The sequence below is a fragment of the Natrix helvetica genome (assembly GCF_964273705.1).
Source record: "Natrix helvetica genome assembly, chromosome: 1".
Taxonomy (NCBI): Eukaryota; Metazoa; Chordata; class Lepidosauria; order Squamata; family Natricidae; genus Natrix; species Natrix helvetica.
The window spans coordinates 376,340,394-376,461,262 of record NC_138548.1 but is presented as its reverse complement, the minus strand read 5'-3'; the positions used below and the strand labels follow the sequence as shown (position 1 = coordinate 376,461,262).

General features: G+C 43.7%; 7 protein-coding genes across 12 annotated transcripts; 4 read left to right on the top strand and 3 right to left on the bottom strand.

Annotated features, from left to right (window-relative positions):
* Positions 1 to 665: 665 nt before the first annotated feature.
* Positions 666 to 8,435, top strand: LOC309383760 (uncharacterized protein). Its single transcript, XM_081936611.1, has 5 exons — positions 666 to 1,307; positions 1,719 to 1,836; positions 1,974 to 2,038; positions 4,654 to 4,780; positions 5,617 to 8,435. Exons 1-5 carry the CDS (start codon positions 966 to 968, stop codon positions 7,299 to 7,301), a joined length of 2,337 nt encoding a protein of 778 aa, XP_081792737.1. The 5' UTR covers positions 666 to 965; the 3' UTR covers positions 7,302 to 8,435.
* Positions 8,436 to 12,756: 4,321 nt separating this feature from the next.
* LOC309382798 (zinc finger protein 627-like) lies at positions 12,757 to 25,160 on the top strand (the record flags this gene model as incomplete). The annotated part of the gene is made up of 5 exons (XM_081934678.1): positions 12,757 to 13,592; positions 13,716 to 13,780; positions 16,008 to 16,134; positions 18,651 to 18,755; positions 24,961 to 25,160. The coding sequence occupies exons 1-5, from the start codon at positions 13,466 to 13,468 to the stop codon at positions 25,158 to 25,160; spliced, it is 624 nt and encodes a 207-aa protein (XP_081790804.1). The 5' UTR covers positions 12,757 to 13,465.
* A 10,408-nt stretch (positions 25,161 to 35,568) lies between these two features.
* Positions 35,569 to 48,237, top strand: LOC309382792 (vomeronasal type-2 receptor 26-like; the record flags this gene model as incomplete). The annotated part of the gene is made up of 6 exons (XM_081934662.1): positions 35,569 to 35,580; positions 38,193 to 38,432; positions 40,694 to 41,506; positions 44,206 to 44,433; positions 45,404 to 45,530; positions 47,327 to 48,237. The coding sequence occupies 6 exons, from the start codon at positions 35,569 to 35,571 to the stop codon at positions 48,235 to 48,237; spliced, it is 2,331 nt and encodes a 776-aa protein (XP_081790788.1).
* Positions 48,238 to 57,563: 9,326 nt separating this feature from the next.
* Positions 57,564 to 72,598, bottom strand: LOC309382785 (vomeronasal type-2 receptor 26-like; the record flags this gene model as incomplete). Its single annotated transcript, XM_081934647.1, has 8 exons — positions 57,564 to 58,465; positions 60,003 to 60,129; positions 62,714 to 62,839; positions 62,988 to 63,197; positions 66,754 to 67,563; positions 68,277 to 68,568; positions 69,142 to 69,405; positions 72,498 to 72,598. 8 exons carry the CDS (start codon positions 72,596 to 72,598, stop codon positions 57,564 to 57,566), a joined length of 2,832 nt encoding a protein of 943 aa, XP_081790773.1.
* Positions 72,599 to 79,162: 6,564 nt separating this feature from the next.
* LOC309385151 (uncharacterized protein) lies at positions 79,163 to 90,104 on the bottom strand. 2 transcript variants are annotated; one of them, XM_081939273.1, is made up of 8 exons: positions 90,027 to 90,104; positions 89,098 to 89,274; positions 88,820 to 88,862; positions 88,143 to 88,730; positions 85,731 to 85,857; positions 85,456 to 85,538; positions 83,749 to 83,875; positions 79,163 to 82,679 (listed from the first exon to the last, which is right to left on the bottom strand). In XM_081939273.1, exons 4-8 carry the CDS (start codon positions 88,554 to 88,556, stop codon positions 81,499 to 81,501), a joined length of 1,932 nt encoding a protein of 643 aa, XP_081795399.1. In that variant the 5' UTR covers positions 88,557 to 88,730; positions 88,820 to 88,862; positions 89,098 to 89,274; positions 90,027 to 90,104; the 3' UTR covers positions 79,163 to 81,498. The 2 variants fall into 2 exon arrangements, with proteins under 2 accessions (XP_081795399.1, XP_081795400.1); XM_081939274.1 differs by lacking the exons at positions 89,098 to 89,274; positions 90,027 to 90,104 and having other exon boundaries at positions 88,820 to 88,971.
* A 2,449-nt stretch (positions 90,105 to 92,553) lies between these two features.
* Positions 92,554 to 99,298, bottom strand: LOC309383813 (uncharacterized protein). 4 transcript variants are annotated; one of them, XM_081936751.1, is made up of 4 exons: positions 99,175 to 99,298; positions 97,321 to 97,373; positions 95,640 to 95,747; positions 92,554 to 94,172 (listed from the first exon to the last, which is right to left on the bottom strand). In XM_081936751.1, the coding sequence occupies exons 3-4, from the start codon at positions 95,671 to 95,673 to the stop codon at positions 93,421 to 93,423; spliced, it is 786 nt and encodes a 261-aa protein (XP_081792877.1). In that variant the 5' UTR covers positions 95,674 to 95,747; positions 97,321 to 97,373; positions 99,175 to 99,298; the 3' UTR covers positions 92,554 to 93,420. The 4 variants fall into 4 exon arrangements, with proteins under 4 accessions (XP_081792877.1, XP_081792876.1, XP_081792875.1 ...); XM_081936750.1 differs by lacking the exon at positions 99,175 to 99,298 and adding an exon at positions 97,806 to 97,825; XM_081936749.1 differs by lacking the exon at positions 99,175 to 99,298 and adding an exon at positions 98,019 to 98,065 and having other exon boundaries at positions 92,555 to 94,172; positions 95,640 to 95,749.
* Positions 97,986 to 119,264, top strand: LOC309383786 (zinc finger protein with KRAB and SCAN domains 5-like). Of its 2 annotated transcripts, none has more exons than XM_081936683.1 (6): positions 97,986 to 98,121; positions 112,434 to 113,032; positions 113,416 to 113,533; positions 116,600 to 116,682; positions 116,819 to 116,945; positions 118,248 to 119,264. In XM_081936683.1, exons 2-6 carry the CDS (start codon positions 112,592 to 112,594, stop codon positions 118,829 to 118,831), a joined length of 1,353 nt encoding a protein of 450 aa, XP_081792809.1. In that variant the 5' UTR covers positions 97,986 to 98,121; positions 112,434 to 112,591; the 3' UTR covers positions 118,832 to 119,264. The 2 variants fall into 2 exon arrangements, with proteins under 2 accessions (XP_081792809.1, XP_081792808.1); XM_081936682.1 differs by lacking the exon at positions 97,986 to 98,121 and adding an exon at positions 99,461 to 99,587.
* The last annotated feature ends 1,605 nt before the right edge of the window (positions 119,265 to 120,869 follow it).

Genomic DNA, 120,869 nt, shown 5'->3' with positions numbered 1-120,869 from the left:
GGAGAGACCTAACAAAGGCAGGAATACCAGATTCTAGCAGGATTAACAGAGTCTGTTACAGCTTTGTCCCCTGGGGCTTAGGTCATCCGTCTGGTAAACTCGCAATATTCGTTTTCTTGCTAGGCATATGTATACATCCGAACTAGACTGTGTTGTTTCTCTGTGTCATGTAACATATGTGGGAATATACTCATTCATTCATTTCTTGTCAGGTTTCTATTATAGTGCATCTTTGAAGTGGTGACCTGTATGCAATGAAATTTCACTGTAATGTATGCTGATGAGTGTACATATGCTTTTAATTAATTTATTTATTTATCTATTGCCACTTAGGGTATATTGGAGATGGTGACCCTTTGAGAGCTGTATGCAAGGAAATTTCATTGCAAAGTACCCCGATTAATGTACATAATTTTATATTGATTGATGTATTGATTGATCAATTGTCATGTTCATCTTGGAGGGCTGAAATGCAACGAATTTATTTTTCAATGTATGCCGATTAACGTACATTCAAAGCGACAACAAAGTTATTCTATTCTATTCAAAGCCAAATCCATCCGCGAGCTGACAAGTTCAGACATTTGGGCTGAAGCACGAGGCGGAACTCTTCGCTAGCCAGTCCCGTCCCGGAGGAAAAAGACAGAGTGGCTGGCTGCCGGGGAGGTTGCAAAGGAGCCTCGCTCCCCTTCCAAAGGAAGAAACGAGCTCTCGCCTCCTCTTCCCAGAGGCCGAGGGGGCGTTGCGTTGAAGTCGGAGCGGAGAGCGGAGGGCGGAGGTGAATTGCAGCTGGGCTTCCCCTTAGCCAGACTCCGAGGAAGCGCGATCCCGCTTACCCGGGAAGGAGGCGGACAAGTGAATCCGGAGGATCGCGGAGGGCTGAGCGCAACGGAGCGGCTGAGCATCCGGAGGCTGGCCGGGCAAGAGAGGAGAAGAGCGGGCTAGAGGCGCGGCGGGGCAGCCCGATGGCCTGGCGGAGGAGGAGGAGGAGGTCGGGAGCAGCGCCGCTGAGCCCGAGGAGGAGGGCGGGGAGGGGGAGAAGGCCCGGGCCGGAGCCAGGCGTAGGGGAGAGTCTCCCGAGGATTCAGCGGCCGAGCGCTTCCGCCGCTTGGGCTGCCGGGCGTCGGCGGGGCCCCGGGCGGTCTGTAGCCCCGAGAGGAGGAGGAGCGGGAGATCCCGAAGCGGCTCCTGGCCGGGCTGCCCCCGCAAATGGCGGGCTGGCTGCTGCGGGAGGTGCGGGCGGAGAGCTGGCGTCCCTAGCCGTAGGCTCCCTGCTCAGCCAGGCCGAGGAGCGGAGGCTGCGGCAGGTGAGAGGGATCCCTCCCGAGAGGAAGATCCAGTTCCCTTGCCCGGCTCAGATGCGGGTTGTTGCCCTGGAAGAGACTTTATTTTTCCCTCCACTTGCGGCCTCCGAATTCTGGTTCCCCATCCAGGTTAGAATGGAATAGAATAACGGAGTTGGAAGGGACTTGGAGGTCTTCTAGTCCAACCCCCTGCTCAGGCAGGAAACCCTACTACACCACTTCAGACAAATGGTTATGCAACATCTTGTTAAAAACTTCCAGTGTTGGAGTATTCAGGAGGAAAAAGGAATCCTAAGGGAATGTGCATCTCCAACTATGGATCTAACATGGTCCAGCTTTGGAGACACCATCCCTCTGTTTAATTGTTTTTAAGATGTCTTCTTTTTTTCATCCTGACTATATTTTAAATGGTAGGGGCAGCCGATGAAGATGGCGACGGGACACCTTGATGGTGGAGAAGCTCTGTCTGGTCACTCTGTGGAGCGAAGGTTGGGTTTATCAGAGGAGGATCCAACTCAGGACTTGTTGCCACGTAAGTGAAACCTGAAGTCGTTTCATTCTTGTGCTTCTTCTATACATACTTCTGCCTTTAATGTATAGCACTTCCCGATAGCGGACTCCCCCAGCTTCCAAATATTTTCGGTCCATCTCCTTTTATCTTGATCATAGGGAACCGTAGGTTGCCGTTGGAAACCGCTGAAACTTCTCTGTCTGGTGGAGCTGCAACAGCACAGGTAAGGAGCTTTATCAGAGCAGAAAGTCCCATACAATGTTCCCTCTAATTTTTTTTCGATGAGAGCAGAAAAGTATAGTGTTTGAGCGGCACATTTTCATGCCTGAGCACCCGAATTTTTTTCACAGATGTCACCTAAGACAACAACGAAATCAGTATTATTTGAAACTCAAAGTTATGTTTCTTCAAGGTACCCGCTTAATTCAAAGTGTTATATAATATCAGTATCACTTAACAACGCTCCTGCTTAGCAACCAAAATGTTGGCTCAGAAACTCTGGCATTTGAAGCACGCAACTCTTAAAGCTGTCAAGTTACAAGACCCTTGCACCCCTAACCCTTTAGGGAAAAAAACCCCCAGGGGTCTTCAAACCTGACAGCTTTAAGATTTGTGGACTTCAACTCCCAGAATTTCTCCTCCAGTCCTGTTGGCTCAGGAACTCTGGCATTTGAAGCATGGAAGTCTTAAAGCTGTCAAGTTACAAGACCCTTCCACCCCTAGAAAAAAAATGCAGAGCTCTTCAAACCTGACAGCTTTAACACTTGTGGACTTCAACTCCCAGAATTCCTCCTCCAGTCATGTTGCAGCGACGTCATCTGCGTGGATCTGCTCCATCTCTGCTTTCTTCATTGTGGGCAGGGCTGCTGCTGAAGTTGCCGACGAGTTGCCACCAGAATAACTGCTGCTACCTCCTCCTCCTCCAACAGCACCACCAGATTTGCTCCTGAGCTCAGTGCTGGGTAACCCGTGCCCGCTCCTCCTCCTCCGTGCTTTTGAAGAACCATGAGGCTTTTTTTCCCCCTGCTCCCTCCCCGCCTTCCTACTGTCTCCCGCAGCCTCATGGCTCTTCAAAAGCACGGCGGAGGAGGAGGAGGGGGCAGGCAGGGGTAACCCAGCGCTGAGCTCAGGTGCTCCGAGCAGAGGGGAGGCGCCGCTGCCACGCGCGGACATGCCGGCTGGAGCTTTGCCGGCTTCATCTCAGCCGCAGCGCCGGGCGGCAAATCCGGCAGTGCTGCCTGTTAGAGGAGGAGGAGGAGGAGGTGGCAGCAGTTCTTCCGGTGGCGGTGGGGGCTTTGGGGCTTCACAACTAGCCTCAGTCGCCCCGTGCTCCTCAAAGCAAGTCTGGGGAAGTCCTTTGCAGGCGGCCCGTTCTAGCTGCCTGCAAAGGACCTCCCCAGCTTCCAAAGCCTGTGGCAATAGAAATCACTGCGCGGCAGTTGAAAACTGCTGCGCGGTGTTTTCTTGCCACCTGCGCGCTAGCGCAGCCGCGCACCTTAGAGGGAACGTAGGTCCCATAGGTGGTTCATTTGTGTCTTGAGAGTCTAAAAGGTCAATGTTCCCTTCGCACATAGGTGCTAGTCGTTCCTGACTCTATGGGGTGGTGCTCATCTCTGTTTCAAAGCCGAGCAGCCAGTGTTGTCCAAAGAAGTCTCCGTGGTCATGTGGCCGGCATGACTAAATGCCGAAGGTGTACGAAGAACTGTTACCTTCCCACCAAAGTGGTCCCTATTTTCCCACTTGCATTTTTATATGCTTTCAAACTGCTAGGTTGGTAGAAGCTGGGACAAGTAAGAGTCTACACAAAGCTTATTAAGGAGATCAAGTGTCAAGATCGAAGTTTAGCTGGTTCCACTTTCAAGATGATTGTTTAAGCACAAGCTACAGAAGCTCTCCAAGGGAGACCAAAATTGAATCCAACAACATGGAAGGCTCTTTGTAGGATTACGATAACAGAGTCTTGCAAGTCTGAGTGCATCTGCCCCCTCCCTGTTTGTCTTGATGAGAACTAGGGAGAGTGATCCCTGAGACATTTTCTCAAATTAAATTTCTGCCTCAGATTCAGATTACTTTTGTATGGCCCATTGTCTTGCTAGGTGCTTTTCCTATCTTCCTTATTGGTTTACCCCACTATAGTCATACTGAGATACTGGATTCATTTATGGAATCAGTTGGGCTTTTAAGTTACTTGTACCTTCAGTGGGTTACATTAATTTGTTTAAAATACCTCCTTTGCTATCTGAAGTGTGTGTGCAAAACCAAGAATTGGCTAGCAGAAAATGAAAAGCGGGAATCAATTTTAATTCATTAAGTTTCATTAAAAGATTAGTAGGCCAATTCAGAACTAGTTAAAGAAATCAGAGCAGCTAAATTATGGCACATATCCAAGCAGGACCAGTTAAAAGTATAAAAGGAAAAACAGTTCAGGATGCTTGGGAAAACACATACACACACACTCTTAACTTGTTGAAGTCAGTTCTTTTCAAGTCTAAAACATTAGTCTGACTTGTTCAAGTGGATTTAGTGAAAAGGGATATATGTGAGAAATGGAGTTATTACTTCAAAATGGTAGCTTCTGCAAAAATAAAAAATAAAACTTCACACAGAAGGAGATGGGCCAAAATAGCGTACTTCTTCAAAGTCTTTCACCGAAATGAATTTGGGTAAGAAAAAATTCTAATGGGTGGATTGTTGGAGAGGCAGCCATGAAACCGAGTCGTACATTGTGTCAGAAAAGGAGCATTTTCGGTCTTATAAAAACTTACTTTTAGGATATTGGAAATGTGGAGAGAACGTTCTGGGTTGCCTGGGCTGAGTAACATTTCCTTTGACTTTCAGAGCTCTGTATCCTTTGAGGACGTGGTTGTGTATTTCACGGAGGAGGAGTGGGATCTGCTGGATTCTAGCCAGAGAGCCTTACACAGAGAAGTCATGCTGGAGAATTCTAGGAATCTGGCTGCTGTGGGTAAGGACCTGTTTTGCTCTGATATTCAGGCATTTGCGGAAGTCTTTTGTCGCCATAAGTGCTCAGAAAGCAGCTTCCACCTAGGAGAAGGACATTCTGGGGTTTCTTTTTGTTTTTCTAAGACCAAAGTAAGTGGAGAAGATGGTAGACACTTTACAAGAATCCTTTCTTGTCTGGGTTTTTGAAGACGTTCTTTAGCCAAGATGACGGTTTCTTTTTAGTCTGATTCCAGAGCAGATTACCAAAACAGCTTTAGGTGAGGAAGACCCTGCCTTGAATATCTGTTCCTTATAACCGCTCCATTTTTTAGGTTGCCTCATAATCAGTGACAGTTTCTATCAGGGTTTCTTGCAGAAAAATCAAATCCAGAAAGCACACACAGATAACTGATTCAGTTGGATTCATTAACTTCTTTATATACATAATAACAGATGAATAAATGTACAATACCAATAGTAGATTCTTTCAACGTGGTAGAAGTTACAAGCAGAACACAAGCAGGAGAGAACAGTTTCGTTTCAGAGTTCAGAGCAGACGGAGTCTTAAGTTTTGTTTCAGTTTCAATTCTCAGCACAGACTCAGTTCTGTTTCAGCTCCTATTGGCTGACTTAGTTGCTATGCTTATTCATTGGCTGACCTTGTTACCACGTCTCTCCCAGTCATGAATATTTTAACAGTTTCTCATACCATTTGTTTGGACAAAAGAGTCCTCCCTTTATCTCTGAATTGAAGATGTGTAAGCTCCCTGTAGAGATCAGAACAAGCAAAAATAACAGTTGCTGGTATTTTTCTGTAATGAACATAATGCTGATTATTATTATTTTTTGTCAAATCAGGTTATGGGCAGGAGCATGAGAACTACCAGGAGCCCAGCTTAGTGCTATTCCCGTCAGAAGAAATGGTGCTTGGAATTCAGGGAGTACTTCAAAAGAGTATGAAAAGTTTCCTAAAGAATGGAAGGAAGAAATCTCCCTTTGGTCACAATGAAGTCCTCGGCCTCCCAACTCAGCAACTTCAGCAACGAGCAAGAAGTGAAAAATATTCTGGAGGTGACAAGACAGACAGAGGGAAATTTGTTTTTAGTAAATATTGTACAAACCAGACTGAAGAGGAACAATATGAACATCCAGAGTATGTGCAAAGTATCAGCTCTTCTCTTGTTTTACATCACCCATCATACATCCAAGAGACACCATATGCGCTTATAAATTGTGTAGAAAAATTCACTTTGAACAGTCATCTTATGTCCGATGGAGAGGATAACACATATGAGTGTGGAAAGGGTTTCAGCCAGAAACAGTTGCTTATTTTACCCCCAGAAAATCCCCCCCTGGAAAAACGATATAAATGTCTGGAGTGTGGCAAGACCTTCACTCACAAATGTAAACTCACTGTCCATGAACGGACCCACACAGGGGAGAAACCATATACATGCCAGGTATGTGGGAAAAGATTCAGTCAAACTGGTCACCTTACAAGACATCAACGAACCCACACTGGGGAGAAACCATATACGTGTCTTCACTGCGGAAGAAAGTTCAGTGGAAGTTCAAACCTTATCAAACATGTAAGGGGCCACACAGGGGAGAGACCGTATAAATGTACAGACTGTGATAAGAGCTTCAGTCGGAAAACTACCTTTATTTACCATACAAGGATCCACACGGGAGAAAAACCGTACACATGCCTGGAGTGTGGGAAGAGCTTCGGGCGGAACAGTAGCCTTATGCAACATAAAAGGACTCACACCGGGGAGAAACCGTACCAATGCTTGGTATGTGGAAAGAGTTTCAGTGGATCCTCGGATCTCATGTACCACAAGAGGATTCATACAGGGGAGACACCGTATAAATGCCTGGCATGCGGAAAGCGATTCAGTAGGAGAAGTCGCCTTACAGCTCACAAAAGAAAACACACAGGGCAGAAACCGTACATATGCCTGGTGTGTGGAAGGAGATTCAGTCAGAGCGGTCACCTAACAAGACATAAAAGAACCCACACTGGGGAGAAACCATACGTGTGCATGAAATGTGGAAGGAACTTCAGTGGACGGTCCAGCCTTGTGATACATGTAAGAATCCACACAGGGGAGAAACCATATAAATGTACTGAATGTGGAAGGTGTTTCCGTCAGAGAACTACCTACATTTACCATCGAAGGATCCATACGGGAGAAAAACCCTACAAATGCCTAGAGTGTGGGAAGAACTTCAGGCGAAACTGTCACCTTACGAAACATAAACGGATGCACACCGGCGAGAAACCCTATAAGTGTTTGGAGTGTGGAAAGAACTTCAGTGTTCGCTCAGATCTGAACTGTCATAGGAGGATTCATACAGGGGAGAGGCCGTATAAGTGTTTGGCATGTGGAAAGAGTTTCAAATGCAGCGGTCATTTTATTTCCCATAAAAGGGTTCACACGGGGGAGAAACCATTCAAATGCACAGAGTGCGGAAAGAGCTTCAGTCAAAAAAATCACCTTTTACAACATAACAGAATCCACACGAGAGAGAAACCGTAGCTTGGGAGCTTCCATCACAAGGGAAGGCCCACGTGTGAAACACACCAGAAATAAGTTGACTTTGCAGTCACATTCGGTTCAAAACGTCGTCTCATCAGATCGAAATGAATCTATGTTGGAGAACCGTAAAAATGGTGTGCAAATGTGGCACTGCCCTTATTTCCCATGGGAAAGTCTGAATATAGGCAAATTTTTGGTGACAGTACTGATCATTTCTCCCCCCACCAGGAAAATATATGTGAGTTTGGATGAACTTCATGGATGATAAACCTGCAGACTAGGAAGAGCTGATCCATACAGGAGACCTAGTACATCAAGAAATGGAACAAAGCAACTATTTTAAGAGAACGTGTGTTCTTAAATACCATAAAAGTTCCACTCAGGAGAAAAACTGTATAAAAGAGTGGAACGTGGATAGGGTTGGTGGTTTTTTTGACTTAAGTCTTCACCAACATATCAGCCCCTTTCTACATTGTTAGATGAATTTTGAATATTTTTCCTGATATAATCAAGGACTGTTATATCAGAGGCTGACAAGGATTATATGGCTGATCAGGTTAAGTCCCATGAAAACAGACTGAGGATGGTGGGAATGTTTAGCCTTGTAGAACAACAACAGCCAAGAAAAATATAATATCCCCATGGAAGCATTGAATGTAATGTCATATAGAAGAAAGGAAAGGTTTATCCCGCAATGCAGAATAAACATGGCAGAATCCGATTTACTGTTAAAAACTACTATGATAGTGGTAAAACTGTTAAACACACAATAGCTACCTCTGTTAACACCAACCTCATAATAATAAAAAAACAGGATTACATCTTCTCTCCAAGAATCCACATATTATGCAACTTTGCAAAAAGTTTACTACAGTGCAATGGTGGGATTCAATATTTTTTACTACCGGTTCTGTGGGTGTGGCTTGGGGGGCATGGCATGGCTTAGGGGCATGGCTTGGTGGGCATGGCAGGGGAAGGTTACTGCAAAATCCTCATTCCCTCCCCATCAGCTGGGACTTGGGAGGCAGAGAATAGATGGGGGCGGGGCCAGTCAGAGATGGTATTTACTGGTTCTCCGAACTACTCAAAATTTCCACTAACGGTTCTCTAGAACAATGCAAATTGTTCCCCTGCTGTACCGCTTCTTTAATTTCAGAATAAAATATTGAGGGTTTTTCACCCATTTTCCATTTGTATCTTTAGTTAGAGATCAGTTCCTTCAAATTAGAAGCTTCTTCAGCTCTTACTGACTGGTGGGGAATGGAAGGATTTATATTCCTTGCAGCCAGCTGGTCCTTTGCATTCTTTCAGAGAGTCATTGAGGTCACTTGGAGGTTTTATCTGTGTCCTCAGGGTCACCCGAGTAGTGCAAATGGGTGTGAAGTCTTTTGCAGGATGTTTTCTACCCTGTATCCCTTCCCTGTTGAACACAGACACAGGCTTTTGGCGATGAGTCTGTGTTGTCTGCATCTCAAACTGAAGTGCAAATATTTCAAATGAAGTGCAAATGAAGAAGTTTTTTGGATGAGAATTGAAACATCTTGAAAGAAAACAAAGTCCAGTTGCCTCTTGAAAAAGCACCTTTGTAATGAAATGATTGAATCTTAGAAACATGAACTCCCAGTGAAGATGGAGCACACGTAATTTAATAAACCAAATTGCACCAGGAAGGGCCACTTACTTAGTTCAATGCACGATGCTTGTTCTGACAGAGGCTTCCCAAGAACATGAAGCAAATTCCTGGTCCTGCAAAATCTCCTTTTATTAATTGACTGTGAATTCTGCTCATTCACATCCAGCAAAGTATTTCAAGGGAGGATTTACAGTCACAGACCTTATCTAGTTTGGAGAGCTGCCAGGCCAATCTCTGCAAAACTTGGCAAGGAGTCTCGGAGAGTCACGAGTCAATTAAGCAAACTAATTGTCTCCTGCAAACTCCACTCCGCTTTCGCTCCTCTTTTATTTCCTCTGGGAAGGGCCATTCATCATCCACTGTGGCCTTACTCCCAAGTTGACCCCTGTTCTTCAACTGTTTCCTTCATCTGGCAATCCTGCACACATGTACACTGGGAACAGGCTCCAGCTGTTTTTTAAAAAGTTTAATCTGGAATAGCAGCAAAATTGCAGACCAAATTCAGCAGCTGAACCTGGGAAAGTTCAAGATAGAGTCTGCATGACTTGAAGACTACATGCTGCTGTGGATTTGCCTCTTTGTGTTTATCAACTGCAAAGTGATGACTACCAAAGATTGGGGTCTTGCTTTGCTTGTAACAAAAAAGAAAATTGGAAGATTTTAGATGATTACTGATGCACGAGTCACCTTGGAATAATTAGAAATGTATAGGATACAGAATAACAGTTGAAAGGGACCTTGGAGGTCTTCTAGTCTAACCCCCTGCTCAGGCAGGAAACCCAAACACATTTTGGTTAAGCTTGTGGATTGGACAAATTTGGAGTGTGTATTGTTGCTTCATCTCCAACCATGCTCTAATTTACATTTTCTGCAGAGAAGACGACTTGTAAACCCCACTTTGTTTTTCTTTGTAGACCTTAGAGAAGCTTTTCTTTAACCCTCAAAATTCTTCTCTACTCAGAAGGCTATTATTCATTTCTCAACTTCAGGATAAATAAAGAGTGAAGAAAGCTGCTACTACTTATCTCTAAACTTTATGATAAAGAAAGTGCAGAGAAGAGCAACAAAGATATTAGGGGCCTGGAGGCTAAAGCATATGAAGAACGGTTGCAAGAACTGGGCATGGCTAGTCTAGTGAAGAGAAGGACCAGGGGAGACATGGGAGCAGTCTTCCAATATTTGAGGGGCTGCCACAGAGGGGAGGGGGACAACCTACTGTATTTTCTAAAGCACCAGAAGGCCAGACAAGAATGGATGGAAACTGATCAAGGAGGGAAGCAACTTAGAACTAAGGAGAAATTTTCTGACAGTCAGAACAATCAACCCATGGCACGGCTTCCATCCAGAGGTTGTGGATGCTTCATCACTGGAGGCTTTCAAGAAGAGACTGGACAGCCACGTGTCAGAAATGGTACAAGGTCTCCTGCTTGAGAAGGGGGTTGGACTAGATGGCCACCAAGGTCCCTCCCAACTCTGTTACTGTGTTCTTGAGGTGGTGGTGGTTGTGAAGAGAAAGTTGTGAATCGAGAAGAAGACATAATGTCTGAACGCCCTTTTTTTGCATCTTTCTTCTCCCAGAAGGGAAAGGAAGCCTCAACTGGTTATTGTCAGAAATGGTACAGGATCTCCTGCCTGAGCAAGGGGGGTGGGGTGGACTAGATGACCTCCAAGGTCCCTTCCAACTCTGTTAGGGACATTGAACGACCCCTGCGGATCCCCTCTCAAAATCGGTTGGGAAGATCCTCTCTTCCAACTCCCCCAGGAAATCTCAGCGCCAACCCATCCAAGGAATTCCGCCACGCAACGTGCATCTTGCAGTTTCCACCCCACCATCTTCGGATGGAGCATGCGCCGCAGAGTTTTGCGAGCGCTCGGCTACGGCAGGAGAAAGAGGCGAGGAGGGAGGGGGCGGCGACGGCCCTTTAAAAAAAAGGTGGGGGGAGCAAGGAGGAAGGGGAGACTGCCGGGAACGATGCCTCTCTAGGAAGAAGCGCTCTCTCGCCCCACATTGCGAGACCTCCCCATCTCCCCCCCCACCCTCGGAGGTGATTTATGGCTAATAGAAGAACCGGGAGCGAGTTGCCCGGATCGGGGTCGTGGGGAAGCGCGAACCCGCGTCGTCCGAAAGGCTTCCTTTCCTGGGAAGGAGGTGGGGTGTCCCCAAAAAAGGGGTGGGTGGGAAGCCCACCGCAGACAGAGAGAGAGCCTCCCCCCCACCTGGCCAGTTCAGCCCCGCTGTCTCTCCCACGGAGATCCCCCGCCGGTGGCGCGATCCTGGGAGCTTTTTAAAGCGCCTTCCCCGCCGGCCAGCCGTGGGATTGATTTAAGAAGACCGAGGAGCCAAAGATGAGGCAACGCATTGTCTTGGTTTGCATTTGGGTTTATGGTCCTGTTGGGGGGGACGGGACTTAGGTGGGTGGCCCGGGAACCCGATCGTTGGAAATTGGCAAGGAGGCCTCTCCGAAGTTGTAATGTAGGCAATAGCAATAGCACGTAGACTTATAGACCGCTTCATAGTGCTTTTACAGCCCTCTCTTAGCGGTTTACAGAGTCAGCCTATCGCCCCCAACAATCTGGGTCCTCATTTTGCCGCCTCGGAAGGTTGAGTCAAGCATTAACCTGGGGAGGTTCGAACTGCCAAACTGCCGGCAGTCAGCAGATTAACAGAGTTGGAAGGGACCTTGTAGATCATCTAGTCCAACCCCCTGCCCAAGCAGGCGATTCTACATACACCATTACAGCAGAAGTAGCCTGTATCACGCGCTCTCCATCGCTGGAGGTTTTTAAAGAAAAGATTGGACAGCCACCTGTCTGAAAGGATAGATGTTCTCCTGCTTGAGCAGGGGAGATCAGGGGTCACCAACCTTTCAGACCTCAGGGACCACTAAATTCATAATTTTAAATCCCGCACACCACTAATATGACCACTTTTTAAAGATAAATAGTATTTAGTGCAATATAAAAATGCATATAATTTTTCGGTAGACCATCAAAATTTTATCGCGGACCACCAGTTGGTGACCACTGGACTAGATGATCTCCAAGGTTCCTTTTGGCTCTCTATTCCGATGGATTGATTGATTGGCTCAGCCTTTGCTTTAAACTTTCCTTCCAATGTCTTAGAAGGGGAGGTGCAACAAAACAAAGAAATGAAAAGCTTTCTTTGCTCTTTTGAGTGTCTGGCTTGTCCCCAGGAAAGCAGTTCAGCAACCAGAGGCTCCTTGCTTACCTGCAGCTGAGAAGGAGTGGAGCGGAATAGACACCGCTGTGAGGAAGCCGTCAAGATGGACATGTTGAAGTCAGGCGGAAGGTGGAGAGGAGCTCCAGACCTTCCTGCAGCTGAGCCCGAGGAGGGCAGGGAGGCCGATGCTGAAGCCAGGCGGGAAACCATCCCCGAGGAGGTCGAGAGCTTCCGCCGCTTTTGCTACCCGGAGTCCGTGGGACACCGGGAAGTTTGCAGCCACCTGCAGCAGCTTTGCCATCGGTGGCTGAAGCCTGAGAAGAGCAGCAGAGCTCAGGTGGTGGACTGGGTGATCCTGGAGCAGTTCCTGGCCATGCTGCCCCCAGAGATGGCGGGCTGGCTCAGGGAGTGTGGAACGGAGAGCTGTTCCCAGGCAGTGGCCCTGGTCGAAGGCTTCCTGCTCAGCCAGGTGGAGGAGCGGAGGCAGCAGGCGAGAGACTCGATCCTCCTGGGAGGATCCCCTTGGGATATAGTTGTTCTGACCGAGGCTTTCCAAGAGCATGCAACAAACTCCTTGTCCCGACAAAAATCTCTTTTATTAATTTACTGTGGATTCTGCTCATTCACATCTAGCAAAGTCTTTCAAGGGAAGTTTTACAGTCACAGACCTTAACTGGCTTGGAAAGCTGCCAGGCCGATATCTGCAAAACTTGGCAAGGAGTCTCGGAGAGTCACGAACCAATTAAGCAAACTAATTGTCTCCTGCAAACTCCACTCCCCTTTCGCTCCACTTTTATTTCCTCTTGGAGGGGGCATTCATCATCCACTGTGGCCTTATTCCCAAGTTGACCCGTGTTCTTTAACTGTTCCCTTCGTCTGGCAATTCTGTGCATGCGCACACTGGAACAGGCTCCAGCTGTTTGTCTGCCTCACTGATGTCTGACTCTGAAGGCAGCTGATAACTGGCCGTGGCCCCCTCTCTGCCTCCGACACAGAGCCCTCATCAGATCCTTCCACAGACTCCAGGACTGGCCCATGTTCCTCCCCAACCTCCTCACTGCCCGAATCTGCTGCTAGCTCCACTGGCTGCTGGCGGGCCACAACAATATTGTCCTTTTACTGACTTGTCCACCTCAAATGCACTTTGTAGTACTCGAGGAGACTTTGGTTTCCCTCCATTTCATCTCCAGTGTGGTGTTTCCCAATCCAGATTATTCCACAGGAAGGAGGATTTGCATCTTTACCTATGGATATAAAATAATCCATCCTTGAAGGCGTAGAAGACTTCCCTTGTTCCAATCTTCAGTTGTTTTAACTGTTGTCCTCCTGTGATTCTGGCTGTTATTTCAGATGCAGGAGCCCTTCACGAAGGCAGTTTTGGTACCACCTGAAGGAAGAGAAGGTCTTTCCGGTCCCTCAATGGCGCAGCTGTCGGGAAAGATCCTGGAGGAGGATCCAATTTGGGTCACGTTGCCACGTAAGTGAAGGTTGGTTCTTGAGGGCATGGAAACCTTGAAGTGCTTTCATTTGTGTGCTGTTTTTACACACACGTTTTGGGCTGGGGTTAGTTTATAGTGATTCTCTTTTACCTCAATCGCAGGGAGCGGAAGGCTGTTGATGGAAGTGACTGAAACATCTCTACATGGTGAGGCAGACACAGCTCAGGTAGGAGAGCTTCATTAAAGCACAGAAATCTTTGGGGGGAAATGGGGAAAAGGAGAAGAACCAGCTAGCATGTTGTGAACAATGTTCACTATAATTTTTTTTCAGTGCGTGCGGAAAAGTATAGTGTTTGAGCGGCACATTTTCATGCCTGAGCACCTGAATTTTTTTTTTAGCCATAATTGCCATCAGAGCAGATGTTAGGGAGGGGGACAAGGAGGAAAAGGGTCCCCTCCCTCTCCCTCAGACCCCCAGGAAGGAAGGAAGGGAAGGGAGGGAGAGGGAAAGGAAAGGAAATGGGAAAAAAGGAAAGGAAAAAGGAAAGAAAATGGGAAAGTAGAAAGGAAAGGAAAAGAGAAAGGAAAGGAAAAAGGAAAGGAAAAGGAAAAGAAGGAAAGGAAAGGAAAAGAGAAAGGAAAGGAAATGGGAAAGGAGAAAGAAAAGGATGAAGAAGGGAGGGAAAGGGAAGGGGAAAGGGGAAAAGGAAATAAGGAAAGGAAAGGAAAAGAGAAAGGAAAGGAAATGGAAAAGAAGGAAAGGAAAAGAAAAAGGAAAGGAAAAAGGAAATGAAATGGAAAAGAAGGAAAGGAAAAAGGAAAGGAAATTGAAAAGAAGGAAAGGAAAAAGGAAAAGAAAAGGAAAGGAAAAGAAGATAGAAGAAGGACTGAAAGAGAAAGCAAAGAGTGGAATGGATTGGTACTGCTCAAAAATCAAGTCTCAAGATCCCGTGGACCCCTTTTGGCTCAGGCAGTCCAACTCCACACTGCTTCCCTCGCTTCAGACGACGCAATGCCTGAGAAACCCCGGATGTGCAACCAGAGAATCGCGTTTTCCCAGGAACCGATGAAGTCCCAGAGGACCAATGGGAATTCTCCCTTCTGCAGCGTCATCGGTCTCCGGGCAGAGTCTTCCTTGATTTCACCAATCACCAGATGGAGGAGAGAGTTCAGTGCAGAGAGAGAAGGGAGGGGGGATATTTTCAGTCATATTTTAAGACATTAAAAAAATTGCGCGGCAGTTTGAAACTTCTGTGCGGTGTTTTCTTGTTACGTGCGCGGCCGCACAGCCACGCAGCTTAGAGGGAACATTGGTTGTGAAAGCAAAGAGTCATTTTGATTTCTTTACTTTTATAAAACCATTAGTAAGACTACTCAAAAGGGATGCGGTGGCTCAGTGGCTAAGATATGCCAACATGTCTCTCTTAATAAAATGGAAGTTTCAGGAAAACTTTGCCTTGGATTCTGATTTAATTTTGGATGATATTTGGAACGCTGACAGACGTGGTGGCTCAGTGGCTAAGGCGCTGAGCTTGTCAATCAGAAAGGTCTGCAGTTTGGTGGTTTGAATCCTAACGCCACATAACGGAGTGAGCTCCCGTTACTTGTCCCAGCTTCTGCCAGCCTAGCAGTTCAAAAGCATGTAAAAATGCAAGTAGAAAAACAGGGACCACCTTTGATGGGAAGGTAACAGTGTTCCGTGTGCCTTTGGCATTTAGTCATGCTGGCTACATGAACACGGAGACGTCTTCGAACAACGCTGGCTCTTCGGCTTTGAAACGGAGATGAGCACCGCCCCCTAGAGTCGGGAACGACTAGCACCTATGTGCGAGGGGAACCTTTACCTTTAAGACTACTCACTGTGTTAATAAACAAAGCAAATTACAACACAGAGAATTGATTAGCATTAAATAAGTTACATAAACACATCGGATTAAAAGATGTTTATATGAGGTTTGCATTTATGCAAGAGGATTGCTCTTGAAGAAGATAATATCTTTGGGGTATAAAAAAGAAATGAAAGGTTTCCAGGTGAAGCATGTCAGACAAATACACTTAGTTCTTCTGAAGACAATTTGCTCCAGGAAGAAATTCCAACCCTGCAAATGGGTCACGGTGCCTCTCCTTCCTCATGCGTCTCTATGATTCCATGTTCAACCAAGGAAAGGCTTTCAAAGATGGCTGCATTGTTCAACTCCAACCTAGAGATTCCAGTTCCATCTTTGTGCGCTTGTGAATATTTCAGAGTGGTAGTGAATCTTTCAAGAGGCACCTGCCAGTTAGGTTAACAGTAACAGAGTTGGAAGGGACCAACTCTAGTCCAACCCCCTATGAGAAGTGATTAGGTCAAAAAAAGAGCATTTTCTCTTTTGCAAAACTTTTTGCTATTTAAGATATATGAAATATGAGACAGAACAGGATGTCTGCTGAGGACCATATCCTTTGAATTCCAGGATTCGGTGTCCTTTGAGGAGGTGGCTGTGTATTTCACGGAGGAAGAATGGGCGCTGCTGGATCCCAGCCAGAGAGCCTTGCACGAAGAAGTCATGCTGGAGAATTTTAGGAATGTGGCCGCTCTGGGTAAGGGCCTTGCTTTGTTTTGGGCTTAGTTAATTGTGGGAAGTATTTTGTGGTAAGTGCAAAGGAAAGAGCACTTAACTAGAATATGCACAGGAAGAAAGTGTCCTGTATCTCTCTGACTTCTGTTCCTCATAGCCACCCAGTTTCCTAGGTTACCTAATAACCAATGGCAGTTCTCATACTAGCTGTTTGATCAAAAGGCTCTCCTTTGGCTCTGAGTGAATCATGTGTAAACTCCCTATAGGGCTGAGAACCTTCGGCAGCTTTTTAAAAAATGCTGTTTGGAAATCTGGAAAGATTTAAAGAAGCCACTTGAGTTTAAATTTAGTGCTGGACTAGGCAGATGGCACACAACTTCTGCATAAGCAAACTCATATTTTAACATTCTTGCATTGATACCATATTTATTGGCAGTTTAGCATCTTCTGAACATTCTCAACACATTTAAAGTTTCCTTTCATTAGTTTATAGCTTTTCCAGTCAATCTTCCTCCTGGTCCTTCTACTCGGTGGCGTGGCAAACTGTGAGGAGGAGGAGATCCCAAAAGTGCTTTTTCAAGAGGAAACTGGGTTTCTGTTTTGTTTTGTTTTTAAAAAAACATTTCTCATCAAAGAAGCTTCTTCAGCTCTGGATGGATGGTGAGGAATGGAAGGATTTATATTTCTTGTAGACAGCTGGTCATTTGCATCCTTTTAGAGAGTCATTAAGGCCACCTGGAGATTTATCTGTGTCATCAGGATCACCTGAGTAGTGTAAATGGGAGTGGAGCCTTCCTGGAACTGAAAGGACTATGTGTTGTAGGTGTGGAACCTTCTTAGAACTGTTGAAAGGACTGTGTTAGTCCTTTCAACAGTTCCAAGAAGGTCCCACACCTATTTGTACTACTCAGTTGACCCTGAGGACACAGATAAACCTCCAGGTGGCCTCAACTCTCCAAAAGAAAATGACGAGCTGTCTGCAAGGAGTATAAATCCTTCCATTCCTCACCAGCCAGTCAGAGCTGAAGAAGCTTCTTGGATGAAAAGCAAAACGTCTTCAAAGAAGAAACAAACTCCAGTTGCCTCTTGGAAAAGCAACTTTGGGACAGTCATGACCTGGATGACTGCATCTCTTAGAATCCCCATAGACATATGAGGAAGAGGTGGTGGGGAGGGGTGGGGATGAGCCCAGCAGTGTTAGAGCCCGTTGGCTGTGTGGCTTGAAGCCAGCCAGTGGCAGGAATCCCAACAGAAGGAAGCTGTGATGGATGCCAAGGAAGAAGAATATAATCACACAGAGGTGGACAGGAAGGAAGGTCCGTTAGAAGTGGAATTCAGGATTGTCTTCCTCTTGGCCATGCTGTCCTGGGTGACCAAAAGGACAGAGATGGGAGGGGGGATAGGTCGGGGGCGGCTGCTGAAGCTGAGGCAATCCTACAATCCCCTTGAAAGTGGAAGAACTGAGGCTGGAGGACGATCTGTACAGCATAGGGCAGTGTTGGTTAACCTTTTCGGCACCAAGTGCCGAAACTGGAGTGTGTTACTTTGTACACACGCCGGAACCCAGAAGAGAGCAGCTGGCCGGTGCACATGCACGCTGGACCACATGACTGGTGTATATGCGCGCAACAGAACCCGGAAGAGCAGCTGGGGATGGCACGCGTGCCCACAGAGAGGCCTCTGCATGCCACCTCTGGCACATGTGCCATAGGTTCGCCCATAGGGCATTACCAAAACTACATTTGCTATAATATACATCGGCATTGAAGAGGCGCACAATTAATTTAATTCTTAATGGCCCCTTGCTCCCAATCATTCAGTCTTTGGATAAAGATTAGTTTTTTTTTCCCATAAGGACAGAAAACAGAAAAACCTGATAAAATTAAGAGGGAGTAGTTGCAGATGCACTAATAAAAATAAAACAGAAATTTGGTTCCTTCCAGGCATACGAAGAGGAACTCAGTAAAATCTTAGATCCGTGATGGGGAACCTATGCCATGCGTGCCACAGGTGGCATGCGGAGCCATTTCTGAGGGCACGCGAGGCATTGTCCTGTCAGCTCCAGCGTGCATATGCACGTTGGCTAGCTAATTTTCGGCCTTGATTTTCACCCCTTTTTCTTCCTCCACAGCTTTTCCTGACTTCCAGATTGCGCATTGGGCTCTTTCTGGCCTCCAGAGGGTCTCCGGGATGGGGGGGCGTTTTTGCCCTCCCCAGGCTCCTAGAAAGCCTCTGGAGCCTGGGGAGGGCGAAAAACGGACCTACTGGGCCCACCGGAAGTTTCTGGCCTCGCAGGGCCTCGAGGGGGTGGGGGGTGGCATTTTCGCCCTCCCCAGGCTCCAAGAAAGCCGTGTGCGCATGTGCAGGGCAGCGGGGGGGCATTAAATTAGGGGGGTGGGCACGCATGCGTGTGCATGCTTTTGGCACCCGAGGCAAAAAAGGTTCGCCATCACTGTCTTAAATAGTCCGAAATAACAGGTCCAGCTTTTTTTCTTCTATTGGAAATTTAGTGACTAAGTTTTTCTTTCCATTTCAAAGGTTATGGCCAGAAACAAAATAATTATAAGGAGACCGGGGTAACCCGATTACACATGATCAGGTCTGAAGAAGGCACGCTTGGAAACCAAGAGGCATCACAAAGGAGTAAGAAAACCTGCATATGGAAGGGAGGGAAGAATTCGCCTTCTTCTGAATATAATGCAGTCCATGACTTCCCAACCCAGCCAGTTCAACAACGAGAAGATAAAGGAATATATAATAGATGTGATGAGAGAGGCGACAAGAAATTTGATATCCGTAAATACCAGACTGAAGAGGAACAAAACACATATCAAGAGGGTGGGAAGCGTGTCAATCATATCTCTTCCATTAATTTACATTACCGGTCGCATCTGAAGGACACGCCATATGCATTTATAAATTGTGAGGAAAGTGTCAATTTAAGCAGTCATCGTATTTCTGATAATAATGAAAAACAGCGTGAGTATGAAGAGGGCTCCAATAAGAAACAGTTGCTTATTTTACCCGCAGAAACTCCACCAAAGGAAAAACCATACAAATGTTCGCAGTGCGGAAAGGCCTTCACACAGAGATGTAAACTTACTATACACGAAAGAATCCACACAGGGGAAAAACCATATGTGTGCCTGGTCTGTGGAAAGACCTTCACACAGAGATGTAAACTAAACATACATGAAAGGATCCATACAGGGGAGAAACCATATATATGCCAGGTGTGTGGAAGACGATTCAATCAGAGTGGCCACCTAACAAGACATAAAAGGACCCACACTGGGGAGAAACCGTATACGTGCCTGAAGTGTGGAAGGAAGTTCAGTGAAAGTTCAAGCCTTGTGATGCACGTGAGAAGCCACACGGGAGAGAAACCATACATATGTACGGAATGTGGAAAGAGCTTCCGTCAAAACAGCGTCTTTGTTTGCCATAAAAGGATCCACACCGGAGAAAAACCATACAAATGCACGGAGTGTGGAAAGAACTTCAGTCAGAACAGTAGCCTTTTGAAACATAAAAGAATTCATACAGGGGAAAAACCGTACCAATGCCTGGACTGTGGAAAGAGATTCAGTGTACGCTCAGATCTTACATATCATAGAAAAATGCACACAGGAGAGAAATCATTTAAGTGTTTGGAATGTGGAAAGAGCTTCAATTGCAACCGTTACTTTATTCGCCACAAAAAGACCCACACAGGAGAAAAACCATATAAGTGCTTGGAGTGCGGAAAGAGTTTCAGTCAGAACAGTCACTTGGTCAAACATAAAAGGATTCACACGGGGGAGAAACCCTATCAGTGCCTGGAGTGTGGAAAAAGCTTCACTGCAGCCTTACATCTTACATATCACAGAAGAATGCACACAGGGGAAAAACCTTACAAGTGTTTGGAATGTGGAAAGAGTTTCAATTGCAGCAGTTATTTTATTTGCCATAAAAGGATCCACACAGGGGAGAAACCATATAAATGCCTGGAATGCGGGAAGCGATTCAATAGGAACAGTCATCTCGCTTATCATAAAAGGATGCATACAGGTGAGAAACCATATAAGTGCACAGACTGTGGAAAGAGCTTTTCATATAAAAATGGCCTTAGGTACCATCAAAGAATCCATACTGGAGAGAAACCATATGCCTGCTTGAAGTGTGGAAAGAAGTTCAGTGCAAGTGCAAACCTTATGATGCATATAAGAATCCACACTGGGGAGAAACCGTATAAATGCACAGAGTGTGGGAAGAGCTTCCGTCAGAACAGCGTCTTTATTTGCCATAAAAGGATCCACACAGGAGAAAAACCGTACAAATGCATGGAGTGCGGAAAGAACTTCCGTCAGAACAGTAACCTTATCATACATAAAATAATTCACACGGGAGAGAAACCGTACGAATGCGCAGAATGTGGAAAGCACTTCAGTCACAAAAGTCACCTCATGAGACATAAAAAAATCCACACAGGAGAGAAACCTTGTAAGTGCACAGATTGTGGAAAGAGTTTTAGCCGAAATAGTCACCTCACGAAACATAAAAGAATCCACACAAGAGAGAAACCATAACTTGGGAGCTTTCATCACACAAGTATTTTCTTTTTATAAAGGGAAAAATAGAAGTATGTTGACTATAAAGTTCAGTAGCCTTGTCAGACGTAAAGGAATCTACATGGCAGAACCATAAAAACGCCTGAAGTGTGGAAATAAATGTAAAAGAATGTTGCACTTATTTCTCATAAGTGGTTGTATTGTGGGAAGGATGCCTGGAGTAAATGGAATTACCAGGACTGGCCTTTTATTCCCTTAACAAAAAATACAGGAGAAAACACGTACCAGTAAATGGTACATTTAGTTGAGCTACATGGACTTAAATGTGCAGCGACGTGTGGGAAGGCCTTATCCATTTGGTATAAAAAGTACACCTAGGAATGGGTCAAAAAGACTTTTAATAAGGCCTATCATCTTATATCCTAGAAACATTCCACTCAGGAGAAAAACTCTAAATGAGCGGAATGTGGAAAGGATAGTGACGGTTGGACCTGCAAAATGGCCCTGACAAAGAACAACTTCATATTGTTCCTCAAAAAGGAATCATAATCATTGCCAAATAATATTTCTGATTGGTTAATCCCCCGTGAGAAGCCATTTTTCTTTGAATGTGATGCACGCAAGACATGAACGGTTTGGATCATGACGTGGCTATCATTTTGATCCCCAGAAGAGATCTCTGATTAAAATCCTGGATCTGAGCTTCACTTCTTATAAGAAGTGAACCATTTGGTTCTTTTCAGCATTATTACCAAACCAGTAATTATGACATTTTGTAATTATTATTATTTTCTTCCAACTTGCAGTGTTAATGTTCCAGCTTAGTCTAGCTTAGTTCCCAAAATAGGCCTCGGTAACTGCTGTCATTTGTTGGAACAAAAGAAATCCTAAATATGCATCCAAAACATTTTCTCTGATAATGTGAAAGAAGAGAAAAGATTGAAAGGACTCCAAAGAGGAATGCCTGAAGGAGGAGGAATTATTGCTATTTATTATTATTATATATACCAGAATGTGAAATCATAGCCACCAGTTCTTTAACTAGGATTGGTCTTCATATTCTTATGGTTTGTCACACAGTCACCCAGTTTAGACTGGATTTGGCATTATTATATTTTTGTCTCACTTTTTTTTTTACATTTGGACACCTTGAGGTGACAAATATACCCAAATCTTTACCTTCATTCGTGATACCCAAATCTCTCTTGTTTTTCCCAAATCCTGTGGAGTGGCATCGGCCAGGCTGAGAGTGAGTGATTGGCAAAAGCCACCCAAAATGTTTAGGTTGAAAATGAAATGAAAAGGTTGGCAAAGTATATTTAAAAAAAAGACTTATAAAAGAAAGAAAGCTATCAGTATACCAAATGTTCTGTGGATTTGGGCCCCCCAAAAAAGGGGGGGGGAATGAACTGAATTTTTATTTTGCTTCATTTGTTGTGATCAAGGAAGTATGAATCCCTCTCCCCATTGTGAGAATACATTGTGAGTATTTACCACCATTTAAGAGATTCGGACTGGAATTAGATTGGGGCAGAGTGGGGTTCATCAGAGAGTTCAAGTTAAGTGCCGGGAAAATAGACTGAAGCATGTTTAGCGTTGTTTAAAAAAAAAGGCACCCAACAGGGATATGATATCCCTGTTGAAGCATTTGATGAGATGCCCTTTAGAAGAAAGAAAAAGTTTGTCCTGGATTGTTCTATAGTGCTGAATAAGTAGTTGAATTTTACAAAAATGTCATGATGATGATAATGGTAAAACTGTCAAATACTCTTAAGTATTTGAATAACAGAGTTAGAAGGTCCCTCGTAGGTCATCTAGTCCAACCTCCTGCGCAAGCAAGAGACCCTACACCCGTGACGGTAAACCTATGGCACCTCTGTGGGCATGTGAGTGGTTGACCAGCTCAGATCCACGGCGTATGTACGCGCGCCACCTGCCAGCCAGCTGATTTTCTACCGCATATGTGGGAGACGTGCACGCGGGAGATGTGCACGCATGAGTGGGAGGAGCACGGGGGGGGGGTTGCAGTGCGCCTCCCCACACACTTTGTTTTTGGTGCCAGGAGGCTTCAGGGAGGGCCTCTGAAACCCGAGAGAGGCTGTTTTTGCCCTTCCGGAGGCTCGGAGAAAGCCTCTGGAGCCTGGGCAGGGTGAGAAACGGGCTTCCCAGAAGTTTCGGAAGTCCACTAATGGGCCAGGAGAAGCTGTTTTTGCCCTCCCGGAGGCTCAATAAAAGCCTCCTGAACCTGGGGAGGGCGAAAACACAAAATTTCAGCACATGAGAAAAAGCCCTCACTGCCCTATACCATTTCTGACAGATGGTAGTCCAATCGCTTCTGTAAAGCCTCTAGTGATGAAGCCACCACAACTTCTGAAGGCAAGCTGTTGATTGTTCTCACTGTCAGAAAATTTCTCCTAATTTCTATATTAAATCTCTCCTTGATCATTTTCCATCCATTGTTCCTTGTCTGGCCTTTGGGTGCTTTGGAAAATAGGTTGTCCTCCTCTCTGTGACAGCTCCTAAAGTATGGGAGCAGTGCTATCATGTCACCCCTGGTTCTTCTCTTCACTAGACTAGCCATGACCAGTTTCTGTAACCGTTTTTATATGTTTTAGCTTGGGGAGTGAGGTGGGGGAGGGAAAAAACACCACCCCCTCAGCCTGATGTTTTCCCATGTGTAAAGTTGTCTATTGGAGAGTCTTGTTATTTCCTGCGTATTAAGCATTTTCTTGTATTTATCTTCATTGCCAATGATTTCTTGACTTCTACGTCCTTCCACTTAAAAAATAAATGCTGTATCATTATTTGTATATTACCATGATTTCAAAGAAATTTTTGATACAAATATATATTTAAAACAATACAGGAAAATGCAGTAAAAAGGTGGGGGGGGTACAATATGAACAATTAAAAAGGGTGGATAACTAAGTTTGAATAACCATTTCTTATTTGAAACACAAAGACCACTCTTCTGAAAACAGCAATGTCCACATTTTAGACAGAGAGGACCACTGGTCTGAAAGAGGGGTTAAAGGGGCCATCTATGTCAAAATTGAACAGGCCTCTGTCAACAGGCCGAGAGGGATACAACGCCATCCATCTCCAGTCTACAACACAGTCCTTTCAACAGTTCCAAGAAGGCTCCACACCCATTTATAGCACTCAGGTGACCCTGACGACACAGATAGACCTCCAGGTGGCCTCAACAATTCTCTAAAAGAATGCAAATGACCAGCTATCTGCAAGGAGTATCAATCTTTTCATTTCCCACCACCCCGTCAGAGCTGAAGAATCATCTTGGATGAGAAGCAAAGCGCCTTCAAAGAAAAACAAGAAAGTCCAGTTGCCTCTTGGGAAAAAAAGCACCTTTGGGATAAGTGACACCTAGCCCTTTCCTCCCGAAAGCTCAGAAAAGGTTGATTTCACATAACCTGCCAAGGCAAAGCTATTCAGTTGAACCTTCTGTTTAGATTCATTTGATATGGACAGTAAAAATGACTCCGTCACATAATTGGTTCACCTGGGGCAGGGGTGGGTTCCTGCCAGTTCCAACCTCTTCTATAGAAGAGGTTCCACAAATCTACCGTGCCGTTTAGGACCGGTTCCAGCTCCCTCCCCCCCGCCCGTCCACCCATCATCAAGATGAAGAGCGAGAGGAGGAATTCTGGGAGTTGAAGTCCACAAGTCTTAAAGCTGTCAAGTTTGAATACCCCTGGTTTTTTTTTTCTAAAGGGTTAGGGGTGCAACTTGGCAGCTTTAAGACTTGCACACTTCAATGCCAGAGTTCCTGAGCCAACATTTTGGTTGCTAAGCAAGAGTGTTGTTAAGTGAGTTTCACCACATTTTACAAGTTGGCCACGCCCACCCATTCACATGACTGCCAAGCCACTCCCACCCGGTCACATGGCTGGCAAGCCACTCCCACAAAGCAGAAGAGGTTCTAAACAATTTTGCAACCCACCACTGACCTGGGGGATGATAGACTTCCTATTACCTGTATCATTTTATTGCAAAAAGATAGCAGTGAAGGTGTCAGACCCATTGCTGAGGATCCAGCCTTGTTTCTTTTGTTTCCTGCCTGCATCTTCCGTCACCTGCTTTTATTTATTCATTTGTTTCTATCCCGTTTTTATTCTTCGAGCAACAATAATGAAATCAAAAACCCCAAATTCATTCAAATGGATTTCCTGGGGACTGGGAAGGGGCTGGTCACTCCCGAAGCAAGGAAATGGGAAGGAAGGGGAACCCCGATCTGGTAGAGACTGACCAGTTCAGCTCCACTTTGACTTTATTTGCAGAATGCCCTTCTTTGGTTTTTCTGGAAAGAGGCTGGGTCTGGCACTGCATTTTTAGAAAGATCAACTCATCTCTATGGCAGAGACCAAATGAACTAGGAATGATCAGCCTTGTCCCAAGCTCTCCAGAGGAAATGGGAGCCTGCAAGCTGGTGACTTACCAGGGGAAAGAGAAAAAGAGAAGGAGGTTGGATCCTAGCTAAAGAGGTAACTATTTATTTTATTTATTTATTTAGTCAAGCACGTATTAGATAAAATATAAATATAAACATGATTTTGAATTCATGAAATGGATATGAATAAAAGGGAACATTAGGACAGGGACGGTAGGCATGTTGATGCGCTTATGCACGCCCTCTTTACGGACCTCTTAGGAATGGGGTGAGGTCTACAGTAGACAGTTTAAGATTGAAGATGTGGGGGTTTGTGGATGTAACAATGAAGTTAGGTAGAGCATTCCAGGCATTGACCACTCGGTTGCTGAAGCCGTATTTTCTGCAATTGAGTTTGGAGCGGTTTACCTTGAGTTTGTATCTACTGTGTGCTCGTGTATTGTGGTTGAAGCTGAAGTAGTCGTTGACAGGTAGGACATTGTAGCAGATAATTTTATGTACTATGCTTAGGTCAGACCGAAGGCGGTGTAGTTCTAAGTTGTCTAACTCCAAAATTTCAAGTCTGGTGCCATAAGGTATTCTGTTGCGAGCAGAGGAGTGGTGGACTCTTCTCATGAAATATTTCTGAGCTCGCTCGATTGTATTAATGTCTGATATATAATGTGGGTTCCAGACAGATGAGCTGTATTCAAGAATTGGTCTAGTAAATGTTTTGTATGCTCTGGTTAGCAGTGGATTCAGAATTTACTTATTTACCTTAACCCCCACCTACAGAGGTCATGCAATCAAACTGATATACAACACTAATAAAACTCATGCAAATACAAATATAAATTTAAATAAAACATCACCAAATACACACTCACTCACACACACACATATATAAACCAATACAATATATGAGGCAAAATATTAAGATAAAACCATTATAAAGTCATTATAACATGGTACCATAGAATTGCAATAGGGTGGATATTATAATTCAATATCAAAGGAAGCTAACGATGTAAGTGCTTCTGGTGAGGCTGCAATGAGATTTTCCCAGGTGCCTTGAAATTTTCTAAGGGGACATTCTTGTACTATATTCTCTCAGTGTAGTATATATGTATACTGAGAGCATACGCACCAAAGACAAATTTCTTGTGTGTCCAATCACACGGCCAATAAAGAATTGTATTCTATTCTATATTGTTTGTTGTGATGTCCTACAGGCCCTCTGCCCTTCCCCACTTAAAACTTTGCCTTAGTTCTGGCATGATATGCCCTGATTCTATTCAGATGACTCTATATTTAGATTCAGTTAACTTTATTTTTCTCCTATCGCATCAAAACGAATTTTTATCAGACTATCCAAAAAGGAAAAAGGTTATTGAACAAGATGATCTACTTCAGATTACAGTTGCCTGAAAATCTATTTCTTTTTCAACAAACTTAACTCAATAGATACGGAGAATAAAACAACTTACCTAAAGACAAGTCAGATATATATCTTCATGAAATTCTCCATTTATGGATGATCGCTATATTGCGGAGAAAAATAATTTATCCTTTTTCAAAGTACAATGACATTCAGCGTGAAAATGGACCGGAAAGACCAACAGGAGTAGGAGCAGGCAATGCACTTGCTGCTGTTCTGACTGTCAGGATCAGTGGCTGAAGACCGAAAGGAGCATCAAAGCTTAGGTGGTGGGCCTGGTGATCTTGCAGCTCTTCCTGACTGTCCAGCTCCCAAAGTTGGTGAACTGGGTGAGGGAGCAGAGACCAGATGGTGAGCCCGGCTGAAAGCTCCTACTGAGCCAGATAGAGGAGCAAAGGCAGCAAGTGAGAGATTCAAATTCTGGAAGGATCCCCTCAGGAGGGATCTGTTTCCATAACCACCTTGCCCAGTTTAAATGCAGGTTGCAACAATTGAAAAGAATTTGGTTACCTCCATTTTCAGTCCCATAGTTCCCCATCCAGATCTTTCCTCAGGAGGAAGGGGAATCCCATGCATCCCCCCCCCCAAATCCACCAACTTTACCATTGGTGTCTGAAGCCAAAAAGGAGCACAACAGTTCAGACAATGGTTCTAGTAATCTTGGAGTAATTCCTGGTCATCTTGCCTGCAGAGATGGAGAGTTGGGTCAGGCAACATGGGGCAAAAACCAGTTTCCTGGTGGTGATAGGAGCTGCTTTTTGGTCCCATCAGGAATTTTCTTTCAATTGTAGCCTGACGCTGTCTTGTTTGCAGGTGTCCCCCCATTGAAGCACTAAGCAGAGCTAAAATGTCCTGTGAGGGGGGGAAAAGGGAGGGGGGTTTAAAAATAAACAAAGTAGCAGAGCAAAAATGGCACATATGACCCAAAAAATGGAATTCAACCACACAGAAGAGAAAGAGAAACGACAAATAGTTTCAAAAGGAGCACGGAATATGAAGTAAAGCAGCCACATCTAATGCTGGCAGCGAAGGTAGCCCAATATTTGAAAGAACTTGCTTGACTGAGGACAACAAAATCCTTGTCTAGATAATTAAGGCCAATGGCTATGGTGGACTACCCGAGTTCCTCTGAGAAAACTTTACTAAAAAAATTATAAGAGTCAGGTCGGAGAAATTGATGTTCAAAAGGGAAAGTCGCTTGTTGGTGACGTAGAAATCAGGAGACAGGAATCAGGTTGATGGGAAAAGCACGGGACGGCACCTGAATCATCAGGCACTCCCAGAAGTTCCCTTTTTATTGTAACTCTTCTCCACACAGCAAAAGCTCATTGGACAACATAATACATTTGGCAAATGCTGATTGGTTAAATAAAAGCATGCTAGCCTCGTGAACAACTCATAGTATAGCTACGTGATTCACATGTTTACCGACTGAAGTCCTGTTTACTGACTGAATTCCTGTTGCCTGCTACGTGCCAAATCTATTGTTCCTTCTGATAAGGGAAGAGATTAGAAAGGAAGGAATGTGGACTTTAGTTTCCCCAGCGTGGTTTGCCAGCTACTGAGTTACTAATTACCTCCACATCACTGAGCTTGTTGATCAGAAAGGTCGGCAGTTCAGCAGTTCGAATCCCTAGTGCCGCGTAACAGGGTGAGCTCCTATTACTTGTCCCAGCTTCTGCCAACCTAGCAGTTCGAAGACACATAAAAATGCAAGTAGAAAAATAGGAACCCCCTTTGGTGGGCAGGTAACAGCATTCCGTGCATCTTCGGCGTTTAGTTATGCCGGCCACATGACCATGGAGTGGTCTTCAGACAGCGCTGGCTCTGGCTTTGAAACAGAAATGAGCACCACCCCCTAGAGTCGGGAACGACTAGCACATATGTGTGAGAGGAACCTTTACCTTTACATATATCAAGTCTCAGGATAGCAATGAACTATCATCTTTAGCTGTTGGATGGCAGCCCACTGACCTTCTTCCTGCCCTTTGAGTTACTCTGAATGTCCATCTCTCCTCAGGACTTTTCTTCATCTCTTTTAAGATCCAGGGCATTCAAACTGGCCTTTGTGCCTGGCTAATTTAGCTTCAATTTTGTCCACTTCACATACTACCAAGAGCCTAATAATAATATGAAGCATTCCCAAGAGGAATATTCCTTTTTAAATTTCTTTCTTGATTAAATCAACTTCATTTGCTATCTCTCCTCCTTCCTTCTGCTCCTTTTTGAAGGTGGCCATTTCCTCGCCCTCGGAACAGACTCGCTTCTTGGCTGTTGAGCATTTTCTGAGGTAACTTGTTCTAGAATGTTCATCCTCTCAACTGTTTTTTCTACCCACATACTTGATTCCTTTCAGTAATTGTATTTCTTTCCCTCAGGAGCTTCATTCTGGCTTTTGGGGAAGGAGTCCCAGTGTCCCCTCAGATGGGGGTGCTTCAGGCCTCAGTTGAGGGGGTGAAGGGCACATGACATGGTTATGTAACTTGCTAACTAACTTAGTTACTCTGCATTTTAATTTGATTAATTTTCTCTCTTTTAAAATGACGTTCGGGTTTATTAGCTTTGAACATTCCTAAACTGATAAACAGGCTGGAGACTAGCTCCAGATAAGAAAAAAGTTTGTTAGTACAAATTGGGGATCTGTTTTATATCTTTCGTGAACTCCAAACAACCTTTTCCCCTTACAATTTACTCCCCTTCTGACTCAGACCTCATTTTAATGAACATGTATGATACAATGAGATGCAAATAGGTAACATGTTTGACTACTGTAACTGACGCTGTCAGCATTCCATCTACCTGCTCAACCCGAATGGGACAAGCTAGAGGTTTTGTGCGCATGCCTAGCTGCTTTACAATCAACATGCTGATTAAACATCAAGTGCAGCCAGTGTCCACGACTGCTTCAAGTTCCCCTTCCACCCCCGTTTCGGGTACTTGGAGCTTGGCTTGGAAGGCGAAGGGACAGATGGGTGCATAAAACAAACAGACATAGACACACACAATGCATAAAAATCATCCTCCAGTTACATACAGTATGTCGATTGGTTACAAAGCTTTGTGCTTCCTCACAATAGTCCTCGCATTCATTTGACTATAACTGTTATTACATCCTTTTATATAAAATTTAAAGTAAATCTATATTATGGCATTTCATTACATCCTCCTAAAATCATCCCATAATATTACATCTTTATACCATATTCTATATAAAAATTGTTTATATTTAATAACAAGGCTTTTAAAACTCCTCTCCGTGGTCCTCACTTACAATTTGTATAAAGTTTCATATTATCAATCTGGTGTATATATATATATATATATATATATATATATATATATATATATATATATATACGCATTATTATCATTGTTACTCATTTATTTGACTATAACTATTATCACTCCATTTTGTACATAATACTCTAAATTTAACTTAATCTAACTTAATTTTTATTATGACCTTTCATTACATCATCCTGTGTCCTTCCAGTAGTAGTGCAATCTTATATCTCTTGCCATTTGTAGTATTAGTGTTCTGATTGCTTTCTTGGTAAGTCTTATATGGACTTCTCTTAGCAACTTGTTGCTCATTGCATATCTTGTAAAAACTCGAAACCCTCCACTTGTTCCTTCCGTCAGATTGCCTATGGTTATCACCAATGCTTCTGCCAAAATTTCTTTCATTACTTCTGTCAAATTTTCTCCCTTTTCTTCTTCTATATTTTGAGGTCTGGAATAGAGTTCCAATCCGTCGATCTCCCCTTTCCATATTCCACTCTTGCCATTTCTAACCACACTCAGTTTATTGCCAAAATCAATTTTCTTATTTCTTTGTTCAACTTTTTTTTCAATTTTTAGAACTCTGTCCTCAACTTTCATCATCGTTTGATAAGTATCCTCAATTTTTCCATCTATTTTTCCTGTTCTGTGTTCTATATTCTCCATTCTCTTCTCAATATTCTCTGTTGTTACTAGTATTTTTTGAATTTCTAGCATAATCATTTGCAATATTAATGTTTCTTTTTCATGTTGCGCCATTCTTCCAACTTATAAACACTGCCACTATAACATCCAAGGCTTTTTTGTTAAATTTCAAGCAAGTTCATTATAATCTTTCAAGTCAAGGCTTTCTCTTTACGCCAGTGGATCCACTGGGTGGACTCTTCATCACCTTAGGTTGAGGATCAGTTTTCTGAAGTTGTTGGCCCAAATGACTCTTTTCTGGTGGCATCTGGGGCCTTCTCTTTACCGCGCTGGCAGTTGGTGCTCACGTTTGTGATATTGGGGCTGGAACCAGACACTCTAACTCTCTGTGGTCAAGATGACAGCACCGATGGCCTTTTATTGGCCCCCACGAGGGAAGGAACCCAGTTACATCTCATCACCTTGTTCCGCTATCCATCCTGCAGCTTCCCCCTCATTCATCCCTTCTTCCATTGTCGAGAACAGTTCTCTGTCGGAAGGTAGGGTAAGAACCTGTTGGGGCATTGGACTCGGTGGTGAGGTCAATCCCTGGGTTGGCCACTGCCCAGTTATCTGATATGGTGCCATCTGCTGAAAGAGAGCAGGTGCCCACTGGCATCTCTCCCATCCATGACCTGGGAAGAAAGCCCATTCCGGAGTTGCTTGATTCACAGGTTGCAGCCCAAACATCAGTTGCTGGCTAGGGGAAGATATGGCCCAAGCCCCTTTCTGCTGGTTGGGTTGAATTCCCCATGTTAGTGGCCAAGCAGGCAGCCACGGATATCTCTCCCATCCATGACGTGGGAAGAAAGCCCAATTTGGTGGTGCTTGATTCACAGGCTGCAGCCCAACCATCAATGGCTGACTAGTGAGAGATGCTGGCCAAATCCCTTCCTCCTGGCTGGGTTTAATTCCCCATGTTTGTCTGCGACTCAGCTCAGGGTAATGGGTCATTTCACTTGTTGCTGTGTGGAAGGAGTAAACATCTCCACTCCAGTCCATTGCAGCCTTTGCTAGGGAAGATGGGAGGAATTTTCACTCACGTTTGGTTGCACAAGTTGGTCTGGGAGGCTCCAATCATCTTGTTGAATACTGGGTGATTGTTCTTGCCCTCTCCAGCCGTGTGTAGAATTAGTCTTTTCACCCTCCTCCGGCTGCATCTTTCCAGATGCTATAAATCTTCAAAGTTCCTCCTGCACAAATACCTTTGCAGCTTGGAAGATTTGCGGAGAAGCAACTCATCATTAACTTTACCATTTTCGTGGCTGGTAAACACAGCTCGCTCCAACCCCCCTTTCGTGTGGGGGACAAAGTTTTTGTATCTACCAAACACATAAGATTAAGAATGCTTCGCAAGAAATTGGGCCCAAAATTTCTAGGTCCATTCCCAATAGTGAAGTGTAACCCAGTTACAGTTCAACTCAGTCTACCCAGAATTCTAGGGAAGATTTACCCAGTATTTCATTGTAGTTTTTTGAAACCAGTAATTGGGTCCAGCATAAGATCATCCACCCAATCTCCCCCTCCTCCTGTATAGAAGGGGAGACACATTATGAGGTGAAAAAAATATTAGACTTGAGGTTATATAGGGGCCGCTTACAATATTTAGTGCATTAGAAGGGGTACTCTTTGTTCGAAGCTACTTGGGTGAAAAGCTGGGACCTAAAAGCGGATAAGTTAGTAAAACAATTCCATGAAGTTTCCCAATAAGCCAAAGCCCCCCCCCCGGGGGGGAGGGGAGAGAGGTGGTTAATTTTGTTATGTTAACTTTTATGTTATTCTTTTTTCAGGAAACGTTTTTCTTTTGAGAAGAGGCCACCTGTCAGGCCTGCAGCCAGTTCCTTTTAGGATCTTTGGCCTGCCACACTCTCTCTTATTTTACTATGCAATTTCATTAGTGGGGAATTGGGAGGGGGAATAGTAAGGAGTAGAATGTGTTGTTGTCAAAATAAAAAATTCCTTTCTAGAAGCTCAAGGTCATCTTTTGTCTCTGCATCTCTGAGCCCGACTGGAACTGGATGGGCGGAACTGCCAGCGTGACAGTGGAAGATTGGACCATGTGATGGACTTGTGGGTGTGGGGGCAAGATCTTGAACTTTCAACTGGGTGGAAAACCCGGAAGCTTTCAGATTCGGGTTTTCCACAGATGTGCCAACATGTCTCTCTTAATAAATTGGAAGTTTGAGGAAAGCTTTGCCTTGGACTCTGATTTAATTTTGGGTGATATTTGGAATGCTGACACACACTGTGGCTCAGTGGCTAAAGCGCTGAGCTTGTCAATCAGAAAGGTTGGCAGTTCGGTGGTTCGAATCCCTAGTGCCGCGTAACAGAGTGAGCTCCCATTACTTGTCCCAGCTTCTGCCAACCTATAGTAGCAGTTCGAAAGCATGTTAAAAAAATGCAAGTAGAAAAATAGGGACCACCTTTGGTGGGAAGGCAATAGCTTTCCGTGCACCTTCGGCATTTAGTCATGCCAGCCACATGACCACGGAGACGTCTTTGGACAGTGCTGGCTGTTCAGCTTTGAAACGGAGCTGAGCACACACACCCTAGAGTCGGGAACAACTAGCACATATTTGCGAGGAGAAGCTTTACCTTTAACTGATTTCCTATATAAAGGGGAGCTTGCTTATATCCTGTCCAACCAACATTTCTCTTGCATTTTCTTGGTTGTGTAAACTATAAAAAGGAATAAAACATGGGGCTCGGGGTTCTCCTTTTTCATAGGGAGATGAACAAAATGTGTGTGCATCTCCCTATGCATGTTTGAAGTATTATGACTTGTTTGTTTTCTCTCTCTCTCTCTCTCCCTCCCTCCCTTTTTTTTGCACCAATGAGTTTGTGAGCATTTACACAAACATGTTTTCCTCCAACGGTGCACCTGCGCATCCAACCATGCGACCTTCATATTGGGAAAAGAATGATTTTTCTTTCCCCTATAATTATCACGATCAGACCACTTCTTTTATTCTTGCCGAAAACCCAAGGGCTGTTGCATTTGTTTGTTTAGCCTCCTTTCCAGAATGGCCTTGGGTTTCAAGCCAGTTTAAAAATACCAGAATGGAGCACAAAGGAATATCTTGAAGTTGGCTCGAAAACGTTGGCAGAAGCCTCCATTTCCTCCCAGTCCCTGGGAATTTGTGACAAGAGTTTAAGGCAGGGACATCTGTCTGTATGAATGTGTGTGAAGTAAGCTTGCTCTCCATTTAACATTTCCAGTTGGACTGAAACCTTGTCCTGCTTTTGAAGGTTGTGTGTGTTGGGCTGGTGGGGTTGCTTGCTCCTTGGTATAGTGTTCAGCAGAGTTTCACATGTCAGTACAAGCTTTAGCAAATAGTCTTTTAATTTCCTGGGTCAGATTAAAGGCTATTTTGAGACTAGTACTACAATACCCATATTGTACATATTATTTCGGAGCCCAAATCTTTGTCTCCGGTATAATAAAGGGTCTTTCAACCTTGGCAACTTTAACTCAACCCCCAGAATTTTCCTGCCAGTACTGGAATTCTATTCTATTTAGTCTTGAAGACAAAACATAAGTTTATAATGTTTTAGATTTTATATTTTGTGTTTTTAACAAAATGTGATGCAAACGTGCCATATGATAAATAATAAACCTCAGTAGTAGGAAATCTTTTGGCTCCCTGCTTTGTCATCTTTTGCTCTTCTTCCCCTGAGCCTTCAGCTTCCACTGCCAGAACCAAAAAGAGATAAGAGCAAAATGCAAAATTATCAGGGATTGAAAATATTTTCCATGTCCGAGCCAAACAGAACAAGAACCACATGATAAATGTTCTCTAGAAATAACCCAGATGGAGATTGCTGGGAGCAGACATTTAGATCTGCTGGTTTAGTTCCATTTTTATTTCCTTTCCAAGAAACTTCAAGATTCTTTGCAGAATGAGAATAGGCTGATCATTTTATTAATGCATAATATATCAAGAATTCATGTATGACAAGCTTTTTCTCACTACAGAGGAAATTAAGTAGAAATAGTCCCAGAACAGAGTAATATACCAGCAGTGCAAACTTCAACCCTTTAAGTTTAAGCTGCCATGAGATTGAATTGTTACTCAATTCTGTGTTGTTGTTGTTGTTTTTTGATGCAGCACTTCAAATTCGTCTCTGTTTTTTATCAGGGGGCAGCGTGCAGATTAAATGATGTGATGCCCACAGTATTAAAGTTATTAGATTGAATGCTAAAGAATTGCTTTTAAAAGCACCATAAAGGTATTAATAGAATAACAGCATAGAATAGCAGAATAACAGAGCTGGAAGGGACCTTGGAAGTCTTTTGCTCAAGCAAAAAAACCCTACACCATTTCAGATATGTGGTCCTATTCAGTCCATTTCAAACATACAACTGATTCATATTAATTATTTGATTGCTGATTTCTGCCCCAACTTTTCACTAGAGTTTAAGGTGGTGTTTATAGCAGGGCTTCCCATTATTTTCTATTTAATGGCAGCTTTGCAGAGTAGGCTGAAAAACTGTGACTGGCTCACAGTCATTGGGTGAATTTCAGTTATGATAAGAAGAACCAACGGTGGGAAAATTTCAGTTTAGTTTGTTCCAGTACATGAAAAGTTTATCCTTACTTCCAGATCAGGGGTGAAATCCACTTACCTTTGCTACCAGTTCGGTAGCAATGTGAGCGTGCACCTCCGCACATGTGCAGGACCTTCTGTGTATATATAGAGCATCAAAATGATGCCCGGGTAGGTGGGCAGAGTCTGCTACTGAGTACACCTGCAAAGGTAAGTGAACAGCAAGGGGGGGAAATCTGCTGTGCCATGTGATTTAGATTAGCTAGAAAGCTGGAGATCCTGCTTTCTAGCTAATATCAATCGCACATCACAGCTGATCGTTGGAAAAACCAGTTCACCTAAACTGGTAGCATTTTTTTTTACTACCTGTTCGGGCGAAGCAGTAGCATTTTTACTACTGGTTCGGGCGAATCAGTCTGAACCGGTAGCATTTTACCCCTGATCCAGATCAGAACAAGCACAGACACCACTCGATTCAGTGAAGTAACAACCATAACAACAATAATACAACTTTGCTTATTATTAATGATCAGCAAATACAAAAAGTGGGAAAATTCAGCTGGAAAAATGGGACAAAAGGTAAGCCAAAAAAAATAGTGAGGGAGAGAATAACATAAACACAAAGCAAGAATTTATATTGCAGTATCTGTAAGATAACGTAATGTCCCCCAGAATTTTCTAGCTATGCTGGCTGGAGAATTCTGGAAGTTGAAGTCCATACATCTTAAAATTGCCAAGGTTGAGAAACACTGGTCTGTATTTATGAGTGTACAAATATCTTAAAAGACGTAAGACTTTTTAGAGCTGCTGGAAACTATCCATATGTGGAATTAGCATTGTAAAGAGAGCAATCTTTGATTATTCTAGTTTTCCTTTCACAGCCCACCCCAGAGAGTTTCAAGGAATTGCTGGAAGTAAATGCACTTTCCTTCCTATTCAGGGGCAGAGTTGCATTTATCTTCCCTCCCTCATCACAACTTGGCTGTCCTGCTAAGAATGAATTTGCCTGTGGGTTCTCCAGTCCTAATCCAGCCCTTCAATCATTACATTACACCAGGTCTCTCCAGTGTATTATTAAAGATAAAGAAAACTTTGAGTTTGGCTTGAATCCAGGTGTCCATATGGACCTCTCAAGGTGTTTTTTTTTTTTTACAATACTACAGGAGTGATTTCCATGTAAACCTTTAACAGATTAACAGAGTTGGAAGGGACCTTGTAAGTCATCTATTCCCTCCCCCCAAAGCAAGAGATCCTACACCATTTCTGACAAATGGCAGTCCAATCTCTTCTTGAAAGCCCCCAGTGACAAAGCTCCCACAACTTCTGAAAGCAACTTCTGTTCCATGGGTTGATTGTCCTCACTGTCAGAAAAAAAATTCTCCTTATTTCCAGGTTGAATCTCTCCTTGATCAGTTTCCATCCATTATTCCTTGTCTGGCCTTCAGGTGCCTTGGAAAATAGCTTGATCCCTTCCTCTCTCTGATGCTCACTTTTCTTCCTGTAATTGAAGTCCACACATCGTAATGTGGCCAAGGTTGAAAAACACTGTTCTAGAATGATGTTTTTGATTCCCTAGCCAAATCTAGGGAGTTTCTGATGATTTCCCATCTACGTATTCCTACAACTCTAGCACTAAATGGGACAAGGAAAGCCCATCCTATCCATTGCCACATTCAGGATTATCTTTACCAGATTTCAATATTTTTGGAAGTCTCTCTTGGAAGACTTTGATTGAATGACAAACTACCCTATGACATGACAGCCTGTTCCATTGGCTAAGTCAAACATTTGGCTTCTTCATAATCAATCAGTTAACGAAGCGTTGCTACCTTGCTGAGACTGTTTACTGCAAAAAAAGAAAAAAAAACCACAACCCAAACACGTTCTTTGTTCTTGAAATATCTTCCTTCTTGTGAAGAATTGGTGGGCTCCCATCTGGGGCAACGAAGGCAAGGCAGTGACAACGGTGGGAAAGGAGGTGACTTTATGCCACCATGGTCCCTCTCTCCTTCCTCTTCCTCTTCCTGCTTTGGCTGCTGCCCACAGCATCCTACAGAGCCCTGAGGGCAAAATGCCCATTGAATCTAGTCCAAGATGGACACACGGCTGTGAATTACTACAGACCTGGAAGCTACATCATAAGCGGCATCGTCTCTCCAAAAATTGGTTTCTTCGAGCCGTTCGTCTTCTCCAAGCCTTCTCAATTGAAGCTTTATAGGTAATGTTGCACCTGTGGAATGGTTGCGCCAAGAGTATGCTTTTGTGTAACTGTGCATGAAATTATTTGCTGGGAGGGGGGGAATAGAGCTTTAATGGAGGGAAATTCTTAGATTTACTTCCTTCATTGAGGAAAGTGTATTTTTCCTCCTGGGGGACCTCCCCCCCCCATATTCACCCAACATCCAAATTTTAATTTTATTTATTTATAAAATTTATTGGCCACCATCTTACCTCAAATCAACGGCGAGATTCACTTACCTTCCCTACTGGTTTACAAAAGTTTGCGTGTGAGCAAAGCAAGCACCCACCCTGTCTGCATATGTGCAGTGCTCATGTATTAATGTAGGGACAGGTGGGCGAAGCCTCCTGCAGCAGCTGCTACCAGTTCTCCTGAACCGGAGAGAACTGGCTGAATAGCACATCTGCCACAGATGTGTGGTAACTATCACTTAACTGTGGTAAATTTGTGGTTCCTGCCTCTGATGTCTCATTATTTTAATGTTGTCTGTATTTTTTTTTCTAATGTAGCAATCAGAGAGGCCTTGTTAATCCACATCTCAGTTGATACGTTAGCTAGAATTTTCCAATGTTAGACAATTAGGCTAAAAACGAGTCTTCCCCTACAAAACTTCCTGTGACCCCTTCTTTTATTAAGGGAATCGGATCTTTTTTCAGATTTTTTCCTGAGGAAGCCTGAAAACTAAATGCTGTTGCTTTAAGGAACTAATTCATTTGATTGATGCGCTGTCAAATCAGTCTTGACTCTTAACAATCACCTAGATAGATTTTCTCCAAAGATCCTATCCTTCAAGGTTGAGAAACATTTCTGTAGATTAGAGCATAGGGGAAAAAAAGCTGTGAATTTTACTAGGACTGGAATGACAATCTGATCATCTACCTATACCTATATTTTTGGCAGTGAGTCAAAAATGAGATTTTGGCATGTGCTCTCCTTCTGGTTTGCCATTCAGGAGATCAGTCAGAATTCTGAGTTCTCACCAAATATCACCCTGGGCTACAATCTCTACGAGAACTACTCTGATAAAAGAATCACTTCTGATGCTGTGATAGATCTGCTCGCTGGTGGGAAAAGCAGTACCCCCAACTTCAGCTGCGGGAAACCAAATCCTCTGCTTGCTGTTTTGGAACGGGCTGACTCTGAAATCTCCAACCAAATCGCCACTCTTCTGGGCATCTACAAAATCCCACAGGTAGAAATTGGCATACTGTCAGGCTTGTCCCAGCTTGGGCATTTAGGAAAGAAAGACCCTCGACTCCATTTATAGTGAAAGGTATAGCTTTTACTAAAGCCAAGTGGTTACAGCATAAGCAAAGCTGGATCTGAATATTCCTGCTCAAAACCTGCCTTTCCCCCATTCCCTGGACCCTCACCCTTTGACCAGTTCATGAATGTCCAATAGTATTTGAATTCTGTGTCTTGGTAACAACTGATTTAGCACCTCTTTGGTATAGTTTCAATTCCATTCACATGCTCATGTCCTTGGATGCTCTGGTCCGTTGCTGATTGGCACCTCTGATTCCTGTCATCCCTCCCTCCTTACATTCCCTTCCTCCATCCCTCCTGCATTTTATGGCAGGATGCCAGTGAAGCAAAGCAGGCTGAAGTGTTTACGATGGCAGACCTGACAAATACTATTCAAAACACTATACAAGAGGACAGCAATCAATTGTGTAGGTTTTAATTTTGTGACTTCTCCAGGCTAGGGAAAAAAGATAAGCTCCCAATAAGCTTATAACTGTTTTTCAAAGAAATAAAAACGGAGGCGTTTTTGCCTTCCCCCAGTCTCCAGAAGCACTATGCAGGCTTCAGCAGGGATGGGGGAAGAGAAAAATGCCTCCATTCTTTGCAAAAAATGGCCCCTTTTCTGCCCATTTTTTGTAAAAACGGGGGCATTTTTCCCTTCCCCCAGCTCTGCTGAAGCCTGCAGAGTGTTCCTGGGGGCCAGGGAGGACAGCAACTTTTTTTTCTTACTCGGTAGTTTGCAGGTGCTCCCTTAGCTCCGGCGAGGTTAGAGCCCACCCCCCCATCAATTTTTTTCGCCACAGTTTCAGTGGGCAAGGCTTGGTGAGGGGGTCATGTGGCTGAGTGTGCAAGAGTGATGTCAAGTTGGCCACACCCATTCAGTCACATGCACCCCCATCTAACCATTGAACCGGTAGTAAAAAAAATTGAAACCCATCCCTGGTCTAATAGGACAGAAAATGACTGTCCCAAGGCTCTCTTTCTCAAAACAATTTGATTTCCAAGCAGTTATCCACCCCTAATTGGAGGTAGAAAGACAGTTTGGTGTAGTGGTGTAAGACATCACACAGATTGGCACAAAATGGCACAAATCCAGTTAAGTGACTTTGGGCCAGTCCTGGTCACTTGTTTCTAGGAAGAAGAAACCATTTCCAAAAATATGGCCAGGAGACAGTGCTGACTCCCTTCTTCCATGTATCGAGGCCAAAAAGATGGTCTTTCTCATTGTGTTCCTTTGTCGTTGTTCATTTTTCAATTTTCTTCCTTTTTTTCCTAAAATTTTTATTGTTTTAATTAAACAAGAACACACACAAAAAAAGAATCATCCTTCATTACATCTTGTAGAAAGCTTGTCGATTGGTTACAAATAGATTTCGTGCGTTACTACCACAATCATTATTTATACTTCCTTCATATTGAATTGTACATTTTAATTCAAAAATCTTTATGTATTTTACTATCAATGTACCACCATTCTCATTTAACTAGAATTATTTAAACATGCTTTTATCTGGAATCATTTGTATTTAAAGACACAACCACCTACTGGCGTTCATTAACTCTTCCAATAAACCTCCAATAGTTACCCTTTTATAACATATTCTGAAAAAAAATCAATTAATAAGATATCTAAAAATCCCCCCCTTCCCCCCCCAACTCACTATTTAAGGCTTATATCTAATTGCTTTTACCAATGCCAACACATGTAGAAATTGTTAAACATTATCTTCCTTTTTATTATTGTTGGCCGCTGGAGTGACAAGATAGGCAGCAAATAAATTTAACTAACTAAATAAATAATAAACAAGCAGTGTGTTGGCCAAGTGGTGAAGACGCTCGCCTCCCACTCAGAAGGTTGAGAATTCAATCCTAGGAGTTACAGATGTTTCTCTATCAGGACACAAAGAGAAAATACCTGCTGTGAACTCCGCATAGCCATTAGGAAGGACAGACGGCCAGTAAATCCTCAGCTCCATCCAGTCGCCATGACTCTGTCCTGAATTAAGGGATTACAGGGTCATAAAAGGGAGTAAAGAGAGGAATCAAATAAATACATAAATACACTATAATAGAAGTTACAGATTGAAATAAGAACAAATGGAGAGCAATGTTAAACAATACTCTTTTTTAAAATGAACTCATAAAATTTGAATCTTTGTCCCAATGGTATTTTTATTTTTGTTTTCTTTTGGTTTTTTTTTTGTTTAGGTTAGTTATGGACTGGCTCCTTCTCTTCATAGTGAAAAATCTCAATTCCCCTTTTTTTACCGCATGGTTCCGAAAGAAGAAACCCAGTACGAAGGGATTGTCCGACTGCTCCTGCATTTCGGATGGACATGGATTGGCTTGTTTGCTCCCGATAGTGCCAATGGAGAAAGGTTCACTAGGACATTGGCCTCCATGCTGATCCAGAATGACGTTTGTGTTGCCTTCTCGAAACGATATTCCCGCATGATTTCCAACACAAGGACATTCCACACTGTACCAACTACCCTGTGGAAGCAAGTCAATGTATTTTTATGTTACGCAGGCACAGACTTTGCTTTTGGTCCAATTATCCATTTTCATCAAATCTTCAACAGCAACTTCGATTCAAAAGTGGGAAAAGTCTGGGTCACCACAGTTGTGTGGGACATCAAGTTGATCTTGGCTTATTCACCTTTTTTATTCCAGGACATCCAAGGTTCCTTTTCCTTAGACAGGTCAAGCAGAAGGGCAACATTAGACTCTTATGAGCCCCGTTCCTTCTTCCTGGAAACATTTTGGAAAGAAGCATTCTCCTGCTCCTACTCCAAGCTGGGTCTCTCGGTGAAAGGTTGGAGAAGATGCAAGGAGAATGGGAATGTGGAGACCTTACCTCCCCGGGAGCTGGAAAGAGTCCTCTCCCAAGACAGATACACCATTTACAACACTATTAAAATTGTGGTACGGAGTTTACAGATTGCCCTTCTGTCCAGATCCAGGAGGAACCCGGGGTTAAGTGAAAATAAGTTGGACGCTTCCAGCTTACAACCATGGCAGGTATTCTCCTCAACCTATCTCCCTCCAAAGAAGCTCACTTTACAAAGAGTTCTTCTGACTTGCTTATCATTCCTAGAATGTGTGGGTAGTCCTCGACTTACAACCATAAGGGTTTCCTGCCTAGGCAGGGGGTTGGACTAGAAGACCTCCAAGGTCCCTTCCAACTCTACTATTGTATTGCATTGTACTTTACTTTACTTTTTACTTTTATTCATATTTCTAGACCGCCTCCTCTCCCAAAAGGGACTCGGGGCGGTGTACAGTCAATGGAATACATAAAAAGAATACATAAATAAACAAATACTTAAATATTTAAATACTTAAATAATTAAATGCTTAAATGCTTAAATGCTATTGTATAATGCAGGGGTGTCCAAACTTGGGAACTTTAAGACTTGTGGACTTCAACTCCCAGAATTCCCCAGCTAGCATGGCTGGCTGGGGAATTCTGGGAGTTGAAGTCCACAAGTCTTAAAGTTCCCAAGTTTGGACACCCCTGGTATAATGGAACCTGCCAATTACACCTGTAATTCCGGTTGGTCGTAAAGCAGTTCACCCATGTGATTTTGCAACCTTTTTTGCAGCAACCGTTAAGTGAATGTTGCTGTCTTAAAGTGAGCTCATTGTTCGCTATGGAACACTTTTGCCAAAAATGGGAAGAAAATGTTGGTTTTCCGCAAAAGAAGACATGTTGCCATGGAAATTTAGCAAAGGGCTAAAAATGTGGGCCAGTTGGCAAGCAATCGAGGGCTACCTCTACATAATTTTATGAAAAATGACATTATTTCATTGTGACAATTTGACTGTGTTCGCACAGCTGGCTAAATTCCAACAGATAAAAATCAAACGACAATAATTACACAATATGCTAAGAGTTTGGCTTAGGGCAACAGCCCCCAACCAGGGGTGGGCTGTTGGGGATTTGCACAGGTTCGGGAAATCTGCCCAGTTTGGCGAACCCCCAAATGCCACCCCTGGCTGGGTCTGCCCGCCCCACCCCTCCCCTCCCAGGATCATGTGGCCCATTCATCCTGCAAGGTAAGTGCAGAGCCTGAACGGAGGCTCAGGGAAGGGGGGGGGGGGGGGAACGGGCTTACCGGAGGTTCCAGAAATCCAGAAACAGGCCCTTTTCTGGCCTCTGGGGGGCCTCTGGAGCCTGGGGGAAGCATTTTTTGCCCTCCCAGAGGCCCGAGGAAAGCCTCCAGAGCCTGGGGAGGGTCAAAAACACCCACCCCTGCCGTGATGCAGGAGGCCTACTAGGCCATGCCCACCATGGCCATATCCACCCAGCAACAGGGGAGCAAACCCATTGCTGCAATTTTTGAAGCCCACCCCTTCCCCCAACCTTTTGGGCACCAGGGACTAGTTCCATGGGAAGAGGTTTTCCTGTGGACCAGAGGGGGCAATGGTTTTGTGTGCTGTCTGCATCCCGCAGATGGGGTTTTGCTTGTTTACGCAACCCAGTTTCTGGCATGCTGTAGACTGGTGCCGGTCCACAAACTGGAGGTTGGAGACCCCCCGGCTTAGAGTATGGTGTAAACCTAGCTATTTAAGTTAGGAGATCCAAATTGAAGGTGGCAGTACTTACCAATCTGGGCCTGGTTTCAAAATATAGTTATATAGTAATAGATTTGTGTTGTCCCTCAGTGGGAGACCACGAGAAAAACTCTGAGCGATAGGCTAGACCTGGGCATCAAAAAACATAGTGGAAGAAATCAGCAGCAAGCCTCTTTCACAGAGTTGTCAAAGGAAATGACCCATGTTCATGAAGTTAGAAGGAGTTGTTGAGCTCAGTTTACTGTGATTTTAACTTATTGGAATGTGGTGGAGGAATCACCAGCTAAAGGAGAAGGGGGAATAAAGAAGCGTTCCAGCACGGAGTCATTCCATGAGAGGAAACGACACAAGCTAGACTAATGAAGCTTTTTTTCTACGGATTCCCAAGTCAGTCTGGTGAGATTCCTGTAAAACAGGTGATCAACAATAAGGAATCTGCTTTGGCCCATTCACAGAGTTGTTCCAGTTCCTTGCGTCTGACAGTTTCTTCTTATTGCTGTATGCCGCCCAGAGTCAGTCCATGTAAATCTCTTAAATAAATTAGCAATAGACTTACAACATCATTTGACTCCAGAGGTGGATTGCTACTGGTTCGCACCAGTTCAGGTGAGTCGATAGTGGTATTTTAGCCTTAGTCGCTCGAACCTGCAGTGATCCAGGCTGGCCATGCCCCTGAACCGGTTCCCCGTTCGGCAATGCCGTTGCCGGCATGTTTTTTACTCATTTTTTCATGTTCTGGCGCATACGCAAAGCGCACATGAAGCAAACCAGCAGCAACCCCATCAGCAACCCACCCATGGTTGACTCTACTTGTCAGAAGCCAATTGTGAAGCTCACAAATGGTGACCACATTAGTGATCGTGAGACACTCTGATGGTTGTCAATGCTGCTGGTTGTGAAGCACAGTCAAAGATGCTGCAACACTCGTATGTGCAAGGACCACTCATAAAGGTTCCTGTTTTAGTACTATTGAAACTACTAATGGTTGCTAAACAGGGCAACCATTAAGCGAGGTTTACCTGTAATTCAGCAAGCAAGTGCTGCATGAACCAGCCTTCTGGAGATCTGTGATCTCCAAAAATCCCTCTCCCTTTGTTTTATAATAGGACATGAATCTCCTCTTGTCTTCTCTGCCTTTCCAGCTTCACTCTTTCTTAAGAGTGATCCAGTTTTCAAATGATTCTTCAAGCGGGCTCTACGTAGACAAGGATGGTGAATTGACGGCCAATTTTGACATTATGAACTGGGTGCAGTTTCCCAATCGGACTCACGGCAGAGTGAAAATTGGGAGCATAGAGAAGGCAGTGGATGCCGGATTCAAGTTCACGATCCATCCTGAGGCTATTTTATGGCCCTTGCAGTTTAATAAGGTAGAGAGCAACAAAGATGATTAGGGGACTGGAGGCTAAAACGTAAGAAAAACGGTTGCAGGAACTGGATATGTCTAATCTGATGAAAAGAAGGACTAGGGGAGACATATGGCAGTCTTCCAATATCTCAGGGGTCACCACAAAGAAGAGGGAGTCAAGCTATTCTCCAAAGCACCTGAGGGCAGGAGAAGAAGCAATGGGTGGAAACTAATCAAGGAGAGAAACAACTTACAATTAAGGAGAAATTTCCTAACAGTGAGAACAATTAATCAGTGAAAAGACTTGCCTTGTTGCTTAAGATGCTGCAATGGTTGTAAGCGTGAAAATGGTTGTAAGTTACTTTTTTCAATGCCATTGTTGTGGTGCAGTGGTTAGAATGCAGTACTGCAGGCTACTTCTGCTGACTGCCAGCTGCCAGCAGTTCGGCAATTCGATTCTCACTGGCTGAAGGTTGACTCAGCCTTTCATCCTTCCAAGATTGATGAAATGAGGATTCAGATTGTTGGAGGCAATAGGCTGCCTGTGTAAACCGCTTAGAGAAGGCTGTAAAGCATTGTGAAGCGGTATACAAGTCAAATTGCTATTGCTATTGTAACTTGGAATGATCAGTAAATAATTGGTTGTAAGTCAAGGGCTACCTATGTCATACAGAAGTCTTTGCCATTGCCTTCTTCCAGAAGTCCAGGTGGTCCCCCAAAAATGTGCCTAACCCAGTTTAGCTTTGGAGATTATCCAAGGTTTCCATTGTTGTACCACCTATTGATGCCAATTGTGAGATAACAACCGCAGGTCTTTCCAACCCAGTTATTGGCACGCTGACTGGAAAGGCTAGGAGTCACAGTTCTGCATCTGGAAAACACCAGTTTTGAGAAGGATGATAGATGCTAAGAGCTGCCAGCTAGAATTCCATTCCGTAGACCAAGATTTCATGTAATGTTTTATTCTGGATGTATCTTGTCTCTGTTATTAGATCACACCTTATTCCAGGTGCACCAAAAGCTGTAGGACTGGCTACGCCAAGGCAGCTCGAAAGGGGCAGCCTATCTGCTGCTATGATTGTGCTCCCTGCCCAGAAGGGACCATTTCTACTCAGGAAGGTAGGTAGCTCCGATACACAGCTCCTTCCTTTGAGAGAAAGGACAAGAATGCCCTTAGAGAGCCTCTAAATAAGCCTGTTACTCAACCTTGGTAACAAAGGTGGTATTCAGCAGGTTCTGACCAGTTCTGGAGAACTGTTAGCGGAAATTTTGAGTAGTTCGGAAAAACGGTAAATACCACCTCTGACTGAACCTGCCCCCATCTGTACTCTGCCTCCCAAGTCCCAGCTGATTGGGAGGAAATGGGGATTTTGCAGTATCCTTCCCCTGGAGTCAGGTGGGAATGGAGATTTTACAGTATACTTCCCCTGGAGTCAGGTGGGAATGGAGATTTTACAGTATCCTTCCCCTGGAGTGGGTGGGAATGGAGATTTTACAGTATCCTTCCCCTGGAGTGGGTGGGAATGGAGATTTTACAGTATCCTTCCCCTGGAGTGGGTGGGAATGGAGATTTTACAGTATCCTCGTCCTGGAGTGGGGTGGGAATGGAGATTTTACAGTATCCTTCCCCTGGAGTGGGGTGGGAATGGAGATTTTACAGTATCCTCGTCCTGGAGTGGGTGGGAATGGAGATTTTACAGTATCCACCCCCTGGAGTGGGTGGGAATGGAGATTTTACAGTATCCTTCCCCTGGAGTGGGGTGGGAATGGAGATTTTACAATATCCTTCCCCTGAAGTGTGGTGGGAATGGAGATTTTACAGTATCCTTCTCCTGCCACGCCCACCAAGCCACGCCCACAGAACCGATAGTAAAAAAAAATTGAATCCCACCACTGCTTGGTAACCTTTACGATGAATGGACTTTAGCTCCCAGAATTCCTCAGCATACTGGCTAGAGAATTCTGGAAGTTGATGTCCACAGATCTTCAAATTGCCAAGATTGAGACACACTATTGTAGAAACTTCTCATTTTTTTCAAACGTTGAGTTTTTTCAGGATAGTATTAGATTTTTGGACTTATAGTTCTCCTTAGTGAAGGAAAAAAGCACACCATTTTCAGAAGTTTAATTCCACCCAGATGGTACTGACACACTGCCTTGCTGTACTCCAGCTACTACTTGGAAGGTTTCCCCCCCAAAATACAACTAAATCATTCATAGCATCAATTGAAGTGAATATAAATAACAATGAGAGATTCCTTATCAAAGTTGGTGACTTTAGTCTGTATACCTATAAGTATTCTGAATACAGTGGTACCTCAGAACTTGATTAGTTCAAAACTCCTCAAATTTGGTTCCAAATGCATTTCGATGCAAAAATGTTATCTTGGTACTCATTTGTTTGGTACTCATTACATTGTGATGGGACAAGGGGGACAACCACAGAGAACAAGCAGGAAGTTGGCCATGCCGGGAAGGTCTCTGCAAAAGGGGGGTGGCCACAGAAGGTGGAAAGGAAGTCGGCCATGCTGGGAAAGTCACTGACATAGGAAAATGGACAGACAGGAAGTCCTTACCAGCTGAAACAAAAGGCCATGTGGTTAACTCACTTAGTTTGTTTGGTACCTGTTGTTCTGAGTACTCATCATGGCTTCCTGAACCAATTAACAATGAGTACCAAAATATTCCTAAAATAGTTTGCACCTCCCTATTTCCAGAATGTTTCTTCAAGTTTCCATTCTGACCTGGTGATCTTCTATCAAAGGAACAATGGGCACCAATCGTGGTTAGCTTTTCTGAGCTGAACTAAAGTTACCTAGATGCTGTCATCTGCTGTGACAATTAAAGCAAATTTTATTGCAGATCTTACTGGGCTAGCACGCAACACTGAAAATGGTCTCTTTTTTCCTCTTTAGATGCAGATGTTTGTATCCTGTGTGGGAACTATCAGCATCCAAACAAGGCTCAAGATCACTGTGTACCTAAGATTATATCTTTTCTCTCTTACAATGAAAATTTAGGGATTATCCTTGCTTCCTTTGCAGTGTTCTTGTCCTTAGCCACAGGGTTTGTGTTGGGAATTTTCATTAAATTCCTAGAAACTCCAATTGTCAAAGCCAACAACCGGGACCTCTCTTATATACTCCTTGTCTCTCTTCTGCTTTCCTTCTTGTCCTCCTTCCTCTTCATTGGTAAACCGAGCAAAGTCACCTGTCTCCTCCGACAAACAGCCTTCAGCATCATCTTCTCAATTGCTGTCTCTTCTGTCTTGGCCAAAACAATCATGGTGGTGCTGGCTTTCCTGGCCACAAAGCCAGGGAACCAGGTAAGAAGATGGCTGGGGAAGATTTTAAGCAACACCATTGTCCTTTCTTGCTCCATTGTCCAAGTTGTTCTCTGTGCAATTTGGCTGGGCTCTTCGCCCCCCTTTCCTGACTCTGATATCAACTCTCAACCTGGAGAAATCATCCTGCAATGTAACGAAGGCTCTCTTGTCATGTTTTATGGCGCTCTCGGCTACATGGGCTTGCTGGCTGCCATCTGCTTTTTGGTGGCTTTTCTAGCTAGGAAGCTGCCTGGGACTTTCAATGAAGCCAAGTTGATCACATTCAGCATGCTGGTCTTCTGCAGTGTTTGGGTTTCCTTCATACCCACCTACTTAAGCACCAAAGGGAAATACATGGTGGGCGTGCAGATCTTCTCCATCTTGGCCTCCAGTGCTGGGTTGCTGGCCTGCATTTTTCTTCCTAAATGCTATATTATTTTACTGAGGCCTGGTTTAAATACAAAAGAGCAACTTATGATAAAAACAAGCCACGCAGTGTAATCCTTAGTAGCAGGCATATGTCAGAATCTGGTCTAGCAATACAATTTATCTTTAAGTAGAAAGCACTTTAAGAAAAGCAATCTAGAATGAAGGAGAAATTTCCTGACAGTTAGAACAATTAATCAGTGGAAGGCAGTGATGGGATTCAGCCAGTTCGCGCCTATTTGGGAGAACCGATTGTTAACTTTCTAAGCAGTTCGGAGAACCGGTTATTGGAAGAAATCTCCTTTTGTTTTTTCCCACTTTACAGGGCTAATCCTGTAAGGAAGGCAGGAAGGAAACATTCTGGTGTTGTTTCTAGCCTAATCTTTATTGCCCTGCTTACAGAAACTGCCTTTCCGGTTAACCCTTGTTACATTGTAACAGATCAACCTGAGTGATGTTAAGTTGGCCATGCCCATCCAATCACATGATCACCGAGCCCCACCTATCCAGATGGCCATTAGGGCAGAGAACCGGTTGTTAAATTATTTTAATCCCACCTCTGGTGGAAGGCCTTGCCTCCAGAAGTTGTGAATGCACTGGATGTTTTAAGAAGAGATTGGACAACCGTTTGTCTGAAGTAGTGTAGAGGTCTGTGGGAATGAGAGGTAAGGCTTACGTAAGGGCATGCGTAGAAACTACCATGACCTCAGTGGCTGTCTATCTTGGAAACCTACAAGCTCACCTAATTAGCAGAATCAAATGTAGGAATAAAGGAAAGGTGATGCACAGTCTGTTATCTTTAGCTCATTAATTCACCAGAGCAAAGGCATGAGGTAACCTTGGCCTGAATAGTATTCTTGATTCTCTAGGGAAGATTTGGGGGAGTGAACCTGTTATAGCAATGTGTTGTTGCTCTGTGCTTTGCTTGTAAAAACTTTATAAAAGCCAAATAAACTCTGCGAAAGGCAGACAGATATTTTGGACACAAACTGCGTGATGGATTTCTGAAACCTACATCTGGTGCCGAAACCCGGGAACACCCTTCGGGGGAGCAACAGCCAACATACTTACCTCCCGTCTGTAACAGACCCCACGGCATGCCAATCGTCCTACGGGACCCCTCAGAGGTAAGTATGGGTTGCAATCTGTCTCACCAGCAGCAAATTGTACAAGAATTTAGATTCTTGATACAGGAGTCAGGTGTTACAACACCTGAGGCATTCATAAGGAAGCTGGCTGGAGGGATAGGGAAACAATGTCCTTGGAAGATAGGACATCCGTGGTCTCAGTGCCATCAAGTAGTAGAAAAATTTGGCTCTAAAGTTTTGGCAGGACATCAATTGACCACCAAGCCTTCATCTGATTATGATCAAGTAAAAATTATTCCCCTAAAATCATCTTCAATTGGACTTCCAGTTCCTGACGGAGAGGTTAATTCATCTGCTTCTCCACAGTCAGAGGAACAATTAGAAAAAGAGGAGGGGAAGAAAGAAGATATGTTTTCTGTCTGTCCACCTAAATTGATTCCACAAGATCATAAAGTAATTGGTTTAAAGGATTGTTTTTCTTCTATTCTTTGCCCTGCTTTGCAAGAAAAGTTTGACTTTACTGCCGGTCAGGAAAAGTATGTTTTCTGTGTGTCTGCTTCCCTCCCCACACCTCCCCCTCTTCAAGAAGAATCTGTGAACAGATTGCAGGATGGTTTAAAACAACAAATAGATAATTCTGAGGCTCAGATGAAGTTTTTGGTGAAATTAGCAAAGGAAAATGACACTTTTGAATGCTGAAAGGCAATCATTGGCTTTGGGAATGATCCTGAGTTGGCAGAAATGATTAAAGCATGTCAAGATATAGGAACAGCCTCTCATCAGGCTACTTTATTGGCAGCCGCTTTCTCGCAAGGCAGCAAACCTCAAGGAAAATGTTATAAAAGGGATTGTCAAAAGTTAAGGGGGGAAATGCCTGCAACTTCCCCCAGCCCTTTCCACCAAGGGCTGAAGCTAAAAGCAAAATGTCCAAAATTATTTCATTGGTTGATTTATACATTTACTTAGTTCTTTTTGCTTCAAATTTATTCATTGACTTTGGTAAATCACTATATGGATGATATTTTAATTGGAGCCCCAAAGATACCACCTAATTGGCTTTCAGAAATACAAAATGATTTGACTGTTTATGGGTTGCAAATTTCCCCAGACAAAAGTACAACAATATGCTCCTTATCTGTATTTGGGTCATAAGATGTTGCATTCCTATTCTGTCCCGGCATTTCCTTGTTTGAAATTGCCTAACGTTATGTCACTAGTTAATTTACAACAGTTATTGGGTACTCTTAATTGTGTAAGGTCATATTTTTCTTTGCTGACACATTTATTGTTTGAATTACTGACCAAAGGAAAACAACCTGGAGATGTTATCATGATTTCCTCAGCTGCATTTGCCGCAGTTGAGGAGATTAATAATCTTTTGAGCATTTAATTTGTGAATTGCATCCCTCAAAGAAATTGTCAGCTAGCCCTTTTTGATGTTTTTTAAGACAAAAAATTCCGTTTCAAAATGTTTTACCATTTATCCAGGCCGTTGCTGATTTAATAACCTTGGGTTTGTTGTAGAAATTGGACTGACTTAATTAATATTATTTTTCCTATTCCAAAATCTGATTTTCAATTTTATTTTCAGCATAATTTATCTCTTCAGTGTGCTTTAACTGACTATGTGGTCTGTATTTCATAGCATTTGCCTAAAGATCTTTGGTTTGCGTGTTTACTCGTCTATTGCTTTCTTTCTCTATTTTCACAACACTGTTTTTTAAGTGGAGGGTGAACGAGAGGAGTAATTGCTTATAAGGACTCTCATGAAAGTTTCCTACCCTGCAATATAGTTGTTCTTGCAACACTTCAAATTAGCTGCTGCTATTTTAGCTTTTTATATCTTTTTTCAACAAGCTTTTTAACTATATTTCTGACTTTCATTATGTGTGTCAATTTATTTTTAATTTTCTAGGTATTTACATCACATCCAGGATGGATCTTAATCTTATGGCTTTGTTTTTAACTTTGCAGTAATTATTATGCTCACATATGCAGTTATTTGTTTTTTCTAGGACCTTTTTCTTAAAGCAACAGGTATGCAACTCAGATGCAGCTGTCTATGTTTTAACTACTTTTTTTTCAGATTTATTTTTTTGATTATTTTTTTTCCATCAAAATGCCAGAGGGCTGGCACAAGCTTGCCATATTCCAATTGACCAGGCCAAGCAGATTGTTTCATCTTGCCCCCAGTGTTCTGCAGCATCCCCCTGTGGGGACACGGGTGTTAATCCCCGTGGTTTAGCCTCTAATAAATTATGGCAAATGTATGTCACTTATGTTCCCTCTCTGGCTCCCTAGAAGTAAATTCATTTATTTATTTATTTTAATTTTTGGCCACGTTTCAATGAGGAGAAACAACTAATCATGTTATATTTCATTTTTTTTTCAGCCTTTACTGTTTTGGGTAAACCCTTTTCTTAAAAAACTGATAATGGCCTGGCCTATTTTTCATTGGCCTTTTTGCAATTTTGTACAACTTGGAACATGTTTCTAATTCATGGACTTTTTTACAATTCCACAGGTCAAGCCATTGTGGAACATGTTAATTGGTCCTTTAAGGACTGTCTTCTCAAACTAATAAAAAAGGAGGGATCTCGGGTACCTAACAATTTGGTGTACCCCAATTTGGCTAATTTGGCATAGGTAACATAATAGATTAAAAAAGTTTGTTTGCCTCCCCCGCAAGGGGGACGAGGATATGTTGTGCTTGCTTCTACAGGTCTTTGTGGATTCCAGCACGTGGTGTTTGTCTAGCTAAGAATATTGTGGTACCAGTTCCCAAATCCAGTTCTAGAGATGACCAAGGTGACTTTACAGACAGCACAATGGCCAATACGATCTTGCCAAAACAGCTGTCCAGTGACCACCAAAGCGCAAGCAGTGCTGTAACAACGACATGTGGAACAAATCCCCGAGAACTTATGCGCTGCCATTTTTGCCAAGTCCTTAGTCATCATTTTCTTATGTCTACTTGTCAATTGCTTCTCTTTATCGATAGCTGCTGTCATCTTACCCAAAAAACTCATTTGAACAGTGACTGAAGTAAAAATCTATGGGTGCAGCTAACATTACACAAACTGATGTCTTCTGCTTATCTGAATTGTACATGGAACATTTACTTTCTACATGTTTGGATCCTGTTTGAATCCTGTCTGCAGTAATTCAACACTTCATTGGTTTGAACTATAAGACTATATCTAGTTAGGAACTGATTGCCTATGAACTGCCCCTGATGCAATTGCTTTGTATACTCCCATAGTAGCAGTTCCTGAAAATGTAACATGTGCTAAAGTAGTTAACTGTATATCTTCAAGTAAAAAGCCTTACTGTCTTCATATTAGTTCACCTACTTTAAATTGTACAGCTTTTGAGGAAGTTTCCTTTCACTTTGCTAATGTTTGGCTTCCGCAAGGATGGTTTTTTACATATGGTCACGAAACTTTTAATTACATTCCTGCTAATATTAGTGAAGCACAATGTTGCTTTAGCTAGTTAATTCCTGTTTTGCTTTCTAATCAGCAATTTTATTCCAGACGTTCTAGACGAGGAGTCACGCTGGACAACACTTGTGACTCTGAGACAGCTTTACTTAATAAAGTAGAATATGTAGCATTGGCTATATCTATAGTGGGTGTGCCAGCGCTTGCTGCTCGTGCTCATCTTAATATTAATGCCGTTGCATGTAATTTGGCAAAAACAATTAATGCTACTTCTTTAGCTATTTCAGCAATTAATCATGAGTTACAAGCTTTGCATAAAGCTATTTTGCAAAATCGTGCTGCTATTGATTATTTGCTTCTTCGCCAGCATATGGGTTGTGAAAGTTTTGATGGGATGTGTTGTTTTAATCTTTCCGATGAATCCAGAATTATTCAGCGTCAGCTTGATATTTTACACAAATTGGCGTCTGATTTGAAAATTGATACCCTAGGATCTTGGTGGGAAAGCTTTTGGGCGTGGTTACCCACAGGTCTGTTGGGAAATATCCTATGTTATTTAGTCATCATTTGTGCTATTTTAATTGGCGGGTGCTATTTTGTTCAATGCCTTCCCTCCCTTTGCAAAATGTGCATTACAGCTTTTTGCCCTAAACCCCCTCCTACATTGCCTCAGGGTCAGGTATATGCTCTGTATAAACAATTGCAGGGATGTTCCTCTCCTGAAGGGTAGCCCCTCCTCCTTGTCAAACAAAATAAAAAAGAGTGAGATGTGGGAATGAGAGGTAAGGCTTACGTAAGGGCATGCGTAGAAACTACCATGACCTCAGTGGCTGTCTATCTTGGAAACCTACAAGCTCACCTAAATAGCAGAATCAAATGCAGGAATAAAGGAAAGGTGATGCACAGTCTGTTATCTTTAGCTCATTAATTCACCAGAGCAAAGGCATGAGGTATCCTTGGCCTGAATAGTATTCTTGATTCTCTAGGGAAGATTTGGGGGAGTGAACCTGTTATAGCAGGGGTGGCGAACACGCGGCTCGCGAGCCGCATGTGGCTCGCGGCCAAAATAAATGAGGCTCTTTGCCTCTTACCATTATTTAGTATACTGTGGCTCGGATCGCGCGCTAAACCCGGAAGTACGGTCGACGCTTGCCTGCGCTCCACCAGCTCTGAGCTGGTCGTCGCGTCGACCATACTTCCGGGTTTATCTCAACAGCGCCCTCTGCTGTTGAGATAAACCAAAAAAATAATGCTTCAAAGTCTAGCACAGTTGCTGCAGGATTCCGGTGAGGTTCTAATGATTGCTCAAATTAATAATAATGGTTGCATATTGAAGCTCTGGGTTCAGGAGCAGCAGAGTTTTAAATAGGAGAAAACATTTAATTGAATTTCCATGGTTAGTATATTTCCCAAAATTCTACGAGTGTTTTTCTCACAGCCTGTAATTGTAATAGATATCAAAGATAATCCAAACTCATATATATATTATAATACATATATTAGGTTAAAGGAAGATAATATTAGGACCAGGCTTTACCCATGTATAGGTTGTACTCGATTTACAATCACAATCTCGTCACCTTGCAAAGCAGTCATTAAGCGAGATATGTGACTGCTTTGTTTAATGACTGCAAGTGTGGCATTCCTGGTTGTGGTCATCAAGTAATCTTGTAGGTTGTTACGTGGACAGAGATTCCACTTATTTATGGATTTAAAAGTTATACAGCAGCTCTAATGGGTTTATAAAAATTTATAACAAAAAACACCTGACTGAGCATGTTATATTATGTGTTTAATATATTATTGTTAAAATTATATGCTTTTGTGTGAGTGTTTGTCTGTTTTGGCAGGTCACTGCGTGGTGTGGCTCTCTGACTCTCACAGTTTAAAATTTTGGCTCTTTTTGTCGAACTTGTTCGCCACCCCTGTGTTATAGCAATGTGTTGTTGCTCTGTGCTTTGCTTGTAAAAACTTTATAAAAGCCAAATAAACTCTGCGAAAGGCAGACAGATATTTTGGACACAAACTGCGTCATGGATTTCTGAAACCTACAGAGGTCCATGCATGAGTAGGGGGTTGGACTAGAAGATCTCCAAGGTCCCTTCCAATTCTGCTTTTCTGTTATAAGTAGCAGCAAAGAGACTTCCTTGAGTAGCAAAGAGAGGCCATGGGAAAGTATTGATTTTGATCCTGTAGAAAGGTAGCACTCACCCCTCTCCTAGAATAATGACATATTTTAGGAAATATTAAAAAGGCAGAATATTACATTTCCCTGGTTGAGAAATTGAGAAACATGCTCTTGGAGACAGAAACTCAGACCTCAACTCCCTGCAGCCAGCCACCCAAGCAAATACTAAGCTGGGGCAGCTTTAGAAATGCAGATTTGGCAATCCATTACTGTCTGCAGCAAGGTCTGGCTCTGAACAAAGGCAGGGCAAAGCCACTTAGCCACATTAGGAATTGCCTTTCATCACATCACCCAGCAAGCTTCAACCAAGCCTGGGACTCGGATAGCCTACAAAGTTAACTGTGATCCTACAGCAACCAATAGAATACATGCTCTTGCCACAGGAACAGGAAGCTCAAGGGCAAGGCCCAAGAGATGGTATAAATAACTCTCACTCTCCACTCCATGTAGTCAGATGCCCAGGACCTCAAACCCATGTGGTCCTGTTCATCAATAAACCATCTTTCCAATCACCCTCCATGTTTCCAGTGTCTTTCTCCCTACTTGGAACTGAACCAGATGGATATTTCTTCCAACGATCCATAGAGTGCTAAAATTATTAAGGATCATGTTAGCAGGAGAACCACTAAGCTTTTAAATACATGATAATTGCTAATTGATAAGGTACTTGTAATTTGTCTCACATGTAATTTACATCTAAATAACTAACCTATCTTTCCCTCCCTATTTCCCCTTCCTCTCCACCTCCTCTTTTTTGTTCCAATTTAAATCCTCTTATTTGTCTGGCCAGTCTATGCATCCGATAAAGTGAGCTGCAGCTCACAAAAGCTTATGCTTTTGAATAAAATGTGATATTAGGAAAAAGTCTACCAGATTCCTGATTTTTAGTCAGAACTGTCTTCCAATTTCCAGCAAAATCACATCCATAGGGAACCATTGGGTTCGCTTAACAACCATGGCAATAAAAATTGTAAGATTAGGTTGGTCATGTGACTGACCTACTTTATGATCCTCATGAGTTACGACCAGTAGCAATAGCACATAGACTTATATACTGCTTCACAGTGCTTACAGCCCTCTCTAAGTGGTTTACAGAGTCAGCACATTACCCCCAACAATCCGGGTCCTCATTTGACTGACCTTGGAAGGATGGAAGGCAGAGTCAACCTTGAACCCATGAGAATCGAACTGCCGAACTGCTGGCAATTGGCAGTCAGTATAATTAGCCTGCAATACTGCATTCTAACCATTGCACTCATACAGTACCTGTAAACACTGATTCCAACAAAAAACTTGCAAATCATCATCCCATGTCTGTAGGATGCTGCAAATGGATGTAAATGTAGACTACTTGTCAAGTGCCCTAATTGCGAACATGTGATCTTGGGGGAGGGGGTGGTCACATGTTGAATCTGGGTTCTAGAGCCCTGGTGGTGCAGTGGATAGAATGCATTATTGCAGGCTGACTCTGCTCACAGTCTGGAGTTTGATCCTGCTGGGCTCAAGGCTGACTCAGCCTTCCATTTTTCTAAGGTCAGTAAAAAGAGGACCCAGTTTGATGGGGGCAATAGGCTGACATTATAAATTGCTATAAAGAAAACACTATGGAGCGGTATATGAGACTATTGCTATTGCTATGTATACAGCCCTGGTGTTGGGCCCAAACAACTAGAATGACTCCAAGGTCCCAAAGGTGTTTTTTCAGGAGGCGACTGGACTTTCTGGTTTTTTGTTTGACAATCTTTTGCTTTTCATCCAAGAAGCTTCTTCAGCTCTGACTGGATGGGAATGGAAGGGTTTATACTCCTTGCAGACAGATGGTCATTTGCATTCTTTTAGAGAGTCACTAAGGCCATCTGGAGGTTTATCTGTGTCATCAGGGTCACCTGAGTAGTGCAAATGGGTGTGGAACCTTCTTTGAACTGTTGAAAGGATTGTGTTGTAGACTGGACACAGATGATGTATCTCTCCACACTTGGGTCAGGGAGGGAGCTTTGGAATGTCAGACCAGACATCAACAACTTACTATCTTGTGGGAACCACGGTCACCCTACCAGCTGCTGGCCAGAGGCTGGAAGAGGCTACCAAGGAGATTCCAGAATACCTAATTGGATAGCATGACCTGTGACAAGGAGGGAGGGAGCCGTCTATTCTTTAATTATACTGAAAGCGTGGGTAAATAGCCAGATCTGGTTTTGCATTTTAAACATGCTGAAATGATGTACTCAATAAAGGAATTTTTGAGAAGGCAGAAAGCCTAAGATTTGCTAGATTGGTTGCGTTCATTACTTGGCGCCTTGGCAGACTAGTAATAAAAGATGGTGCTTGAAAAATCTGAATTGATATGAGACCTGAATTGATATTGGTCTGTGATAACTCTCAGTTCTGTTCTTCCTTATGCCATTTAATGAACATGACTCATTGTTTCATACGACAACTCATTCTTTTTATTATGAAAAACTAACATGTATAAGAAGCATTGCGTACATTTTAGAAATGTAAAATGCACACACACATAAACACACAAATTACATCCCAAGAAGAATTACTTGCATATGATCTAAGCACAAATGGGTGGGATGAAGATGGTGAGATGTTGATTGATAATATGATCAATTATTAAATATGAATGGAAGATTTTAGATAACACTCTTGAAGTATTCTTACGTAAGGATCACTTTTCTATTTTATTTTTATCATTAAATGCTCTTTTGTATTCAAATCAGGCCTTAGTACAATAATGTAACACTTGGGGAAGAAGATGCAGCCCAGCAGCCCAGCGCTGGAGGCCAAGATGGAGAAGACCTGCACGGCCACCATGTATTTCCCTTTGGTGCTCAGGTAGGTAGGCACGAAGGACACCCAAACACTGCAGAAGACCAGCATGCTGAAGGTGATCAACTTGGCTTCGTTGAAGGATCCAGGCAGCTTCCTGGCCAGGAAAGCCACCACAAAGCAAATGGCAGCCAGGAAGCCCATGTAGCCAAGAGCACCATAGAACATGGCAAGAGATCCTTCATTGCACAGCAAGAGGATTTCTCCTGGCTGAGAGTTCTTATCAGAGTCCAGAAATGGGGGCTGTAGCCCTAACCAAGAGGAGCACAGAACAATTTGGACACTAGAACAGAGAAGAATGAGACTGTTGGTGAATCTCTTTCCCAGCCATCTCCTTACCCGATTCCCTGGCTTTGTGGCCAGGAAGGCCATCACCACCGTGATTGTTTTGGCCAAGACAGAAGAGACAGCTATTGAGAAGATGATGCTAAAGGCTGTTTGTCGGAGGAGGCAGGTGGCTTTGTTTGGCTGGCCAATGAAGAGGAAGCAGGACAAGAAGGAAAGCAGGAGGGAGATGAGGAGGACATAAGAGAGGTCCCGGTTGTTGGCTTTGACGATGGGAGTTTCTAGGAATTTAATGAAGATTCCCAACACAAAGCCTGTCATTAAGGATAAGAGGACAGAAAAAGAAGCTAAGATGATCCCCAAATGTCCTTGATAACTCAGAAAATTTATAACTTTAGGGATACATAGATCTCGGTCTTCATTCGGATACTCATCTTCTGGACACTTGGTGCATTCCTCTGCATCTGAAAAGAGGAAAAACAATATCCCTCTTACAACTTATTCTTTTAAATTCACTCATGATTGAGGGTGAAGATTCATTCTCCAAGCTTGTGGGTTGGTTTCTGAACATTTCATTACCAGCTAGGTAACATCTTCAGTGGAGTTTAGGGGAACCTAATCATTCTTGAAAGGGACGCGGTGGCTCAGTGGCTAAGATGCTAAGCTTGTCGATCAGAAGGTCGGCAGTTTGTTGGAATCTTTGATTAATCTGGCGCCGTCTCTTGTATGTCTAGGCTGACACCTCAGCTGAAACATACACAAGGACGAAGGGAGTTTTCTTTGATAACATTCCATCCCTGGCCACGATAAAGGGAGTTCAAAGAAAACATTTCATCCCTGGCCGCGATATCTCCGACCGTGTAACAAATGAAACATTCACGTGTAAAGTTTTGCCATACATGAAATTGTATCTTTCCCTACACTGTTCCCTTGTTTGTCTTTTGTATCCACCCATTTTTTATAACCAATAAAAGGGACGTTCAGAGTCAGATCTGTGCGCTCCCATCCCGAGAAAACTCCTGTGTGTGTATTCTCTGAATTGGCCAGTCTCATGGGAGGCCCACCAGCGGTATCCTTACAGCAGTTCAGGGGTTTGAATCCCTAGCTCTGCGTAACAGAATGAGCTCCTGTTATTTGTCCCAGCTTCTGCCAACCTAGCAGTTCGAAAACATGTAAAAATGCAAGTAGAAAAATATTGGGTGCGAAGATAATAGTGTTCCATGCATCTTCAGCATTTAGTCATGCCAGCCACATGACCACGGAAACGTCTTTGGACAGCATCTGCTCTTTGGCTTTGAAACGGAGATGAGCACTGCCCCCTAGAGCTGGGAATGACTAGCACATATGTGCGAGGGGAACCTTTATCTTGAATCACTCATGATTGTTTTGGGTAAAGGTGATTTTCAAGAGCCAGAAAATGCATAACTGATATCCTGCATGCTTCTGGGTATGGAGAACTGTGGGAGTCAGTAGTATGGATGAAGACTGAAAAACTTTGAATCTCACAGTTACTTTTTCTCATTGTTTGCCGTGTTTGTATTAAGGTGATATTTTTCCTATTTATTCCAACACTGTAGACAAGTAACCTCAAACTTGCTACCCTTAGGTTTTTCCCATGCATTTTTATTTTTATGGTGCTTTTACAATCTTTTTTTATTCTGGTCATGATTAAACAAATCGTGTTTTTTTAAGTGTATCCATTCTTCTGAATGGGCATTTTGTTTGTCAGAAATTGCCAAAAAAATGATGCAAAATGTGATCATGTGACCAGAGGATCCTTCAGCTGATTATAAATGTGAGTCTGTGTTGCCAAGTGCCTAAAATGTAGTCATGTGACCTGTGGGCAACACAATATTTTATAATGGCTGAAGTGCTTTACAAGCCATAAAATACCATTTCCAAGATTGTAAGAACTTAACGGTCATTAAGGAAGGTCTTCCAGTACTTTCTCACTGAAGACTGTCTGGGTAAGCCCATTTTCCCCTAAAGTCTCCTTCTTACCTTCTTGAGTAGACATAGTCCCCTCTGCACAAGGAACACAATCGTAGCAACAAATAGGCTCGCTTTCACGGGCCACCTTGATGGAGCCGGGCTGGCAATTTTCCACACACTGGGATGGAGGGAAAGTCTACACAGAGAAAGAGAAAAGATCAAGGAAATGGAACCAAGACTCAATTCTCTATAGGACTTAGACTTAACACTTAGAACAACTTTATTGTCACTTTAAATATACACTAATCGGCATACATTACAATGAAATGTAATTGCATACAGCTCTCAAAGGGTCACCACTTCCAATAGACACTGAATAAACATCCTCTTCTTTTAATGACCCCATAATCCCTTGAGGGGTGAGTCTGGGCAACTAAATGAAGCGGAGCATTCACTGGCCGGGTGCCCTTCCTGTCGCCAATGCGGAGTTGTTGTTGTTTTCAGTAGATATATTCTCATTGTTCCCAGAGAAAGAAATATCTGCCTCTACCTAGGATTGAACTCACAGCCTCCTGATCATGAGGTGAGAGCTCCACCTCTAGGCCACTACACTGTGACAAAATAAATGAATGAATATGCATATAGCCACATATATGACACAGAAAAACAACATGAGTCTAATTTGGATGTTTACATGTACATGGCGAGAAAAATGAATCCTGCAAGTTTACCAGAAAAATGGCCTAGGGGACAAAGCTGTTACAGAATCCGGTAGTCCTGATAGGAAAAACAGATTCAAAAGTGGAGAGAATCAAAAGGTCTCTCTTGCACCAGGCTAAGATACATGAAAAGCAAAGGTGGGGAGTAAATAAAAACAAACAAATAAATAAATGGGAGCAAATAAGCAAACAATAAAATGTGAAGCCGGATTTTGTAAGTGGTCCAGTTGCACTTTCCTTCGGTGTTTTACATCTCCCGCCCAAGCCCTTTTCTTCTACATGGGTGCTTCTCGTGATAGTTTTTGAGGTGTTTAACTCTCTCAGAGGAAAGACTGTTCTTGTCTCTGGTATGAAGCTATGGAAAATGAAGAAATGGTTTTTGCTCTTTGGGCAGCAGCTTGAGAGATAGGCCTAGGATAGGCTTAAGTCATCCTTATGTAGGAGATGACCGCGCTGAAGCCAACAGGAGGGGAGTCAAATGGGTCATCAGTCACGAGTCCCTCTGCACCCATAAGAGATGTAAATCCAGCCCACCTTGAATTCCTTTCTATTCTTAATTCACGCTAATTTCCCTTGCCTGTTAGCAGTTCAGATTCTTGTAGAGAGCTTAAGCCTACAATAAATCTTCATACACACTTGAACTGCCAGGATCTCTTAATTTCCCTGGAGCTTGACACCTTAGCTTTATTTATTTAGCTGTTTGTTCGTTTGAATGTATTAGCCACTCAACTCCAATGGACTCTTACAGTATTCTGACAGTATCCAAGGGCAGCTTAAAGTGTGTATATAAACTGTTAGGCTTTGCCACTCCACCTATTCCTTCGAAAGGATGTCAGAAAAATGTATATGGAAATTCTCAGTCATCCAGGTCATGGTTGTCCCAAAGATGCTTTTCAAGAGGCAACTGGAGTTTCTTATTTTTCTTAGAGAACTGACATGGACTGCAAGAGAAGCAAGAAGCATGGGGATTATATGGATAATTTTATGCTGACTGGACAACACTACCATATTTTTCAGAGTATAAAACACACCTCCCCCCACCAAAGGAGATAGAAATTTGGGTCCGTCTTATACTCTGAATGTAGCTTTTTGGAAGCTTTTTTTCTAACCCTAATGAGGTGCTAACAACTGAAATGATCTTTTGTTTCAGGCAAACCTTGGAAGTTCTGAAGGACCGCACCTCATCAGGGCTGAAAAAAAAGCTTTGAATATTTTTACTGCAGCATACTGTTGGAAAAAATATCCTGGTTCATTCCAGCTGGGAGAAGCCTACCAGGAAAGATTTGAAGACTGCCTTAAGAGGTACTTCTTTTGTCCAGTTTCTATTTTTGGGAGATAATCCTCTCAAGGGCAAGGCAGAGAGTTCCTATGACTATATGATTTCTATTCTTTTGAGGATAATCCCTTTAAGGGAAAGGCAGGGATTTTTCCTATCTGCTATATGAGTTTTCTCAATGGTTTCCTTCAGGCAAGTGCTGGGCTGGTTTGTTGATTCAGCTTTGTTACATTTTATGTGGTGTTAATTGCTTTTGGCTGAATGCACAGACCTGCCACCTGGGGGAAAGAAAAAAATTGGCAAAATGTGTCCTTTTATTATACTATTGTGTTTGCCTGTTTTTCTGGTGCTATGGGAATAAAAATGAACACCTGGTAGGCAGAATTTCCCCCCCTATTTTCATCCCCAAAAACTATGGTGCGTCTTATACTCCGGTGCATCTTATACTCTGAAAAATACGGTAATTCAGTAATTGAGGAGGGGAGTATCTCATGCAGCATTATTTCTCTTGCTGGCCTGAGAAGCAGAGCTAAGAAAAATGCCCTCTATCTTATTGAAAAGAGTCCACATATTTGACCCTGACTAATATTGAAAACCCCTTCATAGATCACTGCCTTGTCGTGGCAAAGGGGCTTGCATAGCTCAATGAAGCTATGAGCTATTCCATGCAGGGCCACCCAAGATGGACAGGTCATAGCAGAGAGCTCTGACAAAACGTGATCTATTGTGGAAGGAAATAGCAACCCACTCCAGTATCTTTGCCATGAAAACCCTATGGACGGTACCAAAAGGCAAAAAGATATGATATCGGAATATGAGCCCTCAGGTCTGAAGGTGTCCAGGATGACAGAATGACGTGGCTGGATGGAGTCACTGAATGGAGTCCGGGGGACGGTAGAGGACTGGAAGGCCTGGAAGAACATTGTCCATGGGGTCATGATGAATCGGACATGACTTCATGACTAACAACAGCAAATATTGAAAACAATTGCTTGGAAGATCTACCGATATTCTTCAAAAACCAGTACACAGTGAAATGAAGCAATTAAATGTCCCTACCTTGTTATGCCAATTCAAATCCTCAATACCATCTTGGTTAATAATAAATTTGAAGTTTTCAGCTCCTTGGCTTTCCAGCATTGCAAAGTTCACCCTGGTCATTGTCTCGTTGGAGAGGACGACCCAATTTATTATGTCAAAGTCTGCTGTTACGACTCCCGTCTCATCGAAACGTACCCCTTTCATGGAAGAATTGTGAAAGCTGGAGCTCTGAAGGAGAGGGTGAAGCTAAAGTGGAAGAGAAAACTGCAGCCTGTAGAAAATACGAAGTAACATTTCTTATCTAAGCCACCCATTTTGTAAATGCATCTTTTACAGTTCACGGATTATTCTAGACATCTGCTAGACATATTGATCTATTGAATGTGACCATTCACAACAGCACTGAAAAAAAGTGTCTTATGACCCTTTTTCACACTTACAACAATTGCAGCATCCCAACGGTCATATGCTCAAAATCCAGATGATTGGCAACTGCTTCATATTTATGACGGTTGCAGAGTCCCATGGTCATGCAACCTTCTGACCAGCAAAGTCAATGGGGGAGCCAGATTCACTTAGCAACCATGTTGCTAATTTAACAAATGCAATGATTTACTTTACAACTGTGGCAAGAAAAGTTGTAAATGGGGACAAACTAACTTAGCAAAATTTTCATTTAGCAACATACATGTTGGGCTCGGTTGCGGTTGTAACTCAAGGACTACCTGTACATTGTTTTGTTGTTGAATGCCACAACTTGAGTTGACAACATTGGCTTGTTGTCAATAAATTGAACCCGATTATTGAATGTTGCACATTTGGGAGAATCATGAAAATCATCAGGTGGTCACCAACTTAATTACAATAGGCTTACATGCAGTTAAGAGACTCATCTACATTTCCTGCTCTAGGCATCATCTTATAATAATTTCTAATTTCAAAAGATATGCCGTAGGTAAGTTGTACCAAAGGGGAAAAAAAAACCCTTCTCTCTTGTTGTGTATAAATTGTCAATGGCATTTACAAATAAATAACTTCAATATAATAAATAAATGAAGCTAATATAAAATCTTTTTTTTACAGTAAAATCAGAGGTGGTATTCTACTGGTTTGGACTGGTTTGTTCGAACTGGTAGCGGAAATCGTGGGTGGCCCTACCCACCTGGGGGTACCTAGGTGCTCCCATGTTACGCCCCTTTTAGGCGGCCTGCACTGGTTGCCGGTTGTTTTCCGGGTGCGATTCAAGGTATTAATTATGACCTTTAAAGTGCTCCATGGCTTAGGCCCATGGTACCTGCGAGACCACCTACTGCCACCAGTAGCCTCCCACCGTCCACTACGATCCCACAGAGTTGGCCTCCTCAGGGTGCTGTCGGCCAGATAGTGTCGGCTGGTGACCCCCAGGGGGAGAGCCTTCTCTGTGGGAGCACCTTCCCTCTGGAATGAGCTGCCCCCGGAGCTTCGCATAATCCCTGATCTCCGGTCCTTCCGACGTGCCCTAAAAAGTTGGCTTTTCCAGCAAGCCGGCCTGGCCTGTTAATTTTAACTTATTTTAAATGTATTGTCTTTTAAATTCGGTTTGTTTTTTTTGGATATGGATTTATTTATTTTTTTAACTTTTGGGATGTGTTTTTTTTTAATGTTGTACACCGCCCTGAGTCCTTTTGGAGAAGGGCGGCATATAAATCCAAACAAACAAACAAACAAACAAACAAACAAACAAACACCTGTCCCGGCTCTATGGCATCCCATTAAGGCCCTTTTTTCACCAAAAGTGCATGCGCAGAAGGCTGAGCTCACATTTGCGAACCACCCCTGAGTAAAATGGCTTTTAAAAGGCATTCTTTAGAATTGAAATGCATACACCTGCTTGCGAGTTAATCTGAAGACATATTCAAGACATATATATTTAAGAAATATATAAAGAGGACACATATATCAAATATCAAAAATGTGGCTCAGCCTAGCCAACTTTTGACTAATGTAGAAATGAAACGGGGTGAATCCTGTAAGAAGTTCGATGGATGATCACTATGAAGTCCCAGGCCTGTAGGCAAAATTGAGAAGTTGGGACAAAAGGCAAGGCCACTTGTAAAGGACAGTGAGGATAACCTTGAAGAAGAAGGAGAAAGAGCCACAACCAAGACAATGGTCAAATAAAAGCAAATTGAGTCTGGGCCAGAAATGTAACTTCAGAAAGCATCTCAAACTTGAATCTCCCTAGTTCTCATGAAGATAAAGGAAGAGAAGGAATAAGTTCATGTTTGCCAGATTCTATAGATATAAGCATAAAATATGCCTAACCATTTGCCTCCAGCGAGATTGGCCAAAATGTACCCAAATTTATCCCCCAAATGTTGGAGATGCAGCCACAAGCCTGGAACATTTTATCACATGTGGTGGACGTGTCCCATCACAAGAAAGTACTAGTGCAAAATTCGAAAGTGGTTAGAAGAAATTACTGAGCGAAAAAATAGAACTCAAACCAGAAGCATTCTTACTAGGACTACTGGATCAAAAAATGGACAAACAATCTCAATACCTAATCATACATATACTCACGGCAGCCAGGATTGCCTTCGCACAAAATTGGAAAAAAACTAATACACCCTCAGATGAAACTACAATCAGGAAAATACTTGAGTGTGCAGAAATGGACAAAATGACAATAGAACTAAAAGAAAGAGAAGAATCGGACTTCTATAATGTTTGGAATAAAATATACAAGTGGCTAGAAATCAAAAGCCAAAACAGGAAATAGAGAATACAAATAGACGGAGATACAAATAATGAATATTACTATAAGTGTTTATATTATGCTTGTTATATCATAGGACAAGGTTAAAGTAATAGGAAGGCAATGCAGAAGGGAGAATTATAAAAGCTAGGCAAGAAAGCTGATATTGAAAGCTGTAAAATTACTCTATATTGTTATGTATGTTACATGTTTTGTTTTGTTTTATTGTATTTTTTTCCTTGTTGTGTCTTTTTTACTGTTTTTAAAGATTAAAACATTCAATAAAAATTATTTTAAAAAAATAAAAAAAATATGCCTAACATTAGCATTCATAATCTGTCTTGTCTCGAATGGCTGACATCATTTCTGAGCCTCAAGAAAATTATGGAGTGTCCAGCACCCTCTAAGAATTGACTGTCTCAATGAAAGCTGCAATATAGACCTCATAAAAATAAATTCGACCTTAATTTGTAGAAGACCCTCTTCGCTACCTGTTGCACGCTCTTCCAGGGTCCAATAAAGGTACAATTTTGCAAGGGAGCAACAATAAATAATTAGGAAAGGATAATTGCAGAAACAGTGGAGTGAAAGATAAGCAGTAAGAGAGAGAAAGGACATCCAAGGTCCTTTCCAACTCTGTTATTCTATTCTATTCAGCCATGTTGAAAATGTAGCCCATCTTTAGACTAGTCCAACCCCCTGCTTAGGCAGGAAACCCTACACCAATTCAGACAAATGGTTATCCAACATCTTCTTATAAACTTCCTGTGTTGGAGCACTCACAACTTCTGGAGGCAAGTTGTTCCACTGATTAATTATTCAAATTGTCAGGAAATTTCTCCTTGGTTCTAAGTTGCTTCTCTCCTTGATTAGCTTCCTCCCATTGCTTCTTGTTCTACCCTCCCTCACGTGCTTTGTAGAATAGTTTGACTCCCCCTTCTTTGTGGCAGCCCCTGAGATATTGGACGACTGATATGATGTCTCCCCTAGTCCTTCTTTTCATTAAACTAGGAAGGAATGGATTCCCAGGCGCAGGAGGGCAAATACCTGCCACGGTTCCAACGTTGGAGCACCTCTTCTCTTCCCAGGCTTTGCCTCCATCCTTTTGGATCTGGACGAACAGGCAGCATCTAAGGAACGGGCAACAGCCCAGATGGTATCGTGAATGTAGAACCTGTCTAGAGATAAGATCGCTTCGATCTCCTCTTCAGGCAGAGTGTCCAGTCGCTCTTTCTCCATGCATCTCCTCCATTCTTTCACGGACGGAGCCCGTTTTGCATCGTTGCAATTAAACGACCGACTCGCAAATTGCTCAATAGCAAAATAAGGGACCCGAAAGTCAAATTTCATCCTGTCGTGCGATTGGATGAGAAAGGAGAAAAGCCCGTGGAAGTACTGGAAAGAGAGTTGGTTATTGTTCAGGGGCAATGAGACATCCCACAAGGCTGTGATGATCATGACTTTGCCTACCACAGGCTGGGTCAAGCTCTCAGCTGTCTTGTGAATCAAATACAATCCTTGGAGGAAGGAGCTCATCTCAGCACAATAAACAAAGACATTGACTTGTCGCCATCTCTGGAACAGAGCGGCCTCGATGATCATAGAGCTGGCTTCCTCGGAAAAGCTTTGCGCTATAACAACACAAATGCCATTCTTGAGAAGCATTGGACTCAAAGTCTTCATGGCTCTCTCACCGGTGTCGGTATCTGGGGCAAGCAGCCCCACCAAAGTCCACCCGAAGTGCAGTAGCAGTTTGACAATCCCTGGATAGTGCGCTCCTTCTTTCGGGACCATGTGGTAGAAAAAGGGGAAGAGTGTTTTATCACTGAAAACTTGTGAAACAAAAGTATAACTGATCTGAAACAGAAAGGAAGAAGTTTCAGTAAGTGGAATACCAATAGAATAGAATAGAATAGAATGGAATGGAATGGAATGGAATGGAATGGAATGGAATGGAATGGAATGGAATGGAATGGAATAGTGGAGTGGAGTGAAGTGGAGTGGAATGGAAAGGAGTGGAGTGGAGTTCAGTTGAGTGGAATGGAGTGGAGTGGAATGGAATAGAATCAATAGAATGGAACAGAATGGAATGGAAAGGAATGGAATGGAACAGAACAGAACAGAGCAGAGCAGAGCAGAATAGAATACAGGAATGGAACAGAACGGATCGGAATAAAATAGAATTCTTTATTGGCAAAGTGTGATTGGACACACTGGTGCATAAATTCTCAATGCGCACACATCAAACAACAAAGTGCTAGGTCGTAGATCATAAATCATAGTTACAATCCTTAATCATAAGATACAACCAGAGAGCCTTTCACAGAGGTGGTGCCATCCTTAATAGAAAATGAAAATAATAATAAATGGTCAGCTCTATCAAAGAGGATCTTTTGGAGAAGCTCATGGATATTCTGGTGAATATTCATTTTGCAAGGAGCCAACATAGGCTTCTGATCTAGACTGGGAAGTTAATGCATCAATATACATTTTGACCATGTCAAAGCTCTATCACAATGGAAAGAAAGAAAAAAGAAATCCAAAGAGATCAGAGTCCCAGAAAGCCCTACCTGTGGGATTTTGTAGGTGCCTAGCATGGTTGAAATCTGGATGGAGATGTCAGCGTTGGCTCCTTCAAGGAGAGCCAGGAGGTTTCTTGATTTACCACATCTATAATTTGGAACATTGGTCTGGCCAGTCGAAAGTTGGTCCAATAAAGCATCAGATGTTATGATCTTGTTGAAATAGTTGTCATGGATGTTGTAGCCCAGGGTGATGTTAGGTAAAACCTTGGGATCCCGGTTGATCTCCTGAATGGCAAAGTAGAAGGAGAGGATGTTCCAATGTTCTGTAGGTCCTTTCCTGCAGATGTATGTGAATCACATGACTTCAGTAACAACCGTAATTGCCCTAAGCCCCCTGCCTCTTCTTCTGCCAATGATATTGGAACACTGCTATCATGTCTCCCCTAGTCCTTCTTTTCATTAAACTAGACATGCCCAGTTCCTGCAACCGTTCTTCATATGTTTTAATCTCCAGTCTCCTAATCATCTTTGTTGCTCTTCTCTGCACTCTCTCTAGCGTCTCCACATCTTTTTTACATCGTGGCGACCAAAACTGAATGCAGTATTCGAAGTGTGGCCTTACCAAGGCATTATAAAGTGGTATTAATACTTAGGTAATAAGTTTTGTGTTTTGAGATCTGCTGGAAGGTCCTTTACAAGAATGAGCAGACATTTTTGCAGTAATGCTAGAGAAATTGAGACCAAAACCGAGGAACTGATATTTCAAGGAATCAGACAGATTATCTTAAAACAAATGTTTAAATGTGAGAGAGATTCCAGGACTCTATTTTGGCACTTTACTTTAAAAATTCAAAAGCAGTTTGAGAGCTTTAGAAATCAGCTAAGTGGAATTAGCCACAGGGCGACTTACAAGAAGGATTTAACCGAGGGAGTTGTGCGGAACCTGTGCTGTAGGAACCAAGCTTTGGTTGCGGAGATCAGCCCACCGATGAGATAGTCTCCTGGCCTGTAGTGATTCGATATCTCTACTTCATCTCTCCCCAAAGTTAAGGGACATTTGGCTGGAAGCATGCCAGAGATTTTATTGGGCAGCAGCAGCAGCAGTAGAAGCAAGAGGATCATTTTTGGTCTGTCTGGTTTGGCTTTCTGCATTCTGAAAGCTTTAATCGGATGGCTAGAAGGAGGGTGAGAACGAGAACGAGACAAAGGCTCTTTTTCAAGGCTTCAAGCTTCAGTAGTGTAGAAAGTCAGCACCCATCTCTCAGAAGAATGTTGAACAGTTGTCAGATGAGCAGAAAGATGTGGAGACTCTAGAAAGAGTGCAGAGAACAGGAACAAAGTTGATTAGGGGACTGGAGGCTAAAACATATGAAGAACGGTTGCTGGAACTGGATATGACTAGTCTGATGAAAAGAAGGACTGGGGGAGACATGATAGCAGGGTTCCAATATCTCAGGGGTTGCCACAAAGAAGAGGGAATCAAGCTATTCTCCAAAGCACCTGAGGGTAGGACAAGAAGCAACGGGTGAAAACTAATCAAGGGGAGAAGCAACTTAGAACTAAGGAGAAATTTCCTGACAAGTTAGAACAATTAATCAGTGGAACAGCTTGCCTCCAGAAGTTGTGAATGCTCCAACACTGGACGTTTTTAAGAAGACGTTGGATAACCATTTGTCTGAAGTGATGTAGGGTTTTCTGCCTAAGCAAGGGGTTGGACTAGAAGACCTTCAAGGTCCCTTCCAACTCTGTTCTATTCTATTCTAAAAGAATGAAATATTTGGGGAATATTAAAACAGGCAAAATATTTATTTTGTTGTGTAGTTTCCTATAGAATTCCTCTTGTTTCTGATTTGGTGCATATATGACTATTAATAATATCGGTTTTTCTGTTGTCTCTAATTCAATCATTAGTATCCTGCCTTCTTCATCAGAGTAGACTTCTTTGGAATTTATATTATAATATTATATTTTCCCAAAGGGAGAAATGGAAAAAACATGCTCTTAAAGGCAGAAAGCAGACTCAGTCTTTCTCAATAGCCCCCAAGCAGAAACTGAGGAGGCCAGCTTTTAGAAATTTGGTAAATCTTTCAAGACAGGATATTTTGAAACTCCCTGAACAAACGTAGAATGGTAGGATTAGAAAGCAACCCCTCGCCCAAGATTCCACACAGGAGGAAAGCCATTAGCCACAGTAGGAACTGCCCAACACCCTTTCAGAACATAAGCCCCCTCATTGCGCACACACCCCAGAACAGTTCAAACTTCAAAGTCACAGAAACCTATAAATATCCATCCACTCATTCAACCCTTTGGTCATCTGCCCCAGAATCACAAACCCCGGTGGTTCTGTTCATCATTAAACCTTCTTTCCAATCAGCCTTTTTAGCCTCTATTTCTTTCCAGAGTCTTTTCCCCAGCTGGGTACTGAACCAGATGGATTTTTCTTCCAACAGTGGCTTTTCCAAATTCAGACAGAGCCCAGATGAGGCATTGCATCTAAAAGGGATGAGAATACATTGGCCAGCATAGTCCCTGGCCTCTTGTTAGCCTTATCCCAAGTCCTTTGTTGTGTTGGGGACATTTATGTACCCGTCATTTCTGATGCAAAATAGTGTTAGTGTTGCTCTTGAATCTCATGTTTATGTCAATGGCAATCTTTGGAATCTCTGGAGAATGAAGTGAGGAAAATAACAGGCAAATGACCATGGTGTTGATAATAATAGGGAGAAGTATCTCCTCTGTGACCTCCCGAACTCTTGCTGTAGCTTCAGGCACCGTAATTGGAGAAATTTAGTGTCCAAAAATTACCGGACCCCTTTCCGTCAGGTTTCAGGCTGGATTATGGGACAGAAACAGCATTCATTATGCATGTATTTAGGAAGCCCCCCCCCCCTTTTCAAAGAATGAAATATTTGGGGGGATATTAAAAGAGGCAGAATATTATATTCCCCTGTAGGAGGTTGTCACCCAGCCCTCTCCCAGAGAAATGGAATGTCCTAGGAAATATTGAGTGGGCAGAGTGTTATATTTTCCTGGATGTGAAAAAGGGAGAAACACATTTTAAACACAAAGTAAATTCCTGCAGCTTCCGGCCCATCCCCACTTTGTCAATGGGCCATTAAGAAGGCCAAGCTAGTCCACTTTACATAATAAAGAGTTCTCCTCTTCAGCTCCAGAGTGATGGGATTAAGGCAGGATAATATTGCCTTTTGCTCAACTGACCACATGGCATCTGAGAACTCAACCAAACCTGGACTCAGCCTAGAGAGTTGCCCCTGCATGGGCCCATGTGAGTCTGACAACCAATCAGAATACATTTCTTACACAGGAACAGGAAACAGAGAGGTGGGACTGAACAGGTTATAAAAAGCCCTGAAAGCCCTTCTTCAGCCCTTTTTCTCTTCTCTTCCCTTCTCTTCTTCTCCACCAACATTGAAGCATGTGATCACCTTTTCTGTTCAGGACTCAAGCCATGTGGTCCTGTCCACCATTAAAACCATCTTTCCAAGCAGCCTCCATGTCTCCAGTGTCTTTTTCCCCACTTGGAGCCGAATCCAGAAGGACATTTCTTTCATCACCCCCAAAGAGGAAATGGAGAAACACGTTCTGAAAGGCAGAAAGCAGCCCCAGTCTTTCTTAATAGCTTCCAGCAGATGCCTGAAGTCTTTGGAGATAGATATTTTGTGCCTGGGCCAATCTATTCACAAACAAAACATCTTCAGCTCCAGCTGATGGGATTAGGAAGGACAGGACATGAATTAGGACATAATAGGATTGACTCGCCACCATTAGAATAACAAAAGACACAAGGCTCACTACATTGAAGAAGGACTAGGGGAGACATGATAGCATTGTTCCAATATCTCAGGGGTTGCCACAAAGAAGAGGGAATCAAACTATTCTCCAAGGCACCTGAGGGTAGAACAAGAAGCAATGGGTGGAAACTAATCAAGGAGAAAAGCAACTTAGAACTGAGGATAAATTTCCTGACAGAACAATTAATCAGTGGAACAGCTTGCCTCCAGAAGTTGTGAATGCCCCAACACTGGAAGTCTTTAAGAAGATGTTGGATAGCGATTTGTCTGGAATGGTATAGGGTTTCCTGCCTAGGCAGGGGGTTGGACTAGAAGACCTCCAAGGTCCCTTCCAACTCTACTATTGTATTGTATTGTATTGTATTGTATTGTATTGTATTGTATTGTATTGTATTGTATTGTATTGTATTGTATTGTATTGTATTGTATTGCACAATCCCCTAGCACAGACTTGATCTGGCCCATGATAGTCCCAAAGTTGTCCAATGGGGCCGTCCCAGAGAAGGCAAGGGACTGGCCTGTGCTACCCCAGCTCTGGCCCACCCCGGCCATGCCCACTCAGATGGCCACAGCGACCAGGCCATGCCCATCCTGGGCCCCCAAGGGCAAACCGAATCCTGATACAGTCTGCAATGGAATCGAGTTGGATACCTCTGCCCTAGCAACATCTCAAAACCCTATAAAAATCCATGTACCCATCAAACCAATTTGTCAGTGTCCCAGAGCCGCATGCTGTGATTGGTTCTGCTCATCAATAAACAAGAGTCCTTCTTTCCAATCAGCCTCCATTTTATTTCCAGCATCTTTCACTTGGCTAGGAACCGGACCAGGTTTTTTTCTTCCAACATGTAGATGAGAGTGTGATGGGGTAGTGGATTGATACTTGCTCTCCTTGACTTCTCCGTGGCTTTCGATACCATCAACCATGGTATTCTTTGGAGCCAGCTATGAGATTTGGGCCTAGGTGGTGTAGTATTATGCTGGTTCGGTTCCTTTCTCCAAGGCTGGTTCCAATTGGAGCTGATAGGGAGCCACTCCTTTATGTCAGGGGTCCCCAACCCCCGGTACATGGACTGGCACTTGGCTGTGACACAAGTGAAGCCCCATCTATGGGATGCAGGCAGCACACTAGGGCTCCCAAATGTTACAAATCTAACAACTGCGGCGAATCACTTAACAACTATGTCAAGAAAAGTTGTAAAATGGGGCAAAATTCACTGAACAAGTGTCTCACTGAGCCACCAAAATTTTGGGCTCAATTGTGGTCGTACGTTGAGTACTAACTGTACATCCCAGACTGTGGAAAAGAGCTTCGCTCACAGGAATACTTTTATGCAATGCCAAAGAATTCCTTCCCGGAGAGAAACCACATGAATGCACACAGTGTGGGAAAAGTCTCAGTGCAAGGTCCCACAAAAGGATCCACACAGGAGAGAAACAGTAGAAATGTGTGCAATGTGGAAAGGGCTTCTGTCAGAGAGGAAATAAGGAGGCTCCCATGCTTTCCTCGTAGTGTAGGAAGTTAGCATCCACCCCTCTCCTAGGAAAATGAAATATTTTAGGGAATATTAAAAAGACAGAATACTTCCCCTAAAAAGGGAGGCAGAAACTCACCCCCCACTGTAGCGATTATGCTAGCTGCATTAAAGAGATTACATTCTTGTTGATCCTGCACAAAGCCTGCTCAAGGTTCTGCTTTGCAACATTTCTCTGCAACATTTTTCTGTAACATCTTTTTGTAACAAGTGAACAAGCTTGCCCAGTAACAAGTATACATAACAAGTGAACAAAGCTTGCCCAGTAACAAGTATTTTAACCAATCATGCAATAACACGCTGTAAGACAGAAACCTTTTGTATGTTTTCAATAAATACCGTCTCAATCAGCCGGTCGAGGTCTTTTGATCTCGCTGAGCTGGTTGGTGCGTTGCAACACACCATGGAGTCCGTTCTTCCTTGGCAGTTCCAGACCCGCCTAACCTAGGCGCACCCCAGCGGGGGTCCCATAGCCGAGCTCAGTCAGGCTCACCTCTGCAGGGGTTTCGATGCCTAGCTCCGGCTCACCTTTGCAAGGGTCCCCACCCAAAGCAGACGAGGTCGCCGCGTGGCAGCCAGCCACTCATTCACTCACACCCCCCACCTTGTTATGGGCCATTAAGGCCTGGGCCAGTCTATTTTACATAACAAAGATCTACCTCCTTCAGGTAGAGCCATTTAATTTCCCTTCATTGCATCACCCAGCAAGGGTTAACCAAGCATAGGACTCAAAGCACAACCTACATAGTTGTCCCTGCATGGCCCATGGGAGTCTGACAACCAATCAGAATACAAGGTCAAATTCAAAAGCCCAGAGAGGGTATAAAATTCAGACACACTCAGCATCTCTTCCCCCTTTTTTTGCCCAGGATTTCAAGCCATGTGAACCTGTTCAACAATAAACCTTCTTTCCAAACAACTTCCATGAATCCAGTGTCTTTTTCCCCACTTGGAACTGAACCCAGATGGACATTTCTTCCAACAGTAGTACTAGTTTTACACAACGTATCAGGCTTCACACCAGTATAAATGCCTGGAGTGTGTGAAATGTTTCATTTCAAGCATTTATCTAATGTACCGTAAATGGATCCATGCAGTAGAGAAAAGGTATAGATGCTTGCTGTGTGGAAAAAGCTGCTTTAGCAGCAGGAATCTTCTGAAGCATGAAATACAGTAATTTACACACTATAAAAAAAGATGTTGAGACTCTAGAAAAAGTGCAAAGCAACCAAAATGATTAGGGGGCTGGAGGCTAAAACGAATGAAGAATGGTTGCTGGAATTGGGTATGTCTGGTTTAATGAAATAAAGGACCAGGGGTGATATGATAGCAGTGTTCCAATATTTGATGAGCTGCCACAGAGAGGAAGGGGTCAAGCTATTTTCCAAAGCACCCGAAGGCCAGACAAGGAATCATGGATGGAAACTGATCAAGGAGAGATTCAACCTAGAAATAAGGAGAAGTTTTCTGACAGTGAGAACAATCAACCAATGGAACAGCTTGCCATGAGAAGTTGTGGGAGCTTCATCACTGGAAGCTTTCAAGAAGAGACTGATTGCCGTCTATCAGAAATGGAGTAGGATCTCTTGCGTGAGTGGCGGGTTGGACTAGATGACCTATAAGATCCCTTCCACATCTGTTAATATGTTTAAAATGAATGTGCAGGTCATTAAGTGGAGCATGAGGTCCTTCCTGGGTGAGAGAGGCCATTGGAGGCCTAGTCTAGGCCTGCCTGCCCTGGACCTCCCAATGTCAGGCTTCAGCCATCTTTTCTTTTGGGTCTTTGGCCTGCCACACTTTCTATTATTCTACTATGCATTTTCCATTGTGGGAAATTGGGAAGCGGAATTGTAAGGAGTCACATACATGTAGTCACAACAAAATTCTTTCTAGAAAGTAAAGGTCATCCTTCGTCTCTGCACCTCTGCACCTGACCGGAATTGAATGGGTGGAACTGCCAGCATGGCAGTGGGAGATTGGATTATGTGATGGACTTGTGGGTTTGGGGGCAAGATCTTGAACTTTCAACTGGGTGGGAAAAAACAGGAAGCTTTCAGATTCGGGTTTTCCCAGATGTGCCAACATGGCTCTCTTAATAAATTGGAACCTTGAGCAATACTTTGCCTTGGATTCTGATTTACTTTTGGATGCTATTTGGAACCCTGTCACCCAAGGCCTGAGATGTCCCATGCTCCACTTCCCGTGCCTTGGATCCCAACAGACCTTTTCTCCACTTCCACCAGATCCTCCCAAGCCTTAAGTCCTGATTCTCACCCTACCTAGCAAACACCCTTCTCATTCTTTATCTTCTGAAGACCTCGGAGGCCTTTCAGAGCACAGGAATGACTTCATTCTTTGGTAGAGGCATAAAACAACAGGAAACCAAATAACTTCTATTTTTAAAGTGTTTATTTTTGTCGTCGTTTGTTTTGTCTCTTTTTTTTCTTTTATATGCACAAACAGTAAGTAACAATTCAATGAATATCTTAGTAAGAATGTAAAGACAAAAACCTTTGTTGTTTAACAAAGAATTGGGTGTATTTTCCAGTAGTTTATTAATGCCCCATTTAGCTTTGGATGTAAATTTTACACAGCTTTAGGCTTATCAACACTGTCATCTCAGAAATCATAGTTAATCCTGAAATAAACTTATTTATCTTTTAAGGTTTAAGTTATCCAAAAAATTAATGTTAATAATCTCTAATCAATAATGTATAAATACCACTGTAGCCAAATAATATAATGTACTACTTGTATTTATAATACAATAAAACATTTTTAAAGGGAATGTAGAAATCATTGACTTAATCAATTACAGCATACTATTCTCTACTTCTTATTTGCAAAAGATCTTGTAATTTATGACCCTCTTAAAAGCATTTTCCCTTTTGCTAATTTCCTTCTATATATCGACAATGGCTGAGACATTTTTCTTGCCCTTTCTTGCTTGATGGTTGAACGACTGTTTCAAATTGTTCTTTTACTTTTTTGTCTGAAATTTTCATCTCCATTTTTCCTGGCGATTAAAAAAAAACCAATTCGGATCTTTTGTTTGAAATTCTGGATTTTCTTCCTGCATTTTACAATGTCTTATTATCATTTCTCATAGCAGGTTCTCTTTTTTTCAATGATTTAAGTGTGTTCAGTTTGTACTTTATTATTTTTAGTAAGTTGGATGTATTCTGATAACCCTTCAGCTGTAATTACCCCCATTCTTGAATTCTTCAACTTTCATCTGTACACCTGATGCTTATAATTCAATCTTTTACAATTTCCATCTAAAAATATCCTGGATGAAAGGACATTTCTCCAGCTTCTGATTTCTACTATATGGTCAAATGACTTTAATGTACTCCATAAGCTGGTGTCCAGCTGTAAAGTTTGCGTTTATGTTGCCATGGGCCTTACAAAGAGCAGGCTGAATAAATCGAGCCAAAGCCCAGGAGTGAATAAAGAGGGAAATTAAAAGACAAGCTTCCCTAGTGAGAAAAGTCAAAAGGAAAGCAGACAACAGCTGAGGCAGCTGAAAAAAAAGGTTTATTTCCTTCCCTCAGAACTGTATGAAAGAAAAATTCTCCAAACCGTTTCAGTCAATTGGAGCCAAGATTCAAAAGAAGAGAAGAATCAAGAATCCCAGCCAAGGACAAACAAGTAAAAAAAGTGAAAAAAATATATATCAAGATTTGGACAGGAGCGAAATAGAAAATAAATCTAAAAGGATAAGAGATGGATTGAATTATGTTAAAAAAGGTGTATACCACTACAAAGAGTAACCCTAAATATATATATAGGGATAAAAACCAGTGGTGGGATTTATTTATTTTTTACTACCAGTTCTGTGCGCGTGGCTTGGTGGACATGGCATGGTGGGCGTGGCAGAGAAATGATAATGAAAATCTCCATTCCCTCCCCACTCCAGGGGAAGGTTACTGCAAAATCCTCATTTCTTCCCGATCAGCTGGGACTCGGGAGGCAGAGAATAGATGGAATCGGTATCAGCCAGAGGTTGTATTTACCAGTTCTCTGAACTACTCAAAATTTCCGCTACCGGTTCTCCAGAACTGGTCAGAACCTGCTCAGAGAAATTGAGAGGTCAGCAATAAACAACTATATCGAAGATATAGAATGGAAAGATGTAAGATTATAGTGAAACTATAACATTGTTAGAGACCCCACACATCCCATTGATGATCTGTTTCTGTTGCCCCTCTGGGAGAAGGTTTCAAAGTTTTTTCTAGCAGGAATACCACATTCTGTAACAGCTTTGTTCCTTATGCCATCCTTCTGGTAAACTCACAAGCTTCGTTTTTCTCGCCATGTACATATATACATCCAAACTACTGTGTTGTTTCTCTGTGTCATATATGTGGTTATATGCATAATTCTATATGTATCTGTATTTATTTATTTATCTTGTCATGTTTATGTAGAGCATATTAGAGGGGGGGACCCTCAGAGAGCTGTATGCAACAAAATTTCATTTTAATGTATGCCGATTAGTGTACATTCAAAGTGACAATAAAGTTATTCTAAGTCTAAATTGGACTTTAAAGAATGTACTGTAGCTAAACATCTTGTAGAAAATAGTTAATATAGATGAATTTCTGAAGACACTTAGCATTTTTATTTGTAAACTTTCCTTTTGAAAAATAAAAATTTCCCCTAGCCATCAAAGGGAGATACAAAAACCCAACCAACTGTCCAAGTTTTCATAGTTTTGTCTCTATTGAATCAGTCAATCCGATTGTTGGTGGTTCAAGAAAACCCCACGATTGGTGGCAGCGGTGGGATTGTCTCAGACTCAAAGTGACCCATAAGTGCTAGGAATGTAAAAGGGGAAAAGAACTGGCCATTAGAAGGAGAGTCAGGTTCACATATTTTAGGTCTCCTACTCTGCAAACACTTCCCAGCATATTGCCTTCAGAAACGAGAGTACGAATCAGAGTATATACCAGGCAAGTAAAGAGGAGAGTGCCTCTCTTACTGCTGGGGATACCAAGGGCACAGTTCCTTCTGTGAATGCAACTGTTCAGTCTTAACCTAATATTAAGACAGAAGGAAGGCTGGAACAGTTAGAAAATCCATTAGATCCTGATTTTTGGGCTCGTATCATTACAGAAATGCTAACACAACATTAGCAAGAAAGGCTGTGGTTAAGATAAGTGGATGTGCAGGGAGGCTGGGTGGAAGGATCAGTTGGGATAGGAAAAGCATGAGAGGATTGCTGGATCTAGAGCCCCTCTTTGAGGAAAAGGGGCAGTTAAGAAATACGAAATATTTATTTATTAATTTATTGAGCGCCCATCTTATCACAAGGTAAATATCAATAAATAAGGGCCCAGACTGGCTATTAAACAGTTTGGAAGGGGAGCCAGACCTTAAGATATAAAGTTAATGGAGGACGAAGCACCTAAAACATTTTTACCGTGTTTGAGTAGGTTACATCTTTTAACCACCTGAGGATGGGTGGCAGTGATGGGATTCAATTTTTTTTACTACCGGTTCTGTGGCCATGGCTTTGTGGCCATGGCAGGAGAAGGATACTGCAAAATCCCCATTCCCTCCCCACCCACTAACCTGCTTTCCAGCTCCGTTCTCCTGTTCATGGCAACAAACGAAGATCAGCTGGGAGGCAGCAGTGGGTGTGGGGCGCAGCCTATTTGCTGGTTCTCCAAACTACTCAAAATTTCCACTTCCAGTTCTCAACTGGCTGAATACCACCTCTGATGGGTGGCCTGAGTGAATGGCAGTTTTCTAGCGAGGGTGGCAAAGGATTACTATCACTATTATTATTATGAGCCATGGTGGCGCAGTGGTTAGAATGCTGTACTGCAGGCTACTTCTGACAACTGCCAGCTGAGTGCAGTTTGGCAGTTCGATCCTGCCCAGCTCAAGGTTGACTCAGCCTTCCAAGATTGGTAAAATGAGGACCCAGATTGTTGGGGGCAAGAGGCTTGTTAGGAATGTAAGCTAACAGTTGGGTCAGCAATATATAAACCAGGATGGTAGTACTGTAGCTTTAAGTACTGCTGTAAAATGTGATTGGTTGTTGTTACCTCAAGCAGCCATAAGAGGGAGCCAGAATGACTGTTAGCTCTCTGTTTGTTAGATGCTGATCAGATGTATTGTGAGTGACTATATTTTTGCTACTGTTAGCTGCTTTGTGTGCTAAACTGATTATTTGATACTGGACTGTGTTCTAAGGATCATTCCTTAACTGAGAACATTGATAACTGACTGACTGAACCGTGTATGACTTGGACTTTAAATTGAACTCTGAACACCTCTATATTTCCACATAGTAAACTATTATACTATTCGGTGTCCCTGTATGCTGGTTTGTGCGTGTTCTTCCATACCACTCTCATTACGCTTCTCTGCACACTCGCTCTCCTAAGGGGGAGCTTACTTACTTAACAAGGCTGACTCTGTAAACTGCTGAGAGAGGACTGTAAAGCACTGTGAAGTGGTATATAAGTCTAAATGCTATTGCTATTACGTTAAAAATGCGATTCTACCGTGTTCCCCAAAAATAAGTACTTGGCCTTATTTTGGGGGAAGTCTTATTATTTTTGAGGTGCAGGAGGCGGCAAGTGTAGTCACCTCATGGCTGTTGCTGTGTTGCAATATTTTCAGGGAGGGCTTATTTACGAGGGAGGGCTTATTTTAGCGCATGTGCTCAAAAGCCCGATTGGGCTTATTATCTGGGGAGGTCTTATTTTGGGGGAAACGGTATACCAATGTGATATAATCTCACATACCAGCAGAGGTTTTGACATGTTATGATATCGGTGAGAACAGCACAGATTAAACCTGCTACTCGGGAGGAGAGCGCCCCATCCCTCTTCACAAGGCATACCTGGGGACTGAGACTTAAGGAGACACTGTGGGGAGAGGCATTTGTCAGGAACAAACGCTGAATTCAGGGAGTGTTGAGTGCCGACGTTTGAACTTTCCTGATTTCCTTGCATTCTTTGTGGATTTTGGGATCCTTGCCTTGCTCCTTTGATTCCTGGACTCCTTGACTTGCCCTGCTGGATTTCTTGCTTTGCAGCTGTGGTGCTCATAGCTTTGGGCTGGAGTATTTGCAGCCAGAGGCTGCTTGAAGTGTGTGAGTGGTGTGTCATCACTTTGCCCTGGGACTTGCCAGACACATGGGCGTCAGGCCTGTAGTTATGTTTCTTTTAGGATCTTTGGCCTGCCACACTTTCTATTATTTTTCTATGCTGTTTCATTAGTGTAGTAGTTGGGAGGGGGGAATAGAAAGGAGTAGGATTGTGGAATGTTTTGTTGTCATTCTTTCTAGAAGCTCAAGGTCATCTTTTGTCTCTGCACCTCGACACCTGACTGGACGTAGAGGGGTGTAGATGCCAGCGTGGAAGATGATGATTGGAACATGTGATGGATTATGGGGTGAGGGGATAAGATCATGAACTTTCAACTGGGTGGAATTCCAGGAAGAGAATCAGAGTTGGAATTCCATAGCACAGTGCCAACATGCCTGTATGATTAAATTGGAACTTTAAGGATGATTCTGCCTTGGTCTCTGATTGATTTCATGCATGGTATTTGGAACGCTGACAATGGGTGTGTTTGAGGACATTTGGAGCAATACAGGGGCAGTTTGAACGGCCAGCTGCCTGTGTTATTTCTGTGCCCTGCCCATAAGTCAAGCACTATCTGGAGTCCTTTTCTCTTCTCTCACTCCAATGCATTTATAACTACACTGATTATCTCATGTGCTCTAATATCCCCCCTACACATCACATATTCAAATATTTCTCCCTTGAGCTTTCATTTGATGCAAAATTCATTCCTGCACTCCAAGTATCCAGATGGCTTCTCTGTGGTTGATTCTTTTGTTTCATACATTTATTCCCGGAATAAAGTTGTATGCACACACTGTGAATTTGGCATCTATCCCGTGTGGATCCTTTTGTGCATCATATATTGGCCACTCTGACAGAAGCTCTTTCCACATTCCGGACACTGATACGGCTTCTCCCCCGTGTGAATTCTTTTGTGGGTCATAAGGCTGCTATTCTGACTGAAGCTTTTTCCACAGTCTGGGCACTCAAAAGGTTTCTCCCCGGTGTGGGACCTTTCGTGGCGAGTAAGGGCACTGTTGTGACTAAAGCTTTTTCCACACTCCAGACAACGATACGGCTTCTCCCCTGTGTGGATTCTTTTGTGGGTCATTAGGCTGCTGTTTTGACTGAAACTCTTTCCACAGTCCGGGCATTCAAAAGGTTTCTCCCCGGTGTGGGTCCTTTCGTGGCGAGTAAGGGCACTGTTGTGACTAAAGCTCTTTCCACACTCCAGACAGTGATACGGCTTCTCCCCTGTGTGGATTCTTTTGTGGGTCATTAGGCTGCTGTTCTGATTGAAGCTCTTCCCGCAGTCCGTGCATTTAAAGGGCTTCTCCCCTGTGTGGATCCTTTCATGATTCGCAAGGTGCCCCGTCATGCTGAAGCCCTTCCCACACTCCATACATTTAAACGGTTTCTCCCCTGTGTGGATTCTTTCGTGGATCCGAAGTTTGCCTCCATGACAGAAGCCCTTTCCACAGTCCATGCACTTGAAGGGCTTCTCCCCGGTGTGGGTCCTTTCGTGACGAGAAAGAGCACTGTTGTGACTGAAGCTCTTGCCGCAGTCCATGCACTTGAAGGGCTTCTCCCCCGTGTGGATTCTTTCGTGGTTGATAAGGTGACCCCTCACCGTGAAGCCCTTTCCACACTCGGCACACTTAAACGGTCTCTCTCCCGTGTGGATTCTTTCATGGATCCTGAACTGAGCTCTCTGCCAGAAGCTCTTACCACAGTCCATGCATACGTACGGTTTCTGCCCGCTGTGGATTCCTTCATGCTTCGTGAGGTCGCTGCTCTCATCGACGCCCTCTCTGCACTCTTCGCTCGGGGTGTCGTGTGCTTCCATGCCTCCCAATGGGCAGGAATTCTGCTTTCCGTTTACATCACAGTTTTTTTCACTACTGTTTGTTTCCTCTTTATTTCCAAACGTCTCTTCCTCCACTTCGTTTTGGGCTGTTTGCAACCATGCTGCCTTCTCCTCCTTATAATTTTCTGATTCCTGTTCACAGGCTGTTTTAGAAAGCAAAGAAAAAGAGAAGAAATAGAATTAGGTTTACCACAAAAATAGATTATATACGCACGGAGAAGAAGGAACTATCCTGAAACTGTAAAATGTTACAGTTTCAGATGCTGAGGGCCAACATTTTTTCTTCATAACTCACAGCTTAGGCAAGAGGTGGAGCCTCACAATCAGTAGGCTGTGAGCTCAATCCTACCGTATTTCCCCGAAAATATGACCTGTCCTGAAACTAACGCCTTGCCACACCCTAAAATAAGCCTCCTGGACAACCCCACACTTCGGCCAGGCAGAGCACCGCTCACCGACCTAGCAGTATCCCGAAGGCGCCAAGCCAGGGGAGCCGGGGGGGGGGAAGGCGCTCAAGTGCTTGGCACCTTCGGGATACTGCTAGGTTGGGGAGTGGCATTCTGCCTGGCCAGAGGGGGGAGTTGCCGGGTGGCTGCTCCCTTGTGAGCGGGCTCCCGAAGAGCCGGGCACAGGCTCAGGGGTGAAGCAGCCATGAGGTGACCACGCTAATGAGCAGCCGCCCGGCAAACCCCCTCTCCAGGCGGGAAGAGCGCCATTCATTGACCTAGGGGGTATCCCTAAGGTGCCAAGCCACGTGGCGCTCTGCCCGCTGCCCAGCTCCCGCAGCTTGGCACATTCGGGATACCCCCTAGGTCAGTGCATGGAGCTCTGCCCAGCTGGAGAGGGGGGTTGCGCGAGCGCCTGTTCCGCCCCCGCCGCGCTCCGAGCATAACTTCTTCTCCGGCTTCCAAATTCCAAAACCTGGCTGCCGAGTCTTCCAGCAGGGCCGCTCTAGGAGTGCGCTCTATGGTTGTGGGCCGGCTGCCAGAGAGAGAGTCTTCCGGACAGAGAGTCTTCGAGCAGCCAGCCCACAACCACAGAGTGCACTCCTAGAGGGAAACTAGATTGAGGTGACAAATGTCACATAAAGAAGGAAAATAAACAGAGAAGCAGACTGTCTTCTACTATCTGGAAGATGTCCTCCGAATACTTCCAACCACAAAGGTTATTCCACAAATGAATCCAATGCAGAGCAAAGAAGCGGTCACCTACCCAGAGCGGTGACGTTTTGAGAATTTTCCAGCATGACTTCCCTGTGCAAAGCTTTTTGGTTGGAATCCAGAATCTCCCACTCCTCCTCCACAAAATACACAGCCACCTCCTCAAAGGACACCGAGGCCTGAAAGCGGAAGAAAATGTTCTTTTAAGAGAAGCCCCAGGAAGGATTTCTCGAAAGTTCTGTTCCTCGTTTTGACAACAGATTAAAAAAGCAAATTTGGCCATGGAGGAAATAGGCGTTTTCTTAGATAAGAGGAGAACCAACCTAGAACAAGGAGAAATTTCCTGACAGTGAGAACAATTAATCAGTGGAACAACTTGCTTCCAGAAGTTGTAAATGCTCCAACACTGGAAGCTTTTAAGAAGAGATTGGACAACCATTTGTCTGAAATGGTGTAGGGTTTCTTGCTTGAGCAGGGGGTTGGACTAAAAGACCTCCAAGGTTTTTTCCAAATTTGTTATTCGGTTGTTCTGTTATATTACTGATTTTTTAAAAAATCTGCCTCTCAAATGTTGACTGGTGCTCTATAAGCACAAAACCTGGAATTCTTAATCCAAGCTGAAATACCACAATGAAGCAACTTTGACCAAGCCCTCCCTTGGTCCAGAATGCTATAACAAAAATGCTCACAGGAACACAACTGTCCCATCACCACTTCTAAAATCTATGGCTGACATTTCCTCCTGGCACAACTTGGGAAATAAATTTATGTGAATACCTAAATGGCTTGACTGATATCAATTTGCCTGACAAATATAATTTCTTGTTCAAATCCTTCCCAAATCTCTGATCACAGAAGACATTTAACATTGTTTGAAGGATTTTAACGTGGCAAATTTTCACCGTAGAATACTAATTGTTAGGCTGATCTGCTTACGTATACGATTAAAGCTATCATTATTCTAATTCCATGATATAACTGGGTTTGGCCTATACGACAGAAAACAAATGCATTTAGAACAATAAGCTATAAATAATAGTAATAAGGTGGGGGATGCGGTGGCTCAGTGGCTAAGATGCTAAGCTTGTCCATCAGAAAGGTTGGTAGTTCGGCTGTTCGAATCCCTAGCGCCGCATGACGGAGTGAGCTCCCTTTACTTGTCCTAGTTTCTGCAAACATAGCACTTCGAAAAGATGTAAAAAATGCAAGTAGAAAAATAGGAACCACCTTTGATGGGAAGGTAACAGCGTTCCGTATGCCTTCAGCATTTAGTCATGCCGGCCACATGACCACAGAGACGTCGTCGGACAGCGCTGGCTCTTTGGCTTTGAAATGGAGATGAGCACCGCCCCCTAGAGTTGGGAATGACTAGCACATATGTGCGAGGGGAACCTTTACCATTACCTTTTAATAAGAACTGCTTCCTTGCTTTTTTGCTATTTTTATAGCTGACAAGAAACAAAAAAACATTTTATTTCCATAAATGATTATGGAGATTCTCATAGTTGTCCCAAAGGTGATTTTTCAAAAGGCAACTGGACTTTCTTTGCTTTTAATTGAAGATGTTTTGCTTCTCATCCAAGAAGCTTCTTCAGTGCAGCTGCCTTCATTTCAGTAAAATAAACTATTCATCAGGTAAATAAATTTTGATTTGCATTACCTTCTCTTGCTAAAGAACAACTGTTCTAAATTCCATGGCAGGGACTTGGGACTTCCCCCCACCCCCAAATCTCTCCCGCTGCGAAGAATCATCCCCTACCTGAGATGGAGACCCAAATTCTGTTTCTGCTTTATCACAAATGGGAGATGTTTCAGGGATTACCACCGACTCCTTTCCGTTCCCTACGAGCAAGAAAAAGGTGTTGGAAATGAATATTTAAAAGCTGTGTGAACATCTTCTGGGGAGCTTTATCATCCTATCAAATTCTTGCCTGCTGACAAAATATTTGATTGAAAAAAAAATTCATTGAAATGTATTTCAATGAAAGGAGCCATCGCTCTGTTGCTTCTCCTGGATAAAATGCCTTCACTTACATCGGGAGGTGACCCGAGTTGGATCCTCCTTAGAGATCTTCTCAAACAGCTGCTCCCGAGATGAAGTGGACAATTCTTCCCTTTCTTTGTGTTGTGCTGAGACCGTCTCCGTCAATGCTTCTGGCACCTGAATCACCAGCCAGAAAAGAGGGGGGAGGGGGAATGGAGGAGATGGGATGAGGACACACAAGGTGGATGGAATTATTTTCATCCACTCCTAAATTTGTAGCCTCCCTCTGTCTGTCCTTGGGGTGGAATTGGGCTTGGGTTTCCCCTTGTTCCTGTAGAATCATCATGGAATCTTAGCATTGGGAGGCATCTTGGAGGTCTTTTAGTCCAATCCTCAAACATCCCAGATCAAAATGAAGAACAGGAATTGCAGGAATTAGATATGGCTAATCTAGAGAAAAGGACTAGGGGTGACATGATAGCAGTATTCCAGTATTTCAGAGGCTGCCAAAAAGAGGAGGGGGTCAATTTATTCTACAAAGCACCAGAGGGCAGGATAAGAAACAATGGATGGAAATTAACCAAGGAGAGAAGCAACTTGGAATGAAGTAGAAACATCCTAGCGGCGAGAACAATAAACCGGTGGAACAGCTTTGCCTTCAGAAGTTCTGGGTTCTTCATCACTGCAGGTTTTTGAGCAAAGACTGGATGGGTACCTGTATGCTTGAGCAGGGGGCTGGACTAGAAGACCTTCAAGGTGCCTTCAGCTCTGTTCTGATTGATTGATTGAAATAGCTGCCCGGACTTGACGACATCCGGTATTCAAGCACGCACCACTCCAGAGGACAGGCTGCCCCACTGCTAAAAAACTGGCACAGTGAGGAAATTCCTCCTTTATTTTGACTTTGCATCTCCCATTGTAAAGATAGATATGAAGTATTCCTTGTCCTACAGAGAATCAATCTATACCCTCATCCCTTTGACAGCCCCTAAAAGTTGGAAGACTACTGCCATGGTTCTCCACCTCCTTCCCTTCTTTAGATGAAATGTGCCCTGTTCTCTAGCTCCTCTTTCGAGGGTTTAAACTCCAGCCCCTCAACATTTGTTGTTCTTCTCTGTCCGTTTCCAGTTTCTCAACATTCCTCTTGCATGGTGTCAATCAAAGCTGGACCCAGTGCAAGTATTCCGACTGCTACAATTATTTCTGGTATTCTCAGCATGGACCTTCATTGATGCAGTCTAAGACTGCATTGGCTTTTTTTGGCAGCTGTGGCACATTGCTGGTTCCTACTTAATTGGTGAACTACCAGGACACCAATATCTTTCTCCCAACTACTCCTGCTGAGCCTCTTCCTATAACTGTGCATCTGTTTTTTTCCCCTCTTCCTAAGTGCTAAAACTAAACCATTTGCTTGAAGTAATAAAACAGTGAAGCATTTCCTAAAACAAGGATACGTCTTGTTCTTACTCCATGACAGGGGTGTCAAACTCGATTTCATTGATGGCCACATCAGCGTTGTGTTTGACCTCGCGGGGGACGTGGCCAGGGTGGGCGTGGCCAGCTCGATGTCACTCATGTCGGGGGTGCCTGTGGTGCCTTGACCGCTCTCCCAGCGAAAACAGAGCTCGGGAGGGCTGTATGCAGCCTTCCTGAGCTCCGGTTTTGCCGGCAGAGGATTGCAGGAGGCCGTCACAATCGAAAACGGAGCTTGGGAGGACAGCAGACAGCCCTTCCAAGCTCCATTTTTACTGGCAGAGATACCGCGGGCCGGTCCTTCATTGTTTCCAGGGCGGCCCTGCAGGCCAGATTGAAGCACCCCATGGGACAGATCTGGCCCGCAGGCCTTGAGTTTGACATCCCTGCTCCATGCCAGGATGAAACCTCTTGTTCTGACCTAGGCTTCCTGAGAGCATGAAGCCAACTCCTGGTCCCGAACAAAAAAAACCTTTTATTAATTGACTGTGAATTCTGCTCATTCACATCCAGCAAAGTCTTTCAAGGGAGGATTTACAGTCACAGACCTTCTCTGGCTTGGAGAGCTGCCAGGCCGATATCTGCAGAACTTGGCAAGGAGTCTCAGAGAGTCATGAATCAATTAAGTGAACTAACTGTCTCCGGCAAACTCCACTCCCCTTTTGCTCCTCTTTTATTTCCTCTGAGAGGAGACATTCATCGTCTGGCCTTACTCCCAAGTCGACCCCTGTTCTTTAGCTGTTCCCTTCATCTGGCAACTCTGTGCACGTGCACACTGGGAACAGGCTCCAGCTGTTCGTCTGCCTCACTGCTGTCTGACTCTGATGGCAGCTGATAGCTGGCAGATGGCTCTGGCCCCCTCTCTGCCTCCAACACAGAGCCGTCATCAGAGCCTTCCCCAGACTCCAGGACTCGCCCATGTTCCTCCCCAACCTCCTCACTGTCCGAATCTGCTGCCAGCTCCACTGGCAGGTCACAACACCTCTCACCTGCTTCTCTACTAGCCCCTCATCCGTTGCTTGACTCAGGAGGAAGCCTTCGGCCAGGGCCACCGCCTGGGAACAAGTCTTCGCTCCACATTCCCTCACCCAGCTCTCCATTTCTGGGGGCAGGACAGCCAGGAACTCCTCCAGCACCACCATGTCCACCATCTGAGCTTTGGTGCTGCTTTCTGGCTTCAGCCACTGGTGGCAAAGCTGGTGGAGTTGGCTGCAAACCTCTCTGGGCCCCTTGGCTTTTTGATAGCAGAAATTCCTGAAGAACAAGCAATGGACGTCAGAACTGACGGTTTCCTCAGGCAGGATCTTCTGCCTGGTGTTTTTCCATGACACGCTACTAGTCCCACCCTCAAAGGCAGCGGTGCCTTTTGTGCCTCCCAGTCCTGCTGGCCTTTCGACGTCCATTTTGTCTTTCTAACTCCGGTGTAGTTTCCAACAGGGTGATTTTTCCCCCCACTATCTCTACAAAGTCGCTTTCACTCTTAAGATGTTGAACTGCATGAAGAGGCTGTAGATAGATCTCCCAAAGACAGTCATTTATCTCCAAAAGCAAAGATCTGATACATGAAGGAAGATGGTCTAAGGAAAAAAGAGAAAAATAAACAGAACTACAGTGGATGACGGTCCCGTCCAGATGGTTTTGGTCCCTTTGATTATATAATAAATACCTTTGCAGAGCCAAAGTCTGCGGTCCTGCGGCTTTTCTCTCTCCTGGTATGGGAGACAAAAACATAAAGAACAGGAATTGGACATGGCTAGTCTAGAGAAAAGGGACACGGTGGCTCAGTGGCTAAGACGCTAAGTTTGTCGATCAAAAGGTCGGCAGTTCAGCTGTTCGAATCCCTAGCATCGCATAATGGAGTGAGCTCCCTTTATGTATCCCAGTTTCTGCAAACATAGCAGTTCGAAAGCATGTAAAAAATGCAAGTAGAAAAATAGGAACCACCTTTGATGGGAAGGTAACAGCATTCCATGCGCCTTCGGCATTTAGTCATGCCGGCCACATGACCATGGAGACGTCTTCGGACAATGCTGGCTCTTCGGCTTTGAAAAGGAGATGAGCATCGCCCCCTAGAGTCAGGAACGACTAGCACATATGTGCAAGGGGAACCTTTACCTTTGTCTAGAGAAAAGAAAGACTAGGGATGACATGATAGCAGTAGTATTTGAGGGGCTGCCACAACAAAGAAGAGGAGGTCAATTTATTTTCCAAAGCATCCAAAGGCAAAACTGGGAATAATAGATGGAAACTGATTAACGAGATATTTAACTTAGAAATAAGGATAATTATTCTGATGGTGAGGACAATTAGCTAGTGGAATGGCTTGCCTCCAGAAGTTGTGGGTGCTTTATCACTGGAGGCTTTCAAGAAGAAACTGGACAGCCACTTATTAGACATGATATATAGGGTCTCCTGCTTGAGCAGGAGGTTGGACTAGATGATCTACAAGGCCCCTTCCAAATCTGTTATTCTGCGTTCTAACCCCCACCAGACCTGTTCCCGTGAGGCGGGAGGCTGAGCCTGCGACCCTCCGAGGATTTTATGAACCAGCAGCAGCATCCGAGATCAGGAAACGTGCTACATTGGAAGCAGGGAGGTGGGGGGGGGGGGAGCAGCTAGCAAGAGTTAGGATCGTGGCAGGCGCTGAGCCTCGGGCGGGGATCTGCAGGGGAGGCAATCCTCCAGGCGCCCCCCACCCCTTCCCCTTTCCCACGCACCCCATTGCTATATTCTGCTGAAGAGCAGAAGGGAGCCTTTTTCCCCATCATTTCTCAAGCTCCTTCCCAGTTTTCCCAGAAAATGCATTGGTTGTTTGCTTGTTTTTTTTGCTTTCCACGATGCTGTCGCGCGTGAAAGGAGCGGCTGCAACTCACACTCTCCCGTCTCCGATCCTGGGAGAAACTCCCACGCCTGCCTCGACTCCAAGAAGCTGGGAAGAAAGGCGAACGAGCCCTCCTTCCTAGAGAGGCGAGACGCTCTAGACGATTAAAAAAAACACCATCTCTACCTCTTACCTAGAGAAAGATCCCCGGTTGCAACGGGAGGGGGGGTCAGAGCCCTCCGGCGCATGCGTTGCTCGTTTCAGCTAGAGGCTGCCAAGATCAATCGGGGCTGGATCGCCCTGTGTTAGGGGTGCCTTATACAGCCCTTTAAGTTTTTACACCTGCTGCTTTGGAGCCAGGGATACAAAAAGTTGTGGTCTCCTTTTGTGGTTCTTAACGTCGTTTTCATCTTTTTTGCCTTTACTGGAAGAAAGCAAATTCTTCCAACAGGGAAGAGACTGGAAAATTTAACATCCTTTTAAAAACTAGACTGTGATGTTTCTCTGTGTCACATAATATACACGGGTGTATGCATAATTTTGTATTTATTTATTTATTTATTTATTTATCTTGTCATGTTCATGTAGTGTATATTGGAGTTGTGGTCTCCTTTGAGAGCTGTATGCAACGAAGTACAATCCATGTACAGAACGCTGTGGCATTTGCTCTGGGTGTCCTTGAGGTGGGGAGCAATGCAGTGAGGTGCGGTGAGGTTTATGGCTGGTGAGGCACTGACACAGTGGTGGGTTTCAAATATTTTTAGACTTGTGGACTTCAACTCCCAGAATTCCACAGCCAGGCATGCTCAGTTCTGATTTAAAAACGACAGCATTTGTTTCTCTCTCCCTTCCTCCCCCTCTCAAACACACACACAAGTTGGATTGGACTATCTCTCCTACCCCCTTCCCTCTCTCACTCACTCTCAAACAAACAAACACACACACACGTTGGATTGGATATCTTTTGCAGTGGCTTGAAAGCAGCTCCTCTGCCATCCCCCCCATTCCCCTGCTGCCTTCCCCAAATACCTCTACCATTGCAAATGCAGCCTGCTGTCTGGGTGGGAAATGCCTGGAATGCAATAAAGCCCACCCACCCACTCACCTCCTGCTGGCAGGCTGGGGTGAGAGGAGAGGCAGAGAAGCTGGAGGGAAGTCCAATCCGAGCCTTCCAAAAGAAAGAGGCTGAGGGAAAGTGTGTGTGCTACAGCATGGCTCTTTGCCTGGCTTCCGTGGATGACTCTGCTTAACTGTTTTAAAAAAAGCCTCTAAAAAAGTGCCCTCTACTATGAGGCAGGAGAACTGCGTGCCTCACCTGCGTCAGGAATTTTTAGGCTTTTAACCCTTGCTTAACTCTGCTGGAGTGATCATAAAACGCCTAAAGTCAGAGTAGAGGAGGCATGCAGTTCTCCTGCCTCATAGTAGAGGGCGCTTTTTTAGAGACTTTTTTTAACAGTTAAGCAGAGTCATCCACACTGAGGCAGCAACTAGCTCACCTTTTTCCTTTTACATTTTTCTTTTCATGATGAGAGCGGTGAGGCTGTGCCTCATTTGCTTCATCTGGCTGAACGTCACTGGAGCAATGTCTCACGGGGACCTACAAAACTTGGGAGCCCATTCCTCTCCCTCCTTGCATTCCACTACACCAACGCCCTTTTCCTTGCCAAGCCACGAGGGAAAAATAGGTGAAAAATTGGCTGTCGGTCTTGATAGCCAGCTCTATGAAATCTCCACACCAGCCAACTCACTCCTTGGTTCTCCAAGTCAGCAACTGCCTGAAATGGCATAGGGTTTCCTGACTGAGCAGGGGGTTGAACTAGAAGACCTCCCAAGGTCTGTTCTGTTGCTCTGTTCTATTCTACTTACTCTATTCTTATTCTATCCCACTATATTTCTACTCTATTCTTATTCTACTCTATTCTCTAAAACCCAGCTGATGTTAACATTAGAAATCGGACTCTGGTGTTTCTGCTCCCACAATATTCAACCCGCCTTCCCTGGATGAATGCCTGGTTTATGATTCTAGCAAGGAGAGGTTATCCTTTTCTCTCCAGCCCCGCTTCCTAAAAATGAGTCTGTTTCTCTACCCGTTCTCCAAATCTTGATTTTATTGCTTTGTTCCATCATCTCTGCACGTCAGTTTCATTCATTCCCTTGGCCAAAGACAAAGAATCGCCTTCTTTCCCAAAGTAGCAAGGTGGGTGATTTTACTAATGCCCCCTCTAAAAAATAAACACAGACACACCCTGCAACCCCTCTGAGGCCAAGACAGCAGTTCGTTATAGGTATTCAACTTACAACCACAACGGAGTCCAAAATTTCTGATGCTAATCAAGGCAGTTGTTAAGTTTCACTTCATTTAACGACCTTTTTTTGCCAGTTAGCAAAAGGCTGTAGTTGTTACATGAACTGTGAGGCCGTTAAGCGAAGTTGGCTTTCCCCACTGACTTTGCATATCAGAAACTGGCTGGGAAGGTTAAAAAAATGGTGATAGCATGACGCGTGTGGGTGTAACCATCATAAATACATGCCAGTTGCCCGGATTTCGATCACATGACCATGGGGATGCAACCGTGGTGTGAAAACCGGTCCCAAGTCACTTTTTTCAGTTCCGTTGTAACTTTCAATGGACACTGAACAAATGGTTGTAAGTTGAAGACTGCCTATACAATCGTCCTCCTCCAGCTCTCCAGTCTCTTTGGCAGAGGTCATTCCACTTTCAAAATAACTTGGTCGGCTTTCGACAGTTGTTTCTAACTTTATTTTATATTTCACAGTTATTTCAAGACAAAAAAAAAAAAAAAAAAAGAACAGTGTCTAAGCAGTTGAATTTTAATCATGTGACCTGGTCGCAATGGCCGTAAATGGGAAAAACGGTCCGGTCACTTTTTTTCAGGACTTCGAGCAGTCACAAAACGAACTGTTGTAAGACGAGGACTACCTGTAGGAGCTCTTCGACACAAAGACCATTTGCCATTAACCCAAAGCCTTCTCGAAGATTTCACCCAAAGATTTCAAGTCGCGCCCTTCTGGTGGGGGGAGGGGGGTTGTTTTGGTTTCCCGTACAAGGTTATCCTGTACAAGGTTACAAGGTGTCTCTCTCTTCCTTCGGAGGGCTTCCCCCTTTTCAGAGCAGGTGTCAAACCCCAAAATGGGGTTTGCCATATTTGGGGGAGGGCCCCCAGCACAGGAGTTGGTTGATGGTGGGAAGAACGTCCCAAAGGCCATTGGACCGGCGAGCATTGGAGGCTGCAAGCGATGCCGACAAACAGCTGATTCTGACTGACTGCAAGCCAGCTGATGATCAGCTGATCATTGCCCAGCTTATAGTTAGTCGGAATCAGCTGTTCGGCTTAATAAACCATTGGGAACCCAGAGCGAATCGCGTCCTGATTTTGGTTTAGGTCCGGAGCTTGGACCTTTGAGAGCAGGCTTCGCCCTCAAAACTAGACCAAGTTGATCACTCGGCTTTCGCAATCGAGGCATTTATAGGGTTGGTCCCCCGTGTAGCGATTTCGGTAGGCAGGAAGGTTATCGCTGACCACGAAACTTTTCCCGCACTCCGCGCAGATGTAGGCCTGCTCCCCTGGGTGATCCCGCTGGTGCCTATCAAGGCTGCCCTTACGACTGTAGCTCCTCCCGCAGTTCATGCACTTGAAGGGTTTCTCCCCCGTGTGGGTTCTCTGATGTGTGGTCAGGATCGACTTCAGGCTGAAATATTTGCCGCATTCCAGGCACTGATAGGGCTTCTCCCCCGTGTGGGTTCTCTTGTGCCTCTTGAGGCTCCCACTCCGATTGAAGCGTATCCCACACTCGGTACATTTGTACGGTTTCTCCCCCGTGTGGGTTCTTTGATGCGCAGTCAGAGTCCCGCTGTCGCTGAAGCTCTTTCCGCACTCGGTACATCGATACGGCTTCTCCCCCGTGTGGGTCACCCGGTGCCGGTTGAAGTCGGATTTATATTTGCATATCTTTCCGCACACGGGACACTGGATCCTCCACTTCCCTTGGTGACCCTCCTGCGGGACCAGGAGATCGTGGATGTCGGCATCCTGAAAGGTGGAAGGTTTATTTTCGTTCTTTGATGATTTGGGAGGCTCTTTTGGATTTAGGAAGGCCTCATTTCCTGCTTCAGGGCTGGTTGTTTCTGATGACTCCATAGAGCATTCTTCGTAACTTTCAGTGTCCTGCCAATCACCTGGGGAAAGGGAAGGGGAAAGAGAAGATAAAAGGGTACGGAAGGGAACAGAAAAAAGGAAGGGAAGGGAAAAGAGAAGGAAAGACAAGAAATGAAGGGAAGGGTACAGAAGAGGAGTAGGGAAGGGTAGAGAAGAGAGAAAAAATGAAGGGAAGGGAAGGAAAGAGAAGAGAAAAAATGAAGGGAAGGGAAAGGAAGGGAAGAGGGGAAGGGAAGGGAAGAGAAAAAATGAAGGGAAGGTTTAGAAGAGGGGAAGGGAAGGGAAGAAATGAAGGGAAGGGTAGAGAAGAGGGGAAGAGAAGGGAAGAGAAGCGAAAAAGGGGAAGGGTAGAGAGAAAATGAAGGGAAGGGAAGGAAAGAGAAGAGAAAAAATGAAGGGAAGGGAAAGGAAGGGAAGAGGGGAAGGGAAGGGAAGAGAAAAAATGAAGGGAAGGTAGAGAAGAGGGGAAGGGAAGGGAAGAGAAGAAATGAAGGGAAGGGTAGAAAAGAGGGGAAGGGAAGGGAAGCAAAAAAAAGGAAGGGAAGGATAGAGAGAAAATGAAGGGAAGGGAATTGTGGGGAAAGGGGGGGAGGACAGGGCAGAGGGAGAGGGGAGGGGAGAAAGGAAGGAGAGAGAGAGAAAGTTAAAAGTTTATCTTTAACATTCCCTCCCACTCTCAGCGAAAATCTAGGTTTATCTCCCAACTTAATTTCAACATGTTTGCAGTCTATTTCTCATATCACTGTACAGGTAGTCCTTGACTTACCATAGTTCATTTAGTGCCTGTTCCAAGTTACAAACGGCACTGAAAAAAACAGGACTTTTGACTGTTTTTCACACTTACGACCGTTGCAGCATCCCTGTGGCCACACGATCAGAATTCAGATGCTTTGGCAACTGTCTCATATTTATGACGGTTGCATTGTCCTGGGGAGATGTGATCTGCTTTTGTGACCTTCTGACAAGCCAAGTCAATGGGGGGAATCCAGATTCCCTTAACAACCATGTGACCAACTTAACAAATGCAATGATTTACTTATCAATCATGGCAAGAAAATTTGTAAAATGGGGTAAAGCTCACAACAAATGTTTCACTTAGCAACACAAATTTTGGGCTCAATTGTGGTCGTTACTCAAGGACTACCTGTATTGGAATGTTTAAACTAGAAGCAATCAGTCCAGGTTCATCAACAAAGATCTGGGGCATTTTTATCCCTTTTTTCATCTAATTGTCGATATCAGGGTTTCTCAATCTTGGCAACTTTTAAGATACGCGGACTTTAACTTCCAGAATTGCCAGATGCTGTTTGACCGCCTGCTGACTGGAAAATTCTGACAGTTCCCCATGCTGGCTGGGGAATTCTGGGAGTTGAAGTCCACACATCTTAAAGTCACCAAAGTGGAGAAACACTGCTCTCTATGCCGCACAAGGACAAGCAGGAGTTCATCACTTCAGCCTCCAACAGTCGTGCAAGAAGCATCCTTACCCACAGAAGAGACAGTTTCATTGCTCTCCAACATGACTTCCTTCCGTTGGGCCCTCTGGCTTTGATTTTGGAGAACAGCCAACTTCTTTAGCTTCTAAGATCACCAGCCTCTAAAAAGAGGGGAAACATCAGTTATCTCCTCTATATTACCGTATTGGTCCAGGACATCCCTCTGACTCAGCCTATCTTAGAATTTTTCTAGGCAGGTGGATGCATTTCCAAGCAAGTCTCTAGTTCAATCACTAGACCTACCAAACATTTTTATATAAGGGCTGATAGCCTTCCATTTAACTTCCCAGCTTTCCATTTTTTAAATTAATAGGATGTTCATAACATCAAATTGAGATGTCTGTTGAGCTTCTCAGTCATCCAGGTTGTGGTTGTCCCAAAGATGCTTTTTCGAGAGGCAAATGGACTTTCTGGTTTTTCTTTGAAAGATCTTCAATGAAAAACCAGAAAGTCCTCTTGCCCCTTGAAAAAGCATCTTTGGGACAACCACAACCTGGATGACTGAGAAGCTCCACAGACATCTCAATTTGATGTTATGAACATCCTGTTAAAAAGCACCTTTGGGACGAACAAATTGAGATTACTGGGAATCAAAGGAAAAGTCTCTAATCAGGATATCATCTGCTGACATCATGATATCCACCATCTGTGGATATCATCTATGGACACCATTTTTCATAGTTATGAATTCCGCAGCATCCCCATGTTCACAAGATTTACATTCAGATGCATGACAACTGACTCACATTTATCATGGTTTGCAGTGCTCCGGGGTCATGTGATTACCTTTTGCGACCATCTGACAAGCAAAGTCAATGGGGAAGCCAGATTCACTTAACAACCATGTTACTAATTGTCAGTGTATAAGAACTTATAAACTGGAATAGCCATAACAACAGGTCAGCCAATGGGAACTGTTTGGTGACTGAGACACAGGATTTGTTTTGAGCCATGTGAGAAGACTTGGAGCCTGGGTGTGGCTTAGCTTAACTGTTCTGTGTATATAAGAGATCATTTGTACTTGCACCACTCTGGTTCTGGATTCCTTGCTTCTTGTCCTTGTTACATCTTCTCTCTACCATGTTGCAAGAGCTGCATGGGTATTGTATACTTGCATCATGCTTTATATTGTTGTATATAAAGAAGTTTCTTCTATAAAGGAATCCTGCTGAATTATGTGTGCTAGCTGGATTGCTACAAACTCTTTACAATTGCGTTACTAATTTAACAACTGCAGTAATTCATTTACATGGCAAGAAAGGTGGTAAAATGGGGCAAAACTCATTTAACAAATTTCTCACTTAACAACCTAAATTTTGAGCTCAATTGTGGTCGTAAGGTGAGGACTACTTGTACTTGGGAGGGAAATTTTAAATGTTACTGAAGGTTAGGAAAATAACACATCCTAACAGTAAGAGCAATTCTTCGATGGAACCCATTGCCTAGTTTGTCAACTTTAGCAACTTGAAACTATGTGGATTTCAACTCCCAGAATTCTAAATGTCCATTTTAGCTTCAATTGTCTTATTTAATTTCTAAGAGGGTTGAGAGGCTTCCCTTTGCTATTTTCAAGCAGAATGGAGACACCTACATATTGGGTGTGCTTTAATCTGGATTTCTATGTTACACAGGCCCCAACTTTACCTTGCAGGGATAAAATAGTTATTGTTACCTTTGCATGGAGGCCTTTCTTCAAAACTGCAAGATCAATAAAATGCAAGGGTCCTATAGGAAGAAAAAAAAACAGTTATTCTAAAATAAATTATTCTGAAATAAGCCTATAGAATTCTCTCGCTCCTTGTTCATTCCAAAGTGAAATCGGAAACAATACTATAAATGCTGCCACAAGCGGGCTCAACTGAGGTCGTAAGTCGAGGACTACCTATATGTATGAGTATACACGTGCATGCATACACGTGAGCATATACATTCGCACGTGCGTGCACACACACACACATTAAGGTAATAGAATTAATCTTTTAATCTTCTGATTTAATCTTCCCATTTACTCTGCTGATCGCCCCGATTTGCAACTGCATGCGTTACCTACGGTATATAATAATGGCAGAAGAAGCTGGGGGAGGGGGGGAGAGACCCTTCTATTTACATCCCACCCCCAACCCCCCAAAACAGATTTCGCTTCCAGCCCATCTTGACCTCACTTGCTGAATGGATCCATTCATTGTTTTCGTCTTTCCCCAATTTTATCCCCCACCCCACCCCCCGCGCCACCTACCCTTCCGTCCCGCTAGGCCTCTCACCGGCCCTTTTTTCTAGCAACACCAAAACAGGTGTGCGGGTTCTTCTCTTCCCCCGCTATGCCCATTTCCTGCCTCTCTAGGAATCCGCGCGCATCTTTTAAATCGTTACAGCGGTTCTCCATCGTCACCCTCCGTTATGTCCTCCAGCTGCAGATTCGTTCTTTCTGCGCTCTCTTTGCCATCTGGGCTAATCAGAATAGTAGCGATCAAAGGTCTGGTGGTTTTTTCCCCCTTTTAAATTATTTAACGGAATAACAAGAGTTGGAAGAGGCCTTGGAGGTCTTCTAGTCCAACCCCCTGCTTGCTCATGCATGAAACCCCTATGCAGGTAGTGCTCGAGTTACCACCCCAATTCTGAGCCCAAAATGTTATGTTGCTAAGTGAAACGTAGGTTTAAGTGAGGTTTGCCCCGTTTTATGACTTTTTTCACCATGATTGTGAAATGAAGCATTCCATTTTGTGAAGTGAGTAACCCGGTTGTTAAGTGAACCTGGCTTCCCCCATCAACTTTTGATGGTCAGAAGGTCGCAAAAGGGGATCACGGGACCCCTCCAGGACCCTGCGACCATCATAAAATATGAGTCATTTGGCAAGCATTTGAATTTTGATCTCGCGACCGAGGGAATGCTGCAACCATCATAAATATAGATTTTGATCTTGTGGCTGTGAGAATGCCGCAGCCGTTGTTCAGTATGAAAAACGATCGTAAGTCGCTTTTTCAGTGCCAACATAACTTGGAACGGTCACTAAATGAACTATTGTAAGCCGAGGGCTACCTATGCCATTTCAGACAAATGGTTGTCCATTTCACTCCTCTGCAGTTGGAAGGGACAAAATAGAAATGGTACACTTTTGCAAAGACTTCAAGTCTTCTAATGCTTGCAAAGGTAACAGAGTACCAGGTAATCCTCAATTTATGACTGTTGGAAGAAATGTCCTTCTGGGTTCAGTTCCAAGTGGGGATAAAGACACTGGAGACATTAGTTGCTTCTGTTTCCATCCTTTGTTTTTTTGATAAAATATAAATGCATTTATAACAGCAGTAAAAAAAAAAAAACAAGTTGCTTCTTGATTTCTTTTGTTTGTTTATTTTTAATATCTATCTATCTATCATCTATCAATCATCTATCTAATATATTAATAAATATCTTAAACATATTTCTTTTTTTACTTTAAATTTGATTGTTTTTAGTTTGCCAAAACTTTGTCTGTCGCTTGATTGACAGGGACCCCAAAAGCGAGCAGCGGATTTGCGCAAATCTCACCTTGTCGCTTTGCAAATGCCGTACGAACGCCCTTAACCCTTCGCCTTCGCTGCCATTGCAACGAAAAGGACGGCGAAGCTCTTTCCTATCCGTTGCCCGGAAAGAAAAGACCAAAAAAAGGCTCCTTGCCCCCACCCCCCCCCAAAAAAAGAAGCCCGACGTGGGCTGTTTGCGGTCCAGGATGATGGGAACTGCAGTCTTTTCGGCCCGCTGGCCAAAAGCCTCGCTTGCTAGGGAGCGCGGCGCCAGGTTCAAGCGAGAGAGTTTCGCTTCCTAGAGAGGCCCTTCCCCCCTCCCGTTGGAGGCGGAAATGGGAATGGGGTTCAGTCATTTCCGGCCCCCTCTTTAGCTGGAGGAAAAAGACCGTTCGCGTTGGGCACGTGCGGCGTCGTTGGGGGCTCCCCCGCGGGACGGTAGGTGGGCGAAGGGGGGGGCGGGGATGGCTCTGGAGAGAAGCTGGGGTTGCGGGGGGTGCGGGCGAAGGATCGGTGCAGGTGGGGGGAGGAGGACCAACCGCCGCGAACCCTACTTGCGGTAGTATCACCTAGTGGTTATGGAGCCAGAATCTCTCTGTCTTCTTCGTCTTCCTGGCGTTCAGCATCTCCTCCTATGGCTGGGCTCTGCATTCCGGTGGCCCAAGAGAATAAGAATAGGGATACAGAATAGAAAATGGAACAGAGATAGGAATAGAGATAAGGATAGGATAGGATAGAATTCAATTCAAATTAATTCTTTACTGGCCAAGTGTTTGCCACCAAAACCTGTTTTTCCTTCTTATCTCTGCTATATTTACAAAGACATGCTCATTTATGTTTTAATTAATAAACTCTGATTAATGTGTGTGTGTGTATATATAGATATGTATAGATATGTATATACATCATATGTGTATATGCGTATATATATGTTTGAGAGGGGACATCAGAATTTCATTTTTCAATGTGTGCCAGTGTGATCACAGGAAAAAAAGTGACAACAAAGACTATCTTATCTTATTTGAAACATTAGACTGCAAAACGCTCAAAATTCTCAGATTTTGCAGCGATCCAATCAGCACACAAGTAAATAATTTTCAGGGTTCATTTATAGAAGAAACCTCTTTATATACAAGAATAGAATAGATAGAATAGAATTCTTTATTGGCCAAGTGTGATTGGACACAAGGAATTGGTCCTTGGTGCATATGCGCTCAGTGGGCATAAAAAGACAAGATGCATTCCTCACGAATCATAAGGTGCAACACTTAATGATAGTCGTAGGGTGCAAATAAGCAATCAGGAAACAATATCAATAGGAATAGGAAGAGAATATAGAAAATAGAATAGGGATAGAATAGAAATAGAGATAGAATAGAATGGGATGGAATAGGAAGAGAATATAGAATAGAAAATAGGACCGGGATAGAATAAAATAGAGATGGGATGGAATAGGATGGAATAGAATTCTTTATTGGCCAAGGGTGATTGGACGCACAAGGAATTTGTCTCCGGTGCACAAGCTCACAGTGTACATCTAAACAGCAAGTCATTGGTCATAAATCATAGTTACAGTCATTAATTGTAAGTTACTAACAATTACAACAATAATCTACCGGATCTAAGTCCTGTGTTTTGAATGCTGCAAAACGAAGGGAAGCGGCAGGTCAGGGGTTTGGAGGTAAAGAAGGTTTTTTGCTGCTCCTCTACTTCACCCCTACTTCAAGGGAGGGCAATAGATGGTGCAGTAGGCGGCTGATCTGGCTAGGATAACCTGCAGAGACCCATACAAATACATTTAAATAAATATGCAAGCCCTTCCTTGAGCTAGGCCAGAAAGCTTTCCAGAATTTCTCTTTAGGGATCTGCCTTGGCTTTGAGTTTGTTTGGCAGTCTTAAAGTTTCAAAGGAAGAAATATGGCGGAGATGAGAAGGAAAAAAAGTTTTTGGTGGCAATCGGCATGTTGCGGAGATCCATGCAAATAAATTTAACAAATAATTACAGCAAATAAATACTTATGTCCTTCCTTGGGCTAGACCAAAAAGCTTCCCAGCTTTTCTCTTTAGCGATCTGCTCTTGCTTTGAGTTTATTTTTCAGCGTAATGTTACAGATGAACATGTGTTTTGTAAATGTGGTGGAGATGAGAAGGAAAAACAGGTTTTGATGGCAATCAGGGTGTTTCAAAGGACCTGTACAAATACATTTAACTAATAAATACACATGTCTTTCCTTCAGCTACACCAGAAAACTCTCCAGCGTTTCTCTTTTAGCTTTGGCTTTGAGTTTGTTTGGCAGTTTAGTGTTTCAAATGGGATAAGATAACCTTTATTGCCATTTTTTCTGTGAGCAGGTTGGCACACATTGAAAAATGAAATTCTGATGCCCGCTCTCAAAAGAATATATGAATATATTCATTCGTAGATTTTCACGGGTATACGTATGCAGGTCTTGGCATATTTGGGTCTACGTATGCAGTATCTTGGCGACGTTTCGATGAGGTCAGGCTCGTCATCTTCAGGTGGTGCCTTTGGTTTCGTGCTTGTGCGAGCAAAGCATGATCGGAGTTGCTGTTTTTTCTATAAATATAGGTGGGTGGGTGTGGAATGTTGGCTTTGTTGCTTTAAACAGATTGGTTGGCTGTGTTGTCACATCTTGATTGGTTGATGGAATTGATGTTTGGTGAGGGTGATTGGTGAGGGTGCCCTGTGTTGTTCTGGGTCCTGTGTTGGTTTTTGTGGTTGGGACTCGTTTATTGACTAGGGCTAGTTTCCAGATGTCTGGTAGGCGGGAGGTATCATCACGTTTAGTCATGTTGTGGGGGTATTTCTCTATTTTGGAATATTATATATAATAATAATTATAATATTATAATTATGAAAGCTATCGAAATAGAGAAAGGGCTGTGCGACCCTCCCGGGCTCCATTTTTTCTGGCAGAGGGTTACGGGAGGCTGTCGGAGCTGAAAATGGTTGCAAGATTTGATAGCTTATTAGTAATCTTGACTATCAATAAGTGTTGTATCTTATGATTCTTGATGAATTTTTTTTTTAATGTACACTGAAAGCATATGCACCAAAGACAAATTCCTTGTATGTCCAAATATTCTCTTCTGCTCTGTTCTGTTCTATTCTTCTTCTTTTTTTTTTTAAACAAAGTTTTATTGGTTTTTTTAGGAAATAAAAAAGGAAAGGGGTAATGGAAAGGTTACAAATTTTGGCAGTTGCAGTGTGCAGCAGGTGTCCCCTCCCTCCATACTCATAGTAAACATTTACACAAAGTTCAGTACTAAATAGCAATATATAGTCAGCATATAAATTCAGTTAATAATTTCAATCAATTTATGTCAAGCAGATTTCTTACTCATTTTTGTGATCTGAGTTTTCTCGGTATTGCCCCTTCTCCCCCCACCAGCAGAGCTCCTCCCGTGTCCTGTGTGTCTGTTGCGAGATCATCTGGTTTATCTAGGAGTACTTTATTTTTTTCCATAAAGGCCTGCGCCTCTATGGGTGTATTAATTCTAACTCTTGTGTCCTCCCAGAATATTAACATACCTTCAGGCATCAGCCATCTGAACCACATCCCCTTCTGGTAAAGTTTCTTCGCTAATTGCGAATAATTTTTCCTTTTCTCCCTCACTTTCTTGGGGATCTGTTTCAGGATGGTTATTTCCCTGTCTTGGTATTTCAAAGCTTGCCCCCTTTGTGCACTCAGAATTTCATCTCTTGTGGTTTTTCTGAGAAATTTAATGTGTACCTCCCTGGGTACATTGTGTGTTCTAGCATATGCTGAGTTCCCTCTATAAACCAGATCTAGTTCCCATCCCATCTGTTGCTTCTCTTTCTGAGTGTATTCAGCCAAAATGCTTGTCATAATGTCCCTTATGTCTTCATCATTTGTCTCTACCACATTTTGAAATCTAAGATAAAAGGACATTCTCTCAAATTCTGTTTTCATCTGTTGGGTCTCAAGTTCTTTGTTCCCTTTCTGCACCCCTTCCATTGTTCTGTTCTATTCTTGTATATAAAGAAGTTTCTTCTATAAATGAATGCTGTGAATTGTTTACTTGTGTGCTGGTTGGATCGCTGCAAAATCTGACAGTTTTGAGTGTTTTGCAGTCTAGTGTTTCAAAAATTCTGATGTCCGCTCTCAAACATATATATGCACATAAATATAAATATGATGTGTGTGTGTGTATACACACACCATGTATGTATGTATATATGTATATACGGTTTTGTTGTATTCGGGTCTTTTCCCGTGTAAGATTGAGATTGTCTTGGCAACGTTTCGGCAAGATCTCACTTGCCATCTTCAGGCTGCTGTCTGCTGTCACATTTTAAGCCTAGCCGACAAATATATATATATTTGTGTTACAACCCCTGGTATGCCCAAATATGGGAGGGAACTCACTACTCCCCCTTTCTGTCTATCGACTCATTGCAGGAGACCATCCAGGCAGAAAACCATATTTTTAATGTTGCCTTTTTATATTTGTGTTGTATTTGTGCTGATAAATAAATAATTTGGGCATACCAGGGGTTGTAACACAAATACATACCTATTTCCGTGGCTCAGCTGATAAGGAGGAGAGCCTGTGGCTTAGTGGCTAATAGATCTGCCTAATATGTAATACAGCCCAGGTTCGAATCCCAATAAGGGTATGGCTAGCTGATGAGAACTAAATAGCTTGAAATAGATCTATACTAGTCTCCCTTTATTTATTTATCAGAACAAATACAACACAAATTTATGTATGTATATATGTATGTATGTATGTATTTGTGTTACAACCCCTGGTATGCCCAAATGTGGGAGGGAGCTCACTCCTCCCTCTTTCTGTCCTTCGGCTCATCACAGAAAACCATCCAGGCAGAAACCCATATTTTTATTTTTAATGTTGCCTTTTTATATTTATGTTGTATTTGTGCTGATAAATAAATAAAGGGAGACTAGTATGGATCCATTTCAAACTGTTTAGCTCTCATCAGCTAGCCATACCCTTACTGGGATTTGAACCTGGGATGTGTTACATATTAGGCAGATTTGTTAGCCACTACACCACAGGCTCTCCTCCTTTTATCAGCTAAGCCAAGGAAATAGGTATGTATTTGTGTTACAACTCCTGGTATGCCCAAATATGGGAGGGAGCTCACTCTTCAGAAAACCATCCAGGCAGAAACCCATATTTTTATTTTTAATGTTGCGTTTTCTGTGATGAGCCGAAGGACAGAAAGAGGGAGGAGTGAGCTCCCTCCCATATTTGGGCTTACCAGGGGTTGTAACACAAATACATACCTATTTCCCTGGCTTAGCTGATAAAAGGAGGAGAGCCTGTGGTGTATATATGATACACAAACACACGCACAGACATATATATTAATCACAGATTATTAATGATTAATTAAAACAAATTAGCATATGTTTGTAAATATGGCGGAGATGAGGAAAATCAGGTTTTGGTGACAATTGGGATGTTACCGAGGCCCGTTTCCTTCGGCTAGGCCAGAAAACTTACCAGCTTTTCTCTTTAGGGATCTGCCTTGGTTTTTGTCTGTGCATAAGAAATTAGGAGCTGGCATGGCCATAACAACAAGTCAGCCAATGGGAACTGTCTGGTGAGTAAGAAACAGGATCTGTTGCCAGCCACGGGAGACAGCTTGGAGCCTGGGCGGGGCTTAGCTTAACTGGTCTGTATATAAGAGTTAGTTTGTCCTTGGATTATAGATTCTCTTCTTCTGGATTCTGAGTTCTGGTTGTATTGGTTCTGGCTTCTGCTGCATGAGTATTGTATACATGCATCATGCTTTATATTATTGTATATAGAGAAGTTTCTTCTATAAAGGAATGCTGTGAATTATTTACTCGTGTGCTGGTTGGATCGCTGCAAAATCTGACACTGTTTAGCAGTCTAGTGTTTCAAATAAGAGGAGATAACCTTCATTGTCACTTTTTTTCTGTGATCACACTGGCACACATTGAAAAATAAAATTCTGATGGCCGCTCTCAAACATATATGCACATACACATACTTATACATATGGGGTGTGTGTGTATACACACAACAGTATATACATATATAGAGACACACACACATATATTAATCAAAAATGATTGATTAAAACACAAATGAGCATATGTTTGTAAATATTGCAGCAATGAGAAGGAAAAACAGGTTTTGATGGCAATCGGGGTGTTTCAGAGGCCTGTACAAATACATTTAATAAATAAATACCTTTCCTTCAGCTAGGGCAGAACACTTCCCAGCATTTCTCTTTAGGGATCTGCCTTGGTTTCGAGAATGTTTAGTGTTTCAAATGGGATAAGATAACCTTTATTGCCACTTTTTCTGTGAGCAGGCTGGCACATATTGAAAAATGAAATTCTGATGCCCGCTCTCAAAAGAAAGTGTGTGTGTGTGTGTGTGATACATACACACATACATACACATATATGCACATACATATACACACACACACATTAATCACAGATGATTAATGATTCATTAAACCACAAATGAGCATGCATTTGTTAATATAGCGGAGATGAGAAGAAAAAACAGGGGCAATGGGTTATTGCAGGAGAAGCCGCAGTGCATGTTGAGTTCAGCATGGTAAGAATGAAGCCTTGCCAGACTTAGAACCCACATTTGCATAACTATTAGATGCAGCCTGTGAAGGGAAGAGCCTGGAGGAATCTGCCCTTTGTCCTTTCCCTGCATAGCGGAGATTCCAAGCTTCTTTGTCCCTTTGCTCCCTGGAAAAAGAGCCCCTCCTTCCCCTGGGCTGCAATCCACCACAGAGAGACTATGTGAGCAAGAGATTGGCACGGAGGGAGGCTTGTGACTCCCAGGCAGCCCTCGACTCACAACCGTTCATTTAGTGACCAAAGTTACAGCAGCGCTGGGAAAGGACTTACGAGCTTTGCTGCATCCCCGTGCTCACGTGATTTATAGTTGCAGGGTCCCTGGGTCATGTGATCCCCTTTTCTGTCCTCCTGACGAGCAAAATCAATAGGGAAACCTGATTCACTTAACCGTGTTACCAAATGAACACCTGCAATGATTTGCCTAACAAACGCAGCAAGAAAAATTGTAAAATGGGAGTAAAACTCACTTAACAAATGTTTCACTTAGTGACATACATTTTGGGCTCAATTGTCACAAATTGAGGACTGCCTGCAGGGGATTTCTTCCCTAATTTTATCCACGTGGCAGCCCAGTGAGGTGGGTCAGAGAGATGGCGATAAACCAGCGTGAAGATGGCAAAAGAGAGCCATGGTCTATGGGGACTCAGCTAGCAACTTCCTAATCCAACACTTAAATTACAGCAACTGATTTTCACATGTGCTTATGATGAGTAGCTAAATTTTATATGGAACTGGCAGAGCAAGATCTTACCACCAAATGTGAATAATACCATATTTTTAGGAGTATGAGACACACCGGAGTATAAGACGCACCAAGATTTTGAAGAGGTACATTTTAAAAAAGGTTTTTGCACTCTGCAGACTTCCCAAACCCTCTGCGCATCTCATTTTTGTTGAAAAACGAGGCATGCAAAGAGTTTGAGGCATGCAATGTGCTCCTATGTGTGGTAAAACCAATCAAAAAATGGGCCATTTTTTGCAAAAACTGGCTTCTTTTTTTCCAAAAAACAGGCCAGGCATAGGCTTTGGGAGGCTTGTAGAATGCTCGGGGGGGGGGGGGAGAAAAAAACGGCCCGTTTTTTGCTCGTTTTTACCCTCCCCAGCCCCCAGGAGCACTTTTTGTGAAGGGGGTGAGGTTTCAGGAGGCCAAAAATGCTGTATTCATTGTATAAGACAAACCAAGATTTTCACCCTCTTTTTACGGGGAAAAAAGGTGCATCTTATACTCTGAAAAACACGGTAGATAAAAAAACCTATCACCAAATGTGAATTTGAAGATTGCAGAATGTGTGACTTGATGACTGGCAAAATAATTGGCAACTTTCCCAAAGGTGCTTTTTGAAAAGGCAACTAGCCTTCGTTTCCCTTCTCATCCAAGAAGCTTCTTCATGCGCCTTGGATGAGCAGCGAAATGCCTTCAAGGATAAACAAAATCAGAATAGAGCTGGAAGAGACCTTGGAGGTCGTCTAGTCCAGTTCCCTGCTTGAGCAGGAGATCCTATACCAGCGATGGCGAACCTTTTTTGGCTCCCGTGCCAAAAGCGGGGGGAGCACAGGGGGATTATCCGCATGCGTGCCACACCCATAATGCTATGCGCATAATACCCCCCCTGCTTTTGGCACTGTTTTTTCGCCCTGCCCAAGCGCCAGAGGCTTTCTAGGAGTCTGGGGAGAGCGAAAATAGCCTCCCCCCCCCCTCTAGATGCCCTCCGGAGGCATCAGGAGCTTCTTTAAAGCCTCCGGAGGGCGAAAAACGGACCTACCGGAAGTTTGGGAGTGGTGACTTCTGGTTTTTCCATAAGGGCGATTTTTGCCCTCGGCGCCCTTCAAGAGGCTTCCCTGAAGGCTCCAGAGGACGAAAAACGGTCCTAGGAGCAAACCAGAAGTCCATTCCTAAATTTCCGGTTTGCCCGTAGGGGCGGTTTTTCGCACTCTGGAGGCTTCAAGGAAGCCTCCGGAGGGTGAAAAACGGCCTCAAAAGGAGGCTGAAGTCAGCTGGCCAGCACACGCCTTGCATGCCCTTAAAAATGGCTCTGCGTGCCACAGGTTCGCCATCACGGTCCTATACTATTTCAGTCAAATGACTATCCAGTCTTCTGTTAAAAGCCTCCAGTGATGGAGTATCTACAATGTCTGAAGGCAAAGCTGTTCCACTGATTAATTGTCCTAACTATTAGGAAGTTTCTCCTTAATTCCAGGTTGCTTCTCTCTTTGATTAGTTTCCATCCCTTGTTTCTTGTCCTGCTTTGGAAAATAAATTGAGGATCTCCTTTTGTGGCAGCATCTCAAATAACTGAAATACTGCTATGTGAGGGTGATTTAATAGCTGAACAGCTGTTTAATGCTGTAATACTGAAATGATGCAATGATGAGGAATGAGTCAACAGGGTTATTTGAGTGTTACCTCTTTAAGAGGCTGTATTATAAGAGACGCCCTGTGAGGGTGTATCTCCCTCTTCATGTATTCTTCCCTGCTGTAGCTGCTGATTGATTGTTTGACCTTTAATAATAATAATAATAATAATAATAAATTTGAATTTATTAGCCGCTCCCTTTCCAGGCAGGACTCGGGGCGGCGTACAATGGGCATATAGAACATAGAAACATGTATACAAACACATAAACATACAAAAATACAGAGACACACATGCACGGAGGAGGTAACCAATTACAACATTTAGACAGTTAAAATCCCCATTAAAATACCCAATTGTAAAAAACCCAATGTACAATTAAAATTTAAAATTTAAAAAGACAGTCAGGAGGAGTGAGAAAAAATTACGGTTGAGCCAGGCCAGATAATTGAAAGAGGTAGGTCTTCAGCTGTACACGGAAGGAGCGGAGATCGGAAGTGATCCTGATGTCACGGGGGAGGTCATTCCACAGGGCTGGGCCCATCACAGAGAAGGCTCTGCTCCTGGGTGTCGCCCCCCGACACTGTTTGGTGGACGGCACCCGGAGAAGTCCCTCTCTGTGTGAACAAATTGGTCGTAGGGATGTGTGGGGCAGGATGCGATCCTGCATGTAACTAGGCCCTGTGCCATGAAGCGCTTTAAAGATCATAATCAAAACCTTGAAACGCACTCGGTAGACCACAGGAAGCCAGTGCAGCTCGCGCAGGAGAGGTGTTACCGGGGAGTATCTAGTCCTCCCCTTAATCACCCGCGCGGCCGCGTTCTGGACCAACTGCAGTCTCCGAGTGCATCTCAAGGGAAGCCCCATGTAGAGAGCATTGCAGTAGTCCAGGCGAGACGTCACTAGCGCATGGGTGACTGTGCGTAGGGCATCCCGGTCCAATAAGGGGCGCAATTGGCGCATCAGGCGGACCTGATGGAACGCCCCCCTTGCCACGGCTGTTACATGGTCATCCATGGACAGCCGGGCATCTAGGAGGACGCCCAAATTGCGCACCTGTTCCATGGGGGCTAGTTGCACGCCCCCAATGGCCAGGGATGGAAGCACCTGGTTGAACCGGGAGGCCGGAAGCCACAGCCACTCCATCTTGGAAGGGTTGAGTTTTAGTCGGTTGCCATCCATCCAGACCCGTACGGCCTCCAAACACCAGGACATCATTTCGACGGCCTCATTGGGGTGGTTCGGGGTGGAAATGTATAGCTGAGTATCATCAGCATACAGATGATATCCCACCCCAAAACCACGGATGATCTCGCCCAGCGGTTTCATGTATGTGTTGAACAGGAGAGGCGAGAGCACCGATCCCTGTGGCACTCCACATGTGAGTGGCCTCCGGGTCGATCTCTGTTCCCCTGCCAACACACGTTGCGTCCGGTCCGAGAGGTAGGAGCCAAACCACCGTAAAACGGTGCCCCTGACTCCCAACCCCTCTAGCCGGTGCAACAGGATACCATGGTCGATGGTATCGAACGCCGCCGAGAGATCTAATAGGACCAGGATAGAGGAACAACCCCTATCTCTGGCCCTCCAGAGATCATCAACCAATGCGACCAAGGCCGTCTCGGTGCTGTGCCCGGGACGGAAGCCGGACTGGCGCGGGTCTAGATAATCATTTTCCTCCAGGTGACGTGGGAACTGCTGTACCACCACACTCTCTACAACCTTCGCTAAGAAAGGAAGGTTGGAGACTGGACGATAATTAACTAGGTCCGTTGGGTCCAGGGAAGGCTTCTTGAGCAGGGGCCTCACCACCGCCTCTTTCAAGGCGGCCGGTAGAGACCCCTCACCCAACGAGGCGTTCACTAGGCCCAGGAGCCAGTCGCGCGTAACCTCCCAGGATGCCAGTACAAGCCAGGAGGGACACGGGTCCAATAAACATGTGGTGGGTCGCAGACGTCCACGCAACCTGTCCAAATCCTCGATGGCAACCGAGTCAAACTCCTCCCAAAGCGGTCCCTCAAGACTCGCCACGGGCGTCTCTACTGAACTACTGAAAGGGGCCCATCCCATCCGGATTTGAGCGACTTTGTCCTGTAGATATTTCCCAAACTCCTCTGCTCTGCCCTGTAAAGGGGCTTCCCGCGGTCTCTCAAACAAGAGGGAGCGAGTCACCCGAAACAGGGCGGCAGGGCGGTTATCTGCGGACGCAATAAGAGCGGCGCAATGTTGACGTTTGGCCGCTCTTAATGCCACGAGGTACGTCCTCAAATAGGCTCGTGCCTGTGCTCGGTCGAATTCGGAACGGGAGGATCTCCAACGACTCTCTAGGCGTCTCTTGTGGCGTTTCATCACCCTTAGCTCCTCGGTAAACCAAGGGGCCAGGGTGGTTCGTCGCCGCAGGAGAGGCCGCAAAGGCGCCACCCGGTCTAGGGCCCCGGCAGTCGCACTATTCCATGCGTCTACCAGGTCCTCCACTCGGGGGCGGGTCAGGTCCACAGGAGGTGGCCCAAGCTCCGTCTGGAACCTATCTGGTTCCATCAGGCGCTTGGGGCGGAACCATCTAATACCTTCCAGTTCCGCCTCCTCGCGGCGGGGGGTAGCACCAGGGAAGTCCAGCCGGAGAAGTGAGTGATCCGACCATGACAGGGGAATAATAGTAGGATCCCCTATTCCCAGATCACTCATCCACTGGCCAGAGACAAAGACAAGGTCCAGCGTGTGGCCTCCCTCGTGAGTAGGGCCCTGAATTAACTGGGTCAGGTCCATGGCTGTCATGGAAGCCATGAACTCCCGAACCCCCTCAGACGCTTCTCCCATCGACGGCAGATTAAAATCCCCCATCACTAAAAGTTTGGGGGTCTCAACCGCCACCGATGAGATCAGCTCGAGGAGTTCAGGCAGGGCCGCTGACGTATAGCGAGGAGCCAGGTATACTATCAGCAGGCCCAACTGCCTCCCTTTGCCTAGTACGCGCATGTATATTCTTTTGTAGAGATAAACCACTAATAATTATTACAAACTTGTGTACTGTTATTGCTCCTGGATTGTCTCAAGTTATCACACTGTGCTCACTCACATGCTATCATGTCCCCCCTAATCCTTCTTTTCTCTAGACTAGCCAAAATCAAATCCTGTAACCGTTCTTGATATGATTTTGTCTCCAGGCCTTTGATTATCTTAGTTCCTCTTCTTTGCACTTTTTCCAAAGTCTCAACATCTTTTTTGTAATGTAACTAAAACTGAATGCAGTGTTTCAGATGTGTAGTGTGTGTGTGTGTGTGTGTGTGTGTGTGTGTGTGTGTACTTCACATGATTTTGTTTCAGTGCCTCTGATAAATATAACTAAGGACTGGGATAGCCGCACAGAGAAAAAAGTAGATATTAACAAGAGTTGGAAGGGACCTTGCAGGTCATGTAATCCAACCCCCCACCCAGCAGACCCTGCATCATTTTTGAGAGATGGCAGCCCACTCTTCTTGAAAGCTTCGGGTGCTTTGGAAAGTAGCTTGACCTCCTCCTCTCTGTGGCAGCCCCTCAAATATTGGAAGGCTGCTATCATGTCTCCCCTGGTCCTTCTCTTCATTAGGCTAGCCATGCCCAATTTCTGCAACCATTCATTGTATGTTTTAGCCTCCAGTCCCCTAATCACCTTGGTTGCTTTTCTCTGCACGTTTTCTACAGATTCAACATCTTTTTGTAGTGTGGTGACCAAAACTGGGTGCAGTACTCTAGGTGTGGTCTTACTAAGGCTTTATAGAGTGGTATTAGTACCTCCCTTCATCTTGATTGTAGCCTCCTGTTAAGGCAACCTAGGATTGCATTTTGGGGGGGGGGGTGCCACCACACACTATTGGCTCATATTTAATTGGTTGTCCACTAAGATTCCAAGATCCCTCTCACAGTTACTGCCATTAAGCCTGGTTTCACCCAGTCTAGAGGAGTACTTTTGGTTTTTCTTGCCTAAGTGTAAGACTTTACTTTTCTCTACATTGAATTTCATTTTGTTAGATCGGGCCCTTGACCTGGATGACTGAGACTATCCATAGTCAGTTGGGGGCCGATGACTGCTTCTGTTGTGAAGAGTGTGGCATTGTTTGTCTCTGGTTATTTTATGGTTTTTATTTGGGGAATCTGGGACCTGTAGCTCTCATTTATTCGTTCATTCAAATGTGACTATCAGCCAAGCAAAGTATGTGAGCTGCGCTTTGTACAAGAAATCTTGTTTATTACCTGTTGTATTGCCTCTGATCTGTCTCACTCTCCACTGTCTCCTTATTTTCAGAGAGATACTAACATCGGTTTATGGCTGCCTTGTAATTTAATCCTTGACTTCCTGAGTGGTGCCATCACTCCGACTCCCCCCCCCCCCAAAAAAGAGACCAACTTACTTTCAGTTCAATTATAGCCATTCAGACATTGCCGGAAGAAAGCCATTGAGCCATGTTTCGAATCTTATTGGAGACGGTGCTGACCCAAGGATCGAAGGAGGAAGCTGTGGATGCGGTGGGGGGCCTCGACATCCCCGAGGCTCGCAGCCCTGGGGAACCCTGGGAAAAAAATCTCAACAAAATCCCGAGGGAAGAGAAAGGTAACTCCTACGTCCAGCGCCAACACTTCAGGCAGTTCCGCTATCGTAAGTGCGCCGGGCCCCGAGGGGTTTACAGCCAGCTTCACGATCTGTGTTGCCAGTGGCTGAAGCCAGGAGAGTATACGAAAGCGGAGATCCTAGATCTGGTGATCTTAGAACAGTTCTTGACTATCCTGCCTCCCGACATGAAGAGCTGGATCAGAGAATGTGGAGCTGAGACCTGTTCCCAGGCGGTGGCCCTGGCCGAAGGCTTCCTCCTGAGCCAAGCAGAGGACAAGAAGCCGAAAATCCAGGTGAGGGCAGCCTTTTGGTGGTACTTTCAAGGTCCGTGAAGTGATTTGAGTCACCTTCCAACTCGAGAAGGTTTCACGTTACATCTTAGGCATGTGGCTCATTGGAGGATCTTGATCAGCATTTATTAGGAGGAGATCTGGAGAACCTCTGGATGCTGTTGCCAAAGAGCTACGCTGGGGAGGAATACAGGCTATACACCCCCCCTCCCCTCGATAACTTAAAACTTTTCTTCCTGCTTGTTCCAAGGGGATGAGAATGCATGGTTCTCCCCAAACCTCTTCCAGCTGCACAGTTTTTGGGAGGGGGGGGGAGATCCTTAAAAGCGAGGTCTTATCTGCTCTCCTGTTCCCACCTTGTATGGATCTCTGGTACTGCTTTGCAGGGCCTGTTTGTGGATGCTTCTAACGATTTCCCCACAATTAAGAAGGAGACTCCCTCAGACGCAGGACAGAGACAGTTCTTCAAGCAGATCTTAGAGAATGAAGATGCCGTATTGCAGGGTAAGAAATCAAGGGATAGATAGATAGATTGTCTTGGTCTTCCATCTCTCTGGGCCGAGAGATAGCTTCTGGATTACCAGACGGGGATAGCCCTGGTGGATTTCAGATGTTTGGTTAAAAAAAAAAAGTTTAAAAGATGCAGAACCTTGAGGGGGTCCTTGGTGCTCTTTGAGCTTGGTTATTTTCTGGCAGACATTTAAAAAAGTTAGAACAACAGAGTTGGAAGGGACCTCGGAGGTCTTCAAGTCCAACCTCATGCTTAGGCAGGACACCCTACACCACTTCAGACAAATGGTTGTCCAATCTCTTCTTTAAAACCTTGAGTGTTGGAGCATTCACAACCTCTGAAGCAAGCTGTTCCAATGATTAATTGTTCTCAGTGTTAGGCAATCTCTCCTTCGTTCTAGGTTGCTTCTCTCTTTGTTTAGTTCCATCTGTTGCTTCTTGTCCTGCTCCCTCAGGTGCTTTGGAGAATAGCTTGACTCCCTCTTCTTTGTGGCAGCCCCTGAGATATTAGAAGACTGCTATCATGTCACTCCTAATTCTTCTTTTCATTAAACTAGACATTTCAATTCCAGCAACCATTCTTTATATGTTTTAGCCTCCAGCCCCCAATCATCTTCGTTGCTCTTCGCTAACTAACTAACTAACTAACTAAATAAATAAATAAATAAATAAATAAATAAATAAATAAATAAATAAATAAATAAATAAATAAATAAATAAATAAATAGCATCAGTGCTAGGACTAGGCTATCAGTGCTCCTAGGATTAGCACTGATGATGTTTCCTAATTAGGGTAATGAAATGTCTGCAAGAAAACAACCAACCATGGACAGCACCAAGGACTCCTCATTTCAACCCTGAGCTTACAAATATTCTCCTTTATTAGATGGCAGAGCCTTTTAAACTCATAGGTCTGTTCTTCTCCACCTTGGCAACTTTTAAGATTATGTGGACTTAAAGTGAGACATAGCAGGCTGAGGAATCCTGGGAGTCAAAGTTCTCTTAAAGTTGCCAAGGCTGAGACATGCCGTCATAAATAATGGATCAAGAATGTCTGCCAAGGGGAAGGAGTCAAACAATTCAAGATGGTGGCCAAGATCGCACAAGGAAACCCTTAGCCCCCTTTTTATGTGTGCAAAATTGAGGCAAACCAGCCTTTGGAAGGGTGGGCGTGTGTTAGCAAGACAGAAACATTGAAGGAAGGTGCGCTCATGGAGGCAACCTTGAAATCCTCGGTTCTCATCACAATTGCTATGGCCATACAACTGAAGCGTTTCTTTCTGTGAAGACAACAATTCTTCCCTGAGAATAGCAACAGTAGAAAGAACACAGAACATAGAACAATAAGAATTGGAAGAGAGTAGAGTATAGAGTAGAACAGAACAGGACAGGACATTGGAGGTCTTCTAGTCAATCTCCTACTGAAGCAGGAGTTCCTATACTTCTCCAGACAAATGGGTCTCTTTTTGAAAGCCTCCAGTGACCAAGCACCCACAACTTCTGGAGGCAAGTGGTTCCACTGATTACAGTATTTTTCAGAGTATAAGACACACTTACCCCCCACTCCCAAAAGTAGGTGGACATTCGGGTGTGTCTTACGGCAAACAGGCTGTTTCAGCTTCAGCACAGCCTAATTAGCACAAGCAGCTGATTGTAGGTTGGATTGGCCTCCCGACCATCAGCTGTTTCAGGCTGCAGGGATTGCCATTGCCTATTGCCGCCTCGGCATCCCATTTTTGGCCTCTGCGCGCCCTGTTTTCCGCCCATTCTGATCCCCGCCGGAAAACGGGACGCGCAGAGGCGGAAATAGGCTGTGGCAATCCCTGCAGCCGGAAATAGCTGATCGGGAGGCCGATCCAACTGACAATCAGCTGCTTGTGCTAATCAGGCTATGCTGAAACTGAAATGGGCTGTTTGCTGTAAGGAGGCAAATTGCTGGGAGGCAGAGGCAGGTTTTTTTTCTTGTTTTCCTCCCCAAAAGCTAGGTGTGTTTTATACTTTGGAGCGTCTTATACTCCGAAAAATGTGGTAATTGTGCTCACCGTCAGGAAATTTCTCCTTAGTTCTAGGTTGCTCCTCTCCTTGAAAGGCGGGGAAGTAACTTGAGGTTTGCTCATTATTCATGCTTACATCATTTATTACCGACATACATATGTATAGCTGTATCATTTTCTTCTCCTTTCTGGAAATGTATAAATACGATTGCCTCCTTTTGTCTGAAGGGACCCTTCCTGCCATTTTCTGAAGGGATTTCCTCCAAGCTGCATTGAATATATACTAAATGCAGTGAGCCTTGATTGTGGAAACCATCTTGAGATGATTGATACCTCCCTGTGCAGAAGCCCCTGCTAGTCACATCTCTACGATAAGAGACATTTCTCCTTAGCAGGTTTTACAGTTAATTGTAAAAAATAAAAAATATTGCACACCTATTTTGTTCAGTAGAAATAAGGCACAGGTAGTGCTTGACTTAACAACGGTTTGTTTCGTGGCCTTTCAAAGTTACCACGGCACTGAAAATAGTGACTTACGACCATTGGTCACATTTCCATTTGGATGCTCGACAGCTGACTCACATTTATGACAGTGGCAGGGTCCTCCGAGTCATGTGATCCCCTTTTGTGACCTTCTGACAAGCAAAGTTCGTGGGGGAAACCCGATTAACAACCGTGTGACTGACTTAGCAACTGCATCAATTCACTTAACAAACGCGGCTAGGAAAGTGGTAAAACGGGGCAAAACTCACTTAGCAAATTTCTCACTTAGCAACCTAAAGGTTGTGGTCATTAAGTTGAGAGAGATACCTCCTGTATCTGGAAGCTGTAAAGGAAATACAATGTAGGAGCCTAGTCTGGCAGTAAAATCGGATAGTACAAATCTCTTTTCAGTCCAGATACAAATTTCCCAATTGCTTAAAATGCGAATCCAATCTCCTGAGCTGTGTGAATCCAAGAAAAACAAAAGGCTTTGTAGTGTCTCCAGACTGGGTCTTGTCCCAATTGGCCTGATTCATGTTCAAATGAAACCACCACTTCCCACTACGTGTTTGTCCATTTACAGGCAATGAGAAATCTTTGATGAGGCCTCGGAATATGTCTACTCTTGTTTCTAGAGTGGGATCTGCTTCAGCTGAGCCAGCTATGGTAAGAATAAAGGGGTTGGGGGGGGGGACCAAAATGGGACAGCCACTGCACATTTTCCTGGGTGGGCATTGACCCCTTTCTCCCTCCCTCCCTTTTCTTTTCCTTCTCCTCCCTCTTTTCCTTTTTTCTTCTCCAGGTTCCGCTGTCTTTTGAGGACGTGGCTGTGTATTTCACCGAAGAAGAGTGTCCTTTGTTGAATGCAAGCCAGGTGGCCCTGCAACTGGAGGTCATGGTGGAGAACTACCAAAACCTGACCTCTATAGGTGAGTCCCCCATGTGATGCCCCAACAGGCGAACCCATAAGGTGTTTTTTTCAAGGCCATTGTAACTTTGAACGGTTACTAAATGAATTGTTGAAAAGCTTCACTCCCTCTTATTTGTGGCAACCCCTGAGATATTGGAACACTGCTATCATGTCACTCCTAGTGTCAGTGTTCCAAATATCATGCAGAATTAAATCATTGTCCAAGGCAAAGTTATTCTTAAACCTCCAATTTAATAAGACAGACATGTTGGCATTATGCTATGAAATTTCAACTCTAATGTACATCCTATGGGTTTACCCAGTTGAAAGTTCATGATCTTATCCCCACACCCCATAATTCATCACATGTTCCAATCATCATCTTCCACGCTGGCATCTACACCCCTCTGCTTCCGGTCAGGTGTCGAGGTGCAGAGACAAAAGATGACCTTGAGCTTCTAAGAAGAATCACAACAATACATTCCACAATCCTACTCCTTTCTATTCCTCCCTCCCAACTACTACACTAATGAAACATATAGGAAATTATAAGAAAGTGTGGCAGGCCAAAGATCCTAAAAGGAACATAACTACAGGCCTGACACCTAGTCCTTCTCTTCATTAAACTAAACATTTCAATTCCAGCCATTGTTACTTGTTTTAGCCTCCAATCCCCTAATCACCTTTGTTGCTCTTTTCTGCACTCTTTCTAGAGTCTCCACATCTTTTTTACATCGTGGCGACCAAAACTGGATGCAGTATTCCAAGTGTGGCCTTACCAAGGCCTTATAAAGTGGAATTAACACTTCACGCGATCTTGATTCTATCCCTCTGTAGAACTGTGTTGGCTTTTTTGGCAGCTGCTGCCCACTGCTGGCTCATGTTTAAATGGTTGTCCACTAGGACTCCAACATCCCTCTCACAGTTACCACTACCCTGTTTCCCCGAAAATAAGACCCCAACCGGAAAATAAGCCCTAGCATGATTCTTTTTCAGGATGCTCGTAATATAAGCCCTATCCCAAAAATAAGTCCCAGTTAAGATTGTCAGTGAGACAGACGCATTTAGTACCATATTCCCCCCCCCAAATAAGACCTAACTGGAAAATAAGCCCTAATGCTTCTTTTGGAGCAAAAATTAATAAGACCCAGTCTTATTTTCAGGGAAACATGTTATTGAGTGAGGTTCCACCTGTGCTATACCTGTGCATTTGGTTTTTCTTGCCTAAATGTAGTATCTTACCTATCTCTCACCAAAAGCTTTTTTTTTTCATTTGATCCTTTTCCCCCCCATATTTTCTCTTGCCTTTCTCTTGTTCTAGGGAGGGAGGCATGGTGGAATGAGGATGAGGATGAATCACAAAGAGTGTCCTTAAAAAGATCCAGATCCATCCAGGAGGGACTGCAGAGCGAGGGAACGGAGGAGCGGGTCAAGGTCATGAGATGGGACGAATTCTCTCTTTCGGAACGTCATCCTATCCAAGGTGCAACGGCCCCCCCTCCAAGATATCCGGGGAACAACGCACCTTTGGCGCCCCCAAGCGGGAACGTTTGCAAAACAATCCAAGCAAAACCGAGCACGCGAAACATCTTTGATGCTAAGACAGTGGATTCTCCTGAAACGCCCGCCCAAGGGCAGTTGGCTCAGAAACCCAGAATGAATACATGTGCCATCTGTGGGAAAAGCTTCGCTTATAGGTCTCTCCTGCACGAACACGAACGAATCCATGCCAAGGAGAAGCCCTTTAAATGCAATGAATGCGGCATCAGCTTCAGTCAAATGGCAACCCTGACCTCTCACAAACGCATCCACACAGGGGAGAAACCCTATCAATGCATGGCATGCGGAAAGAGTTTTAGCCATAGCATCACTCTCCATTCTCATCGAAGGAGCCACAAAATTTAAATGTGCCGAAGCGGCAAAGGCCGCCGCATTCAAAATCCAAAGCCTTCCCAAACAGCAAAATTTTGTGCAGGGCAGAAACTGATGGTTATGTTTGTCATGGAAAGTACCTCAAGCTTTAGGTACAGACTCTTACAAATCTCTATAAATACACCCCCCCCTTTTTTTTTTTTTTGGCAGCTGCCTGAAATATTGATTTGGATTCTTCTTTTTCCCTGCCCCAACATGATTTTTCCGGAGTTCTATTTAGCTAGTTTTATTGTTGAGAAAGAGAGAGATGGGATTTTATTTAATGATTAATCTTAAATGCTTTTATATCTGGTTTTTTCCCTACTACTGTAAGCCACCCAGAGACAATTCGAGGTGGTGAGATGAGACGGGCAGCATTTACATTTAAACACTAACTGAAAGAATAAATAAATGAACTAGAATCCCAGCTAGTGAATTCATTTCAATCTATGTCTATGGGGATTCTCAGTCATCCAGATCATGGTTGTCCCAAAGGTGCTTTTTCAAGAGGCAACTGGACTTTCTGGTTTTTCTTTGAAGACGTTTCGCTTCTCAACCAAGAAGCTTCTTCAACTCTGACTGGATAGTGGGGAATGGAAAGATTTATACTCCTTGCAGACGGCTGGTCATTTGCATTCATAATGTGAATCTAGTCTAGACACAAACTGAGCAACATGATACATGCAATACAATGCAGTGAGCCATGCGCCGATCTGTACGTTGGGGAAACAAAACAACCACTTCATTAACACATGCCACGACATAGGAGAACAAACCCATTAGGGCAAGATTCAGTAGTCTATCTATATTAAAAGACAAAGACCACTCTCTTGAAGAGAGCAAAGTCCACATTTTGGACAGAAAGGACCACTGGTTTGAAAGAGGAGTCAAAGAGGTCATCTATGTCAAAATTGAACAGCCCTCTCTCAACAGAGGGGGGAGATATACGACATCATCTATCTACAGTCTATAACACAGTCCTTTTAACAGTAACAAGAAGGCTCCACACCCACTTGCACCACTCAAGTGACCCTGAGGATATAGATAAATATCCAGGTGGCCTCAACAATTCCATAAAAAGATTGCAAATGACCACCTATCTGCAAGGAGTATCAATCCTTCCATTCCCCACCATCCAGTCAGAGCTGAAGAAGCTGCTTGGATGAGAAGCGAAACATCTTCAAAGAAAAAGCAGAAAGTCCAGTTGCCTCTTGAAAAAGCATCTCTCAGATACTTCAGTATATATTAGGGCAAGAGCCAGTTTGGTGTAGTAGTTTTAAGAGAACAGGGAAGCCAAGTTTCTATAGATGTAGGAGCAGATTAGACATAAACATCCTATGAGCATACAAGGAAAAGAGCAAACACAACAAGACACTAAACCAGTGGTTCCCAATGTTGGGCCCACGCCCCACAGGGGCAATTTGAACCTTGTTTAAACCAAGTTAATGGCCGCATGTGTAGAGTTCACTTTTTTAAAAAACAATTTTTTACTTTTGAATAAACACAGACAAAACACAACAAACACCACAAAAATATATTCCATTACAAATGATAAAGTGTGTGTCAGTTGGTTACAAAGAGCTTTCGTGCATCCCTTCCATAGTCATCACCTATAATCCATATCAAGTAATATGTTTTAAATCAAATATATTTATATATATTACTATCCTCATACCTCAATCTTCATATGGCTATGATTGCTTTTACGTCCCTTATATAAAATATTCCAAAATTTAAAGCAAAATGATGGCATTCCGTTATCTATTCTCAATATCATCCAGCAACATTACATCTTTATGACACTTTCTAAATAAAAAATTAATTATGTTTAATAACAAAGTTTCTAGACCTTTCTTAATCGCTGTTTACAATTTATATCCAATTTCCCTTTTATCATGTCAATACAAATATTACATTATCTTTCAATCATTTAACAACATCCATTTCATTTTTATTTTTTGGTCTTAGTTTAAATTTGACTTACTCTTTTTTCTTTAATATTATAAGCTTTTATACATAACAAAGTTTCTAA

What these genes read in the sequence shown, in the direction of transcription:
- LOC309385151 (XM_081939273.1), bottom strand. Translation starts at nt 88,556, where the DNA reads ATGGACGTCGAAAGGCCAGCAGGACTGGGAGGCACAAAAGGCACCGCT. An exon ending in AGGGGCTAGTAGAGAAGCAG is followed by an intron (nt 85,858 to 88,142) that starts GTGAGAGGTGTT and finishes CTGGTGATTCAG; the next exon opens with GTGCCAGAAGCATTGACGGA. An exon ending in TCAAAACGTCACCGCTCTGG is followed by an intron (nt 82,680 to 83,748) that starts GTAGGTGACCGC and finishes TTTCTAAAACAG; the next exon opens with CCTGTGAACAGGAATCAGAA.
- LOC309383760 (XM_081936611.1), top strand. Translation starts at nt 966, where the DNA reads ATGGCCTGGCGGAGGAGGAGGAGGAGGTCGGGAGCAGCGCCGCTGAGC. An exon ending in GTGGAGCTGCAACAGCACAG is followed by an intron (nt 2,039 to 4,653) that starts GTAAGGAGCTTT and finishes TTTGACTTTCAG; the next exon opens with AGCTCTGTATCCTTTGAGGA. An exon ending in TAGGAATCTGGCTGCTGTGG is followed by an intron (nt 4,781 to 5,616) that starts GTAAGGACCTGT and finishes TTGTCAAATCAG; the next exon opens with GTTATGGGCAGGAGCATGAG.
- LOC309383786 (XM_081936683.1), top strand. Translation starts at nt 112,592, where the DNA reads ATGTTTCGAATCTTATTGGAGACGGTGCTGACCCAAGGATCGAAGGAG. An exon ending in ACAAGAAGCCGAAAATCCAG is followed by an intron (nt 113,033 to 113,415) that starts GTGAGGGCAGCC and finishes ACTGCTTTGCAG; the next exon opens with GGCCTGTTTGTGGATGCTTC. An exon ending in CCAAAACCTGACCTCTATAG is followed by an intron (nt 116,946 to 118,247) that starts GTGAGTCCCCCA and finishes CTCTTGTTCTAG; the next exon opens with GGAGGGAGGCATGGTGGAAT.
- LOC309383813 (XM_081936751.1), bottom strand. Translation starts at nt 95,673, where the DNA reads ATGTTGGAGAGCAATGAAACTGTCTCTTCTGTGG. An exon ending in TGAAACTGTCTCTTCTGTGG is followed by an intron (nt 94,173 to 95,639) that starts GTAAGGATGCTT and finishes CCCTTTCCCCAG; the next exon opens with GTGATTGGCAGGACACTGAA.